This window comes from Dendrobates tinctorius, unplaced genomic scaffold (assembly GCF_039654945.1).
Source record: "Dendrobates tinctorius isolate UK_male_01 unplaced genomic scaffold, ASM3965494v1 ptg000072l, whole genome shotgun sequence".
In the NCBI taxonomy this organism is placed as follows: Eukaryota; Metazoa; Chordata; class Amphibia; order Anura; family Dendrobatidae; genus Dendrobates; species Dendrobates tinctorius.
Genome location: NW_027361740.1, coordinates 1,713,117 through 1,857,295, shown reverse-complemented (window position 1 = coordinate 1,857,295; position 144,179 = coordinate 1,713,117).

Genomic DNA, 144,179 nt, shown 5'->3' with positions numbered 1-144,179 from the left:
CTTGAAGCTATAGATTGTATTGAAAAGCATGTCTACCTTGTTCTCTTCTCCCCTCCAGCCGCTGTTCCTGGCTCAGAGGAGCCAATTTATTCTGTAGGCATGCAAAATATGATTGCCATGACCCCAGAGACTTTACCCTAACAGGGTCCTATAAAATATAAATGCTTCTGGAGATCAGGGGGCCATACCGTGATGGTCACCCCTGCATACCAGGGGGCCATACCCGAGATGGTTACCCCCTCCACACCAGGGGGACATACACGAGATGGTTACCCTCCACACCAGAGCGCCATACCTGAGATGATTACCCCTCAAAACCAGGGTGCCATACCTGAAATGGTTACCCTTACAAACCCAGGGGGTCATACTGTGATGAACACCCCCCCAAACCAGAGGTCCATACTTGATATGGTTACCCCAACTGACCAATTTATAAATAACTTCAAGGACCCACTAAAAGGAAAACAAATAACTGTTGTTTTTTTTTGTTTGTTTTTTTAATTTTTAATTCATGTTCTTATTAAAATAAACATAAAATAAACATCAAAGCATAAATAACATTAACACGCTGGGGGTGTCCTTGAAGCTCCCAAATCTGGTGATCACCAAACATAAAATGTACCAACAATTTTACTCCCAGCCGTTACCTCACTAGCTCAGGAGCACCATAGCCACAAGGGTTCCAATGTTCACTTGAATTTCCTGGGGATCCGAGAAACTCTTGCCGAAACTCCCCTCCACATTTCACCAGGTCCAGAACCATATTAACTTCCAAAAATAGGAATCCATATCCCAATGGATCCCCCAGACCAATTTCTAACCAACTTCAAGGACCCCCCCAACCACCAGGCTCCAGGTAATCCACTCAGGCCTGTGCTATCCTCCATCTTAAGTAATATAAAATAAGCATTTAGAGGGTATACACCGATCCCCTTTTTTAGTTTTTTAAATTATTATTCACGCCTTTATTAAAACAAATATACAATAAAATATCAAAGCATAAATAATATTAACACGCTGGTAGGAGTCCTTGAAGCTCCCAAAATCTGGTGATTACCAAACATAAAGTGAACATAAAATGTACCAACAATTACTCTAGCTCAGGAGCACCATAACGACAAGGGTTCCAATGTTCACTTGAATTTCCTGGGGATCTGACAAACTCTTGCCGAAACTCCCCTCCACCTTTCACCAGATCCAGAACCATATTAAATTCCAAAAGGAGGAAACCATATCCCATTGGATCCCCAAGACCATATTTAACCAACTTCAAGGACCCCTCCAACTGCACAAGATGTGGGATAAGTGAGGGTGAAAACCATGCAGGTTTACAACCAAGGTATACAACAGGTTAATAATGGAAAATATCCCATCGTAAGTTCCAGAAATAGACAGAGATGGGCAATGCTGTGTTATATGCTGTAACCATAAATGAGAAGCCGCCTGCTCCTCTACAGCAGTTACAGACAGACTCTAATCATCAGCTGCCCATAAATGGTAAGAAATAATATGTAGGTCTAATATAAGCTGCCTGCAGTCATATAGGTGTGTGTGCAGAAAACTGCAAGTTCTGTATCCCAGTCAGTCACTCTACTACATACAATTACAATAGACGAGAGACAGGGCTGAAAACTAGGCCCATGATGTGTTTTCCAGAGCAATGTGCAGCATGACACTAGGAGTGTCCACTCACTGCCCGCCATGTGTTGAGTTATTAGTGCCCACTCAAATGTGCTGAGTTACTCACCGATTATTTATTTTACACATGATAAAACATAAACCATTCAGGCCTGTGCTATCCACCATCTTAGGTAATATAAAATAAGCTCTTGGTAGGTATACTCTGATCATGCAACATACGAGGGAGACAATATACAGAAACAGGATGGATATATCCAGCAGGACAGCATGTAACATAAGAGGACTAAAGGCAGCAATAGCTACAGAAATCAATCGCTAAGCTGGAAGTCATGTCATTATACAGCCAGGAAAATGACCTGGGGACACAGGATGTCTATACCCAGCATGATCCGTATATATAGCAGAGTGAGGTGTGATATCATATATACAGACCTGTGGTACAGGTTAAGTATACAGCACAGGAATAGAGCGTTTACACATATACCACATATAGTGAGTAACCTGGTTACACTGGATCTGCACACCCAGCATCAAAGTATGTAACAGAGATGAGGTCACATACAGATCATCAGACTCCATAACTGGGAAGGGGGGGTAATCAGCACACAGCATGGTCAGTATACAGTGCACTAACATGAAGTGCAGCCTTTCATCATCATACATATACTATCCCCCAACTGCTCCTCTCTCACTCTCACCAGTGTCTCTAATACATGTGACTGCCCAGCTACACCATAGTAATGGCAGACACTGTATGTGCCCTGCTCTTTCCTATCATACATAAACCCAAAATTCATGAAAACTCTGTATAATACAGCAGTAATGTGGTATATCAGAAATGTCTGCAGGGAGGTCACACAAAAGCTGCCTCTACAATAAGTGAGGGAACATGGCAGCTACATGAATTTCTGAGGTAATCTTGATCCCAGATATGATGTAGGAGCTGATACTACCCTAGTACACACTACACAATGTCTGAGGTGAATGCAGAGTAGTATATCAAACATGTCTGCAGGGAGGTCACACAGAAGTTGTCTCACAGTCTGTGAGGAAAATGTAACATGCACATGAGGGAAATGGCAGCTACATGAATTTCTGAGGTAATATTGATCCCATACATAATGTAGGAGATGATACTACACTAGTACATGATGTCTGAGGTGAATGTGCTCCTATCATCTGTAATGTGAGGTGATAACCCCAGTATTATACTCCCTGAAACTGTAGACATGCTTCCTCCTGTTCATCCTGTGTAAGAAAGAGGGAGAGAGACAGATTTCCTGTTCTATATAAGCCCCACCCTCCTCACAGTAACCCCACAGGCACAGACATACTTTGTTTCTTACTCTGAAAGCAACATCACTCGTGCTTAAAAATCTACACCACTATACCAAAAAAGCTGCAGGAGTAAAGGTCCACCCATCCCCAAGTCATACCCTCCTCCGCCTATGGCTCCAGTGGTTTCTGGAAAATTGGTGGCACTGCTAAATAGTTACATTTGTGTATTGAAGCAGGCTTTTTGCCAGTTGTCACAACTGCTAGACAAAGATACGCTCTTAATTTAACCAATAGAATTGTTTTTTATTGCCTTTATGACACATGGCAACAGCAGACTCAGGGAAATTACTGGTAAATAGTGACATTTGTGTATCTCTGTAGGTTTTGCACCAGTCGCACAACTGCTAGATAAATATTAGCTATTTCAGCAATAGGCGAGGAATAATATTTAGCAATTAACTTTTAAAAAAGATGTTTAGTATATGCTGGCACTGAGAAATATTATTTAGCTGTAAAAAAAAAGTGTTCTTGTATATGCAATGTGATAAAACACTCCGGGATCGCCTTTGCTGGGGTCAAAGGTCACGTGCGTTCAGCATGAAACTCAGGCGCAGAGCTGGGATTCGGGTATAACTGACACTGGGTCAGGTTTATTAATGGTGAAAGCAATGCATAAAGAAATAAAACATAAAACAAATCCTTGCCTGTCCGGCACTAACTAAACAAAGTACAACCTAACTACCAACTGGCGGGCTTCTCCCGTCCAGCCAAACCACAGTTGCAGTGGGCACTGCTCTCACTCACGTGTGTCTCTCACACAGACAGGCTCTCTGTGTTCCCAGGCTGAGACACTCACACAACCACCTGGCATCCTTTTATATCCACCTCCCATTATTCATTAGCAAGCAGGTGCGATACTGACCAGACTAGGCCACATAGGAAAGGAATCTGGGCGAGATATACCTGCCCTCATCCACTATTCCCACATGATTCTCACATATCCCCCCCCTGCTCAGACCTCTCTGGTCGAGCAATGACACCCGCCAAACAGTGCACTCGGGACAGGGCATCTGCATTTCCCATCTGTACCCCTGGGCGGTGCTCCACCGTAAAAGTGTAGGCCTGCAGGGCAAGTAACCACCGGGTCACCCGGCTATTCCGTTCCTTGTTCAAGAGCATCCACTTGAGAGGGGCATGGTCCGTAATCAGCCTGAACTTTCGGCCCACCAGGTAATATTTGAGGGCCTCTAGAGCCCACTTAATGGCGAGGCACTCTTTTTCTACGACTGCATACCTTTGCTCGTGTTTATTCAGCTTCCTGCTGAGATAGAGGACTGGGTGTTCCACTCCGTCCCTCACTTGTGAGAGTACTGCCCCGATACCGGTATCAGAGGCATCCGTTTGTACCACAAACTCGCTGCGGAAGTCCGGAGTCACCAGTACGGGCTGAGAGCAAAGTGCCCGTTTTAGGCTATGGAAGGCTTCTTCAGCCACTAAACTCCATTTAATCATGACGGAGTCTTTCCCTTTTGTAAGATCTGTAAGGGGGGTAGCGATGGCTGCAAAATTGGGTATGAACCGGCGATAATAGCCGGCGATCCCCAGGAAGGCTTGCACCTGCTTCTTGTTGACAGGTTGTGGCCAGTCCTGAACCGCCTGAATCTTATCAACCTGGGGTTTAACAACACCCCTCCCAATTACATACCCCAAATACCGGGCTTCTTCTAGCCCGATGTGACATTTCTTGGGGTTCGCGGTTAGACCTGCCTCCCACAGGTCGTCAATCACAGCTTGTACTTTCTGGAGATGAGTCTCCCAGTCCAAGCTGTAAATGACAATGTCGTCCAAATAGGCCGAAGCGCACTGCCTATGTGGCCTCAGGACTAGATCCATCAGTCTCTGGAAGGTCGCCGGTGCTCCGTTCAGTCCAAACGGCATATACACATACTGAAATAGACCTTCTGGGGTAGCAAATGCAGTCTTTTCTCTGGCAGCCTCCGCCAGAGGGATCTGCCAATACCCCTTTGTTAGGTCTAGGGTCGTAATATACCGGGCTTTTCCTAACCGATCTATTAACTCGTCGACCCGGGGCATAGGGTAGGCATCAAATTTTGAGACCGCATTCAGTTTCCTGAAGTCATTGCAGAACCGGATGGTGCCGTCCGGTTTAGGAATTAGCACAATCGGGCTGGACCAAGCACTGTGCGATTCCTCAATGACACCTAACTCTAACATTGCCTTCACTTCTCGGGAAACGGCTTCACGGCGCGCTTCCGGGATTCGGTAGGGCTTTACGTGAACTGTGACACCAGGTTCTGTTACGATGTCATGTTTCATTAGCGTAGTCTGCCCGGGTTTTTCTGAGAAAAACTTTTGGTTGTGAAGTAGAAACTGCCTGACCTCAGTCTTTTGCTGCTCCGAGAGAGTCTCTGCAACCCGTACCTCCAGTACGGTATGCGAGCAGACGGGATGGGCCAGCTCCGCTGACAAGGCAGACCGATCTTTCCAGGGTTTTATCAGATTTACATGATAAATCTGTTCAGGTTTCCGCTTACCTGCCTGGTATACTTTGTAGTTTACTTCAGCAACTCTTTCCTTAATCTCAAAGGGGCCCTGCCACTTTGCCAGGAACTTACTGTCCACCGTGGGGACCAGGATCAACACCCTATCTCCGGGTGCAAACGTACGGATCTTGGCGCCCCTATCATAGATTCTTTTTTGGGCTCCTTGAGCCTGCATCATGTGTTCTTTGACTATAGGCATAACAGCCGCAATACGGTCCTGCATTTGTGTGACGTGATCTATCACCGTTTTAAATGGAGTGACCTGACCCTCCCAGGTTTCTTTTGCAACGTCTAACAGTCCGCGAGGACGTCGGGCGTACAATAACTCGAAAGGCGAGAATCCCGTGGAAGACTGGGGTACTTCCCTGATGGCAAAAAGCAAATACGGAAGTAAATAGTCCCAGTTCTTCCCATCCTTGTCTATCACCTTTCTCAGCATCTGCTTCAGAGTTTTATTGAACCGTTCGACCAACCCGTCTGTTTGAGGATGATACACGGATGTGCGTAACGGTTCGATTTGTAACAATCGACAGAGCTCCTTCATTACCCTGGACATAAAGGGGGTCCCCTGGTCGGTGAGTATCTGTTTTGGTATACCGACCCGACTAAACACATGCACCAGTTCCTTGGCAATCGTCTTGGTGGCCGTGTTACGCAAAGGGATGGCCTCCGGGTAACGAGTGGCATAATCCAAGATGACCAGGATATGTTGGTGTCCACGTGCAGACTGTGGAAGGGGTCCAACTAAATCCATCCCAATCCTCTCAAACGGGACTTCAATAATAGGTAGGGGTACCAAAGGGCTACAGAACCGGGGCTTAGGTGCAGAGGCTTGGCAGTCAGGACCAGACTCACAATATACACGAATATCGTGATGCATGCCTGGCCAAACAAAACAGTGTAATATCCTTTCCGTGGTTTTCTGGACTCCCAGGTGACCTCCCATCACATGTCCGTGGGCCAGGTCCAGCACCTGCCGCCGGTAGGGTTTTGGCATGACTAATAGTTGCACCGTACCTTCCCCCTTTTTCTCTATCTGATAGAGTAAATCATTCTCCAGAACCATGTAAGGATATGCCAGCCTAGAGCCAGGTTCTACGGGTACCCCGTTTATCACTTTTACATTTGTCCTAGCCTGAGAAAGGGTAGGATCCTTTATTTGCTCACTTTGGAAGTCATCTTTCTGAACTTTTAAATCCGGCAAACGGGGAGGTGGACGGCTGTCGGCCTCCTCCTCTTCCCCTGTCTCCTCCGTATCACCCGCCATGACTGAAAACGGGAACTGCAGGTCATTTCCCGCAGACTCTTCCCCCGAGTCTTCCGGGGAGACCTCTTCCAGGGGTTCGGGACCCCCACGCGCCCTGGGAGAAGAATCATGTACACGATTACCCAAGGGCATCAACTGATTCTCCCACAATTGCCAGAAGTGGGGAAAATCCCGGCCCAGGATAACATCATGCAATAACGCCGGGACGAGTCCCACTTTATGTTGCACAGACCCATAGGAAGTAGTAATGCATATGACCGTGGTGAGGTACGAACAGGTGTCTCCATGCACACACGTTACAGAAAATTTGTCTGATGGTCCAGTCGGGGCTGACACCAGACTGGCCTTCACCAGAGTCACCACACTTCCCGAGTCTAACAATGCCACCACATTTTTGCCATCAACAGTTAAATCACACAAGTGTTTTTCCGCATCCTTTTGACCGGCATTCACACTCACTACCCGTGCAACCATAGACATGCGGTTTTTAGAGTCTGTGACGTCGCACTGCATGGGTTCAGTAGTGACCGGACAGTTCGCAGCAATATGTCCCATCTCTTGGCAGCGGAACCACCTAACGGGCCCCTTGCTTAGACCATAGTTCGTTACTCTCGGTCTCGCAGTGCGGGCAGTCCCATTTTCCTCCCCCACTGTCTTAGGGATTTTTCCATCTCCCCTACTCTCTGGAACAGTCTTACCGGTTCCACGTGGAGATGATGAAGAACGAGGTGGGGTAACGTCATCTCGGAGTCCTTCCGCCACGGAGTAACGTTCAACCAGATCCACCAGTTGATCTGCCGTCGTAGGATTTCCATGGCTTACCCACTTCCTCAGGGCTGGCGGTAGAGCTCTCAGGTACTTGTCCATGACGACTCTCTGGATTATCTCTGGCGCTGTCAGCACCTCGGGTTGTAGCCACTTCTTCGTCACGTGGATCAGGTCGAACATCTGTGACCGCGGTGGTTTATCCGGTTGATAAGTCCATTGATGCACTCTCTGTGCACGGACAGCGGTCGTCACTCCCAGCCGGGCCAAGATCTCGGCTTTCAGTTTGTCAAAGTCCTGCGCAGCTTCAGGCTCTAAGTCATAATAAGCCTTTTGGGCCTCACCGGAAAGAAACGGGGCAATCAGGCCGGCCCATCGTGCCTTCGGCCATTTTTCTCGTACCGCCGTCCGTTCAAACGTGGTCAGGTATGCCTCGACGTCATCTTCGGTCGTCATCTTCTGCCAGTACCGACTCACGTGAATCACTCTCGACTCGGCTTCCAGGTTAACCTCATGTAGGCTTGCCAGGCGCTGCGCCACCTGCTGGAGAAGCGAACGATCAGTAGCTGTCATGTCCACCAACTCCTTCAGCTGGGCCATCATCACCCGATTAGCTTCTTGCTGGACGGCGGTGGACTGTACCAGCGCTTTCACCACGTCCTCCATGCTCATGCTTGCAACGTGATGCCCGCGTTCTCCACCACAATGTGATAAAACACTCCGGGATCGCCTTTGCTGGGGTCAAAGGTCACGTGCGTTCAGCATGAAACTCAGGCGCAGAGCTGGGATTCGGGTATAACTGACACTGGGTCAGGTTTATTAATGGTGAAAGCAATGCATAAAGAAATAAAACATAAAACAAATCCTTGCCTGTCCGGCACTAACTAAACAAAGTACAACCTAACTACCAACTGGCGGGCTTCTCCCGTCCAGCCAAACCACAGTTGCAGTGGGCACTGCTCTCACTCACGTGTGTCTCTCACACAGACAGGCTCTCTGTGTTCCCAGGCTGAGACACTCACACAACCACCTGGCATCCTTTTAAATCCACCTCCCATTATTCATTAGCAAGCAGGTGCGATACTGACCAGACTAGGCCACATAGGAAAGGAATCTGGGCGAGATATACCTGCCCTCATCCACTATTCCCACATGATTCTCACAGCTGGTATGCACAAATAATATGTAGCTCCAAAAAAATTGTTTAGTATATGCTGGTACTGAGCAATATTTTTTGGCTCTAAAAAGAGTTGTTTTATATATTATGGTACAGGATGAAACCCTGCCTCTCTCTCTAATCCCACAGTCTGTTCCTACACTATACAACACAATGCAAACTAGCAGAGGTCTGCAGCATGTATTTGCAACGATAATACCCAGGTGTATGACTTTCCCTCTCCCTCATGTTAAATTCCTCCCTACACTATGTCCACCTAACAGAGAACTAATCTTCACTCTCGGTAGCTCTTAAAAGAGTTTTTTGTAATCACAAACTCTCGCTATAAGCTGTTTTCACTCTCCCTACGCTCATATTACGCTCACACTATGATGTTTCCGGCTGTAATGTGCGCAAGATTGTGATGGCAGTGATTAAATATGCCCTATGATGCTGTAAGGCCAGCAAATCATAGTAATGCCACACCAAAGATGGCACTGGCATTACTGTGATTGTAAAGCAAGCCCAGCATGTTCATTGGCTGCAAATAAAGCGCCAAACATGATGGAGGGGTCACTCGAATATACCGAGGCAAATAGCAAGTTACTCGCCTAGTAATGAATAGCCTGAATAGCATACTATTCATGCAAGTAATGAATAATGCCAAATGTATTCGCTCATCACTACTCAGCAACAAGGTATCTGATATGAGTCATACAGGGATGGCTTTATTTTGGCACTCTATAACCTGTATGCCCATATTAATAGTTTAGATATGTAAAATGTGATGAAAGATTCCCTATAAAAGATATTTACCTTCTTGTGAAAGTGCTGCCTTAGGACACACAGGAAATACCTATATATACTCTCAGCATTGAGATTAGAGCACCAAGAAGGAAAAGTTGTGGAATTATGGAAATCATAGAAGTGATAAATGATATGCAAACAATGAAAAAGGGAAACAAAATTTTCATAACATCTCAACTTATTTAAAATTGAGAATGAGCGTCACACACGGAAATTCCCACATTTACACATCTTGGCTGCTATCAATTAAGTTACTAATAATTGTCTGAGGAATGTTCTGAAGAGGAAAATGATCCAGCTCACAGTACGGAAAGTTAAAAAAAAAATCTAGTTTCTTTATTCAAAAATAGGTTAAAAACAAATGAGTGTCCAGGTACATACTTGAAAATATATGGAGCTATAGTCCATGACGGAAGAAATGGAGGAATGGGGATAAAGATGGAAATTATCGTCAGATGCGTTTCGAATGTCACATACGTTCTTAAACTTAGTATGAATATTGATCAGAAAAACATCATTTATATATGAACATCACGATTTAGGAAATGCTGCATCTATGTCACCAACAAATGCAGCATATAAATGCAACATATGAGAACAACGAGAAAAAGAATAAAAACAACAATGATTACATTAAAAACAGCATTGAAAACCGAAGATGTTAATAGTGTAACATAATTTCTTTTCTAAGGTGTAAACCCGAGGGGACCCTGGTGTCTAAAACAAAGATCCATTAGATATCTCTGTTACGAGGGTTTTCTTCTCTATTACTGCTATGAATATGTCAGGTATGTTCTATAGCAAAACATGAGTACAGTAGTGTATGAGACAAGTGATCAAAGTAAAAATTGTGAATATTATACATGTCCCACAGTGAAAAAGTGTAAAAAAAAAGTGAAAGTAAAATAAAATATGTAAAAAAGTTTTGAAAAAATCACAAAACATGCACACAAATCGCGACAATCTGTTTCACCACTCAAAACACAGAGTTTCTGATAAAACAAAAGTAAACAAAAAAAGTACACATAATTGGTATTGCTGCGTAGAGAACAACCTGTTCAATAAAACTGGCATGCTATTTATTTCGGTTGGCGAATGCTGTAAAAAAATTATAAAAAACACTACAACAATGTTGCTTTTTCATCATACTGACTGACAAAAATGTAAATAAAAAGCGATCAAAAAGTCATATGTAAAAAAAAGGTACAAGTGAAAGCGCCAAACCATCTCACAAAAACAAGCCCTAATATGGCTCATTCAGCAAAAAAAATAAAAAAGTTACACCTCTCAAAACATGATAATCTAAAAACAAATTCATTTTGCGAAAATATTGTTTTTAGTGTGTAAAAAAGCAAAGCACAAAAAACATCATTTATATATGAACATCACTATTTAGGAAATGCTGCATCTATGTCACCAACAAATGCAGCATATAAATGCAACATATGAGAACAACGAGAAAAAGAATAAAAACAACAATGATTACATTAAAAACAGCATTGAAAACCGAAGATGTTAATAGTGTAACATAATTTCTTTTCTAAGGTGTAAACCCGAGGGGACCCTGGTGTCTAAAACAAAGATCCATTAGATATCTCTGTTACGAGGGTTTTCTTCTCTATTACTGCTATGAATATGTCTTAGGTATGTTCTATAGCAAAACATGAGTACAGTAGTGTATGAGACAAGTGATCAAAGTAAAAATTGTGAATATTATACATGTCCCACAGTGAAAAAGTGTAAAAAAAAGTGAAAGTAAAATAAAATATGTAAAAAAGTTTTTAAAAAATCACAAAACACGCACACAAATCGCGACAATCTGTTTCACCACTCAAAACACAGAGTTTCTGATAAAATAAAAGTAAACAAAAAAAGTACACATAATTGGTATTGCTGCGTAGAGAACAACCTGTTCAATAAAACTGGCATGCTATTTATTTCGGTTGGCGAATGCTGTAAAAAAATTATAAAAAACACTACAACAATGTTGCTTTTTCATCATACTGACTGACAAAAATGTAAATAAAAAGCGATCAAAAAGTCATATGTAAAAAAAAGGTACAAGTGAAAGCGCCAAACCATCTCACAAAAACAAGCCCTAATATGGCTCATTCAGCAAAAAAAATAAAAAAGTTACACCTCTCAAAACATGATAATCTAAAAACAAATTCATTTTGCGAAAATATTGTTTTTAGTGTGTAAAAAAGCAAAGCACAAAAAACATCATTTATATATGAACATCACTATTTAGGAAATGCTGCATCTATGTCACCAACAAATGCAGCATATAAATGCAACATATGAGAACAACGAGAAAAAGAATAAAAACAACAATGATTACATTAAAAACAGCATTGAAAACCGAAGATGTTAATAGTGTAACATAATTTCTTTTCTAAGGTGTAAACCCGAGGGGACCCTGGTGTCTAAAACAAAGATCCATTAGATATCTCTGTTACGAGGGTTTTCTTCTCTATTACTGCTATGAATATGTCTTAGGTATGTTCTATAGCAAAACATGAGTACAGTAGTGTATGAGACAAGTGATCAAAGTAAAAATTGTGAATATTATACATGTCCCACAGTGAAAAAGTGTAAAAAAAAGTGAAAGTAAAATAAAATATGTAAAAAAGTTTTTAAAAAATCACAAAACACGCACACAAATCGCGACAATCTGTTTCACCACTCAAAACACAGAGTTTCTGATAAAATAAAAGTAAACAAAAAAAGTACACATAATTGGTATTGCTGCGTAGAGAACAACCTGTTCAATAAAACTGGCATGCTATTTATTTCGGTTGGCGAATGCTGTAAAAAAATTATAAAAAACACTACAACAATGTCGCTTTTTCATCATACTGACTGACAAAAATGTAAATAAAAAGCGATCAAAAAGTCATATGTAAAAAAAAGGTACAAGTGAAAGCGCCAATCCATCTCACAAAAACAAGCCCTAATATGGCTCATTCAGCAAAAAAAATAAAAAAGTTACAGCTCTCAAAACATGATAATCTAAAAACAAATTCATTTTGCGAAAATATTGTTTTTAGTGTGTAAAAAAGCAAAGCATAAAAAAATATAAATCTGGTATCACTGTAATCATACTGACACAACAAACAAATCGGTCTTATCACTTTTACCACACGGTGAACAGCGCAAAAAATGAGAATAAAAACAATAATTGAATTGCTGTTTTTTGTTCATTCTGGGTTTGAAAAATCAGAATAAACAGAGATCAAAAAAATTATGTGCCCCAAATTGGTACCAAAATAATCTTCAACTCATCCCGTAAAAAATAAGCCCTCATACAGCTCTGTTTGACAAAAAATAAAAAAGTTACAGTTCTCAGAATATGGTGGCATAAAACACCTTTTAATAAAAAAAAAGCATTTTAGTATGTGATAGCAGCAAAACCTGAAAAACAAAAACTAAATAAATCTGGTGTCACTGTAATCGCACTGACTGGAAGAATAAATCCACCTTATCACTTATGCCACAAGGTAAAAAATGAAAAAATAAAAATAAGAACTACTCTTTTACTGCTATCTATTTAAATAATAATCTTTATTTTTATATAGCGCTAACATATTCCGCAGCACTTTACAGTTTGTACACATTATCATCACTGTCCCCGATGGGGCTCACAATCTATTTGTTCTTTCTACCTACCAAAAATCATAAAAAGGCTTGTCTCATGTTTATCCTGTGCTCTCCGCTGAGGGCTTACATCGAGGTTTCCATGTAAGTTACCCCCAAACCGCAATTCAGAGAAAACCCTGGATGGAACCACTCACTTATGAGGTAGGTGGAGTCACTTTGGACTGGTCTGTGTTCCAGCAGTGTCCCATCATTTTAGGAATCTTTTTAGTGCACAACTGTGGAAAACCATAGATCTGTGCATGCCTAAAAAGATGGATACCACCAGAGCAGATGCTAAATGGTGTACAAAGTGTCTCTGTCTGCCTTATTATGGTGGGTGGTTCTGGTGAGAGTTTAGTCTGAATCACATTTTTGTGAGATTTACATGTAAACCCCCAGCTAAATACTCGGCTTAGAACACAAGAATGCAATCTAGCCTTATTCTGGAAGCAATCAAAAAATTTTATGTACCCCAAAATGTTACTAATCAAAACCCTAATTTATGCCGCACAAAACCAGCCCACACTCAGGTCCATCATCTGTAACTGGAACTATAGGGGGTCTCCATGTTACTAGTAGAACAAAATTTCTGGAAAAGCGACATGGTTCCCACTCCCTCAAATAAAATCCTGTGAATTCTGTGCTCCAAAACCCAAATGCCCCCCTCCTGAGCCCCACTGTGCCTAAACCACAGTAAGCAGCCACATGTTTGAATTATGGTATTGGAGAAAGCATTTAATTTACGGGGTGTGTGTTGCCAGAAGCACAAGCTGGACACTATGTTTTGGAGCACTACAGTATATGGGGGCTTTACACTTCATGGGGACACAATGTATGGGTACTAGACTGGCAGATTTGCAATTCTCCAGAAAAAAAAGCCTTTCATGGATGTTACAAAATAGTCACTGCAGCTGTAGATACTGTAAATTAATTGAGAGGTACAGTTTCTACAATAGGGTCACTCTTGTTTTTGTTCTGCTGTTCTGGCACCTTCGGGGCTACACGAATGTTGTTGGCATCCTATTCTAGCAAAATTTGTGCTCCAAAAGCCAAATAATGCTCTTTCCTTCTCAGCCCTGAAGTGTGGCCTAACTAATTTCTGACAACAAATGGTGCAGCAATTCGGAAGAAATTGCGCAATAAATTGTGGGGTTTAGTTTCACATATTATCCCTTGTGTACCTGACAAATTAGCAGCAAATACAAAAATTACATTTTTACCCCTGAAATCTCATCTTTTCACACATCAACGTTATAAAATTCTGTGAAGAACCAATGGGTTCAAAACACTCACTGCTTCCTCAGAGGAATTCTATGAGGGGTCTAGTTTCCAAAATGGGTTCACTTGTGGGAGTTTCTGCTGTTTTCATTTGTCAGGGACTCTTCAAATGCGACATGGCATTCACAATCTATCCCAGGCAAATAGTGCTCTTTCCTTTTCCAGGACTGTCTTATGCCTAAGCAGAAGTTTTTGACCACATAAGGGGTTTAGTCACATTCAGGACAAATTGCACAACAAATTATGGTCAGTTTTCCCCTGATATCCATTGTGAAAGTTACAAATTTGGGGCCAAAGTAACATTTTCATGAAAAAATGAAAATTTTCAATATGACAAACTGATGTTATCAAATTCTGTTTAGTACCTATAGGTTAAAAATGATCACTATACCCCTGGATAAAATCCTTGAGGGGTGAAGTTTCCAAAATGGTATCACTTCAGTTTTTTTCACTGTTTAGGAACATCAGGGCCTCTCCAGATGTGACATGACGCCCACAGATCATTCCATCAAAGTCTGCATTCTAAAATTTCACTCCTTCCTTTCCGAGCACTGCCGTGCACCTAAACAGTGGTTTTCCTCCATATATGGGGTATCAGCATAGTCAGGAGAAATTGCACACCAAATTTTTGGGTCCATTTTTTCCAGTTACCCTCGTGAAAATAAAAAATTGGGAGTAAAAGTTCATTTTTGTGGGTAAAATGTGATTTTTTTTATTTTCACATCTCTACGTTATAAACTTCTGTGAAACACCTGGGGGTTTCAGGTGTTCAATACACATCTGGATAAGTTCTCTAAAAGGTCTAGTTTCCAAAATGGGGTCACATATGTGGGGGTTTTCACTGTTTAGGCACACCAGGGGCTCTCCAAACGCAGCATGACTTCCACTCTCGATTCCAGATGTTTTTGAATTCAAAAAGTCAAGCGGTGCTCCTTTCCTTCTGAGACCTGCCGTGTGCCAAAATAGTAGTATTTCCCAACATATGGGGTAACTTCATAATCCGTAGAAATTGGAAAACAAATTTTGGGGTCCATTTTCTCCTGTTACCCTTGTGAAAATAAAAAAAAAATGGGGCTAAAAGTACAGTTATGTTGGTAATTTTTTTTTCACATCTCTACAGTATAAACTTCTGTGAAGCACCTAAGGGTTCAAAAAGCTCACCACACATCTATATGCATTCCTTATGGGGTCTAGTTTCCAAAATGAGGTCTCTTGCTATTCTTGTAAAAATAATAATTTTGTAGCTAAAGTAAAATTTTTGCAAAAGAAAGTCAAAATGTTCATTTTTTCCTTCCACATTGCTTTAGTTCACCTGAGAAGCCTAATGGCAGGAATGGGGTTCATCAGTACACCTCTGGCTTTCAATAAAACTCTTCAGCGTCTTGAAATTATCAGTCATCATATGCGGGGAAAGATGCAGGTTCAGTGTAAGAGCACACACCAATGTCAGGGACACAGCTTATGATGTAAATATATGTCATAAAGGGGTTTATGGCAAAAAAAATTACAATTTATCATGCAAAAGACATGCTTTCATAAGGGAAAAATAAAAAATGATTTTGGAAAGCTGTGATAAAGAAACAAACGCCACTACAAGAAGAGGTTAAAAGAAACACCTCTTGTGAAGCCTATCTTACAGAAAAAACTAAACAGCAGCACAGGATAGCACCACTAGATGGTAACATATTCAAAATGTACAAGGTTAAACTATTAAACTATATTGTTGTAATTGCAGATAGACTCCTGAAATAAAGTCTGTTGAGGCAGATGTAAAATAACAATGTAAAGTAGCAAGAAAATATGTGCGAAACAATTTAGACCTATACCCAGCTTATAATATGAATATGTAAAGGTTGAAGGTCAAATATATTTATCACAATGGGCATTTTTCTCAAATTTGCAGTTTGCTTAACATAAAATCAATGAAAATACTAAGTTAAGGTAAAAATTTTAAATTTAATGGGAATTCATGATTAGGATTTTTTTTCTATGTAATTTGAAATCAGCATAATGTAGGGACAGAGACCCTGATTTCAGTGATGCTTCACATAGTTTATTGAGTGAAATAGTTCTGATAAATTCAGTTTTTTCTGCTGCAGCTCTTGCAGTGCTCAGAATGCTAAAGTCTTTATAGCCCTGACACATCACTAATTAGCATATTTCTGTGAATACTTTGTATAAACAGAAAGCTGCTAATCAGTGGAGGTTTTGTGTCTGGACTAGGAGACTAGAGAAGCCTGGTCCTGTAGTGATAATATCCTGCTGATAAAACACTCATTTTATTGAAACAGCAACACACATCCTAGTAAGTGACACATCGCTGGAATCAGAATTTCAACCCCTACTTCATGCTGCTCTCAGATTACATAGCAAAAACTGGTTTATTGGTTCCCTTTAATGGACAATAACCAGTGAGCTTTGTGTAAAGCAGGGAAGGATACACCGCTGATTCAGCTGCACAGGTGCTCGGGGGTGGAGATGGACCCATGAAAGAGCGAATTAACATGAGGACAACTGGCCTATCATCCAGGGATGAGGCTCTGAGAAACCCATGCCCAAACTGTCATCATAATTACCTATTGTGGTATCACCAGCATGTAGGGCATGAAACCTCTTCAGCAGCTCTGTTGTCTGTGATAAAAGGTAGCTGCACAGCTGCAGGCAGTGATCCTCAGGGTCCCATTCTTCCTGTCCTGAGCTCTCTCTATGAGTCAGCGGCATGAGACATCATCTAACAAGTGCCCAGCCAGAAGAGGATGAAGTGGATATGAGGGGGACCATCTGGAGGGGAGAGCATGATGGGGAGGAGGTAGACGATAATACAGGGTCTTGTAATGAATTGGATTAGAGTACAGAAAATAAAATTATTATAACGACTTGGGGAATTAGATAAGACAATACAAGGTCTTATGATGATGAGGGGGTGAGAGGACAGAAAATACAGGGTGTTATAATGATTTGGAGGAAGGAAGAGAGGACAATACAGTGTTTTATCATGAATTCCAGGTGAGAAAACACAGAACAGGGACTGGCAATGTATTTGGGGAGAGTCAAGGTGGCTAATCTGTAATGGAAATCCTGCAGCGCTGATTGGTCGCGCCTGGCTGGCCGCGACCAATCAGCGCATTCGAACGACGCACGCCTCTGTCGGGAGATCTGCGGCGCAGGGAGAGAGAGAGATTCTAGAATAACCGATGCGTTAGAATTGGGCCACCATCTAGTTAATTTATATTTTTGCTGGAATAATGCTTATTGTTATATACATTACATAAACTACTATTTACTACTGTAAGCTGTGTGATCTTTGTCCCTGAATAATTATATATTCAGTGTTGAGCAGCTGGACAGTACAGATTAATCCGCTGCAAACAGGTTGAGGGCCCAGAAATAGATATGAGCAAATATGTTCAAAAACTAACCGCCAAACATAAAATCACATAAAATCAACTCAAATGTGGCACATTCGGATTCGAGATCGGAAACATGAGCAAATGTTATAAAATTGGGAAAAATCGGTAACATTCGGTAAAATAATATTTTTGTTACCACTAAAGTATTTGGAGCACTTTCGCTAGCATAGTGGTGGTGCATGATGAGTGTGGGGCATGTGTTTGATAAAGGGAAGGGGTGGGGAGAGACTAGAGGAGCGGCGTGCTTGTAAACTTTTTTTGGTTCTATCTTTAGCTGTGCACATTGCGGCTAGCGAATCAGGGTCAGGAAACATCCACAATGTCCCGACCCAATGGTTTGTGTCATTAGCTGCTGAAATCACATGTCCCTCACAATATAAAGAGCGACCATCTTGTTTTAGTGTCATTTTCTTAATATAACAGCACAGAGAGGCTGCTTGTGATGCTGGGCCTGGGTGTTGATAGATTTTAGCTAGTTAGCTAGGCAGTTGTTTCAAAGTCGGATATATTAGATAGCTAGTGTCCAGTGTGGCTGTGAAATCGACCTTCCAGCATTTTTTTGGTGCCATTACTGAAGTCCGCAGACAAAGACAGCCAGTCACATTTCATAGAAGTGTGTTGTACACTGCTTCTATTGTGCTTCATGCATGAGTACACCTTTCTAAATCTTATTTTTCAGTTGCTAAATGTGCTACAGCAAGGCATATGTCACCTTGTCATTTAATGGAGGTGACATTGTTCTGTGATTTGAACTGTTGACCATTAAAAAAATATTTTTTTGCCAGTTGTTACCGTGATTCAGCACGCCATATATCACCTTATCATTTAGTGGCTGTGAAATTCAGCTATCTCCATACCTCATGCAGATTAAATTAAAAACATTTTTTCTGTTGCTAAATGTGATACAGTCAGCCATATCCCACCTAGTCATTTTGTGGCGGTGAGATGAAGCTGTCTTTCAGAACTCATCAACATTAAAAACAAAAAACTTTCTGGTGCTGAACGTGATACAGTCTGCCATATCCCACATTCTAAATTTGCGGCGCTGAAATTGTTCTGTGTGTTGAGCTATTGCACATTAAAAAAATATATTTTTTGGCAGTTGCTAACGTGATTCAGCAGGTCATATCTCACCTTGACATTTAGTGGCAGTGAAATTCAGCTGTCTGGAGAGCTTATGCAGAGTAAAAAAACAAATAATTTTTTTGTTACAAACGGGAGTCAGCACGCCATATACCACCTGTCATTTTTTGGTGGTGAAATGAAACTGTCTCCAGAGCTCATGCATATTAAGAAAAAAAACATTTTTTTTTCTGTTACAAATGTGATTCAGCACGCCATATCCCACCTTTTCACTTTGTGGCGGTGAAATTAAGATGTCTGCATAGCTCATGCAGATTTATAAAAAAAATTCTGTTACAAACGTGATTCAGCACACCATATCCCACCTTGTCATTTTGTGATGGTGTAATTAGGCTGTCTGCAGAGCTCATGCACATTAAAAAAAAATTCTGTTGCTAAACGTGATGCAGCTCACCATATCCCACATTATAATTTTGTGGAGGTGAATTTGTTCTGTGTGCAGAGCTGTTGCACAGTAAAAAAAATTTTTTTTGCCTGTTGCTAATGTGATTCAACACACCATATCCCATCTTGTCATTTAGTGGCAGGGAAATTCAGCCACATCTGAGGTTGTCATTCTTTTTTTGTGCTCAGATTCTGCTGTATCCAAGGCGCATCCACATATCTCATGCAGATTAAAAAAAACTATTATTTTCTGTTACAGACATGATTTAGCATGTCATATTCCACCTTGTAATTTTGTGGCAGTGGAATCAAGCTGTCTGCAGAGCTCATGCACATAAAAAAATAATTTTTCTGTTGCTAAACGGGATACAGCCCACCATATCCCACTTTGTAATTTTGTGACATTATATTTGTCATGTGTGTAGAGCTGTTGCTAGTGTTGAGCGATACCATCCGATATCATGAAATATCGGATCGGATTGGATCGGACCCATACCAAAAAAGTATCGGTATTGCCGATTCCGATACCGGAAACCAATGCAAGTCAATGGGACAGAAATATCGGAATTAAAAAAACCCTTTCTTTCCTTGTAGGTTAATTCTACATGAAGAAAAACAGCTAAGAATAATGTAGAATGTATTGGGGGATGTGGAGGAGACATTAAAGGCATAGAGGTTTAGCCCAATCAAATGGAATAGCAGGAATAATTTTTTTTTTTTTTAAAGACGTTCGGAGTTGCAAAGATATTGACTATGTTAACCTTTTTTGTATTTTGTCAGATATGTATGTTTCACTACTTCCATGCTCTTCACCTTCTTTTTTACTTCTCCCACACTTTCTCCTTCATGATCCTCAGCAGCAGCAGCAGCATCTTTTTCATCAACTTCTTCTTCACCTTATTCATCTTCTTCTTCACCTTCTTCCTATTATTCTTTTTTTTTACATTCTTCATATTCTTCTTATTCAACTATTATTCTTCTTCATATTCTACTTCTTCATCTTCTTCCTATTCTTCTTCATCATATTCTTATTTGTGACAGACATTCCTGTAGTTGTTATCTATAAAAGTTTGAAGATTACACCTTTTGTTCTGCCTGTCACAAAAGATTTACAGCAGGATTTGTCCGTGGTGAGTTTGGCCTGCAGCAGCAGGCATTTTCCAGGGGCACCATGAGGAGGAACGGACTCACCCCCATACACTGCTTAGTCTTCTTTTGCTTATAATTTAGATAATATCTTTAGCTCTGATTTTTAGTCTTATGCTTAATGTTTTTCTGCTTTTTGTTCTTCTGCTTTTTGTTCTTCTACTTCTTGATCTTCTGCTTCTTGGTCTTCTGTCTCTTGTTGTTCTGTATCTTGGTGGTTGTCTTCATGTTCTTTGTCCTCTTGGTCATCTTCTTCAGGGTCATCTCTTTGGTCTTCTTCTGGGTGGTCTTCTGGGTCGTTGTCTTCAGGGTCATCGTTTTCGTGGTAGTCGTCTTCTTCGGGGTGGTCTTCAGGGTCGTCGTCAGGGAGATCCAGAGTGATAACCAAAAACCATTACCAAAAGCTTGAACTTGGAAATGTAGCAGAAGGTACAAGAAGGCTGAGGAACTGCCGAGAACCAGCTGATGGTACTGGAACCCAGATGGGTAGCAGAAGGAACAAGAGCCAATGGCACTACCGAGGACCAGCTGACGGTGCTGGAACCCAGTTACTAAGCAGGAGGTACCTGTGCTAGAAAGCACAACCAAGGACCAGCAGACGTTGCTGGAACTCGGATACCGAGAAGGAGGCACCTAAGCCAAAGGCACTGCCGAGAACCATCTGACGGTGCTGGAACCTGGATGGGTAGCAGAAGCTGCAAGAGCCAATGGAAATAGCGATGACCAGCTGACGGTGCTGGAACCTGGAGGGGCAGCAGAAGGAACAAGAGCCAATGGCACTAACGAGGACCAGCTGACGGTGCTGGAACACGGTTAATAAGGAGGCACCAAAGCCAATATCACTGCCGAGAACCAGCTGACGGTGCTGGAACCCGGATGGGTAGCAGAAGGTACCCATGAAAAACAAAGTTGCAAGGCCGCGAGCTGGCTGCAGTTACCGAAACCCACAGTCCTACAGTGGTGCTTGCCCTATTGGTACTACGGAACCAGCCTTTGCTGCCAGATCCCGCAGCCCACATAGGAAGCCCATAAAATGCAGGCACCATAGACTCGACTAACCCGACCGCAACACGACAGGACAACGTATTGCTGGCAAAGTGACGTTGACACTACCCGGAAACAGCAGGCGTGCTGGAGCCAGGCTGGGCAGGAGGGAGTACCCATGCCAAAGACACTGCCGAGAACCAGCTGACGGTGCTGGAACCCGGATGGGTAGCAGAAGCAACAAGAGCCAATGGAACTACCAAGGACCAGCTGATGGTGCTGGAACCCAGAGGGGCAGCAGAAAGAACAAGAGCCAATGGCACTACCGAGGACCAGCTGACGGTACTGGAACCCAGTTACTAAGCAGGAGGTACCTGTGCTAGAAAGCACTACCAAGGACCAGCAGACGTTGCTGGAACTCGGATACCGAGAAGGAGGCACCTAAGCCAAAGGCACTGCCGAGAACCATCTGACGGTGCTGGAACCTGGATGGGTAGCAGAAGCTGCAAGAGCCAATGGAACTAGCGATGACCAGCTGACGGTGCTGGAACCCGGAGGGGCAGCAGAAGGAACAAGAGCCAATGGCACTAACAAGGACCAGCTGACGGTGCTGGAACACGGATACTAAGGAGGCACCAAAGCCAATATCACTGCCGAGAATCAGCTGACGGTGCTGGAACCCGGATGGGTAGCAAAAGGTACCCATGAAAAACAAAGTTGCAAGGCCGCGAGCTGGCTGCAGTTACCGAAACCCACAGTCCTACAGTGGTGCTTGTCCTATTGGCACTACGGAACCAGCCTTTGTTGCCAGATCCCGCAGCCCACATAGGAAGCCCATAAAATGCAGGCACCATAGACTCGGCTAACCCGACCGCAACACGACAGGACAACGTATTGCTGGCAAAGTGACGTTGACACTACCCGGAAACAGCAGGCGTGCTGGAGCCAGGCTGGGCAGGAGGGAGTACCCGTGCCAAAGACACTGCCGAGAACCAGCTGACGGTGCTGGAACCCGGATGGGTAGCAGAAGCAACAAGAGCCAATGGAACTACCAAGGACCAGCTGATGGTGCTGGAACCCAGGGGGGCAGCAGAAGGAACAAGAGCCAATGGCACTACCGAGGACCAGCTGACGGTGCAGGAACACGGTTACTAAGCCGGAGGTACCTGTGCTAGAAAGCACTACCAAGGACCAGCAGACGCTGCTGGAACTTGGATACCGAGAAGGAGGCACCTAAGCCAATATCACTGCCGAGAACCAGCTGACGGTCCTGGAACCCGGAGGGACAGCAGAAGGAAAAAGAGCCAATGGCACTACCGAGGACCAGCTGATGGTGCTGGAACCCAGTTAATAAGCAGGAGGTACCTGTGCTAGAAAGCACTACCAAGGATCAGCAGACGTTGCTGGAACTCAGATACCGAGAAGGAGGCACCTAAGCCAAAGGCACTGCCGAGAACCAGCTGACAGTGCTGGAACCCAGATGGGTAGCAGAAGGTACCCACGAAAAACAAAGTTGCAAGGCCGTGAGCCGGCCGCATTTATCGAAACCCACAGACATACAGGGGGTGCTTGTCCTATTGGCACTACAGAACCAGCCTTTGTTGCCAGATCCCGCATCCCACATAGGAAGCACATAAACTGCAGGCACCATAGACTTGGCTAACCCGACCGCAACACAACAGGACAAAGTATTGCTGGCAAAGTGACGTTGACACTACCCGGAAACAGCAGGCGTGCTGGAACTAGGCTGGGCAGGAGGGAATACCCGTGCCAAAGACACTGCCAAGAACCAGCTGACAGTGCTGGAACCCGGATGGGTAGCAGAAGCTACAAGAGCCAATGGAACTACCGAGGACCAGCTGATGGTGCTGGAACCCGGAGGGGCAGCAGAAGGAACAAGAGCCAATGGCACTACCGAGGACCAGCTGACGGTGCTGGAACACAGTTACTAAGCTGGAGGTACCTGTGCTAGAAAGCACTACCAAGGACCAGCAGACATTGCTGGAACTCGGATACCGAGAAGGAGGCACCAAAGCCAAAGGCACTGCCGAGAACCATCTGATGGTACTGGAACCCTGATGGGTAGCAGAAGGTAAGCATGAAAAACAAAGTTACAAGGCCGCGAGCCGGCCGCAGTTACCGAAACCCACAGTCCTACAGGGGGTGCTTGTCCTATTGGCACTACGGAACCAGCCTTTGTTGCCAGATCCCGCAGCCCACATAGGAAGCCCATAAAATGCAGGCACCATAGACTCGGCTAACCCGACCGCAACACGACAGGACAATATATTGCTGGCAAAGTGACGTTGACACTACCCGGAAGCAGCAGGCGGTGCTGGAACCCAGGGAAAATACTACAAACAGAGTGGAGACAGAGGCCTAATTGGAGCTTGTTTAAAATCTGTAGTTGTGTGAGTGTGGACAGGGCAGGAGAAGTTGCTGTACAAACAGCTGGGGATCAGATGATTCAGATCACATTTCAGAACCCCAATAACACTGGTGCATATGTTGACTGTGCAGGCGAAACTTCTGAGCAGCAACTGGCGATGTTGGAGCCCAGGGTCAATCAGAGTGTAGGCTGAGGCCTAATTTCATCAAGTTTAATATCGGTTCTAGACTACTACTGATTTTAAACGTGCTCCAATTAGGCCTCTGGCTCCACTCTGTCTCTTGTATTTACCCTGGCCTCCAACACCGCCAGTTGCTGCTCAGAAGTGCCGTCTGCACAATCAACACTTGTTCCTGTGTTACTGGGGTTCAGTAACATCAGCTGATCACCTGATGTCTGTCCAACTATGTCTACTGCTCTGTCCACATTCACACTACTAGTTGTCGGAATGTGGACAGAGCAGGAGACATTGCCGGACACACATCAGAGGATCAGCTGACGTTACTGAACCCCAGTAACACAGGAACAAGTGTTGATTGAGCAGACGGCACTTCTGAGCAGCAACTGGCGGTGTTGGAGGCCAGGGTAAATACTAGAGACAGAGTGGAGCCAGAGGCCTAATTGGAGCACATTTGAAATCAGTAGTAGTGTGAATGTGGTGGCAGCAGGTAGACTTTGCTGTACACACAGCAGGGGAGCAGCTGGCGTTACTGAACCCCACTAACACTGGAGCATGTGTTTTTCTCTGTGCAGACGGCACTTCTGAGCAGCTACTGGCAGTGTTGGAGCCCAGGGTCAATCATGGTGTAGGCTGAGGCCTACTTGGAGCAAGTGTAAAATGTGATGTCGTTTGAATGTGGAGGGAGCAGGAGATATTGCCGTACACACAGCAGGGGAGCAGCTGGCGTTACTGAACCCCACTAACACAGGAGCTAGTGTTTTTCTCTGTGCAGACGGCACTTCTGAGCAGCAACTGGCAGTGTTGGAGCCCAGGATCAATCATGGTGTAGACTGAGGCCTACTTGGAGCAAGTGTAAAATGTGATATTGTTTGAATGTGGAGGGAGCAGGAGATATTGCCGTGCACACAGCAGGGGAGCAGCTGGCATTACTGAACCCCACTAACACAGGAGTTAGTGTTTTTCTCTGTGCAGACAGCACTTCTGAGCAGCAACTGGCAGTGTTGGAGCCCAGGATCAATCATGGTGTAGACTGAGGCCTACTTGGAGCAAGTTTGATATCAGTAGTAGTGTGAATGTGGAGGCAGCAGAAGACTTTGCCGTGCACACAGCAGGGGAGCAGCTGGCGTTACTGAACCCCACTAACACAGGAGCTAGTGTTTTTTTTCTGTGCAGACGGCACTTCTGAGCATCAACTGGCGATGTTGGAGCCCAAGGTCAATCATGGTGTAGACTGAGGCCTACTTGGAGCAAGTGTAAAATGTGATGTCGTTTGAATGTGGAGGGAGCAGGAGATATTGCCGTGCACACAGCAGGGGAGCAGCTTGCGTTACTGAACCCCACTAACACAGGAGCTAGTATTTTTCTCTGTGCAGATGGCACTTCTGAGCAGCAACTGGCAGTGTTGGAGCCTAGGGTCAATCATGGTGTAGGCTGAGGCCTACTTGGAGCAAGTTTGAAATCAGTAGTAGTGTGAATGTGGAGGCAGCAGGAGACTTTGCCGTACACACAGCAGGGAAGCAGCTGGCGTTACTGAACCCCACTAACCCAAGAGCTAGTGTTTTTTTCTGTGCAGACGGCACTTCTGAGCAACAACTGGCGATGTTGGAGCCCAGGATCAATCATGGTGTAGGCTGAGGCCTACTTGGAGCAAGTTTGATATCAGTAGTAGTGTGAATGTGGAGGCAGCAGGAGACTTTGCCGTACACACAGCAGGGGAGCAGCTGGCGTTACTGAACCCCAATAACACAGGAGCTAGTGTTTTTTTTCTGTGCAGACGGCACTTCTGAGCAACAACTGGCGATGTTGGAGCCCAGGATCAATCATGGTGTAGACTGAGGCCTACTTGGAGCAAGTGTAAAATGTGATGTCATTTGAATGTGGAGGGAGCAGGAGATATTGCCGTACACACAGCAGGGGAGCAGCTGGCGTTACTGAACCCCACTAACACAGGAGCTAGTGTTTTTTTTCTGTGCAGACGGCACTTCTGAGCAACAACTGGCGATGTTGGAGCCCAGGATCAATCATGGTGTAGACTGAGGCCTACTTGGAGCAAGTGTAAAATGTGATGTCATTTGAATGTGGAGGGAGCAGGAGATATTGCCGTACACACAGCAGGGGAGCAGCTGGCGTTACTGAACCCCACTAACACAGGAGCTAGTGTTTTTTTTCTGTGCAGACGGCACTTCTGAGCAACAGCTGGCGGTGTTGGAGCCCAGGGATTACAGTTCTGGTGGTAGAAACATGAACACAACAGGAGACCTGGATACTGTTGCCAACCAATTATTTATTCTGGAAGAGGACTGGCAAATTCCGGCAAGATCCAGGCCTTGTTCATTTTCAGAAAAGTAAGCCGGTCAACGTTATCGGAGGATAGTCGCGTGCAACTGTCTATTAGTACACCACCTGCGGCACTAAAGATGCGTTCCGATAATACACTAGCAGCAGGGCAAGCCAGCACCTCCAATGCATACTGGCTAAGCTCTGGCCATGTATCCAGCTTAGAGACTCATAACTTGAAGGGAGATGAGCCATCTGGGAGTACACTGACAGGGCAAGACATGTAGTCTGTCACCATCTGAAGGAAATGTTGCCTCCTGCTGACTGGAGCCGTCTGTGAAGGTGTAGACATTTCTGGCGGGCACACAAAACTTTGCCACATTTGGGCCATACTGGTCTTGCCTTGTGCTGAGGCGCTGCCTCTGCTCCCTCTTTGTGCAGAGCTTCCGCCACTGGCTCGACGCACAGAGCTGCTTTGTAAAGCACTAGCAGCACTGCTCTCGGGTGGAATGGAGAACATGATTGAATGCACCAGTGTGTCTTGGTACTCCCGCATTTTACGCTCCCGGTTCAACGGTGTTATGAGGCTTTGTAAGTTGTCCCGGTAGCGAGGATCTAGGAGGGTGTACACCCAATAATCAGCCATGTTGAGAATGTGAGCGATGCGACGGTCGTTTCTCAGGCACTGCAGCATGAAATCAACCATGTGCTGCAGACTCCCAACTGCCCAAGAAACGCTGTCCCCTGCTTGAGGCGTTATCTCTGCCTGCTCTGCATCACCCTACCCTCACTGTGCATACTGACTACTAGAGCATTGTGTACCTCCCTCCTCTGGAGAGAAGTCTTTGGGTCGCCCTTGCTGGCTTCACCCAGGGCTGTGGAGTACTCGGTACCGGGCCGGTGTCAGGGGGATGATGTGTCACAGCAGCGGTGACCCGGTCCGTGGCCCTGGGCGCCTAATATCAATGGCGGTGTTGTTTGTAATGTAGTTTATAAGGAAAGTTTGTGATGCCACCTGTGGTGTTTGGAGAGTAAGATGTTAGCCAACGCTGCGTGCAGGTCCCCTGGGGCTGATGATGTGTTGCAGCTTAGATTGTGTAGCTCCCCACAGGTGAAGCTGTAACCCCAGGGCAGTGTATAGGTGGTTGGCACGGGCATGAAGCAGTGCCGATAGGGTAGGAAGCAGACACGACACAGCGGGGTGCAATTTCTGTACCTTTACTTGATAACTGCAGTCCAGGGTCCTGATTATAGATGGTATTGGAGCAGGCTAGCCTGGAAGCAACTCAGGGTTTCTCTCTCTCAGACGGGCTGTGCAGTCTCCTTCCTAGCGCTTGTGTGGTGTGAAGCACTCCAGTACTCAGTTACTCTGAAGTTCCTCCAGTCAGATGTTCCTAGAACCCCACTTGCACGGCAGACAGCTGTAGCCTCTCTCTCTCTCTGGGACTCCTCTCTCTCTCTCTCTGAATCCCCGGCTCTCTATCCGTTTTGCTGTTGTGCCTCAAGTCTTAGATGGGAGTAGGGCATTTACAGCCTCCTACTCCTCTGGTATCTGTGGTAGGACCGTTAGTATCCGTACCACCGTGGAGACCAGACTCTCAAGCTGAGGGAGCTCGCCTTCCGCAGCTCAACCTCCAGCTTCTCCTGACACGTCTGCACACTTCACCCTCCGCAGACTAACTACTTCCCCTTCCTCCTGGCCCACAGAGAGCACTCCTCCCCTGATTCCTGGGTCAGAGCTCCCCCTGCTGGCCAGTAGTGGAACTGTGTTGCATGTATGGATTGACTGTGAGAGAGACCCATCATTGCCTCCAAGCCTGGCATTACCCTCCCCTGGAGGAAGGCAAAGCCAGTGTGGCGACCATACTCCTGGGGGTGCCACATTCCCCCCTAGTGAAAGTCAGCACTCCTGGGCTGAACAAAGAACACATATAAACAATTGAACAATAATAATTGTACAAGATTGAAAAAGAGAAAAATGTACAAAAACCAAGTGTTTCCAAAAATGGTCCTATGATGATAAGTCCAGCATTCCTGGGCAAATGGTAACTATTTATAAAGAAAGTTTTTGACCACACACAAGTCCTGTGGTTCAGTGTCCATAAAAGTTAAAAGGGAACTCTTACAGGTTACCTGTAGGCACAAAACTTGGAAAACAGTTACATATTTACATTCAATTTCAATATTCACATTTACTTTATATGCGGAATCTAACTGGTAGTATTCCCTGTGTGGTACGAGTAGATCTGCGTAACACTGGTGCTGTAGTGTGTGAGGTACTGGGTACACTACTGGGGATTCCACCAGGCACAGGGGTACTTGTTTGTCTGTGAACTCTTGGACTCACCAGGGGTACAACAGGTTCACCACTGGCATGGCGAGGGTTCTCTGGCTCCACTGCTGGTGTGGCTTCTGATACCTGATTTTCCTGATCCTCTCGAGTCACGTCCTCCTGTGCTTCCACTTGGGGAAATAACAACAACACTGGTACCACTATTGCATAATTAATTCTAGTCCAATTCACAGGGAATTCCCCAAGCACTGTGCTGACCTTCTCTTCGGCCTCTACGGGTTGGAGGTTATCTGATTCTTCTTTTCGCTCTTTTAACTGGTCAGGGCACAACTTCAAATGATCCCTGGATACCGCTGCTGAGGTCTCTCCTCCATCTTTACTAACAAGGCATACTTTAGCATTATCAAAGTTTGAGGGCAGAATGGCATAAGGTTCAGCCTCCCATTGATCATCCAGCTTGTGCAACCTCCTCTTCCTTTTGAGGACTAGTTCTCCCGGCGAAAAAGGAACAGCAGGTGCATTTTGGTTACAAAGTCTCTCCTGCTTCTGCCTTGCCTGAGCCAGACTCTTTTCCACACACTCCTGTACTCTTCTGTACTGCTGCTGCCTCTCCTTGTCCCAGTCAGCATCTGGCGACTTGGCCTCCGGCGTGAGGACTCCCATGTCCAAATCCACAGGCAGCCTACCCGGTCTTGCTCTCATCAGGTATGCTGGAGTACAGTTGGCAAGTTTACTGGAATATGGTTGTAGAGGTCTACCAGATCTGGCAACTTCTCAGGCCACAGATTCCTCTCCTCCAAGGGCAGCGTCTTCAGCAGGTCAATCACCACCCGGTTCATCTTCTCGCACATGCCATTGGTCTGTGGGTGATAAGGTGTTATCCGGATCTTCTTACAACCATTCAAGTTGCAAAACTCATGGAATACTTCTGCCTCGAAAGCTGGACCTTGATCTGTGAGTACTCTTTCAGGATACCCATGTGGCCTACAGAAGTGCTGTTGGAAGGCTCTGGCTGCGGTCCTGGCAGTTAGATCTTTAACCGGCACAACAACCAGGAATCTTGAGTAGCGGTCCACAATTGTAAGAGCATAGATGTAGCCCGACCAGCTTGGAACCAGCTTCACATGGTCCAGGGCTACCAACTCAAGGGGCTGTTTGGTGATGATTGGTTGCAGGGGAGCTCTCTGGCTGTCTCAATCCTTTCTGCTCAGGTTACATTGTCCACACTCCCGGCACCACCTCTCAATGGCTTTCCTCATACCAGCCCAGTAAAACCTCTCTCGGAGCAATGCTTCCAACTTCTTCCATCCGAAGTGTCCAGCTCCTTGGTGGTATGCTTCCAGGACCATTGATGCCTCCCTCTTTGGGACTATTACCTGCCAGACCAGTTCATGTGTGTGGGCATTGACACTCCTCCGACACAGCTTCCCTTCGGAGATAAACAGCTGGCCTCTCTCCTTCCACAACTGCTGGGTTTCTTCAGGAGCATCCACCTCTGGGCGTGAGCCAGCTCGTATCAACAGCTCCTTCACCAGGCAGACTGCTAGGTCACTATCTTGCGTTTCTGCCCAGTCATGATGGGGCAAAGGATTCAGGGTGACCTCCTTCAAGCCAGACCATCTGTCTCTCACTCCTTGAGCACGTTGGGCCGCCAGTGGCCGGTGGAAGGGAGGTAGCTCTATCTCTTCAAGAGCCTCAGGGTCTTCTCCTGCATCTGGTAGGTTAGTCATCCTGGACAGCGCAACAGCATTGGAATTCTTGTGCCCTGCTCGGTACTTGATAGTGAACTTGTAATTAGACAGCCGAGCCATCCATCGCTGCTCCAGTGCACCCAGCTTTGCAGTGTCCAAGTGGGTCAACGGATTGTTGTCCATGAAGATTGTAAACTTGGCGGAGGCTAGGTAATGCTTGGATCTTTCAGTGACAGCCCAGACTATAGCAAGGAACTCCAACATGAAAGAACTGTAATTATCAGGGTTCCTTTCGGTGGGACGCAACTTCCTGCTAGCGTAAGAGATCACTCTTTCTTTCCCATTCTGTACCTGAGTCACTACCGCTCCTAGTCCCACATTGCTGGCATCTGTGTACAGCACAAAGGGTTTCTCATAATCTGGGTAGGCCAAAACTTCGTCACCAGTGAGAGCCATCTTCAATCTGGTGAAGGACCTCTCTAACTCTTCACTCCATTCAAAGGTGGAATTTTTCTGCTTGTTCTTCTTGGACTGCCCCACCAGAAGGTTTTGCATAGGGGCGGCTAGTTCAGTAAAGCCCTTGATGAATCTTCGGTAGTAGCCTACCAGTCCAAGGAATTGGCGTACTTCATGTAGGTTGCTGGGCTTCGGCCAGTCCCGGATGACTGTGACCTTGTCAGGATCTGGTGCCACACCTTCTGCACTGACCACATGAACGAGGTACTGTACCTTGGGCTTCAGGAGGTGGCATTTGGAGGGCTTCACCTTCAGGCCAAAATTGGACAAAGCTTCAAACACTTCAGCCAGGTGTTCCAGATGCTCTTCATAGGTTTTGGGGAAAACAATGACATCATCCAGGTACAGCAGGACTGTTTCAAAGTTCATGTGTCCCAGGCAGCACTCTATCAGCCGTTGAAATGTCCCTGGAGCAGTGCAGAGCCCAAATGGCATATAATTGAACTCACAGAGACCCATTGGAGTGGTAAATGCGGTTTTCTCCTTATCTGCCTCTGCCACGGGAACCTACCAGTACCCACTGGTGAGATCCAAGGTAGAAAAATAATTAGCAGTTTTAAGTGTAGCTAAGGATTCCTCAATCCTAGGTAATGGGTAGGCATCTTTATGTGTAATGCTGTTAATTTTCCTGTAATCAACACACATTCTCATGGTACCATCCTTTTTCTTTACAAAAACTATTGGAGCTGCCCAGGGGCTACAACTATCTCTGATAACCCCAGCCTCTTTCATCTCCATCATCATACTCTTAGCACACTGGTACTGTGTTGGGGGTATAGGTCTGTACCTCTCCTTTATGGGTGGATGGTCCCCCGTGGGGATATGATGTTGGACCCCTTTTGCCTGCCCAAAATCTAGTGGGTGTTTGCTGAATACCCGCTCATACTCTTTTGTCACTCAAGAGACCCCATTTCTCTGGTATGATGGTGTAGAGTCAGTTCCCACCTGCAGTTGCTGACACCACTCCTCTGGCTGTTTCACAGAACCATTGTCCTCCCCCTGATCGGATGAGACCAAAGGCTCTGCTGCCTGCAAAGAGTTGTTGTTAACGGTGAGCTGCTTAGCAACTGTGGCGTACCGAGGTATTGTGGCTTCCTCTTCCCCACAATTCAGAAGACGTACAGGTACTCTCCCTTTCTTGACATCAACCACCCCTCTGGCTGTCAGGACAGTGGGCCTACTTTTGGAGTATACTGGTTCTACCAATGCCTGGTAATCTCTCCCTCTAAGACCTATAGCTGCCCGACACCATACCAACATTTCACATCTGGGGGGTATTGCAATGGGGAAGGCATCACTCACTCTGACGCTGCCAATCTCTCCGCCAGAGAGTTCCACCTGTTGCCTTTGCATCAGGGCTTGGATCTCCTTCTGCAGGACTCTTTGTTCTCCGGAACCAGCAGTCTCAGCCACCTGTTGCAACAAGACAATAACCTCGGACAGACAGTTTTCAATTACATTTGTACCAAGAGTCATCATAGGGTTACATTCACGCCTATCAATATCAACAATTATTAGACCTTGAGACTTTAATTCCACCCTCCCAACTTTAACAGTAATCTCCTTACATCCAATCTGCGGTAAGGTTTGACCATTACTAGCAACAACTGTCAGTTCATCAGTGGGACCACGGGTGAGTTCAGAATCAGCCCAATATCTTTTATACAGAATATAGGGCATGGTGGTCACCTGGGAGCCAGTGTCCAGCAAAGCGTTCATGCGGATACCATCAATCACCACAGGAAGGATAGGTCTCCCTCCCACATACTTGGCTCTCCAGTTCCTTGGGCCTGGGGATCCTACTCCTGGGGGTTGGCCCTCTGCTCCAGGGGTTGCTCGTTTAAAGGACAGTACCTTACAAGATGACCTGCCTTGTGACAGCGACGACAGATGGGACGTCCGTCCTGGTCATAGCGATCGTTGTTCCTACCTCGAAGTGGTGGGGCTCTCCTCCTCCGGAGCCACGGGACATCCTCTGGACTGGAAACAAACTGAATCTTGTCTTTGGAGGACACCTGCAGGGACTGCACTGTTTTAGTGAGTGCAGCCATTCCTTTGGTCAACTCCTGGACCTGTAGACGTAGCTCCTCAGTTGGGTCTTTGTCCAGAGTTTGTGCATCGGCCTCCACAGGGATGGAAGGAAAGGAGTTGCTTCTGGATGATAGGTGATCGCTGGGCGTCTAGGAGGCGCTGGACGGCTGTCAGTGGATTCCTGCAGTAACCGAATAGCCCTGTCCTTAAATTCAGCAAAGTCCAGATCAGGGTTTTGCATGGTTATTATACGCAACTGTCCTCGGTGGGTACTGGACAGGAGTCCTTCAATGAACTAATCCTTAAACAGTCTATCTTCTTCCTTTACGCTGTCAGGATCAACTTGTTTAACTGCTCGCAGTGCCTCCTGCAGGTTGAGAGCCTAGTCCCGTGTTGTGAGTTCATTTTTCCCTTCACCAGTGAGGTCTGATGAACTCCCTCTTCTGGCAAAGGAAGGTAGTGAGACTGATTACCAAACAGCTGAGCAGGTAGATGATGACTGAGTCACAGGAACTGATGACTGGATATAAGGCAGCCGTCGCCCTGCTGCCTTGTCGGTGATTTTCCTGCTGGATTCTTGGAGACTAGTCTGATTTCTGCTTCTCAAAGCTAAGTTTTGCTCTGCCTTTTGTACACTTTAGTTCTGGTTTTGTTTGCCTTGTTTTTTGGAGTTCAGCCATCCCCGGCCGGGGGTGAGCTGAATTCCATTTTTGTCTCTGATCTGTTGATCTCTGGCTCTGTCTTCAGAATATACCTGAGTTCTGATATAGTCTTTTGAAGCCTAGCGACTTCAGGGCCTGTTTCTCCTATCAGTCTGTTGCTACATTTTTGGATAGGGTTTTTGCGGATTGCAGACAGCAGCTTTTCTATCCTGTCCTATTTAGTTAGCTTGGGCCCCATAATTTGCTCAACCTATCTTTCTATATGTGTTAGTGTTTTTCATCTTGCTTCACAGTCATTATATGTTGGGGGCTGCCTATTGCTTTGGGGTCTGCTCTGGGGCAGTTTATATTTCCCCTTTCTGTCTTTAGGCTAATTTAGTTCTCCGGCTGTGATCGAGGGGTCTAGGGCACCATAGGAACCCCCCACGGCTACTGCTAGTTGTTGTGGATAGGTTCAGGGGTCTGCAATCCGATAGCTGCCAACTTCTCTGGTTTTCTGGACTTAGCTATTATTTTTGTTTTTTCCTTCTTCGGTGACTCATCCATAACAGAATCACCGGCCATACCGCAGATCCTAGGGTACTCAATAGCAGGAAAGAATTGTAAGAAAAAAAAAAAAAGGTGTCAGAATTTCTTTGTGTATATTCTTTCCTCTATATCTCTGAGGCCGTAGGGGGGATTTTTTTTTCTCTCAATGGAGATGAAGCAATTGTCTGATCGTGTGGAGCAGCTCGCTGCGGAAGTGCGGGGAATTTCCGCCTATCTTACTCATTCACATGCTGCTGAACCAAAGATCCCTACTCCTGATGTGTTTTTTGGGGATCGGTCTAAATTTTTGAATTTCAAGAATAATTGTAATTTATTTTTTGCCTTGAAGCCTAACTCGTCAGGGAGCTCCGCGCAGCGGGTTAAAATTGTCATCTCTTTGCTGTGCGGTGATCCCCAGGATTTGGCGTTTTCTTTGAAACCTGATGATCCTATTCTAAATAATATGGATGCATTTTTTCAAGTCTTGGGGTTGTTGTATGATGAACCTAATACTATTGATCAGGCTGAAAAGGCCCTGTTGGCATTGAGCCAAGGTCGGGATTCTGCAGAGTTGTACTGTCAAAAATTCCGAAAGTGGGCGGTCCTTACTACCTGGAATGATGATGCCTTGGCAGCTCTCTTTTGGAAAGGTTTGTCAGAAACCGTAAAAGATACTATGGTGGGATTTCCTGTTCCCTCTGGTCTTGACGATTCTATGTCATTAGCCATTCAGGTTGATCGGCGTTTGCGTGAACGCAAGACCACACGAGAGGTGTTGCCACCTGTTGAACAAATGTCTGAACCTATGCAATTGTGATAGAGTTTTGTCCAGGGTGCAACGTCAGGAGTTCAGAAGGCATAATAAGCTGTGTTTTTTTGTGGAGATGCCTCGCATATTATTTCTTTCTGCCCTAAACGAGAGAAACGTTGTGCTCACACGTTTTCTGTGGGTGGTGTTCAACCTAAGTTTCTTCTGGCAATTACTCTGATCTGCTCCCTGTCCACATTTTCCGCCAAGGCTTTTGTGGATACGGGAGCAGCTCTGAACCTGATGGACTTGGATTTTGCTAAACGTTGTGGATTTCCTATGACGCCTTTGCGGACGCCTATCCCTTTGAGGGGTATTGATGCAACTCCTTTGGCGAAAAATAAACCTCAGTTTTGGACCCAGGTGGTAATGCGAGTCGCCCCAGACCATCAAGAAAATTGCAGATTTTTGGTGTTGCATAATTTGCATGATACCATTGTTCTGGGGTTTCCCTGGTTGCAAATCCATAATCCAGTTTTGGATTGGAAACCTGTGTCTGTGGTGAGTTGGGGTTGTCGGTGTGCCCTTAGTGATGCTCCTGTTTTCTCCACCTCTCCCCAGTCGCATGATGTTCCTGACTATTTGGCTGACTTTTATGATGTATTTAGTGAGAATAAGTCTGCGTCTTTGCCGCCTCATAGGAGTTATGCAATTGAGCTGAGCCCGAGGTGTAAATTTCCCAAGGGTCGGCTTTTCAATTTATCTGTACCCGAGCACGAGGCAATGCAATCCTATATTAAGGAGTCGTTGGAGAAGGGTCATATTAGACCATCCTCTTCACCCTTATGTGCTGGGTTTTTTTCGTGGCTAAAAAAGATGGTTCATTAAGGCCTTGTATTGACTATCGTGCCCTCAACAAAATTACTGTTAAATATCAGTATCCGTTAACCCTGATTTCTGATCTATTCTCCAGAGTTAAAGGTGCTTGCTGATTTACCAAGCTCGACCTCAGGGGGCGTATAATCTTATTCACATTAAGCATGGGGATGAATGGAAGACGGCATTTAATACTCAGGAGGGACATTTTGAGTACCTTGTGATGCCTTTTGGGCTCACTAATGCCCCTTCTGTCTTCCAATCCTTCATGAACGATATTTTCCGAGACTTTGTGGATAAATTTTTGATTATCTATTTGGATGATATTTTGATCTTTTCCAAGGATTGGGACTCCCATGTGGAACATGTTCGGACTGTGCTCCGGATTTTGAGGGAGAATTCCCTGTATGTCAAGGGATCGAAATGCCTTTTTGGGGTACAGAGGATTTCATTTTTGGGATTCATTTTGTCTCCGTCAACTATTGAAATGGACCCGGCCAAGGTACAGGCCATTTATGATTGGGTTCAGCCCACTTCTTTGAAGGCCCTCCAGAAGTTTTTGGGTTTTCCTAATTTTTATCGGAAATTTATAGCTAATTTTTCTAGTATTGCCAAGCCATTGACTGATTTGACTAAGAAGGGTGCTGATGTGCTGAATTGGTCTCCGGAGGCTGTTTCTTCCTTTCAGGAGCTGAAGCGAACATTCACTTCTGCTCCGGTTCTGCGGCAACCTGATGTCTCACTCCCGTTTCAGGTAGAGGTGGACGCCTCTGAGATTGGTGCAGGAGCTGTTTTGTCCCAAAAAGATCCTGTGACATCTAAAATGAATCCCTGTGCTTTCTTTTCCCGAAAGTTCTCCCCATCCGAACGTAACTATGATGTGGGGAATCGGGAACTGTTGGCCATGAAATGGGCATTTGAGGAGTGGAGACATTGGTTGGAGGGAGCTAAACACCAGGTCGTGGTCCTTACTAACCACAAGAATTTGATTTACCTGGAGTCGGCCAAACGCTTGAATCCTAGACAGGCTAGGTGGGCCTTGTTTTTCACACGTTTTGATTTTGTGGTCTCTTTTCTTCCTGGCACTAAGAATGTCAAGGCAGACGCCCTCTCTATGAGTTTCTTTGCTGATTCTCCTGTTGTGACCAAGCCTGCTACCATCTTAGGCGAGGGGGGTAGTTCTTTCTGCCATCTCGCCCGATTTGAGACGTGCTCTGGAAGAGTTTCAGGAGGACAAACCTGAGCGTTGTCCCAGTAGAAAGTTGTATGTTCCTGACCAGTGGAGGAAGAGAGTGATGTCTGAAGTTCATTGCTCTGCATTGGCTGGTCATCCAGGTATTTTTGGTACTAGAGATCTGGTGAGTCAGTCTTTTTGGTGGCCCGCCTTGTCTCGTGATGTCAGGAATTTTGTGCAGTCCTGTGGGACTTGCTCCCGGTCTAAACCTTGTTCTCGCTCTAGTGGGTTGTTGATGCCTTTGCCGGTGCCCAAGAGGCCATGGACCCATATTTCAATGGATTTTATCTCTGATATGCCTGTCTCTCATAGATTGACCGTTATTTGGGTGATTTGTGATAGATTCTCTAAGATGGTCCATCTTGTACCACTCCCTAAGTTGCCATCTTCCTCTGAGTTGGTGCCCTTGTTTTTGCAACAGGTAGTTCGCTTGCACGGGATTCCTGAGAACATTGTGTCTGACAGAGGAGTTCAGTTTGTGTCTAGATTTTGGAGGACTTTCTGTTCCAAGCTGGGAATTCAGTTGTCCTTCTCCTTTGCGTTTCATCCTCAGACCAACGGGCAGACGGAGAGAACAAACCAGACTTTGGAGTCATATTTGAGATGTTTTATTTCAGCTGATCAGGATGATTGGGTTTCATTTTTGCCCTTGGCCGAATTTGCTTTAAATAATAGAGCTAGTTCTGCCACTTTGATGTCACCTTTTTTTGTAACTTTGGGTTTCATCCTCGAGTTTCTTCAGGGCAGGTGGAGCCTTCTGCCTGCCCAGGTGTTGACATTGTGGTGGAGAGAATGCACCAGATCTGGGACCAAGTGGTGGATAAGTTGTCTCTCTCCCAGGAAAAGGCCCAGCAGTTTTCCAACCGGCATAGGACCATTGGTCCCCAGTTTAAGGTGGGTGATATGATTTGGTTGTCATCAAAAAATATCGCTATGAAGGTGGCTTCTCCTAAGTTTAAGCCTAGATTTATTGGACCTTACAAGATTTTGGAGATTATTAATCCGGTCTCTTTTCGGTTGGCTCTTCCTGTCACGTTTAAGATTCATATTGTGTTCCATAAGTCCTTGTTGAAGCGGTTTGTTGAACCAGTAGTTCCTGGGGTGGCACCTCCTGACCCTGTATTGGTTGAAGGTAACATGGAGTATGAGGTAGAGAAGATACTGGATTCCCGCCTGGCTAGACGGAGACTCCAGTATTTGGTTAAGTGGAAGGGTTATGGTCAGGAGGATAATTCCTGGGTCTCTGCCTCTGATATTCATCCCGAAAGATTGGTGCGTGCCTTTCATCGGGCTCACCCTGATCGCCCTGGTGGCATGGATGAGGGTTCGGTGACCCCTCCTCAAGGGGGAGGTACTGTTGTGAGTTCATTTTTCCCTTCACCAGTGAGGTCTGATGAACTCCCTCTGCTGGCAAAGGAAGGTAGTGAGGCTGATTACCAAACAGCTGAGCAGGTAGATGATGACTGGGGTCACAGGAACTGATGACTGGATATAAGGCAGCCGACGCCCTTCTGCTTTGCCGGTGATTTTCCTGCTGGATTCTTGGAGACCAGTCTGATTTCTGCTTCTCAAAGCTAAGTTTTGCTCTGCCTTTTGTACACTTTAGTTCTGGTTTTGTTTGCCTTGTTTTTTTGGAGTTCAGCCATCCCCGGCCGGGGGTGAGCTGAATTCCATTTTTGTCTCTGATCTGTTGATCTCTGGCTCTGTCTTCAGAATATACCTGAGTTCTGATATAGTCTTTTGAACTCTAGCGGCTTCAGGGCCTGTTTCTCCTATCAGTCTGTTGATACATTTTTGGATAGGGTTTTTGCGGATAGCAGACAGCAGCTTTTCTATCCTGTCCTATTTAGTTAGCTAGGGCCCCATAATTTGCTCAACCTATCTTTCTATCTGTGTTAGTGTTTTTCATCTTGCTTCACAGTCTTTATATGTTGGGGGCTGCCTATTGCTTTGGGGTCTGCTCTGGGGCAGTTTAGATTGCCCCTTTCTGTCTTTAGGCTAATTTAGTTCTCCGGCTGTGATCGAGGGGTCTAGGGCACCGTAGGAACCCCCCACGGCTACTGCTAGTTGTTGTGGATAGGTTCAGGGGTCTGCAATCCGATAGCTGCCAACTTCTCTGGTTTTCTGGACTTAGCTATTATTTTTGTTTTTTCCTCCTTCGGTGACTCATCCATAACAGTCCCGGATACTGTCCTGTGCCCTCTGCTTGCAGCCAAAGAACCTCATCTTGATTTCAGCGGCAGTGCGGGTGTCAAAAGTGCTCTTCAGCTTGGCCAGGACCTTTACAACAGTCTCTTTATCAGTGTCCTGCCAGGCTTTCACCTCTCTCAGCGCTGCACCTGTGAGCTGTCCAATCAGGATATTTACTTTCTGGCTTTCAGACAGGGGGGTAAACTTTAAACAAGCTGCACAGTCTCTCTTTAAATTCACTCAGGGTGTGTGACTCACCCGAGTACTGCGGTAGCCAGGCCGCTCCCGGTATGTAGGGCATGATGGGGACCACTGCGGCAGGCGCTCCTCCTGGCGGGACCGCAGGGTGGGCAGCGGCGTCTGCCGCTGCATCACCTTGTGGCGCGGACATCTTCTCCCCTCCTAGTTAAAGTTAGCCAGGGCCGGGGGTTGTGTGAGCTCACCAGCGGCCGATTCACAGGCCTGATGCTTCTGGCTGTATGCCTCAACTCCTCGTCTTCTCGCGCGCTCTTCTCTCTTCCCGCGTGGCACTACACTGCTTCGCGCTCTGTGGCAAGCTCAGCCCACGAAGGCCTGCCTCTTTCTTCCCGTGCGCCCCAAGCAGTGCGGCAATGGCGGCAACTGGCGCCAATTTTCACACACAGTCTTTTTAAACACAGTTTATGGCACACAGGACCCAGGGATACCAGGCTCCGTAATCCTGTTCGTGACGCCAAAAATTGGGTCGCCCTCGCTGGCTTCACCCAGGGCTGTGGGGTACTCGGTACCGGGCTGGTGTCAGGGGGATGATGTGTCACAGCAGCGGTGACCCAGTCCATGGCCCTGGGTGCCCAATATCAATGGCGTTGCTTTTTGTAATGTAGTTTATAAGGAAAGTTTGTGACGCCACCTGTGGTGTTTGGCAAGTAAGATGTTAGCCAACGCTGCGTGCAGGTCCTCTGGGGCTGATGGTATGTTGCTGCTTAGATAGTGTAGCTCCCCACAGGTGAAGCTGTAACCCCAGGGCAGTGTATAGGTGGTTGGCATGGGGATGTAGCAGTGCCGATAGGGTAGGAAGCAGACACGACACAGCGGGGTGCAATTTCTGTACCTTTACTTGATAACTGCAGTCCAGGGTCCTGATTACAGATGGTATTGGAGCAGGCTAGCCTGGAAGCAACTCAGGGTTTCTCTCTCTCAGATGGGCTGTGCAGTCTCCTTCCTAGCGCTTGTGTGGTGTGAAGCACTCCAGTACTCAGTTACTCTGAAGTTCCTCCAGTCAGATGTTCCTAGAACCCCACTTGCATGGCAGACAGCTGTAGCCTCTCTCTCTGGGACTCCTCTCTCTCTCTGAATCCCTGGCTCTCTATCTGTTTTGCTGTTGTGCCTCAAGTCTTAGGCTAGTTTCACACTTGCTTTTTTTTGCAGCGCGTTTTTCCCGCAAAAAAACGCATTGAAAAAACGCATACATAAGCATACAACTGCTGCGTTTTTTTCAAGCATTTTTATGAGCATGCATGAAAAAAACGCAGCGTTTTTATGCGTTTGTATGCGTTTTTAGTGCGTTTTTACCGCGTTTGCGTTTTTTTCCAACATTTTTAGGTGGCCCCTCACACTACCCAAACCATGACTTTACTAACCCTAACCCTGACCCTAACCCTAACCCTAACCCTGACCCTAACCCTAACCCTGACCCTAACCCTTAACCAAATCATACTTAACCCTAACCCAAACCCTAAACCCTAACTAACCCTAACCCTAACCCTAACCCTGACCCTAACCCTAACCCTGACCCTAACCCTAACCCTAACCCTGACCCTAACCCTAACCCTAACCCTGACCCTAACCCTTAACAAAACCATACTTAACCCTAACCCTGACCCTAACCCTAACCCTAACCCTAACCCTGATCCTGACCCTAACCCTAACCCTAACCCTAACCCTGACCCTAACCCTAACCCTAACCCTGACCCTAACCCTTAACAAAACCATACTTAACCCTAATCCTGACCCTAACCCTGACCCTAATCCTTAACAAAACCATACTTAACCCTAACCCTGACCCTAACCCTAACCCTGACCCTAACCCTAACCCTAACCCTGACCCTAACCCTTAACAAAACCATACTTAACCCTAATCCTGACCCTAACCCTGACCCTAACCCTTAACAAAACCATACTTAACCCTAACCCTGACCCTAACCCTAACCCTGACCCCAACCCTAACCCTAACCCTGACCCTAACCCTAACCCTAACCCTGACCCTAACCCTTAACAAAACCATACTTAACCCTAATCCTGACCCTAACCCTGACCCTAACCCTTAACCAAACCATACTTATCCCTAACCCTGACCCAAACCCCAACCCTAACCCTGACCCTGACCCTAACCCTAACCCTAAACCCCCTTAACTAACCCTAACTCTAACCCAAACCCCTAAATTCCATGGTTAAAAAAAAAAAACGCATATGCAAAAAAACGCATACATGAGCATGCCAGTGCGCACATATGCGCATCCATAGGCTATAATGGCCATTTTTAGCGCAAAACGTGCGCATATGTGCGCATGCGCTTTTTTGCAGGGCCAAAAAATGCAACATGCTGCGTCTGGAAAATACCAACGCACACCCCAAAAAAACGCAGCGCATGAAAATCGCATACATGCGCTTACCAGCGCGCAGGTATGCGCACCCATGTTAAATATAGGGGAAAAACGCATGCGCAGGTATGCGTTTTTTTCCAGCGCTAAAAAACGCAAATGTGAAACCAGCCTAAGATGGGAGTAGGGCATTTACAGCCTCCTACTCCTCTGGTATCTGTGGCAGGACCGTTAGTATCCGTACCACCGTGGAGACCAGACTCCAATTCTCTGCGCTCTCAAGCTGAGGGAGCTCTCCTTCCGCAGCTCAACCTCCAGCTTCTCCTGACACGTCTGCCTCCACAGACTAACTACTTCCCCTTCCTCCTGGCCCACAGAGAGTACTCCTCCCCTGAATCCTGGGTCAGAGCTCCCCCTGCTGGCCAGGAGTGGAACTGTGTTGCATGTATGGATTGACTGTGAGAGAGACCCATCATTGCCTCCAAGCCTGGCATTACCCTCCCCTGGAGGAAGGCAAAGCCAGTGTGGCGACCATACTCCTAGGGGCACCATATCTTCCTCCTCCATTGACTCCTCCTCATCCTCCTCACAAAGTGTCCCCTGCCTAGGCCTTTGTGAGGAACCACGTTGCGCAGACTGTCCAGAAGCAGATGGCATTTGTGACTCCTCATCCTCCACCTCTTCCAAAGCCTCCTCCCTTAGTGCTTGCAGTGTTTTTTGAAGCAGGCAGATAAGGGGGACAGTCATGCTGACTAGTGCATCATCTGCACTCGCCATCCGCGTGGAATCATCGAAGGCACGCAAAACGAGACAGATGTCCTTCATAGAGGCCCACTCAGTGGTGCTGAAGTGTGACCGGCGCACAGTGCGACTTGTTTACACCTGATGCAGCTGCCTGCTGCTCACACAACCGCTCCAACATATGTAACGTTGAATTCCACCTGGTGGGTAGGTCACATATGATGCGATGTTCCGGAAGGTGGAATCGGCGCTGCAGAGCTGCAATGCTCGATCTTGCCATGCTAGAACGCCGCAAGTGAGCGCACTCTATGCGGACCTTGTGCAGCAGTGCATCAAGATCTGGATAGTCCCTCAGAAAGCTCTGCATGACCAAGTTGAGCACATGTGCCAGACATGGGATATGAGTGACGTTGCCTAGCCCCAGAGCTGCCACCAGATTTCGGCCTTTGTCACACACTACCAAGCCTGGCTGGAGATTCGCTGGCACAAACCACACGTCGCTCTCCTGCTTGATGGCATTCCAGAGCTCCTGCGCTGTGTGGCTTCGATTCCCAAAGAAATTAATTTCAGTACGGCCTGTTGATGTTTGGCCACGGCTGTGCTCATATCGGTCATAACAGGCTCCTGCAGCGCTGATTCTGAGGAACTGGAGTATGAGGAGGAGTCAATGTGTACAGACTGGATTCCTGCAATCCTTGGAGTTGGCAGAACACGTACAGCGCCACTCTCTAGATCTGTACCCGGCTCCACAACATTGACCCAATGGGCAGTGAGGGAAAGGTATCGTCCCTGTCCATGGTTACTGGTCCACGCATCGGTGGTCAGGTGGACCCTGCTACTGACGGCGTTTAGTAGCGCATGTTTAATTTTTCCCTCCACATGCTTTTGCAGGGCAGGGATGGCTTGCCTGCCGAAATAAAAGCGGCTGGGCACGGTGTATTGTGGGACTGCCAATGCCATGAAGTGACGGAAGGTGTCAGTCTCCACCAGCCTGAATGAGAGCACTTCAAGGGCCAGTAGTTTGGTAATGCCAGCATTCAGAGCCTGTGCTTGGAGTTGGTTTGCCGAGTATGGCCGCCTTTTCTCCCATGCCTGTGCTACCGATGGCTGTAGAGTGGCCTGGGAGTGTGAGGATGACAGGGAACATGGTGCTGTGGGTGGAATGTCACTGGGTCTCTGGACAACAGTGGCAGAGGTTCATCCATAGCAATCCTGTGAGGAAGCCGAACCAGCTGTGTGTGAGCTGGAGTAAGAGGCTACAACACGAGCTGAAGAGGTGGTAGGTGGTGCTGTAGGTTGGCCTACGTCTTCAGTGTGTCTTTGTAACTCCACCACGTGCTTGGTCCGCACATGTTTCCACATATTTGTCGTATTCAGGTTGCCGACACTTTTCCCTCTTTTGACTTTCTGATGACACAGCTTGCATTTGACAAAGCAAATGTCATCTGCAACTGTGTCAAAAAAGGACCATGCACTGCAAGTCCTGGGAGCGCCCGTTTTGGGTTTTGGAAGTGGAATGCTCCTAACGGGTGCCGAAGTGGAGGCTACAGGCAACCAAGTCTGCCCCCTCCCTCTCCCTCCGGTTTTGGCCATTCGGGGAATCTCTTCCTCAGATCTGCTCCCACCACCTTCCTGTTCCTCATGCCGTGATGGGTCAAGGACCTCATCATCTACACTCCCCTCTTCAAACACCTGCTTCTCCTGGGTAGTCTCGCCAGCACAGTATGCACCAGAAAGTGGCACTTGAGTCTCATCATCAGATGCATACTGAGGTGTGCTGACCATAGGCACTGGCCCACCCGCCTCTTCAGATTCAGAGGGACAAAGCAGTTGCGCATCATTGCATACTCCCTCTTCTTCACATTCTAGAATGCTGCTTGGCTGGCCCCCTCTTTGGCCCCCTCTTTCCAAGCCAACAGATTCAGAGAACAGAAGTAGAGAATGAGATGGCTCCTGTACAGGGCTCTCTGACTGCCTGGGCAATTTGGCAGGTGGTGAAGAGACAGATGGTTGCTCTTCAGTGCTCTAGCCCTGAGAGGATGTGGAAGTAATTGAAGTCAATGCGTTAGCTGCCATCCATCCGACAACGGCTTCAATTTGTTCCTCCTACAGCAGTGGGGTACGGCGAGGTCCTACAAAGCTGCGCATAAAGGACTGTTGCCTGGTAAAACTGTGGGATGCTGAGTCACTGGTGCCCGCAGCAGGCACAGAATCCCCACATCCTCTCCCTGCTGCAACTCCACGCCCACGACCACGTGCCTTACTCCCTGCCTTCTTCATCTTGGTAGACTAATAAAGTTAGGCAGAAAAGTACAAAGGGGGGCTTAGTGTGCTTATTCCTGAACAGCTGCTAACAGGTATAAGAAACACTAATTTTATAAAGTGTGTGAAATACACTTAAATATGAGCTAATGTGGCCTGCACAACTGTCAATTGGAGTGTTTGGTGAACTTTATTTACATGTTTTTTTAAAAAAAAAAAAACAGAAAGGATGTGACCAAAGATGTGAAAGCGATAGTATCACAAACTTTTTGGAGCTATTACAATGCAGGAAGGTAACCTACAATGCAATAGATGAGGCTCCAAAAAATAGGCTAATACTAATCTGTCTGCGCCTGCAGGGCACAAGCCAGCAAAAAGGCTCCTCTATCTACTTCTATATAGTGTTTGCAACCAACCAATGTAGATGGATACGGATGGAAGCACACTAATAGGAGAAAAAAATCTGGAAAGATGAGTTGCAATAAAACAAAAAAAGGACTATATATGAGGCAGTGACGCACGCTGAGCGGACTAAAACCAGAAGTGGCTGCAGAACACACTACAACGTGAGCTGCACTCACACACAGATACCTCTCAGACAGTCGTGAACAGTGCAGAGAAGTGGGCACTAGCACTGAAAGGCTGCAGAAAGGCTCCGCTGTTTACTCCTATAGTGTTTGCAACCAATGTATATGGATACGGATGGATGCACACTAATAGGAGAATTAATGAAAAATGAGCAGCAATAAAAGAAAAATATGTATGAGGCAGTGACGCATGCTGAGCGGCCTACAACCAGAGGTGGCTGCAGGACACACTACACAGCGTGAGCTGCACTCACACAGACCTTGCAGACAGCTGTGAACAGCGCTGCTGCAAGGCAAAAGAAAGCTACAGTGATTGATAATGTAGCCTGGGTAAAGTACAATATTGTTTTGAAAATCGCTATCTCTAACTGTCCCTCAGAGTCTTGAACAGCAGCCTGTCCCTAACTGAATTCACAGCAGAGTGAACCCTAAATGACGGCGGCGGCTTTTATAGTGCATCATAACATCATTTCAGCAGCCAATCACAGCCATGCCATTAGTTAACATGCCTACATGCCTAACAGGATGTGCCCACACTTCTGAGGATTCCTCATTGGCTGAATCAAATCAAACTGGCTCATAGCATTATGGGAACTTCCGATTCCGGTATTCGATATGTTAAAAGTATCGGAACTCAGTATCGGAATTCCGATACCGTGAATATCGGCCGATACCCGATATTTGCGGTATCAGAATGCTCAACACTAGCTGTTGCACAGTAAAAAAATATTTTTTGGCTGTTGATAACATGATTCACCACAAGAGATGAGCGAATATTTCAATGCTGGGTTCAGATTACGAAAGCTGAATTTGCAATATTCACCGATTAATTCATCGAATATTCCCCGAACATAACCGAATGCAATTCATGTCAATGGGAGGCAAAAGCAAACACATGCACAACACCTTGTAAAGGCCTCAAATGCTGCCAAAACACATCAAATGAAGGACAGGCACCAGGAAAGTGGCCTCAATTCACCCACAGTACAAATTGTAGCATGGCACTGCAGCAATCAGCCATGCATGAGATATCGGGGTCTGGGACAGCTTTCAATTGAACGTTACAGTTAGATGAGGTGAGTGAAGGATCGGTGTAGGCCTCCTTTGCTGGAAGCCCTGATACCACATGCAGCACCTCTAACTGCTTTCATGCTGAACCACACTCAGGTGGCACAAATATCAATTTCGTAGACTACCATTATCAGAAACATTTAAGGATAGTAACACGGTTATTTGAGTCCAAGGTAGTGGAGGCCTGATGGTTTCGGAGACCTACTGCTACAGGCAACACACATGAAGGAGACTCAACCAGGAGTCTAAACATTTTCACAAATTAGTGGCAGACACTGCCAAAGTGGCATTAATTTCACCACAGTAGACATAGTATAACAGGGAAGGCAGGTCTTCCACTACATCCAGTCCATCAGATGGACACCCAACCATGAGTGTTCACATTTCCAAAAATTAGTGGCAGACACCACAAAAATGGCATCAATTTGACCACAGTATAGATAGCATAATAGAGACCGACAGGTCATCCACTACACCCACTCTAGCAGATGGACACCCAACCAGGAGTGTTCACATTTTCAAAAATTATTGGCAGACATTACCAAGCTGATATCAATTTCATCACAGTAGAAACAGTATAATAGGGACCGACAGGTCTTTCACTATATCCAATCCAGCCGATGGACACCCAACCAGGAGTGTTCATGTTTCCAAAAATTACTGTCAGACACCACAAAAGTGGCATCAATTTCACCACAGTATAGATAGTATAATAGGGACCGACAGGTCTTCTGCTACGCTCAATACAGCAGATGGACACCCAACCAGGAGTGTTCACATTTCTAAAAATTATTGGCAGACAATACCAAAGTGGCATCAATTTCACCACAGTAGAAATAGTACAATAGGAACCGACAGGTCTTTCAATACACCCAGTTAAGCAGTTAATCGGGACCGACAAGTCTTCCACTACTGCTAACCCAACTGTTCACATTTCCACAAATTTGTGATAGCATCAGCAGTAGCAGCAGCCACAGCAGGCACAGAAGCCACACTAAAGATATCACAGAGTGCAGTTATATGGCATTAATGCATCACACTAAAAATGCAATATCACCTAATCTGTACAGTCTGAGATTGGGGTGCAAAAGTCCTTGGAGATCCATGACTTGTTCATCGTGATAAAAGTTAGGCAGTCTACACTTTCAGGAGATAGCCAGCTGCGCTTATCAGTCAGGACACCACCAGCAGCGCTGAAGACTCATTGTGAGAGAAAACTGGATGCTGGGTGCAATAAAACCTCCAAGGCGTGTGAGGCGAGCTCAGGCCACTTATCCATTTTGAAAGACCAAAATGTGAAAGGGTCCAAACCCTCCTTGATGGTATTGATAATCAGTTCTAGATACTGATACACGATCCTCTCTTTTCATTCATCATGTGTAAGACTTGGCCTCTGTTGTGCTGGTGCACAAGCTGGTCTAAAAAAAGTGTCAAAGGACTCACAGAAATTGCTTCTTCCACTTACACCATCGCTGCTGCTAATGTTTTGTCATTGACGAATTGACGTGCTGGAGGTTGGAAGTCTACAGCTGCGGTGCGAACTGTGTGTACCACCAGGTTAGGAACGTAAGCCATGCAAGGCACATGTGTGAGCTTTTCTCACCATAGGGTTGCCACCAGGTTCGCATCATTATCAGACATGGTCTTCCCTGGATACAGGTTCAGCGGAGACAGCCATTAATAAAACTCTGCCTGGAGAGCTGTCCACAACTCTTCAGCTGTATGACTGCGATCTCCAAGGCATATCAATTTTAATACTGCCTGATGGCTGCGCAGTACGGAGGTGGTGGGGATTTGCTCTGCACTGTTGGAACGCGTGTCTCACTAAGGCACAAGTTGAGGGCACAGGTGGAGGCTCTGGGGAGATAGAAGAGGAGGTAGAAGCAGTGGAGGAAGTGTTAAATGTAGAGGTTTGTCCTGCAAGCCTTGGGGATTCCAAGATTTGTGGAGCAGCACCTGCCCCCACAGCCACCAGAGTCAGCCATGCCCAGTCAGCAAGATGTAACGCCCTTGGCCATGCTTACTCGTCCAAGTGTCTGTGGTGAAATGCACACTGGTAGAGATTTAGTCAAGGAACGGGTGATGTTGTCTGTGACATGCTGGTGAAGTGCAGGCACAGCTTTCTTAGAAAAGTAATGGTGACTGGGCAATTGGTACTGGGGGACTGGACAGCCTTCAACTTTTGGAAAGCATCTGTACAGTATCTACCAGGCGGAAAGGCAGCGTTTCCGTGGCCAACAGATTGGAGATGGTGGAGTTCAACCTCTTAGCTTTGTCATGTGTAGACGGAAACAATCTTTTAGGTGACCACAACTGCGGAACCGTGGGCTGGCTTCAGTGCTAGAGAGGGCGGAGTACGATGAACCAGACAAACTGCTGGACCATGAGAGAGGTGCAGGCGAAGATGTTGTGGTGGATTAAGAAACTTGTGGTGTGCTCGTTCTGAGATTGGTCAAAAACAGCAGGCACGTCTGCTTCCGTTACAGCTGACGGCGGGCTCTCAGTCAGCGTGACTGGAGCTGGTAAAGAACCCAAGGTTCTGCGATCGAAGAACTGTGCCTCAATAGTTGGCACTGTAACAGAGGAGGAGGAAAAATCAGCAGATGCAATTGATGGGGTGGCTTATGGTTGTTGAGATCCGCTGGTCTGCATTTCTGCACAGTGGGATTCCCACAGTAAAACATGTTGATTGCACATGTGAAGGTTCATACATATAGTAGTCAAATTATTGCAGACTTATCTTTTGCAGTGTCAAAAAAGGCCCAGACAAGGCAACTCTTGCCACCCCTGCGAGCTGCAGGGGTGGCTGAGGATGCAATGCTCATTGTGACTGCATCACTATATGTCTGTAATGAATGGAGCAACAAACCTCAGATGACCTGCTCAGCTGTGTACCTCTTTGTTCAACTGGGATCTAACATCTCATCATCATCATTTTCTGTGTTATCACACTCCTTGCCCTTGGAGTCACCCTCCTCCTATTCAGGTCCTGACAGCACAATATAGTCCGCATGAGCCTCAGATATCTGAGTCTCATCAGGATCACCTCCCCTCAGGGCTTAACGTCTGATGACGAGGGTCAGGATACTGTTGGGACCTTGCTTCGTCCTGCCCTGGATCCAAGCTAAAACAATTTTGGGCAGATTTCCTCCTCTTGACTCTGTGAAGCTTTTGAGTACACTTCTGATTATCATGGCATAGAATGTGTGAACAGTTATTCAGACTCACCCATATGTGCTTCCGCACAGTTGGGAGAGTTGGGATGTTGGGGGAAGCAAGGGGAATTTGGGTGCCACCTCTGTGGACTGTACTGGGTGTGATGTTGAGGTGGAGGAAGAGGAGGAGAGGCCACTTGAAGCTGCGCCTGCCATCCACTGAAGCGCATGCTTTTTCTGGGCATCATAGAAAAGGTGTACCACGGTGCATCTGCGAAAGAAAGGTAATGGAGCAGCCCATCGAGTAACAGAAGTTGTCAGTTGCCTTTGCATAGGACATGACGTTGTTGGTTCACTATTGCTTTCAGAAACATTACCACCTACCCCATGTACACCTCGAACACCAAGCCTAATTCTTCTTCCACCATGGCCTCGCTTTTTCCCAGTCATGTTGCTCAGATAGTGTGTTAGGAGCACAGTATTAGCATAAAAAAAATTATATTTTAAACTCTGCAGCACCTCTGCAAATAACTGAATTTCAGCGACAGTAAATTAAAAGGTGAAATATGGTGTGCTGTATCATGTTAGTCACAGAAGATAGAATGGTTTGAGCGTGGATGAGGCCTGTATGAGAAAGAAGGTATGCTACAAACAATTTGAAAGTCAGATGTCCCCTATGGTATGATGTTAGGAACACAAGAATTTTTTGAGGCCTCTGGATCAGGCCTCTATAATACACTAGATGCTACAAACTATTTTAAAGTCAGGTCCCCTACTGTATGGCACTAGGAACAGAATAATTTTTTTGGTGGCCTCTGGATCAGACCTCTATTACACTCTAGATGCTACTAACTATTTTAAAGTCAGGTCCCCTACTGTATGACACTAGGAACAGAAAAGAATTTGGTGGCCTCTGGATCAGGCCTCTACTGCTTAATTTCAACCCAACAAAATGAGAAAGTGTGATACGGCGGGCTGTCTAACTTTTTGCAACAGAAAAATTATATATTTTTTAATGTGCCTTAGGTCTGTAGACAGTTTCATATCACCACAGCACTAAATAACAAGGTGGGCTACAGCAGGCTGTTTCCCATTTAGCTAGTGAAAAAATATTATTTAGGCTAGTTTCACACTAGCGTATGTAGGAGCTGAGGAAGGATGCGGACTTCCTCCGTGAAGCTCCGCCCACTGCCATGCCTCCTCCTTTCAGCTCCGCCTACGTCGGCATGTGGCCTGCATACCCTATCTTTAGCATTGGGTACGCAAGCCGTGCCGATGTATGCGGATGCCTCCGCATGCGTCTTTTTGACGGTGCAGCGACCGCATCAAAATCCAACACGTTGTGGGTCGCCCGCCAGGGCCGTGGGGTACTCAGTACCGGGCCGGTATCTCAGAGGGAAGTGTCACAGCGGCTGTGACCCGGTCCGTGGCCCTGGGCGTCCATTGTAAAAGCGGGATGTCGAGCTTGTGGGTGATGATTAAAGTTTGTGAATAAATGAGTCGTGACGCCACCTGTGGTGTTCGGCAAGGGAGATGTTAAGCCGACGCTGCAAGCAGATCCTCTGGGACAGATGGTATAGTGCAGCAATGATGGTGTAGCCCTCCACAGGTAGGGCTGTAGTCCCAGGGCAGAGTAGGGGAAGTGACCGTGAGGGGAGACGTGGATGGTGCAGTGTTAGGCACAAAGATGTAGCAGTGCTGAGTGTGTTAGCGCAGGAATAAGCGGAGGACACCAGGGCATGTAGTTCCCAAGCTTTACTCACAGTCTGTTGCGTGTACAGGTGCCCGCATCCATGCCGTGTCCTCCAGGTCAGGAGCTCAGCCAACTTCCAGGCAAGATGAAGTACTCCTTTCCAACACTCCGCCAACATATACCTTTTCTGAACGTCTCCCTTCTTGCGCCTATAGTGAAGTACTCACAGTACTGAGTTACACTGGAGTTCCTCCTGTCAGATGTTCCTATGAACCCTACTTGTACGGCAGACAGCTGTAGCTTGCTTTGGGGACTCATTACTACCTAGTCCTGGCTCACTCACGTTGCTGTTGTGCCCCCAAGTCTTGTGTGGGTATAAAGTGGTGACAACTTCTATTCCTCCGGTATCTGCTGCAGCACCATTAGTATCCATACAACCTCGGGGACCGGACCCCGGCCTTGCGCTGTGAACTTGGGAAGGGTTCTGCTCTAACCCTAATCCTTAGTCCTCCTCTCCTTACGTTCTGTACTAATCCTTCTTTCTTATGGAGAGAGTCAGGCTTTCCATCAATATCCCTCTCCTGTGCCAGCGGACCCAGGTCACTGAGGTTGGCTGCAGCACTTCCTTCATCCATCCCACTCAGGGGATCTCTCTTCCACTGACTCTATCAGACTCACTGACTGACTAACTAAATCCTAAACTCTTCCCACTCTTTTGGTGCCAACTAAGCTCCACCCGCCTCCCAGCACTCTTCGTGTTCCAAGCAGGGAGCCACCAAAGGGTGCTTTGCTACACTACTGTGTTGTGTGGGATGCAGGTGTTGGAGTGTGGTCAGGTGTCTTGACCTTACCTGGATGGTGGGGCACCACAACTCAGGAGGAGGTGCAGTACCTCTGTGGCGACTGAACCCTCAGGGGCGCCACAGTTGCGTTCGGCACAGGTCGCCGCACCATCAAAATGACGCATGCGGAGGCATCCGCATACATCGGCACGGTCTGCATACCCAATGCTAAAGATAGGGTTCACAGGCTGCATGCTGATGGAGGCGGAGCTGATTGGATGAGTTGCGGCAGTGGGCAGAGCTTCACGGAGGATGTCCGCAGCTCCTCCATATGCTATTGTGAAACTAGCCTTAGAATGCTATACTCATGCATGGAGCACAATAGAAGCAGTGCACACCACACTTGTAGGACATGGCTTTGTCTGTGGACCTCGGTAATGGCAAAAAAATGCTGAAAGGTAAATTTAACAGCCTCACTGGACACTAGCTAGCTACACTATCTAACTGATATACAACCACCTAACTAACTAGCAAAAAACTTGCTGCTAACAGTGTCAGCGTCAGGAGCAGGCTCTCTGTGCTGTTACAGTGTCAAAATGGCGCTAAACAAGATGTACACTCTTCATATGGAGAAGGACATGTGATTTCAGCAGCCAATGACACAAGTCGTTGTGTCAGGACATTGTGGATGCTTCCTGCACCCTGATTGGCTAGCTGCAATGTGCACACATAAAGTTAGGGAAAAAAATTACTGTTTACGAAAACACCGCGCCTCTGAGATCTGCAAACCCTCTCCCTTCATCAAAGACGTGCAGAACGCTCATGATATACCACCATTATCATTGCTAAAGTGCTGAAAATACTTTTGTGGCAACGCAAATATTTTCCCGCACTTTTTACCAAATATTGCCAATTTTTCTGATTTTATAAAATTTTGTTTGTGTTTCTGATCACGAATCCGAATGTGCCATATTTGCGACAAATTTATGCTTGGCGATCATTTTCCGAACAAATTCGCTCATCACTATTCAGCATGCCATATCCTACCTTGTCATTTAGTGGCGGCGAAATTTGGCCACATATGAGGTTGTCATTCTTTTGTGCTCAGTTTCTGCTGTATCCAAGGCTCGTCTACAGTAGCAAATTAAATTTTTTCTGTTTGTTAGAGTGTTAGAGTGTTAGCGACTCCTGGAGTGGACCCTCTGGGTCGCGGCACCAACCCTCCCAGGGCGAGCTAGCCTAGTGAGGACCACCCCCTATACAGGGAGTGTCAGGAGCAAGCCCCAGGGGATACGATACCACGACTGCTGGCACCAGGCGGCCGGCTCACAGGAGATAACGAGACTGTGTGACTGGAGGGTGCAGGATACTAGGGAACACAGGAGAATACACGGGAGTGCGCTGAATACGGGATAGTGCAAGGAGGGTACACGTGGGCACTTTAAGGCGTGTAGCGAGTAACACATCCGGAGGTAGACAAACCAGGACGCGTGCAAGGAGGACGACAGAGTACAGAATGAGGCAACAGTCATGCCAGGAGGTGTAACAGAACACAGGAATAGAGTGAATGCCAGGAGGCACGACTGAGCGAGAAACAAGGGACAGGATACGAGAGGATGTGCCAGAAGGCACGTCTGAGCATGAAGCAACAAGGGTTCAGAGCAAGTGCTATGAGCACCACAGAATAGCAGACAGAGCAGAGGACCTGACAACAGCGCACAGCCAGGCTGGGACACAGCTGACCCAGCCAGGAAGCACAACAATAATCAGGCACCTCCCCTAGGGGGAGGTCGTCTGATATAGCACATGACTACTACTGGTTCCGGGTCAGGACCTAGCCAGAAAGCACATGACTACTACTGGTTCTGGGTCAGGTCCTCCATTACCATAGAGAGGACCGAGCCCTATACAGCCCTGACAGGAGCGCTTAAGCGCAAACGTGACATGGAGGAGAAGACCCGGGGTGCGTGCGCACCCGACGGGGAACCCCGAGGGACCGCCCCGCCTCCTGGTGAGTGCGGCATAACACTGTTAGTATCATACTACATAAAGCAGGCCACATTTTGTCTTTTAATTATCTAGGGATGGTAATTTACTTATTTATTATGCTTTGTGCATACTGTAAATATCATTATCTTATTAAACAGCGCTTTACAAATATTATTGGAACTGTCCCCAATGGGGCTCACAATCAAAACTCCTGATTAGCATGTCTTATGAGTGTGGGAGGAAACCTACGCAAACACAGGGAGAACTTAAAAACTCCTTGTAGATGTTGTCCTTGGTGGGATTTGAACCTAGGACCCCAGCATGCTGGCCCATTGTGGTATTGTGCTCTACCCAGAAGTCCACATTTCACAATATAAATTCTTATTGCTAATAATGTGGTCCTTAAACCATGCCACGCTTAAGCATTGGACAGGGCTTGGAGCAGCATTTATTGCTTAAAGTTTGATCAATAACTGGTGGATGAGTGACAGGTGTAGTTCCGGTGCTCTAAGAGCTGTGTCAAATTCAAGCAGCACAAAGGAAGGAGACCTAACAATAAGAACACATATTTCCACAAATTTTGGGCAGATACCACTAAAAAGTGGCATCTAGTTCTATTTTTTTTAAAATTACATATACAGCTCCAATAATTCCACATTGCTTCACAGACATCTACAGATAATAGTGGCACTGACCCAATTTGGACTCATGATCTAAATTTCCTATCAGTATGCATTTGGAGTGTGGGAAGGAAAAGGAGTACTAGGAGGAAACCCTCACAAACATGGGGAGAACAAACAAACTCATTTCAGATGGTGTCCTTGGTGGGGTTGGAATCCAGGACTCCAGTACTGCAAGGCTGTTAATGTTTTTGCTTTGAAGACTCAACGTTCCCAGGGTTGGAAGCCTATCACTGTGATGTACACTGCGTGCCTCACTGCTGTCTTAGGGAAAACTACTAATAAGAAATATGATTCACTGCACACTCTTATTGAATACTTTGCAAAAAATTGTGAATTTATTCAAAGACATCCAGTCCAGAGAAAATGTGCCAAGACAAAAAACAGTATATACAGCCTAGATACCCAACGTTTCGATCCTCCTGGATCTTAATCATGGGGTACTACAAAATAAAGTATAAGACAGATATATACAGTATGTATGACAAATACATAGACAAAACCATATATACTGTAAAAAGAACTATGCACACTTTAAGGACTGAAAATTCAAACATAGGAACAAAGGTATATACAGGGATTCTTATAACATATAATATTGAAGAATGCAGCAACATACATTATGCAGAGTTATCGGTGCTTCAGAAAGGGCTATCATTTTGTCCTACCCCCAGCTGGGATGATTTCCAGCTGGAGATGGACCTTCAACGCTTCTACCTAGTTGTAAGACTTAAAACACACGTCTTAGTTTTTTTCCTCACATCATTACAAAATAACTAAACCATTGTCATAAAGCCAGCGGACAAGGGGTGCCACCATTATTATGAAACGCACAATGTATATCAATGAAATAGTAAGGCAGCTCTCTGATTCACCAACATATACAAGGTAATCCTAAGAGATTAATAGAAAGGTCAAATCCTTACTTAAGATCTATCTGGATAGCCACATTATTGACAACAAAACGGCCACATTCCTCACTAACCCACACCTGATCACTCCTGTTTTTAATGTCCTTCCAAAAATTCACAAATCTCTCACAAACCCCCCAGGCATCCACCGACTCTGTTCTGTCACCTCTTTCCGTTTTTCTTGAGAAAGTACTGACACCATTAGTCAAAACCACCTGTTCATTTTTACAAGACACTGGACATTTTCTTCAAGTAATCAGTGATTTCAAATCTACATCTCCTGACAGTTTGCTGGTAACATTAGATGTTAACAGCCTCTATACATCCATTTCCCATACCAAGGGCCTTAAGCCACTAGCTCATTACTGGAAACTTCTAGTATGGTTATCGGATCTATCCAACTTTGCCTGGACCTCCTTACATTAGTCCTATACAAAATTTTTTTCTTATTCGAGGACACATACTATGTTCAATTACGTGGGACCGCGATAGGTTCTAACGTCATGCTGGCCTACGCCAACTCCTTCATGCATGCATTTGAGGAGAATTTTATATATCCGATTGAGGTCTTCAAAGAATCTATCAGATGTTATCATCGTTATATCGATGATATTTTTTTCATTTGGACAGGCCCTTCTGACTCTTTACAATCTTTTCACACCTACTTAAATTCATTAGACCCGGATCTGCAGTTTACTATTCACTATGATACCAACTGTATTCCTTTCCTAGACACCATGGTACAAAAAGACTCTCAGCGTAACCTTACTACCAATCTATACACTAAACCAACAGACTGCAGTAGTCTTCTACACTATTCTAGTAGCCACCCAAGATCCACCAAGAATCGCCTACCTAGGTCACAATTTGCACAGGTTTCTAGAATAGTTACCAATTCGGATCTACTTACAATCCGTTTGGATGAGATGTCATCCAAATTTAAGGGGAGAAATGATCCATCTAAACTTCTTGAACAGGAGAAAATACGAATCTTGAACCCCCCCGGCTCCTGACCTAACTACCTCCAACAGGGAAAGAGTTCCCTTTGTGCATACCTATCACCCCTTAATGCCAAAGATTCATTCCATCATCCGCAAACACTAGTCACTACTTTCCAAGGCATACCCCAATATTGAAGCGTTTACCACACCTGCCCTGATGTGTAATAGGAGAGCCCCTAACATTAAGGATAAGCTGGTATGGGCTGACATTGGGAGCAAACGTCCTACCTCTACACAATGCCATCTTGCCACACGCCGACGGGGCACCTTCCCTTGTCTCAGTTGTGCCTCTTGCTCTAACATCATTAAGTCCGACACAGTCACCCACCCATGTACAGGAAAGTCGTTTCCTATTCTTGGGTATCACACTTGCGACTCAAATTTTGTGGTCTACGTCATCAAGTGCCCATGTGGCCTTCTGTACGTGGGTGAGACAACATGTTAAAGACAGGATCGCAAGCCACAAGTCTACCATACGATGTGACAAAGTTTTGATACCCCTAACGGATCGGTTGCACAACTGAATTACCAGGTAATTGAGCAAGTACCAAAACCTAGGAGGGGTGGCGACCATATCTGACTATTGAAATTGAGGGAGACGTACTGGATCCACAAATGGGATACCTTATCCCCAAAGGGCTTAAATAGGGAAATCAATTGGCTCTTATAATTAATAATGTTCATATCTATTAATTTACAGACACATTGATGGTCTTCAATAACCGGTAAGTTTTACCACACTCCATTGTTTTTATTTATTTTTATTTTTTATTTATATTTATTTTTATTTTATATTCTATTTTTTATTTTTACTTTTGATTTTTCATTGTTTATCAATTATTATTTTGTATTATTTATTATTTCTGATTTATTTTGAATTTTTCATTTCTCACTTTCACTTATTTTGCAGTCTTTCTCCATCCATTTGATATTGAATCCTCTATACTCGCAACGAATTTTTTCCTTACAGCAGTCTACATTATTTTTTTCCTAGTTTTTCAGTAACACCCCTTTTTTTTAGCTTCCCTATTGTTTCACCCAATATCTTTATTTTTATTATTATTTTCATTTCCATCATTATTTTTTGTTTTTCGTTTTATCCTGATCCAAATGGTACCTTTTTCTACCATAGCCGCCACCATTTGATACTTTACCAACTCGAGCCTTTATAAACTGTACTCATTTACTCTACGCTTACCCTATTAGCCCAATATAAAGCTACTTCCCTCTAATCTACAATTGGTTATTTTCCTGGATAAAAAGATTTCTCCCCTATAACTGGTGACTATATATTTCAAGCATGCCACCTCATAACACGACACACTTAACTTTATACTCTGCTTGCGCTCTGTACCAGACAACCCCTCTGGCCATTTAGCATTTCGCTAATTCTATGTAGCCATGATTTTAATTACGCCCCCTTCTCCTTGACATTATCACAAACAAATATGGCGACTGCAGCACAAGTAAGTGCATATGTACCCCAGGAACTGGGACTGAATATCAAGGTCGTGGTCACTGTTAGTAATTAAATTTAAATTCTCTTCATATTGAGTATTTTATCATTGATACACCATAAAGGGAACGCTCCATTACTTCGAAGAGAATAGAAACGTTAAGATGCAACCAGTGAGTATGGTGGACATACGAGGAGTAGTGTGACCTTTTGTGTGTTCTATTGGTACTTTAATCTTATTATTATTCCAATAACATCATCAGCTATCAAAAACGAGATCACTACCATCAGATAACCTGCAAACTACTCGCTACGTAGACATCTCAACTTACACTGAATATTCTACATCAACTTCATTTTAAGTAAGTACATATAACTGCTGTTAAGTATTCCCCCTTTTTTGTATTTATACATCTGCTCAGTATAGCGCGGTGAATTACACAATTATACGGTTCATTCAGACTTTATAACAGGAGCCGACATAGTCCTGTCTCTTCACCAGCTGCATCTGAGCCTTTGTTTGGATAGGTAGCGCCCGTGTATACTTTACTGTATCCATTTTGAAAACAGCACCCCCTGACATATTGAAAACGTCTGTCAGGTATTTTATTAACCCTTCAAGTGATTTCCAGGAATTGATGTAAAGTGGTATAGCCGGAAAGAAAAAGTGTATGTTTACCACCTAAATGTCGCTAACTTCTGAAGTGACCGCTATGGCCGGGAGACTCCAAGGCCGCTATTTGGCCATGAACTGCTATGGCAAACATCAGGACCACACAATCATGATCTCGGTGTGTCAATTAGATTAAAGCGGAAGCCCCCACAATTTATTAACCATTTATTTGATGTTGTCACTTTTGACATCAGCAACTAAGGGGTTAAACAGATATGGACGGTGACAACACTGAGCGTTTGTGATACAGCAAGTTGTCAGCTATAGTGTACATCCGACAGCTGCTGGATTGTCACCTGTATGGGAAGACTATTCTCTTATATCTCAGGTCAGTTAAAAGACATATTAGCTGTCATTAAGGGGTTAAACTCGTATGTGCCCCACTCCTGCATGCCAACGCATCCAGCACACGGGACAAGGCGCTGGAGCGCCGCCTCCATTTTATGACCCACACTACCCCGGGCAATCCCCCAGGTAATTTTTGCAACACAAAAGTATACCCCCCTCTTTTGCCACTATTATCAGGGACAATTACATATAATGCCGTTTTGATTTGTACAGGTTCAGAGCTATTGACCATGGCCACTGCAGCCCTTCTTTGGCCCTATCCATAAATACCAGGTACATCTCATAGTGCATATACCCTGGATCTCTATCTCTATACTGTATACTTACCTATGCACTTACTATTGTCCAGGGCCGCCATCAGGGCATTACTGCCCTGACTGGCATATGGGGCCCAGTGGGCAGAGGGGGTCCGCATTGGGCCCCGTCTCATCTGCTCACCAGGCCCCTACCAGCAGGCTAAACTGGGCCCTTAGCGGCACTGCGACAGCTGAACGCTATTGACATGCGGGCCTGCCGGCCCACACGTCAATAGTTAATGGCCGCCAGCCAATCGGAGGCTGGCAGCTGACGTCAGCCACAGCACGCACGTTGCCGGCATCTGATGTCACTGTCAGTTGCCGATGAGTGCATGCTTCAGCTGCATGGAGGGAGCATCGCCGCAGGAGCGCGGCCAGGTGAGAAGAACTTTTTTTTAATTGAAACCGGCGATCCGGGGGGCCCAGGGCAGAATGCTGGACACGATGGAGGCAGAAGGCAGAAAGCATATATGGGGGCAGAATTCAGCCATGGGGCAGAATTCAGATATGGGGGCAGAATGCCGACATGGGGGCAGAATGCAGATATGGGGCAGAATTCAGTCATGGGTGCAGAATGCAGATATAGGGGCAGAATGCAGACATGGGGGCAGAATTTAGGCATGGGGCAGAATGCAGATCAGGGGGCAGAATGCAAGACATGATGGGGCAGACTGTGAGACACAGGGGCAGAATGCAGACATGATGGGGCAGAATGCTGGATATGATGGGGCAGAATACAAGACATGTTGGGGGCAGAATACAAGACATGTTGGGGGCGGAATACAAGACATGATGGGGGCAGAATGCTGGACATGATGGGGGCAGAATGCAGGACATGATGGGGGCAGAATGCTGGACATGATGGGGCAGAATGCTGGACATGATGGGCAGAATGCAAACATGGGGACAGAATGCTGGACATGGGGGCAGAATGCAGACAAGATGGGGCAGAATGCTGGACATGATGGGGCAGATTGCAAGACATGGGGGCAGAATGCAGACATGGGGGCAGAATGCAAGACATGATGGGGCAGAATGCAAGACATGATGGGGCCAGAATGCAAGACATGATCGGGGCAGAATGCAAGACATGATGGGGCCAGAATGCAAGACATGATCGGGGCAGAATGCAAGACATGATGGGGGCAGAATGTGAGACACGGGGCAGAATGTGACAGTGAGACACAGGAGGGGCAGAATGTGAGGAATGGGGGCAGAATGTGACAGTAAGACACAGGAGGGGGCAGAATGTGACAATAAGACATAGGAGGGGACAGAATGTGATACACAGGAGGGGGCAGGATGGGAGACATATGGTGCAGGATCAAGGGGCGGGATGGATATGATGGAGACAGATGGGGAGATCATATGGGGCAGAATGGATACTCATGAGGGCGGGATGGGAGAACATATAGCTGAAGCCAGGAATGAGACACACGCGGGTCAGGATGGGAAATATTATTACCATAGTGGCTAAGGGATATTATTACTGCAGTGCTGTATTTATTTTATTTTTTGAGTATACTGTTTTAAATGGGGGGGTGGTCCTGTTACTGTGTAGAGTGATACTATGTTGCTTTTTTTTCTTCATGTGATGTAATGTAGAAGTTGGGAAAAAAATAAGTAATGTGTTCTGCAAGCGGAGCTCTAGATAACTGTGTTATTTCCTGCAGAGACGAGCCCTGACTGGAAGAAGTGATGGCAATCTGTGCTGGATGAAAGATGAAAAGCAAGGATGAAGGACTTCACCTAGAGACATCATGGGTGAGTTAGTGTGTTACCTATAAACTGACACTACACACTGTATACTATATACAGAGGTCCTGTGTATTAAGTCACCAGGGATCACTGTATTACCTGTACATTATATACAGAGCTCCTGTGTATAATGTCATTGATCACTATATTACCTGTACACAGACAATGCATACTAAGTACAGATCTCCTGTGTATAATGGCACTTATGGTGATAGTATTGTGTTTTTTTATTACTGATCAGGATTGTAGTATCCAGTGACCATGTGGTGGTAATATGTGGTCTGGACATGGTGTTGCGGCATTTGTCCCTTGTATGTGCAATTATTTGGTCACTTTGTGGTGGTAATATGTGGTCTGGTCATGGTACAGTGGTATTTGTTCCTTGTATGTGATATTATTCGGTCACTATGGTAGTAATATGTGGTCTGGTCATAGTGTGGCGGTATTTGAACCTTGTATGTGGTATTATAGGTCACTATGTGGTGGTAATATGTGGTCTGGACATGGTGCAGTGGTATTTGTCCCTTGTATGTGATATTATTGGTCATTTTAAAAATTGAAAAATAAATAGGACAGTTTGAGGGGTGGAGGCGGGGCTGGGGTGGAGCCTGGGCGGAGCCTAAAATTTTGCCAGTATGGTACCCCGAAATTCCTAGTGGCAGCCTTGCTATTGTGTCTAGCACCTGGGGACATACTAAGGGGATTCAGATTCATATTTATTGCAAGTGCCACATTTCTGACACTACAGCTACCAAGGTAATACAATTTGATCTCTTTTCTCTTCATCCTTGTGCTTTTTTCGTATAGTATCGTGTGTGCAATATAACTTGAAAAGTCATCTGCTTTTATTGCATAATGTATGCTGCTGCATTCTTCAATATTTACAGTTCTGGACTTATGTTATAAGGATCCCTGTATATACCTTTGTTCCTATGTTTGAATTTTCAGTCCTTAAAATGTATATATTTTGTCTAGGTACGGTATTTGTCATATGTATATATCTGTCTTATACTGTCTTCTCTTTATTTTGTAGTACCCCATGATTAAGATCTGAGAGGATCGAAACTTTGGGTATCTAGGCTGTATATACTGTTTTTTTGTCTTGGCACATTTTCTCTGGACTGGATGTCTTTGAATAAATTCACAATTTTTTGCAAAGTATTCAATAATAGTGTGCGGTGAATCATATTTCTTATTTGTACCTGGATCCTATATGGTCCAATTCACCAGCACCTTGCCCCTTAAACGACCTGAGTACACGCCATCCTACTATTAGTTTGGGGAAAACTACTGTCAAGATTGTCTTCAAGCTTGTTTTGATACTGCAGTATGGGTGCGTCCTTTTTCAGGGGGGGAAGTATCTGGCAAAATTTACAGAATGGCTACTTATTAGTCAACACTATTTAGAATCCTAACAATAGGGGCAACAATCATGTTGCAGACATTGCTGCAAGAAGGCGCTCATGCGTTGATCTCTTTCATGAGGTACAAGTCCATAGTGTGTTGGTGGTGGGATAACACTCAAACTTGCTTCCTCCATCCGATCCTGGCAACCACAGATAACAGAGAGAGAATAATTTTCCTCTTAATCTTCTAACTGTTGCGCATCCATTACCTCTTCCTTATCATCCTTTTCCTGGTCCTTCTCCATTTGACAAAGTTAGAGGTAGGTGGAAGGTCCTTAAAGATGATTTCAGGGAATTAGGCTGTAAGCTTAAAGCAAGGACCTCCAAGGTGGTATTTTCGGAAATACTTCCTGTACCACGTACCACGCCAGAGAGGCAACGGGAGATTAGGGAGGTTAATAAGTGGCTCAGGAATTGGTGTAGGAAGGAGGGGTTTGGGTTCCTGCGGAACTGGGCCGACTTCTCAGTTGGCTACAGGCTCTACGCTTGGGACGGGCTGCACCTAAATGGGGAGGGTGCAGCTGTGCTGGGGGAGAAAATGGCTAGAAGGTTGGAGGAGTGTTTAAACTAGGGACGGGGGGGAGGGTATTCCTTTTATAGGAGGGGAAGACAGTGCACCTAGAGACCTGGACACAAATAATGAAATTGGGGGTGGGGGTGGCATGGGGGGTGGGGTTAGAACAGTTAATAATTTAAGAAAGAATAGAGGTACAGAGAGATACATAAAGTGCATGTATACTAATGCCAGAAGCCTCACAAACAAGATGGAAGAATTGGAGTTAATGTTGTTGGAGCATAATTATGACATGGTGGGGATATCTGAGACATGGCTGGACGAGAGCCATGACTGGGCTGTTAATTTACAGGGCTATAGTCTGTTCAGAAATGACCGTACTAATAAACGAGGGGGAGGCGTGTGTTTATATGTAAAATCATCCTTAAAACCCATCCTTCATGATAATATATATGAATCTAATGAAAATGTAGAGTCCCTGTGGGTAGAGATAAGGGGAGGGGGGAAAAATAATAAATTACTGATAGGGGTTTGTTAGAAGTCTCCAAAAATAATGGAGGCAACAGAGAATATCCTCATAAAGCAAATAGATGAAGCTGCGACTCAAGGAGAAGTCATTATTATGGGGGACTTCGACTACCCTGAAATACATTGGGGAACCGAAACCTGCAGTTCCAGCAAAGGTAATAGGTTTTTGACAACTATGAGAGACAATTACCTTTCACAACTGGTTCAGGACCCAACAAGAGGGGGGGCACTGCTAGACCTAATATTAACCAACAGGCCAGACCGCATATCAACTGTAAGGGTTGGGGGTCACTTAGGTAATAGTGATCACAAATGAATAAGTTTTCATGTATCCTTTAATAAGATGTGTAGTAGAGGGGTTACAAGGACACTAAACTTCAGGAAAGCAAATTTCCAACAGATGAGAGATGATCTTGGTGCAATTAACTGGGACGATATCCTGAGACATAAAAATACACAAAGAAAATGGGAGATGTTTATTAGCATTCTGAATAGGACCTGTGCACAATATATACCGTATGGGAATAAACATGCTAGAAATAGGAGGAAACCACTATGGCTAAATAGAGCTGTAAGGGGTGCAATAAGAGATGAAAATAAAGCATTTAAAGAATTAAAGCAAGTAGGTAGTGATGAGGCATTAACTAAATACAGAAGATTAAATAAATTCTGTAAAAAGCAAATCAAAACAGCAAAGATTGAGACAGAGAGACTCATTGCCAGAGAAAGTAAAAATAATCCCAAAATATTCTTTAACTACATAAATAATAAGAAGCTAAAAAATGATAATGTTGGCCCCCTTAAAAATAGTCTGGGTGAAATGGTGGAGGAGGATGAGGAAAAAGCCAATATGCTAAATGACTTTTTTTCGACAGTGTTTACACAAGAAAATCCCATGACGGATAACATGATCAGGGATAAAAATTGTCCATTAAATGTCACCTGCTTAACCCAGCAGGAAGTACGGCGGCGTCTAAAAATCACTAAAATTGACAAATCCCCGGGCCCGGATGGGATACACCCCCGAGTACTGCAGGAATTAAGCACAGTCATAGATAGACCATTATTTTTAATCTTTAAAGATTCCATAATAACAGGGTCTGTACCACAGGACTGGCGTATAGCAAATGTGGTGCCAATATTCAAAAAGGGGACAAAAACTGAACTTGGAAATTATAGGCCAGTGAGTTTAACTTCAACTGTGGGTAAAATCCTGGAGGGTTTTCTAAGAGATACTATACTGGAGTATCTGGAGAAGAATAAACTTATGACCCAATATCAACATGGGTTTACAAGGGACCGTTCCTGTCAGACTAATCTGATAAGCTTTTATGAAGAGGTAAGTTCCGGACTGGACAAAGGGAATGCAGTGGACGTGGTGTACATGGACTTTTCAAAAGCTTTTGATACGGTGCCACACAAAAGGTTGATACATAAAATGAGAACAATGGGGATAGGGGAAAATATGTGTAGGTGGGTTAAGAGCTGGCTCAGGGATAGGAAACAAAGGGTGGTTATTAATGGAGCACACTCGGACTGGGTCACGGTTAGCAGTGGGGTACCACAGGGGTCAGTTTTGGGCCCGCTTCTTTTTAACATATTTATTAATGACCTTGTAAGGGGCATAGAGAGTAGAATTTCAATATTTGCAGATGACACTAAACTCTGCAGGGTAATCAATACAGAGGAGGACAATTTTATATTACAGGAGGATTTATGTAAACTAGAAGCTTGGGCTGATAAATGGCAAATGAGCTTTAATTGGGATAAATGTAAGGTCATGCACTTGGGTAGAACGGACAAGATGTATAATTATGTGCTTAATTGTAAAACACTGGGCAAAACTGTCACTGAAAAAGACCTGGGTGTATGGGTGGATGACAAACTCACATTTAGTGGCCATTGTCAGGCAGCTGCTGCAAAGGCAAATAAAATAATGGGATGCATTAAAAGAGGCATAGATGCTCAGGAGGAGAACATAATTTTACCTCTATATAAGTCACTAGTGCGACCACACTTAGAATACTGTGTACAGTTCTGGTTTCCGGTGTATAAGCAAGACATAGCTGAACTGGAGCAGGTGCAGAGAAGAGCGACCAAGGTTATTAGGGAACTGGGGGGTCTGCAATACCAAGACAGGTTATTACACTTGGGGTTATTTAGTTTGGAGAATCGAAGGCTTAGGGGTGATCTTATTACAATGTATAAATATATGCGGGGACAATACCAAGACCTTTCTAATGATCTTTTTACTCTTAGACCTGTGACGGGGACAAGGGGGCATCCTCTACGTCTGGAGGAAAGAAGGTTTAAGCATAATAACAGACGCGGATTCTTTACTGTACGAGAACAAGATATCCCGTACATCTGAATACTGTACTTCACAATCCCCCCTAAATAAATTTTGTTAACTAATATGCAGCATCAGAGGTGCTATCCCAAGCTATAAGCTCGAGGGGTACTGGTCTTCACATGACTGATGCCATGTTACCAGCCATGGCTGTTGCGGCGCACCCGTCCCCCCTGTATGCTGCAATTCACAAATAACAACTTTTGATAACGGTGGTGGAGATCTTTTGTAGGTAGCCATGTGCTTGGCTTCAACATCTTCACCAAGTAGCCTTTTGAGATTGGTGCAGAGAAGAGCAGGGGCAACGACACCTTTGGTATCATCATTAGCTGTCTTAGTGCAGAATTTCCTAATACATACAGAAATACACCAAAAAACAAGTTTTAGTATCACATATACAACAAGGATACAGGCAGCAATATGCAACAAGCTATGTAAGATCCCAGCTATCCAACCCCCAATTCCCTTAAATCAATTGGCTGGATTGAGAAAGGAGAAGGTGTCTGACCACCAACTGTCCTTATTACAATCATTATCTTTATCATATTGATCTCTGAGTCTTTGAATATCTTCTAACTTTAACTTTTACCAATAATAATATGGAAAATGCGAAAAACCAACACATTATGTCCCTTTATTTGCTATTGTCTTGTTGGGTGATGAGGAGGACTTCATAGGGACCGTCAACAAGGGTTCTAGTCCGTGCTTTATGACATGCCTCTTCACGACTACCAAATCACCAGGCTTCAGGTTATAACAGGTGTCGATTTCTGCTGAATCTGGAAAAGAATAGGAAACTAGAACATGGGTGTTAGTAAAAAATCTTGATAAGCTGAATAACATATTGAACAGCACGGTCAGTTTCTTCTGATAACTGCTGAGGCTGGAAATTTGCAACTGGGGGCCTAGCATCAAACAATATCTCATATGGGGACAGGCCATATTTTGTAATAGGGGTAGTACTAATGTGGTATAGTACAATGGGTAGGAGCTCTGGTCATGGAGCCGTAGTCTCCTGCATCATTTTGGTCAATTGTCCCTTCAGTATGCCGTTCAGCCTCTCAACTTTCCCACTGGATTGTGGATGGTACGGAGTATGGAGGGCTACAGTGGATCCAAGCATTGTCAGAACTTCTTGGTACACATAAGAAGAAAAGGCCGGACCTTGATCACTTTTAACAACTTCTGGAACCCCATATCTGCATATGACTTCCATCACCAGTTTCTTCACTGTGGTTTTTGCAGTCATGTTGGTAACAGGGAATGCTTCTGGCCAACTGAAGAACATGTCAACAACAACCAAATAGTATTCATACCTTCCAGACTTAGGTAACGTAATATGGTCCATCTGGAGCCTTTGGAAAGGATAGTCGGGCTTAGCAAGATGCTTCGGGGGTACACATTGAAGTTGACCGGGATTACAAGTCTGACAGATATTACAGGCACGGTTGAGCGCTGTCAAAACTGTGGAAATTCCCGGGGCCCAGTAGAATTTTTGCACCAGTGCAAGGGACTGATTCTTTCCTCAATGTGTAGGCCCATGTGCCCATGTGGCAATAGCAGGGTACATCCGCTTAGGGAGACACACAAGTTGGTCCTTTTTCCAGGGACCATTATCCATACGTGCTCAATCAGTCTTCCATTGCTTCACCTCTTCCTTTGGAGACATTCTCTGCATTGTCATTAAGCGGTCTTGCGGGGTCCAACAGAAAACTTCAGTCTGTTGTAGATCATCAGGTTCTTGTAGGGTCAATGCTTCTTGTAACTGTTTACGCTGAGAGCGTGTGGTCACCATAGTTGGTATGGTTGGTTCTACGGGTAAGAGAGCTGCGGCTTTTGCTTGCATATCCGCAAATGCGTTGCCAACAGTCTGTGGACTGTTCCTAGGACCGTGCGCCTTAACTTTGATACTGGCCACCTGAGTAGGTAATTTGATCAAGTCCATGAGGGTTTTGACAGCTTCAGCATTTTTCACTGGGGTTCCAGCAGTAGTAATAAACCCTCGATTGATCCATAGAGCCCCAAAATCGTGAGCAATACCAAATGCATACCGTGAGTCTGTGTATATATTAGCCCGTCTGTTCTTGGCCAAAGTACATGCAGTAGACAGAACCTGGAGTTCTGCTTCTTGTGCTGACTGTGAGGGTGGGAGGGCAGCTGCGTGCACTACAGTGTCCTCTGGTAACAGCATATCCCGTGTGGAATCTACCAATCTCGTCAGCATATCTTGAACCATCCGTGTATAACACCAGATCGGGATTTGGAAGTGGATTCTCACTGACATTTGGTGGAGTAGGTGTTTCTTCAGTCAGAAGTTGGGAACAATCATATTTGAGATAATCCTCATCACTGCCATCTTTCCTTATAATTCATTATACTGTCTTTTAAGGCGTTGTAAAGGGGTTGCATTATGCGGGATGCATCCGGTATCCACTAACAACAATAAGTGCATAGTCCAAGAAACCGCTGGAGTTCAGTTTCATCTTTTGGGAAAGGAAGGGAGCTGATGGCCATTTTTCTTTCTTCTGCGAGGTGTCTGGCACCCTGAAGGAGACAGTGACCCAAGAATATCACTTGACCAAGGCAGAACTGAAGTCTCGAGGCCGAAACCCGACAGTTCAGTGCTGCCAGATGCTTGAGGAGGCTAATAGTGGCAGCAATGGCAAAAGACACTAGCTCATATTTCTTTTTTTGCAAACTGGTTGGGACTGTTTTGGGCCCCTTGTGGCATAACTGTCCATGTTAACTGTCATTCCTGATAAGTGAATGCAAACAGAAACTGGCAATCTGGGTGTAACGGAATGCTAAAGAAGGCATTGGTAAGATCAATAACTGTAAACCAAGCAGCATCCTGGGGTATTTGGGACAAAAGAGTATGTGGATTAGGCACCACTGCAGTTTCCAGAACAGTGGCTGCACTGACTGCCTGTAGGTCTTGTACCAGCTGGTACACAGGGGGCTGGCCAGGTGGGGTTTTTTCTTAAGGGGAAACAAGGGTGTATTGCATGGAGAAACACAGGGTACCAAAGCACCGTTATCAAGTAACGTTTGCATTTGTCCCTGGAGGCCCCGCTCTATCAGGGCCATCATCTTGGAATTGTATTCTGGAGCCGAACTGTGATAATAAATCTGCCCCCAGTAAATTTACTGGACATGTGGGAGAGATTACAAACTGAGCAGTAACCTCGGGGAAGGGTCCCACAGGGATGGGTTTTGTAAGAGTATGTTTATTGGGTCTGCCATCTACTCCAATTAAAACAAGCTCTTGATCTGAGAATTGAATAGGGATATCCGTAGGTACATCTGATGATTTGATTATAGAATTGGCCGCCTCAGTGTCTACCATGAACTTAACAAGGGTGTCCCCTACAGGGAGCATGATGGATGAGCATGCCCCAGGTTTGGTGGAGGACATTGTGATGGCAGACCCTGGTTGGCCACCCCTTCAGTATGGACAATTATCAGGATTTTGGGGCTGTCTGTAACTGAGGTACCCTCTAGAGTTCCCAGTATTTAGGTTATGATTGGAAAAGGAAACTTGAGGGTAGCATCTATCAACGGGCGTATGACAATCTCTCTGAAAGTGACTGAGTCAGGCACAGCGCCAGCATTGCAGACAAGAATTGGCAGGGAGGGGCTGAGGAGCAGGGTTCCTAGTTATAGGATTAGGAGCTGAAGTCTGAGGGGGGGCCAGAGTTTGCTGTGTGGGCTGAAGGGCACACTGATAAGGGACAAACTGTGTGCTCGCAGCCGCGCTGAGCACGATGATGGGGGCTGGAGCAGCTGCTAGTTTGCTTTTTTTCCCTCTCTCTGCTGAACAAACGGGTTAAATTCTTCTGAAAACTTTTTTTTTTCATCTCTGGATCAGGTGATTAATTGCAAAGGGTGTCTATTTGGGATGGGGTAAAGGGGGTGGATACTCATAACCACTAACAATATTAGGCATAATGGGGACTGAGGCTGGCGGCGGATGATAATAGCAAAGGAAAGGTGGGGGCTGCTACTCCCGGTCTCCTTGTACAATTGTCATCTAGCAAGGAGACCTCTTCTTTCAAATCATCACTTTTAACTATTTGTCTGCCTGACACATTAGTATCATTCTTTGTTCCTTATTTTTCAATCACTTTCTCACACCACAGTCACTTCCTTGAACCACAAAACATTCCGTCCCTGTCATAATAGACAATTTTACTTCTTCAACATAGCAGTAACAGAAACAATCAGAATTCACTTCCTCTGTTCTTCCTAACACCTTCGTCACACAATTCATGTGCCAAGCCATGAAATTCTTCTTTTCATTCCACGGATTCTCTCATTTAGAGCTAAATATCCTTACTTCAGCTGTGTATAGTACTGGAGCGGCCGTACAGTCTGTTCCACAGGGTCAACCCCTTCTAGGAAGCCCAAAATTCAATGCAGTACTCAGTGAAAGGAGGAGGGCATCTCAGACTATCCCTCCGGACACCTCTAGTTATATATATATATATATATATATATATCTATATATACCTGAGTTACGTATCCTACCCAGTCTTTGATCACCTCACCACGTCTGACTCTAACAGTGATCAGGATTTCAGGATATTTTGACAATAAAGAGGGTCACAATCACTGGTCAATCTGGGGTGTCCGTCCCTTATGAGGTACGGTTTGAGCACTGGGCCTCCAACGGGACTGCACCTCTATATGATTCCACCCAAGAATCACCCCACCATCAAGGACAAACCTCAGATCCTCTTTGCAGCAACAAGCACAGGAAAACCACACCAACGGTCTGTCTGAACAGTATAACTGCCAACTTACCGTGGTTGTCGTGGGGGATGATCAGTCCCAATTTTCCAGCACCTGTGTCCGGTCCGAGGGTCCTTTGTCTTGTTGTCCTCTGGGGCAGAGGCGTCCCTGTTCGGGGCCGCACGTTGGGTGCCAAACTGTTGAGGGAGCTTTTGAGGGAGGGCTAAATTATCCCTTCACGGTTGACCAAGTGATTTCCAAATTAATCCACGGGGCTTTGCTAGCAACTGGGAATGACCACACGGAGACAGGGGTCTCTGTATAGGAGGATCAAGACAGATCACTAGTCCCCTTTATTTTAGTCACTTCTTTTATAATATTTTGCTTAATTATGCAAAGTTCTCAACTACAAATAACATCATGGTAATGCTTCACTTTATAAACCAATAATATTGCAAGAAAACCGGAAACTACATAAATGTCCCTAGTTACGTGACGTAGAGAATAGAACAATAGCACATTGATCAGGGTCTCATCTCTTATATCTTGTTCACACTGGAACAGTCTGGTTTCATAACAGCTGCGAACTTTCACCTAGTTACAAAATTTAACTCGTGAACAACAAGATGGCGTTGCAAACACGAAAATGGAGTCTTTGAGAGCAAGATATCCAGTAAATCTGAATACTGTACTTCACACTTGTACCTCCGTGTGGTTCTCGCTCCCATGCTGAAGTCCCCATGCCTATACCTCCGTGGGGTCCCTGTTGGGGTTTCTGTTCTCATTCTGTTCCCCGTCTCTCTGCCTCTTCTCCTGCTTCCTGGCGCACGGCCAGCACTTCCCCGGGGATGTTGCTGAGGTCGCACGCACGCTCCCGCTCTTTTAAAGAGACAGCGCACATTTTTTAAAATTTACTATTAACCATTGATTTCATTGTGTGTGCCTCTCTGCCATAGAGAGGGTGCCGGAGCAACAAGTGTTTCCTGTTGCTAGTTTTCGGTTTAGTGTTCTGATGTACCTGTGAACTGTTGTGCCTTTTCAGTGTCCTGCCAGTACCTAGCTAATACTATTTGTCTTCCTAGATTATCAGCGGCTTGCTACTCTACTCTCGGGACGATACCAGTGCTGCTTGTGCAAGTTCCATGCAGCTCAGCCATTCGTCACTCCGTTACCTACAATGACATCAGCACTGCCTGAGCCAGCTCCGTCCTGTCCAGCCGCTACCTGCCTGTCAAGTTCTATGCTACCTGTTATCCCTGTGTGTTCACCTGTTCTGCTGGGCCAGCTTCCACATGTCTGGGGTCTAACTGGAGGTAGCACCTGTGTCCCTCAGACATTCCATTCTGATCCTGTTTGAGGGTGTCTGGGGTGTCTGGGGTGTTAGGAGTCGGATTTCTGCGTTTACTCAGAAGGGATCCAGATCCTCATATTCTGCACTCTCCTCCTATTTTTCCACTGAAGAGGAGATTGCAGAGGAGATTGCCTTGCAGCAAATCTCTTCTGAGGCTAAGTCCTTCTGTACTCTTACTGGGCATGCTCATGGGACGATCTCCCATTGGAGATCGGGAGTCATGTGCTCAGGTCCCGCTCCAGTTCTCATTGGTTCATCTCAGAGATCTGTGAGCGTGCAGAAGGTCCCGGCTGCTATGAAAGGCGCGCATGGCTGTTCCGCCATGCGCTAGTATAGACTGCTGCTGTGTGTATGAGGACGGATGCATGATTCTGGTGACTGACTCATTTGAAACCCCTTCCCTCTGAGATTACGCATGTGGATAGGGACTGAGTTAGAATCAGCGCCAGCGCTCCTCTGCTGCAACATCCACAGCTGCTAGTGGAGCGCCCTCAGACGCCAGGGCAGTGGGGTACTCGGTACCGGGCCGGTTGATCTTCTCAACGGGAGTTGTCACGGCAGCTGTGACCCGGTCCGTGGCCCTGGGGCTCCATTATAAAAGGGGTTGTTTCAGTGTGCTTATGGTGATGAAAGTTTATAAGTGATTCGTGACGCCACCTGTGGTGTTCGGCAATGGAGATGTTAAGCCGACGCTGCAGACAGACCCTCTTGGACTGATGGTGGGGTGCAGCAGTGATGTTATAGCCCTCCACAGGCAGGGCTGTAGTCCCAGGGCAGTGTAGGTGAAGTGACACGTAGATGATGTAGTGTCATGCGCAGGTGATGTAGTAGTGCGGAGTAGGTTGATGCATGAATAAGTGGAGGACACCAGGGCATGTAGTTCCAAAGCCTTACTCACAGTCTGTTGTGGTACAGGTGCCCACATCCGTGCCGTGTCCTCTGGGTCAGGAGCTTGGTCAACCTCCAGGCAAGATGAAGTACTCCCTTCCAACACTCCGCCAACATATGTGCCTTTTCTGAACGTCTCCTCTTATAGCGCCTTTAAAATGAAGTACTCCAACACAGAGTTACACTGGGGTTCCTCCTGTCCGATGTTCTTATGAACTCTACTTGTACGGCAGACAGCTGTAGCCTGCTTCGGGGACTCCTTGCTGCTAATTCCCGGCTCACTATCATTGCTGTTGTGCCCCCAAGTCTTGTGTGGGAATAAAGTGGTGACTACTTCTATTCCTCCGGTGTCTGCTGCAGGACCATTAGTATCCATACAACCTCGGGGACCGGACCCCGGCCTTGCGCCGTGAACTTGGGAAGGCTTCTCGTCTAACCCTAATCCTTAGTCTTCCTTTTCTCCTTACGTTCCGTTCAATCCTTTCTTTCGTATGGAGAATCAGGCTTTCGTTCTAATGTCTCTTCCCTGTGCCAGCGGACCCAGATCACTGAGGTTGGCTGCAGCACTTCCTTCATCCATCCCTGTCCCGGGGATCTTACTGACTGACTTCCCTGTCAGACTTCCACTCACTGACTGATTGACTGACTGCTAAACTATTCCCGATCCTTTTAGTGCAAACTAATCTCCACCCACCTCCCAGCACGCTTCGTGTTCCAAGCAGGGAGCTTTGCTACATTACTATGTTGTGTGGGATGCAGGTGTTGGAGTGTGGTCAGGTGTCTCCACCTTACCTGGATGGTGGGATGCCACACCTCAGGAGGAGGTGCAGTACCTCTGTGGCGACCAAACCCTCAGGGGCGCCACATAAGCGTCCGACATTGTGCTTGCGCCTTGCCTTTGTCGTTTAGTGGCAGTGTCCATGCCGTGCTGCAGTAGCAGCCTCCTTTGCGTTCGCAGTTGCAACGCCGCGCACACTGTAGGTCTAGACGGACGTAGTGCCGCCGTCTTGGGCTACTCCTGTGACCGTATACCGTGTGTGCGTTTTTTACTGAGTACTGTGACTACAACAGGCTCAGTCATTTGTGTTTGTACTTTTTGGCATCTCTGTGAGTTAACTGAGATTGCTCTGTGCACCTGGGTGAAGTTTAACCCTGTGTACATTTCCGCCATATTGCTCCTGCCACCACTTAGCAGCGGTTATATCACCTACTGCACAGTGGACCCCGAGTGGCGAATGCACTTTGTTATTATTTTTATTTAGTGCATTCCGCCGTTCCTAACATGGGGTTTGCATAGTTACGCCCCCTTCAGAGCCCCCTGGACCGTGGTTCCGTAAAAATAGCAATAAACGAATGTGCACTTCACCATCTGTGCCTCCGCTTCCATTTGTTACAGACTGACAGACACCTCTCCGTAACTAACCACTGAGCAAGATGTAAGCTAACATAAAACAGCTGACATCAACCCCACAACTATTATGCCACTTGCCACCAAACCAGGGTAAGTGGGAAGAGCAGAGGCTAAGTGCCTGATTTGGTGCATCTAATGGGTGTGCCATTTCTGAGGCTGTTAAGGGCTGATGTTCTTAGTCTGGGAGGGAGCCATTATCAATGGCCCTATCTCAGCCTATTAATATTAGGTGGCAGGTGTCTGTTTAGTCTTTGCTGGTAAGTAAATATAGAGGGGATACCTCCTCAAAAAACGTGGGTTCTCCACTTTATTTACTAACCAGAAAAGGCTAAACAGACAGCTGCAGGCTGATATTAATAGGGTGGGATCGGGCCATGGATATTAACCTATAATAACCAGTAAATGCTAAGCAAACAACTGTGAGCTGTTATTAACATGCTGGGAGCCTTTATGGCTATTGTCCCCTTCCTAGAATGTCAACTTTCCCTCAGCTGGTTATGAATATTATGGGGCCATTTTTTTATGTATTTAAACAATAAATACAAGTACAGAAAAAATAAGCATGCAAAACACTGATTAGAAATCAAACCTTCATATTTCTATCTATCTATCTATCTATCTATCTATCTATCATGTTTCTCATCACTATCTATTTTTATTTTTGGACAATTGAACATCTTTAAGACATAATTTTTTTTTTATTTCAATGATGCACTTCATTCCATAAGTGTTACACTGACAGCATACTGACAGCATACGGACATCACATAGGTACACACAGATATCACCTGGACACGGACCACGGATTTCACCACTACTGGTTTTTCCAGTATCAGAATCACCAGGACATGTGAAGAGGCCTAATGGAGGTTTATGTGGAAAATCTGAACAGAAAACTCAGTGTACCCGTAAGAGAGATTGACATGTTGTGGATTTGAAACATGCACCACAGATCAGTTTATGCTGAGTAAAAGAAAAGCTCAGAGGCCATGAGATTTTTATGAATTCTATCTGCTTTGCTGGAAATGTAAGATGCAACACAGCAGCAAAAATACGTAGCGTCAAAAATGCACCTTAGGGCTCATCCCCATTTGCGATAAAAAAATGGTCCGATTTCAGGATCAAAAATTCGGACGAGTGTCATGCAAGTGTAATGCAATTTCCGTGCAATTTTCTGTATGACATGCATATGCAATCCGTATGCAATGCGATTTTAACATGAGGGTTTACATAGAGCAGTTCTCTCCATGTAAATGAGGCTTCGCGGAGTCCCCTGGCTGACCTGAGGTGAACTGATGAGCGTGGGAAAAAATTCAGAAACTTTCCCACGCTCATTAGTTAATCTCCGGTCAGCCGGGGAGGCTGTGCAGAGATGAACTAATTCATTCTGGCAGTGGTTTACAGCGGGCTGGTCGCATTAGCACCGGTCCCGTTGTAAACCAGTTAACCCCTTGTGATGGATTGCAGCGGGGGACTTGACTGACCAGAGGAGAGGTAAGTATTTTGTTGCTTTTTTATTTTTTGCTACTTACAGGACCATGGTTTTTTTAATGGATTAGCAGAGGAATAAATTTGGTCAAAAACTTGGTGTGTTTATTTCATTAAAATAATTTTTAATTAATGTCTGTGTGTGCTTTTTTAACCCTTTACTAGTCTAGGGTTAATAATGGATAGGTGGCTTAATGTCACATTCCAATAGCAAGGTGACATTAACCCATTCTTATTAACCCATTAGCCACCGCTACAGGGCAATGGGAATAGAGAGGCTAAGTGCCAGAAAAGGCGCATCTTACTGATGCACCTTTTCTGGGGTGTCTGGGGGCAGACTTTTGTAGCAGGGGGGCAAAAACAATGGTCCCTCTCAAGGCTATTAATATCTGCCCTCACTCACTGGCTTTCCCTCTCTGGTGGAGAAAACTGCGGGGGGAGCCCACGCAATTTTTTTTCAATAAATTGACCCCTTAATTTAACACCTACAGGTCCCAAATTTTACACACATGCCCTAATCTAATTATTAGTCAAAGACATATGAAAAACTAAATGACATAAAATGGTTTACTGTCTGTAAACCATGTCTCATATCTTGTCGGCTTTTGCAATTATTTTACAGAAGCCTACAAATGAATTTACGGCTTTTGTTCAATCTTACTGTGCAATATAAATATATACATATAAGTAAAATATATATATATATAATATACATACATATCATATATAAGATATATAATATATATACATATAATATGTCTCTGTATAATCTATACATATAAAACATATATTGTAAATATATATATATATATGTCTGAGACAAATACAATTAGTATAGTGTTGCTGTCTACAAATTATAGGGGGGCCCCACGCCATTTTGTTCCTGGAAATTATCATTTATTTATTAAATACATGTCCATAATTTAGACCAACACAAGACTAATTGTATTTGGCACTATATATATATATATATATATATATATATATATATATATATATACAGTTGTGCCCAAAAGTATTGACACCCCTGCAATTTTGTCAGATAGTACTCAGTTTCTTCCTGAAAATTATTGCAAACACAAATTCTTTGTTATTATTATCTTCATTTAATTTTTCTTAACTGAAAAAACACAAAAAGAATTGTCCTAAAGCCAAATTGGATATAATTCCACACCAAACATAAAAAAGAGGGTGGACAAAAGTATTGGCACTGTTCGAAAAATCATGTGATGCTTCTCTAATTTGTGTAATTAACGGCACATGTAACTTACCTGGGGCACCTAACAGGTGTTGGCAATAACTAAATCACACTTGCAGCCAGTTGACATGGATTAAAGTTGATCAACCTCTGTCCTGTGTCCTTGTGTGTACCACACTGAGCATGGAGAAAAGAAGACCAAAGAACTATCTGAGGACTTGAGAAACCAAATTGTGAGGAAGCATGAGCAATCTCAAGGCTACAAGTCCATCTCCAAAGACCTGAATGTTCCTGTGTCTACCGTGCGCAGTGTCATCAATAAGTTTAAAGCCCATGGCACTGTGGCTAACCTCCTTAGATTTGGACGGAAAAGAAAAATTGACAAGAGATTTCAACGCAAGATTGTGCGGATGTTGGATAAAGTACCTCGACTAACATCCAAACAAGTTCAAGCTGCCCTGCAGTCCGAGGCTACAACAGTGTCAACCCAAACTATCCGTCGGCGTCTGAATGAAAAGGGACTGTATGGTAGGAGACCCAGGAAGACCCCACTTCTTACCCCGAGACATAAAAAAGCTAGGCTGGAGTTTGCCAAAACTTACCTGAAAAGCCTAAAACGTTTTGGAAGAATGTTCTCTGGTCAGATGAGACAAAAGTAGAGCTTTTTGGGCAAAGGCATCAAGATAGAGTTTACAGGAGAAAAAAAGAGGCATTCAAAGAAAAACACACGTTCCCTACAGTCAAGCATGGCGGAGGTTCCCTGATGTTTTGGGGTTGCTTTGCTGCCTCTGGCACTGGAGTGCTTGACCGTGTGCATGGCATTATGAAGTCTGAAAACTACCAACAAATTTAGCAGCATAATGTAGGGCCCAGTGTGACAAAGCTGGGTCTCCCTCAGAGGTCTTGGGTCTTCTAGCAGGACAATGACCCAAAACACACTTCAAAACACACTAGAAAATGGTTTCAGAGAAACCACTGGAGACTTCTAAGGTGGCCAGCAATGAGTCCAGACCTGAATCCCATAGAACACCTGTGGAGAGATCTAAAAATGGCAATTTGGAGAAAACACCATTCTAATATCAGGGACCTGGAAAAGTTTGCCAAACAAGAATGATCTAAAATTCCAGCAGAGCATTGTAAGAAACTCATTGATGGTTACCGGAAGCGGTTGGTCGCAGTTATTTTGGCTAAAGGTTGTGCAACCAAGTATTAGGCTGAGGGTGCCAATGCTTTTGTCTGGCCCATTTTTGGAGTTTTGTGTGAAATGATCAATGTTTTGCTTTTTGCTTCATTCTCTTTTGTGTTTTTTCATTTAAGACAAATTAAATGAAGATAATAATACCAAAGAATTTGTGATTGCAATCATTTTCAGGAAGAAACTGAGTATTATCTGACAAAATTGCAGGGGTGTCAATACTTTTGGCCGCAACTGTATATATATATCTTTTATCTCTCTCTCTCTCTCTCTCTTTCTCTCTCTCTCTCTCTCTATATATATATATATATAGAAAAAAATTGAAAAAACAGCACAAAATGAAAAAAAGATTTGGGTGCAGTCCCTCCAGGTACATACCAAACCTCCGAATAGTCCATCAAAAAAGAAAGCAGCACACCATAGTAGTCTTCAATAAAGTGCTTTTTTAATAGCCCATATGGCTATGTGCCCATGCAGCAACGTTTCGGTTCAATGGGTGTGAACCCTTTTGCTTGAAATAGGTTCACACCCATTGAATCGAAACGTTGCTGCATGGGCACATAGCCATATGGGCTACTAAAAAGCACTTTATTGAAAACTACTATGGTGTGCAGCTTTCTTTTTTGATGGACTATACATATATATATATATATATATTATATTTTTAATATATTTATATTATATATATATGAAATGTATATATATACTGTATATATTAAATATATAATATATCTAATATATAAAGCTCAATGTGTGTGTGTATGTATGTGTATGTATGTATGTCCGGGATTGGCGTCCGCAACGTCGCAGCTACAGCCACAATACTTGGCACAGTCACACGTCTGGACCGCAAGAGCACCATAGGCTATGCTGTAAGGTGAAATTTTAACCCCGCGCGTTCCAATTCACCAAACAATTTTGCCCTTATCTACATAATGGGGGAAAAGTGTATGTATGTATTGGCATCTGTACCGTCGTAGCTAAAGCCACAAAATTTTGCACAGTCACACGTCTGGACCCCGAGAGCATCACAGGCTATGTTGTGAGGCGAAATTTTAACCCTGCGCGTTCCAATTCACCCACCAATTTTGCCCCTCTCTACTTAATGGGGAAAATGTGAAAGGAAAAGTGTTGGAGGCAAATTGACAGCTGCTAGATGTGAACAAGGGGGACTTAAAGAATGAGAGCGATGGCGCCAAAGAGTATATACTGTACAGTTGCTAAGGTGGGGCCCTGACATGGGATACTCACCCCACACGGGGATGTGAACACACACACAAAATGCGCCACACACTACCATGTGCTTCAACACATATACCACCCTCAGCACACATTTCACCACACATACACCAACCTCGCCACATAAAAGTCGAAACACAAAAGTTGCCACTCAAAACTTGCCACGCTGTCCCAGAGCTGTTTAAAAGATGAAAAATGAGCTGTGATTGGTTGCTATCAGCAACAGTTTTCTTTGTATACAGTTGTGGTAACTGAGGCCTATTATTCTTATCATTTCTATGATGTTATCATCCTTCTGTAAAGCTGGAAATAACACAATTTATTACCGTGCCAACACAGACCACCCTCTGACACAGACTGCACGGGGAGCCCAGTATCACACAGGATAGGATTAGATACACGGCTCAGCAGTCAGTATCACACAGGATAGGATTAGACACATGGCTCAGCAGGCAGTATCACACAGGATAGGATTAGATACACAGCTCAGCAGTCAGTATCACACAGGATAGGATTAGATACACAGCTCAGCAGTCAGTATCACACAGGATAGGAATTGATACATGGCTCAGCAGACAGTATTATTCAGGATAGGATTAGATACGCAGCTCAGCACACAGTATCACACAGAATTGTATTAGATACACGGCTCAGCAAACAGTATCACACAGAATAGGATTAGATACATGGCTCAGCAGTCAGTATCACACAGGAAAGGATTAGATGCAGGGTTTTCATGTGCAATATAATCATTATAATTTGTTATAACTAACCACAGTTACTATGCCCAGGCAACGCCGGGCTCTTCAGCTAGTATTATATATATAATATATTGTGTGTATATACACTCACTGGCCACTTTATTAGGTACACCATGCTAGTAAGGGGTTGGACCCCCTTTTGCCTTCAGAACTGCCTCAATTCTTCGTGGCAGAGATTCAACAAGGTGCTGGAAGCATTCCTCAGAGATTTTGGACCATATTGACATGATGGCATCACACAGTTGGCGCAGATTTGTCGGCTGCACATCCCTGATGCGAATCTCCCGTTCCACCACATCCCAAAGATGCTCTATTGGATTGAGATCTGGTGACTGAGGAGGCCATTTGAGTACAGTAAACTCATTGTCATGTTCAAGAAACCAATCTGAGATGATTCGAGCTTTATGACATGGCGCATTATCCTGCTGAAAGTAGCCATCAGATGTTGGGTACATTGTGGTCATAAAGGGATGGACATGGTCAGCAACAATACTCAGGTAGGCTGTGGCGTTGCAACGATGCTCAATTGGTACCAAGGGGCCCAAAGAGTGCCCAGGAAAAATTCCCCACACCATGACACCACCACCACCAGCCTGAACCGTTGATACAAGGCAGGATGGATCCATGCTTTCATGTTGTTTACGCCAAATTCTGACCCTACCATCCGAATGTCGCAGCAGAAATCGAGACTCATCAGACCAGGCAACGTTTTTCCAATCTTCTACTGTCCAATTTCGATGAGCTTGTGCAAATTTTAGCCTCAGTTTCCTGTTCTTAGCTGAGAGGAGTGGTACCTAGTGTGGTCTTCTGCTGCTGTAGCCCATCTGCCTCAAAGTTCGACGCACTGTGCGTTCAGAGATGCTCTTCTGCCTACCTTGGTTGTAACGGGTGGCAATTTGAGTCACTGTTGCCTTTCTATCAGCTCGAACCAGTCTGCCCATTCTCCTCTGACCTCTGGCATCAACATGGCATTTCCGGCCACAGAACTGCCGCTCACTGGATTTTTTTTCTTTTTCGGACCATTGTCTGTAAACCCTAGAGATGGTTGTGCGTGAAAATCCCAGTAGATCAGCAGTTTCTGAAATTCTCAGACCAGCCCTTCTGGCACCAACAATCATGCCACGTTCAAAGGCACTCAAATCACCTTTCTTCCCCATACTGATGCTCGGTTTGAACTGCAGGAGATTGTCTTGACCATGTCTACATGCCTAAATGCACTGAGTTGCCGCCATGTGATTGGCTGATTAGAAATTAAGTCTTAACACACAGTTGGACAGGTGTACCTAATAAAGTGGCCAGTGAGTGTATATATATATATATATATATATATATTACCAGCTAGGAACCCATTTTACGCCTGGGTGGCGAGCATTTTTATTGGTACATGGTCTCCCATCCTGATATGTGCTGCCCCCCTCCTGTCCTTTTATGCATTGCACTCCTCATCCCTATCCTGGTATGCATGGTCCTCTCACCCCCTATCCTGGTATGCATGGTCCCCTCACCCCCCCTATCCTGGTATTCATGGTCCTCTCACCCCGCTATCCTGGTATGCATGGTCCTCTCACTCCCCTATCCTGGTATGCATGGTCCCCTCACCCCCCTATTCTAGTATGCATGGTCCCCTCACCCCCCTATCCTGGTATGCATGGTCCTCTCACCCCCCTATTGTGGTATGCATGGTCCCCTCACCCCCCAATCCTGGTATGCATGCTACCCCTCACCCCCCAATCCTGGTATGCATGGTCCCCTCACCCCCTCACCCCCCAATCCTGATATGTATGCTACCCCTCACCCCCCAATCCTTGTATGCATGCTACCCCTCACCCCCCAATCCTGGTATGCATGGTCCTCTCACCCCCCATTCCTGGTATGCATGGTCCTCTCACCTCCCTACCATGGTATGCATGGTCCTCTCACCCCCTATCCTGGTATGTATGGTCCTCTCACCCCCCTATCCTGGTATGCATGGTCCTCTCACCCCCCTGTCCTGGTATGCATGGTCCACTCACCCCCCTATTCTGGTATGCATGGTTCCCTCACCCCCCTATTCTGGTATGCATGGTCCTCTCACCCCCCTATTTTGGTATGAATGGTCCCCTCACCCCCCAATCCTGATATGCATGGTCCTCTCTCCCCCCTATCCTGGTATGCATGCGGTATGCATGGTCCCCTCACCCCCCCTATCCTGGTATGCATGGTCACCTCACCCCCCTTTCCTGGTATGCATGGTCCCCTCACTCCCCTATCCTAGTATTCATGGTCCCCCTCACCCCCCTATCCTGGTATTCATGGTCCCCTCATCCCTCTATCCTGGTATTCATGGTCCTCTCACCCCCCTATCCTGGTATGCATGGTCCCCTCACCCCCCTTTCCTGGTATGCATGGTCCCCTCACCCCCCTTTCCTGGTATGCATGGTCCCCTCACCCCCCTGTCTTGGTATGCATGGTCCCCCTGACCCCATTAAACTGCACACATACAAAAAAAATTATACTCACCTTTCTTCCCTGTGCTCCAGCGCTGTCCCGTTCTGCCAGAGGCCGGTGGGTGTCTCGCCGGAGTACGCACCTGCCCATACCACCCTGTCCGGTGCCATATTGCTGTAAAATGGCGTCGGATAGCGCTGTGCGCAATTCCCACATGCACTCCGACCCCGGTCTCCGGCTGAAGAGAAGCGCCATGACAATGCTCCTCCCGGTTAGGTAAGTATGTAAGTATGGTGTCGGAGATCACGGTATACAGTGTGGTTTCGTACTGCCATCTCCAGCACCATATACACTCCTCTTACCGCTGGATGCCTCATTCTGTCTGGAGCCAGACTGCGCAGGCGCGTCACGCTTGCGCAGTCTATAAAGGCTTCAGACAGAGTGACGCTTCCACGGATATATTATAGATATGCATATATGCAAAAAAAACCGCGCGCAGAATTTTGGCTCATCTTTCATCGTTTTTAAGAAATCTCAAGATGGAAGAGGCCAGGAGCCATTTGGTGAGCTGCATTTCTTGCTACATGTTCACAGATTTACCAGTGGAAAAGCCAAACTTCACATGCCACAAATGCAAGCTTGTGTCCCTGTTGGAGGAAAAGTTGCAAAATCTCGAAGAGAGGTTAGCTACGTTGAAGATCATTAAGGAAGGTGAAGAGTTCTTGGACAGAGCAGAATTATCTCTTCATGTTACAGAAAGAGAAGAAATTCGAAGTGCACCTGAAGAAACAGAGGAATGGAGACATGTGACCCAGAGAAGCAGGAGGATCAGGAGGCAGTCAGCACGCATACTGCTCAGAAACCAGTACCAGGCTCTCACGCAGGAAAACGATGAAGATATACATCAGGATAAGACTTTGCCAACAAACAGCAACCTTGTACGCCTTCAGAGTCCTCCTGGATGGAGAAAGAAAAATGTTGTGAAGAAGAAACGAAGAGTGGTGGTCATGGGGGATTCCCTGTTGAGAGGAACAGAGGCCGCTATCTGCAGACCGGATATAACTTCAAGAGAAATGTGCTGTCTTCCAGGTGCAAAAATTAAAGATGTGTCTGACAGGATATCAGGACTCTTCAGACCTACAGATGACTACCCATTCCTGCTACTACATGTGGGGACAAATGACACCGCAAGAAACGACCTGGAAACCATCTGCAGAGACTTTGAAGACTTAGGCAAGAAAGTGAAAGAACTGGGAGCGCAGGTGGTCTTCTCTTCCATCCTCCCAGTGGATGGCCATGGAACAAGGAGGTGGAATAAGATTCTGCAGGTGAACAACTGGCTACGTCGATGGTGCCGTCAGCAACGATTTGGATTTATGGATCACGGAGTGAACTACTTATACGATGGACTACTTGCTAGAGATGGGGTGCACCTTACGAAGACTGGAAAGCATGTATTTGGAAGTCGCCTTGCTACACTTGTAAGGAGAGCTTTAAACTAGAACAACATGGGAAGGGAAGCAAAAGACCAGAAAAAGCCATACACCTGACAAATGCTATTGAGAACTCTGCTATTAGAAGTGGAAAGGAAGAACAAAGACGAAAGAATCTAATTAATAAAAATATTGGAGAAAGAGAAACCAATCACAAACTAAAATGTTTCTATACTAATGCACAAAGCATGGGCAACAAACAAGGAGAATTGGAACTACTAACACAGGAAAAGAAATATGATGTCATTGGAATCACTGAAACTTGATGGGACAATACACATGATTGGAATACAAGGATAGAAGGATACAACTTATTTGCAAGAAACAGACTTGATAAACGAGGAGGGGGTGTCGCATTGTATGTTAGAAACGCGTATATCTGCACAGAGATTGAAGCTTCAGAGACTGGGAGTTCTATGGAAACTGTTTGGGTAAGAATACAAGGACAGAACAATGGAAAGGACACCATTGTAGGCATTTACTACAGGCCGCCTGTGCAAGCTGAAGATATGGATGAACTCTTTATGCATCAAATGGCCAAGTTCTCCAAAAAATATGACATAGTTGTCATGGGAGATTTCAACTATCCAGACATTTGTTGGGAATCTCTCTCAGGCAAAACTAACAGGTCAAGGAAATTCTTATCCTCTCTAGCTGACAACTTTATCTTCCAAAAGGTAAGGGAGAAAACAAGGGGAACTGCTACCTTGGATCTAATCCTTATAAACAGGGAGGAAATGGTTGAGGAGGTAAAAGTGGCTGGGACCCTAGGAGGTAGCGACCATGCTATTTTAGAATTTTGGATAACTAGAGGCGGAAGACCTGTGAAGACTCAGACGTCAAGGTTAGATTTCAGAAAGGCAGATTTTAAGGGATTCAGAAAGAGAATTGGAGGGATCCAATGGCTGGATATCCTTAAAGACAAAAATGTCCAGGAAGGATGGGAAATCTTGAAAAATGAAATTCTCAAAGCACAGTTGTTATCAATTCCGAAAAGAGGGAAGAATAGGAAGCATTTAAGGAAACCAGGATGGATGAACACAGAACTTAAGCACATGCTAAAAAGGAAGAAAAAAAATGTTTATAAAATGGAAAGAGGGAGGCATATCTAAAGAAGAATATTATGCTGTCTGCAGAACCTGCAGGGCACAAATCAGATTAGCTAAAGCTGAAAATGAATTGAGGCTTGCAAGAGATGTCAAAAGCAATAATAAAGGATTTTGGGGATATGTCAAAAGTAAAAGAAAAGTCAAAGATGCTATAGGATTTTTACAGGATGAAAATGATGAAATGGTCAGACAGGATGTTGAGAAGGCTGAACTTTTAAATTCCTATTTTGCATCTGTTTTCTCTCAGAAAGGAAATGTAACATCAACTGTTATTCACTGTCCTATTAAGGGAATAGAAGAATCCAGGATATCTATAAACAGAAAGATAGTGAGGAAACACTTAGCTAACCTAAATGAATTCAAGTCTCCAGGTCCAGATGAATTACACCCCAGAATACTGAAGGAGATAGCAGAAGAAATTTTTGAACCCCTCTCCATAATCTTTGAAAATTCTTGGAGGACAGGAGAAGTGCCAGAAGACTGGAGAAGAGCAAATGTTGTTCCTATCTTCAAAAAGGGGAAGAAGGTGGACCCAGGCAACTATAGGCCGGTGAGTCTGACTTCTATACCAGGAAAGATCTTTGAACAAATTATTAAACAACATGTATGTCAATACCTGGATAAGAATGAAGTGATTAAACAGAGTCAGCATGGGTTTGTAACTAATAAGTCATGTCAGACTAACTTAATTTCCTTCTATGACGGTATCACTGATTGGGTGGATCAAGGAAATGCTGTAGATATAGTATATCTTGACTTCAGCAAAGCATTTGACAAAGTCTCTCATACAATCCTTATTGAAAAAATGACTAAGTATGGAATGGACAAGGCAACTGTTAGGTGGATTCATAACTGGCTTAGTGATCGGACCCAAAGAGTGGTCGTAAATGGCTGCACATCCAGTTGGAAGAATGTCTCAAGTGGGGTACCACAGGGCTCTGTCCTGGGCCCTGTATTGTTCAACATCTTTATCAACGATTTAGATGAAGGAATTGAGGGTAAACTGATTAAATTTGCTGATGACACAAAGCTAGGAGGGATAGCTAATACTAGAGAAGAGAGAGAGAGGATTCAAAACAATTTAAATAAACTGGAGAAGTGGGCAGCAACTAACAGAATGGTTTTTAACAGGGAGAAATGCAAAGTACTACATCTGGGCAATAAAAATGAAAAAAGCATATATAGAATGGGAGGAATAGGGCTAAGTGACAGCACATGTGAAAAAGACTTGGGTATACTAATAGATCACAGACTGAATATGAGTCAACAGTGTGATGCAGCAGCAAAAAAGGCAAATGCAATTCTAGGATGTATTAACAGAAGCATACAGTCTAGATCACGTGAAGTCATTATTTCCCTCTACTCCTCTTTGGTCAGACCTCATCTGGAATATTGTGTCCAGTTTTGGGCACCACATTTTAAAAAAGACATCAACAAACTGGAGCAAGTTCAGAAAAGAGCGACCAGAATGGTGACCGGTCTACAAACCCTGTCTTATGAGGAAAGGTTGCAGGATTTGGGAATGTTTAGTTTGCAAAAGAGAAGACTGAGAGGAGACTTAATAGCTGTCTACAAATATCTAAAGGGCTGTCACATTGTAGAAGGATCAACTTTATTCTCATTTGCACAAGGAAAGACTAGAAGCAATGGGATGAAACTGAATGGGAGGAGACACAGATTAGATATTAGAAAAAACTTTTTGACAGTTAGAGTGATCAATGAGTGGAACAGGCTGCCACGAGAAGTGGTGAGTTCTCCTTCAATGGAAGTCTTCAAACAGAGGCTGGACAGACATCTGACTGGGATGATTTAGCGAATCCTGCTTTGAGCAGGGGGTTGGACCAGATGGCCCAGGAGGTCCCTTCCAACTCTACGATTCTATGATTCTATGATATATATTCTCTATATTGTCAATATAATATATTATATGTATAGTATTTTATGTGTGTAAAAACCAAAACAGGCAGAGATGCTTACCTGTATAGACAGGCCTCAATACAAATGCACTAACAGGGTGCAGCAGACCCAAGTAAAATGGCAACTGCACAGGTGCAATAATACCTAAAGAAACAGCCAGCCTACAATCAGGGATTGGCCGTGTGGCACACCAGTGCAAAAAAATAATAATATCAAATATTGGAGGATTCTTTCCTCTTTCTGTGGTTTTCATATTTGATGTGTGTGTATATATATATATATATATATATATATATTATGTATCTATATTCTATATATATATAATTCTAGCCGAAGAGCCCGGCGCTGCCCGGGCATAGTAACTAACTACAGTTTGTTATAACAAATTAGAATGATTATATCAATATTTATATGCATAGCCACATTCACTATAATATCCCACATCATCCCGTCAGCCAGAGCTACCGGACAACAACCCCTAATATCCCACATCGTCCCATCAGCCAGAGCCACCGGACTCCTACTTCTAATATCCCACATCGTCCCGTCAACCAGAGTCATCGGACTACTACCCCTAATATCCTACATCATCCTGTCAGCCAGAGCCACCGGACTACTACCCCTAATATCCCACATCATCCCGTCAGCCAGAGCCACCGGACAACTACCACTAATATACCACATCATCCCGTCAGCCAGAGCCACCGGACTACTACCTCTAATATCCCACATCATCCCATCAGCCAGAGCTACCAGACTACTACTCCTAATATCCCACATCATCCCGTCAGCCAGAGCCACCGGACTACTACCCCTAATATCCCACATCATTCTGTCAGCCAGAGCCATCGGACAACTACCACTAATATCCAACATCATCCCATCAGCCAGAGGCACCGGTCTACTACCCATAATATCCCACATCATCCCGTCAGCCTGGTGTCAGAACCAGAGCGCTAAGTGGAACAATTCTAAGTTCCCTATCGGGGATCCCTTTAAGAGAGGTCTGGTATCAGAACCAGAGCGCTGAGTGGATTTGTCCTGACTTCCATACCAATGATCCCTTTAATAGAAGCCTGGGGTGAGAATCAGAGCGCTGAGGGATTTACCATAACTTCCATACAGGAGATCCCTTAAAGAGAGGTCTGGTATCAGAACCAGAGCGCTGAGTGGATTTGTCCTGACTTCCATACCAATGATCCCTTTAATAGAAGCCTGGGGTGAGAATCAGAGTGCTGAGGGATTTACCATAACTTCCATATCGGAGATCCCTTTAAAAGAGGCCTGGGGTCAGTACCAAAGCGCAGAGTGGATTTGGCCTCACTTCCATACCGGGGATCCCTTTAAGAGGGGCCTTGGGTCAGAACCAGAGCACTGAGTGTATTTGCCCTAGCTTCCATACCGGGGATCTCTTTAAGAAAGCCTGGGATCAGAACCAGAGCGCTGAGTGAATTTGCTCAGACCTGACTTGCATACCAATGATCCCTTTAATAGAACCCTAGGTTCAGAATCAGAGTGCTGAGAGATTTGCCCTAACTTCCATACAGGAGATCCCTTTAAGAGAGTCTGGGGTCAGTACCAGAGCATTTGAAGGCACTTGCCCTGACTTCCATACCGGGGATCCCTTTAAGAGAGCCTGGGGTCAGAACCAGAATGCTTAGTGGAATGGTCCTAACTCCCATGCCGGGGATCCCTTTAAGAGAGGCCTGGCGTCAGAACCAGAGCACTGAGTGGATTTGCCCTGACTTCCATACCAATGATCCCTTTAAAAGAAGCCTGGGGTGAGAATCAGAGCGCTGAGGGATTTCCAAAACTTCCATACTGGAGATCCATTTAAGAGAGACCTGGGGTCAGTACCTAAGCGCAGAGTGGATTTGCCCTCACTTCCATACCGGGGATCCCTTTAAGAGGAGCATTGGGTCAGAACCAGAGCGCTGAGTGGATCTGCACTAACTTCCATACCGGCGATCCCTTTAAGAGAGCCTGGGATCAGAACCAGAGCGCTTAGTGGATTTACCCTGACTTGCATACCAATGACCCCTTTAATAGACCCCTGGGTTCAGAATCAGAGCGCTGAGGGATTTGCCCTAACTTCCATACAGAATATTCCCTTTAAGAGAGCCTGGGGTGACTACCAAAGCGCAGAGTGGATTTGCCCTAAATTCCATACCAATGATCCCTTTAAGAGAAACTGGGGTCAGAACCACAGAGCTGAGTGGAACGGTCCTAACTTCCATATCGGAGATCCCTGAGAGGCCTGGGGTCAAAACCAAAGCGCTGGATGGATTTGCTCTGACTTTCATACCAATGATCCCATTAAGAGGGAAGATGTGCCTATATGATGGAGGATGTGTGATGTGTAAAGTTGAGCGAAGTGGGTCGAAAAATTTCAAAAGTCGCTGACTTTTGGCAAAGGCGGGTTTCATGAAACGAAACCCGACCCTAGGATAAGGTCGGCCACGAGGTCGGCGACTTAAGCGCCAAAGTCGTGTTTCAAAAGTTTGTTTTGCGCTCTTTTTCAGCCAATCAGGATCCACGGACACTGTGGGCAATGTGATGACATAGGCAGGGGTCACCACCATCTTTCAGAAGGGCATGCAAGTGATTGGCTTGCTTTGGTGGGCGTCACAGAGGGTATAAAAGGGCGTGCACGCCGACCGCCATGTTACTCATGCTGATCTCAGAATAGGAAGAGCTGCTGCTGCTGCTGATTTTGTAGGGAGAGTGTTAGGCAGGGAAGAAGACACCAAAAACTGCTTCTGCTGCTAGCGATTTTGTCTGTACAACACACCAGTCACTGTGTGTGCAGTGCAAGTGGAGGCTATATTTTGCTGGATCAGCGGTGTTGGTTGTTAGGCTGCCTTCTAAGGCTTCCTGACGGCTGCATTGCTGTTTACCCACTGCTCTGCAAACTGCTTTTTTAAAAGCAATCCCAATTTTTTTTTTGTCCTGGTGAGGTACTGAGCGTGCATTTTTTCACACCATACAGCGGTGCACACTCCTCACACAGTACCGTGTAACGGCTGTTATTACAGCCACAGTGAAGCTATCTGTGTGTCACTCTGTAAGGATAAATCGAGGACATGTTCCGTTCTTACAGACCTGCACCTTCTAGTTTTGTCTAGCTTTCAAACAGTTAAACATATTTGCTGTTTGATCACATTCAAAACTATAGAGAGACAGCGTGTGTCAGTCCGTATACTTAAAAAACAGGGAGCTTGACAATTTTACGTACACCGGACAGCTGTGTACGTGCACGCTCCTCTCTCAGTACCGTGTAACGGCTGTTATCACGGCCACAGTGAAGCTATCTGTGTGTCGCTCTGTAAGGATAAGTCGAGGACATGTTCCGTTCTTACAGACCTGCACCATCTAGTTTTGTCTAGTTTTCAAACAGTTAAATATATTTGCTGTTTGATCACATTCAAAACTATAGAGAGACAGCGTGTGTCAGTCCGTATACTTAAAAAACACGGAGCTTGACAATTTTACGTACACCGGACAGCTGTCACGTCCGCCATGTCTGCCATGTCTGTTTGTCTCAAGAACTCCTGGAGCGATGTGCATGCGCATGTTTTGTCTGCTGTCCTGCATGTTCGCTAGAGCTGTGTGCAGACTCACCTCATGTCTGAGCTGCAGGATCCCTGCGTTTCAGCTCTGCCTTCTGTGATCTTCTCGTCATGTCTGGAGTCCTTGATCATGTGATGTTTCTTAAGATCCTGCACTGTCTGGTTCTGCAATCATCTCGTCATGTCTAGAATCCCGGATCATGTGTTCTTCCTAGGATCCTGCACTGGTTGGTTCGGTGATCATCTCGTCATGTCTGAAACCCTGATCATGTGACGTTTCCTAAGATCCTGCACTGTCTGGTTCTGCTATCATCTCGTCATGTCTAGAATCCCGGAAGTTCTCCCCTGGTCCTGACCTGGAGGAGGAGGTGCTATGCCCTATATCAGGCCGCCTCTTCCTATGCTCAGGGCCTGATTATTGTGTTGCTTCCCTGCAAGGCTCTGGGTCTGTGGGGTTGCTCCCTCTATTCTGTGCCCTTGCACTTTGCTCTGTAGTGCGTCTCTGCACACGCTCCGTGCTCGTATTCCGCCTCTTGTCTTGTGCCATGTCTTGTGTTGTCTCTCGTGCCATGTTTGTCTTTGCCTTGCTTTGCCTTGTAGTCCTTCTGCTGTTCTTTGTCTTAGTCTGTTTTGCTATGTCTCGCCTTAGCTATGCCTTGACTTGTAGTCCTTCCTGTGTTCTCTGCCTCGCCTGTTTTCCCATGTCTTGCTTTTGCTATGCTTTGACTTGTAGTCCTCCCTGTGTTCTCTGCCTTGCTATTCCTTGCTTTGTGTTCCTCCCTATGGTCTCAGTCTTTGCTTGCTCTGCCTCGCTCTCTCCTATGGTGCTCTGTAGTGCTCCCTGGCACACGCACCATTTCTCCTCTCCTTAGTGCTCGTTTCTTTGTCTAGTCCCAAGGTCTTCCCTTGGCCCGGCTCTGGGCTTCTGCCTACGCTCCGCTGCTAGACTCTGTCCTCGCTCTGACCTGGCTCTGTTTCTGCTTGTGTTCCTTGCCTTGTTCCCTGCCTTGTACTTGCATTGAACTCCGGCGTGGGTTCCCCTTGGCCGTCTCCTGTGCCGTGGTAAGTGCCACGTGTTTGTGTACAGCCGTGTGCACTGGCCAGTGTGGCGTGCCCCCTGCGCGGCTCCTAGCACGCACCCTGCCTTGAACCCTGGCGTCGCTCCTAGCACGCACCCTGCCTTGAACCCTGGCGTGGCTTCTAGCACGCACCCTGCCTTGAACCCTGGCGTGGCTCCTAGCACGCACCCTGCCCTGAACCTGGCGTGGCTCCTAGCACGAAGGTTCCTTTGCCCCCTCCTGTGCCTTAGTCGTGCCTCGGGCTGGCGTTAGAGCCGTGTGCATTGGCCAGTGAGGTGTGCGTCCCTGCGTGGCTCCTAGCACGCACCCTGCCTTGAACCCTGGCGTCGCTTCTAGCACGCACCCTGCCTTGAACCTTGGCGTGTCTCTACACGCACCCTGTCTTGTGCCTTTGCGTGTCTCAACACGCACTCTGTCTTGTACCTTGAACCTTGGCGTGTCTCTACACGCACTCTGTCTTATACCTTGTACCTTGGCGTGTCTCTACACGCACTGTCTTGTACCTTGTGCCTTGGCGTGTCTCTACACGCACTGTCTTATTCTATGCTTTGGCGTGGCTACACACGCACCCTGTCTCGTTTGTGAACCTTGGCGTGTCCCCTACACACGCACCTAGTCTTGAACCCTGGTGTGTCCCCTACACACGCACCTAGCCTTGGACCCTGGCGTGTCCCCTACACACGCACCTAGCCTTGGACCTTGGCGTGTTCCCTAAACACGCACCCTGCTTGGATATCTGTCGTGCCTCCTTGCCTGAACCCTGGTTTGCCTGCCGGATGCCCGGAACCTGCCGACCGTTGCCAGAGGTCCGGAACCAGATGACTACGGCCTGATGTCCGGGGCTGACGTCCGCAGCCTGATCCCTGGACCCTGTCGGTTTGCCAGCAGTCCGGAGTCCGATGCCATCATGCCATTACCTGTGCCTAGGCGTGCCATCTGGCACGTACCATGTTATGGACCTTGGTGTGCCCACGCGCGCACCTTGCACGTTTTGCTTGTTTTCTCTGTATGTGATCTTGTGTTATTCTAATGAAGATACCTTGCACCTACGTCTAGTCTCGTCTTGCTTCCTGCTCGTCCTTGTCGTCAGACACTCGTCTAGTGTCCCCTGAGCCGGCCGTCTGGTCCCAGCAGTCGTGGTGGCTCACCCCCTTGGTCTTGCCCCTGACACTCCCTGTATAGGGGGTGGATTCTCACAAGGTCAGCTCGCCCTCGGTGGGTGGGTGCCACGACCCAGAGGGTCCACTCAAAAAATGGGCTCAGCAGGAGCTGAGTCCGTCACAACAGCCATGTACGTGCACGCTCCTCTCTCAGTACCGTGTAACGGCTGTTATCACGGCCACAGTGAAGCTATCTGTGTGTCGCTCTGTAAGGATAAGTCGAGGACTTGTTCCATTCTTACAGACCTACACTCTAGGGAGATTCCTATTCTGCCCAATTCTATATACACCTTGTAGTTTGTCATACACTAGCCAATTTCTGCCTGTGACATAGCGCTGTGATATTCAGTGGGCCTCACACAATCCAAAAGTGTCCAGTGTCCACAAGTGTGTGCTGAAATTTAAAATCTCCGTTATCGTCTAGTCACATTTTTCACAACTGCGACATTAAGCCTGTGACATAGCGCTGTGATATTCAGTGGGCCTCACACAATCCAAAAGTGTCCAGTGTCCACAAGTGTGTGCAGAAATTCAAAATCTCCGTTATCCTCTAGTGACATTTTTCACACCTGCGACATCGAGCCTGTGACATAGCGCTGTGATATTCAGTGGGCCTCACACAATCCAAAAGTTTCCAGTGTCCACAAGTGTGTGCAGAAATTCAAAATCTCCGTTATCCTCTAGTGACATTTTTCACACCTGCGACATCGAGCCTGTGACATAGCGCTGTGATATTCAGTGGGCCTCACACAATCCAAAAGTGTCCAGTGTCCACAAGTGTGTGCAGAAATTCAAAATCTCCCCTGTCTTATAGACACCTTGTACCTTGTTTTACATTACTATATAGTTTGTTGGATTTTGTCTACATTTCTACCAAAAATGAGGAATGCTGGTGGAAGAGGCCGTGGAATTGGGCGGGGGTTGGCAGCTGGTAATGATGGTGTTGGTGGTGGATCTGATGGTAGTGGCAAAAGCAAAATAGGACCGAATGCAGGAGGTGTTGAGCCTGCGTCATCGTCTGTCTCCACAAGGCCTCGAAGGCTTAGTTTTCTAGGAGTTGGCAAACCGTTTTTAAAGCTAGAGCTTCAGGAAAAAGTTTTGTCTTACATTGACTCAGCCTCCAGCTCTATCGCCTCCTCTTCTGAAGTTGTAAAAAATAAAAGCACTGAGTCGTCATTGGAGGATCATGTTCATGAACCACAGCTTTACTTGTGTCCTTCACCCCAAACAAGATTGAAGGATGACTCAGGCCATACTACTGATTACTCCACGGAGCTGTTTTCACATACCATGCCTGGATTATCAAGTGAAATGGTGAATTACCCAGGCCAAGATGAATCTGACATGGGGTGCACTGATGTACAGCCACTGATAGATGATTCTGCTGGTACATTCACTCAGAGCACTACATTGTCCTCGCAGTGTACAGAGCCAGATTCTGACCCTGATGAGACTCAGGTGCCCCTTCCCGCACACTATACCACCATACACGGTGACACAGAGGAAGGTGCACATGACATTGAAGAGGAGGTGATGGATGACCCAGTTGTTGACCCAGATTGGCATCCATTGGGGGAAGAGGGTGCTGCTTCCAATAGCTCAGATGAGGAGGAGGAGCATCCACAGCAGACATCGAAATTGCAACAGCTGTTATCTGGCAGGCCCGGAGCACTCCAAAGACGGGTTCCAAAAATCAAAAGAGTTGCTGGACAGCTTGTCCAGAGGGTCAAAATATCACAGCGTGCTAGGCCACAAAATGTCTGCCAAAGTAGGAAGAGTGCAGTGTGGCACTTTTTTGAACAAAATCCTCATGATCAGGCCAAGGTTATCTGTAAGAAGTGCGCAAAGACCTTTAGCCGAGGGAAAAATCTGAAAAATTTGAATACCAGTTGCATGCTTAGACATTTAACCAGCATGCACTTGCAAGCGTGGACACAACACCAAACCTCAAGTACCACATGTGCAACTGATCACAAAGAAGGTAGTCAGCAACGCTACATTGTTTCCCCCACTGTAAGCCCACCGGTTAGCACAGCAGCAAATGTTGAGGTGTCGTTGCAAGGCCACAGCAGTCAGGGAATCCCACTGTTATATCAACGAAAGACTGAATCTAGGCCATCAGAAAGAACACCAACTGCATCACCATCCTCAACCCTCTCTCAGTCCACCCTGTCCACCGCTCCTTCCACCATATACAGCTCTCAAGTCCAGGTCACCCTCCCAGACACTATGAGTAGGTCAAGAAAGTACTCGGTCTCTCATCCACGTACACTGGGTTTGAATGCCCACATTGCCAAACTAATCTCGTTAGAGATGATGCCCTATCGGTTGGTGGAAAGCGCAGCTTTCCGCAAACTCATGGCCTATGCAGTACCACGCTATGACCTACCCAGTCGCCACTTCTTCTCTTGCAAAGCCATCCCAGCCCTCCACCGTCATGTGAAAGACCGCATTGTCCATGCACTCAAGCAGTCAGTGAGTGAAAAGGTGCACCTCACAACTGATGCATGGTCCAGTCGGCATGGCCAGGGCCGTTACGTGTCCATCACTGCGCACTGGGTTAATGTGGTGGATGCAGGGTCCACAGGGGACAGCGGTGGTGGGACAGTGCTTCCTAGCCCACGGTATAGGAAACAGTTGGCTGTAGGCGTTCGACCCTCCTCCTCCTCCTCCAGAAGCGAAAGCTCATCCACAGAGCGCAGTCGTACGAGCACTCCATCTGCAGCTGCCACTGTTACACACGAGGTGTCCCCCTATCGAGCAGCTAGTGGAAAGCGTCAGCAGGCTGTGTTGCAGATGATGTGTTTGGGCGACAGACACACCGCCGAGGTGCTGGCCGAGTACTTTCAGCGACAAACTGAGTCATGGCTGGGCAGTGTACATCTTGAGGCAGGCAAGGTAGTTAGTGATAACTGCCGTAATTTTGTGGCAGCCATAGCCCCTTTCAAAACTCAGCCACATACCTTGCTTGGCTCACACCTTGAACCTGGTGGTGCAGTGCTTCCTCAATAATTATCCGGAGTTAACAGCCCTGCTCCAGAAGGTGCGAAGACTGTGCGCGCACATCCGCCGGTCGCCTGTACACTCCATTCGTATGCAGAAGCTGCAGCGATTGCTCCACCTTCCCAACCACCGCCTCATTATCGACATTGCAACAAGGTGGAACTCCACCCTGCACATGCACATGGTTGAGCGGCTGTGCGAGCAGAGGCAGGCCATAATGCATTTGTGGGAGGATACACGGCCAGGCACTTTGAGAGCAGACATGGAGTTGACAGGTGTGCAGTGGTCGAAGCTGAAAGACCTCTGTAAAGTTCTTCAGTGTTTTGAGGAATGCACACGGCTGGTAAGCGCAGACGACGCCATCCTAAGCATGAGCATCCCACTTATGCGTCTGCTCATGCAAACTTTGACGCACCTTAAGGAGCAGGCGTCTGCAGCCAATGTTGACGAGGAGGAAGAGGTGGAGGGAATCCTTGATGACATTCAGCCATTGTCTGCTCAGGGACCTCTCCTGAACGAGGTGGAGGAAGAAGAGGAGGAGGATGATGATGGGGATGATTACTTAAGGGAGGAGGATGCATCTCGTGGGGCAAGTGAAAATGTTGGCGTGGCAAGGTCTGGTACAGGGTTTGTGCGTGACTGAAGGGATGTGGATTTGCCAGAAAGTGCTCCTCCACCCAGCACTCGCAGTGCATCATTGACACAGGGAACATTGGCCCACATGTCAGATTATGCCTTGCAGATCCTAAAAAGGGACCCACGCATTGCCAAAATGATGAACGATGACGACTACTGGTTGGCCAGCATCCTGGATCCACGCTATAAAGGCAAATTACAAAACATCATGCCACAGGAGAACCTTGACCTAATATTGACTACTAAACAAGCAACTCTGGTTAACCGGTTGGTTGAGGCATTCCCAGCACACAGCAGCGGTGATGGTTCTCACATGAGCCGTACGGGCCGGGGGCAGCTTGGCAGAGGTGTTCGTGGTGCACACAGCAGAAGTGGCGTTGGAGACAGGGGTTTCATGACAATGTTGTGGACTGATTTTTCACGGACCGCTCACACAACTGGTAATACTGCATCGATGGAAAGTGACAGGAGACAGCAGTTGTCAACTATGGTTAACAACTACTTTTCCTCCCATATCGATATTCTCCCGCACAGGTCATTCCCCTTTGACTATTGGGCCGCTAAACTGGACACCTGGCCTGAATTGGCACAATATGCCTTACAGGAGCTCGCTTGCCCAGCTGCAAGTGTGCTATTGGAAAGAGTCTTCAGTGCAGCTGGATCAATCCTGACAGAAAAAAGGACCCGTCTGTCAACCCAAAATGTGGATGATCTAACCTTCATTAAAATGAACCATGCATGGGTTTCCAAGGATTTTGTCCCACCTTCCCTTGATGACACATAGGTTGCCAGAAAAATGGCTTGCTTTGGTCCGCCTCCTATTCCGCGAACTTGACCTATTTTGCCTATTTCGATGCAGCTGAATGACCCACATCTACATATGCCACTTTGTAAACCTCCCTAAGTGGGCGCCCCCCCCATGGCCGGGGTCACCACCTAGCGCACAAAACCGTGCGAGTGCCGTTGCCCTGGACAGGTGGGTAGGCCGACTCTTGGGCGCGGGCACTGGCATAGGGTCCCTCATAGTGCAATCAAGTGTCTCTGACAGTGGTGTTGCACACCCGCCGTCAGACACACCGCCGTACTATGAGGGGCCCAGTGCCAGACCGACGCCCACGAGTGTGCATCCCTTGCTTGGGCAGGGCCCCAGCATTTGCAATGTTTACCTCTCCCTGCTCCTCCGCTGTGTAGTCTGGGCTGTCAAATCCTTCACTGGGACTGCCACTACAAATTGATTGAACTGAAAGATGATGGTTAAGATGTAGCTATGCCCTGTCCTGCTGGCCGGGCTCTAGCTCCAGATGATCAGTGGCTTCCATTTCTTATGGACGTCGACTCACAATTACATGCAGTGGTGGTTTATCATCAGCTTTCACAGTTTTCCTACTCACAAACGTGTGACATTCCGGCGCACATTTCAAAATGTGCCCTCTCATGCCAATCAAATAGAATCGCCTACGGCCTGTGGCTTCTGTCTTTTGCACTCCAAAGTTACGTGACAGATCATGATAGCCAGTGAGCACCATGTTTACATCGCTCCCTGTGATAAAAATTGGATTGAGATGAGTAACAGTGATGGAATCAACGAAAGTGCGATACAGCAAGACTTTATTCACAAAAAAATGTTTTCACTGTCTCAACACACAAATTAATTGAGGGTCAGCATCGCCTATGAGAATTGTGACGGAAGTTTTTCCCGTGAATAATAATTCTTAGATTTCTGCAATCAATAGCCTTTATGTCACTAATTGTATGCATCTCATTTCCTATTGCGGAGAGGCTGGACTGTATTACTGAGACAGAAATATATATGAAGATTTAAAAATAACACCAAAAGTGTATAGTTGTGTATGCCTCAAATGCATTTCCTTTTTTCCACTTTTTAGATTGCTGTGTAATCCATACTGAGAACACGGAGATTTTACATGTTTAAACTATGCTATATATACCTGCTATCCAGTGATAAAGTACCCTTTCTCAACTTTGTACAATCTGGTCAAATCCATACTGGGCCTGAGAACATCTGAGTCTGCCTCCTGATCTATAGACATATATATTTAATGTGTAAACTAGGCTACATATATACGTGTTATCCGGTGAAACTTTACCCTTTATCAACTTTCTACAATGTTGTTGAATCCATACTGGGCCTGAGATCGGCTGCCGAGCTGTTAAGCAAGCTACAGCACCTGTGGTTTGGACACGTAATTTTTTCAGGAATGACGGTTAGGCCTAACTCCGAAATTGCGGTTGACCTGAACTTACTGGGAAATCATCGTTCGCGGGGAATAATCTGAATCCCAGATCCCCATCACTAACGGAGTTCAGCAGGTTATCTGCACCTGTAAACGACAAAAGCTGGTCCTTTCAGTGTAGCGTGCATGCAGCCCCGGACATGTACTGGAATGCTAGACCTGTTATTGCTCGATCACACGTGCCACAGCCTCGCGTATCCCTCTAGTAAGCTTGACGCGTACCGCGGGGCCATGCCGGAGTCTCGGTCGTTAACGGAATAAAGCTGAGAAATCGCTAGCACAACTACAAACGGAAATACCACACCACACACAGAATCGACAAAGCTTGCAATCTGTCCATCTTTTCTGTAGCTTGTATGGTAGTGGTTTCCCGGGTGCAGTCCATTTAAGCCACAGGCTCCACTCCTGGTGGTGCCCTTTTGGACATTCCTTTAAGGTTCAGCTTTGCAATCATACTTCCCCCGGAAACCAAAAACTTTGCCTTCAGGGACGCTGTTTGGAGGTTCGTGGGAATATCGCCGCCCGATCAGCAGTCAGCATATGGGTCACCCTCCCAGGGCTGTGGGGTACTCGGTACCGGGCCGGTGTCAGTGGGATGTGTCACAGCAGCGGTGACCCGGACGGTGGCCCTGGGCGCCCATGTAAATGGCGTGGTATAATGGTAAAGAGTTTATATAGATAGTTTGACGCCACCTGTGGTGTTCGGCAACATAGATGTTAGGCCGACGCTGCATGCAGATCCTCTGGGACTGCTGGTGTTGTGCAGCAAAGATGGTGAAGCTCCCCACAGGTGGAGCTGGAGTCCCAGGGAAGTGTAGATGTAGTGATGGGGGAAAGGCACAGGCGGTGTAGGTGCTGGTACCCAGATGTAGCGGTGCTGGAATAACTGTAGGACACCAGAGCGTGCAGTTCCAAAGCTTTACTCACAGTCTGCAGGTTACACAGATGCCTGCCTCCATGCTGTATCCTCCGGGTCAGGACCTCTGCCAACCTCCGGGACCAGAATGGAAAGCTCCCTTCCAACACTCCGCCAACATGTACCTTCCTGAACGTCTCCTTTCTAGCGCTTGCGGGGGAAGCACTCACAGGACCGTGGTTCACTGAAACGCCTCCTGTCTAACAGATGTTCCTCAGACTTTACTTGTATGGCAGACAGCTGTAGCCTTTTCCTTCTGCCTCACACACGTCGATGCTGGGGCCTCCGAGCCTTAGTTGGGTACAGAGCATTTATAGCTGCTACTTCCCCCGGTTTCTGCTGCAGGAACGTCAGTGTCCCTACAAACTCGGAGACCAGAATCCGGACCATGCGCTTCAGCTAGGAGTGAGCTTTAACTCTGCTCATTCTCCAGCTCCCCTTCTCACGTCCACACACTTCCCCTTCCCTGCACAGAGTGCCCTAACTTGCCCCCTCCCGACCACAGAGAGCAGCTCCTCAGCAGTGAGGTTCAGAGGTCTCCCTGCTGGCCTGGAGTGGGAAATGTGTTGTGTGTTGGTTTCACTGCTAGAGAGATCCTTCATTGCTCCCAAGCTTGACAACACACTCCCTAGGAGGAAGGCAATGCCACAGTGGCGACCGTACTCTTGGGGACGCCACAAGTGCACTGAGGCCCAGCCACTGCTGGATGATGCTGCTGGTACATTGACCCAGACCACTACATTCCCCTCGCACTCTACACAGCCAGAATCTGACCCAGAGGAAACTCAAGTTCCCCTTCCCGCATACTATACCACCTTACACGGTGACAGGGAGGAAGGTGCAGATGAAAGTGCAGGTTCCTTGAGCAGGTGGGGGGGCATACTCATGGGCGATGGCACAGGGCACCGCATAGTACGCAAAAGTGTCTCTGCCGGTGGGAGGGCCTAAACAGCCAAGTGCAGTGAGATGGAAGATGGGGACGACAAGGAGTTCAGAGTAGTGCAGGGATTCCCTAGCAAGGAGACTTATGTAATTGTTTTCAATGTTGGGACAGCAATTTTTGGGGAGCACTATACTCTGGTGAATGATATATGGGGCCCACCATACACTGGAGCATTCCAAAGGTGGACATCAGACACTGGAGCAGCATTTACAGGGCCCATTATACACTAGAGCAGTAGAAATGGGGCCCATTATATATGGAGCATTATTTGGGCCCATAAGACAGTGGAGCTTCATCCATTGGGACCAACATATACTGTAGCATTATGTGGAGCTCATCATATACGGTTTGAAACATTATATGGGAATAATGATTCCGTATGGAGAAATATATGGGCCTCATTACTCTGTATAGCGCACTAAGCGCTGGCCATAATACTGTATGGAGTTATATACTGTCTGGTTTTGGAGGTATTGGAGAATTTAAAATGGATATCAGTCATGAGATGTAAGAAGTGAAGTATTTTTCATTGTACTATACTGCTATTTCTCTGCCGTATCGGAGCATCATGAGTTGTGGTATGTGTTAAAGGGGCACTCTTTGGCCCTGGGCCCATGAAAACCTGGAGCCAGCCCTCCCCCCCACAACTGTAGCCAAATAACCCCCATTTTTCAGTGCGTAACTAGTATTATGAAGTTAATTAAGGTTGACAAGCTTCAGTAACAAGAATTTATGCTTTTGGCATTCAAATGGGCACTGTTGGTGTGTTTCCTGTCCTCCTCTCACTGCCGACTTTAATTCTCCATTGACTTACATTGGGTTTCGTGTTTCGGGACGACCCCGACTTTTCCCTATAGTCGGCCGATTTTGCTCGACCCGACTTTTGGAAAAGTCGGGTTTCATGAAACGAAACTCGACCCTAAAAAAACAAAAGTCGCTCAACACTAGTGATGTATATATGGGCACAGTAGGGGAGGATTCATTTCTGTCATGTGCTCTCTGCTCCTTTCAGGGGGGCAGACAATGGCTGGGAGCTTATGTTCCCAGGGATGCTAGATTTCTCCCAACATGTAAGTGTCTGCTGAGGTGTTGTCAAGTGGGAAAACTTGCTCATAGCAACCAATCACAGCTCAGCTTCTTTTATTCTGTTCTGGTGAAATGAGAGATGTTTAGTGATTGGTTGCAAGGAAAACTGTTGCTCATAGCAACCAATCACAGCTCATTTTTCATCTATTAAACAGCTCTGGGACAGTGTGGCGAGTTTTGAGTGGCGACTTTTGTGTTTCGACTTTTATGTGGCGAGGTTGGTGTATGTGTGGTGAAATGTGTGCTGAGGGTGGTATATGTGTTGAAGCACGTGGTAGTGTGTGGCACATTTTGTGTGTGCATATCCCCGTGTGGGGTGAGTATCTCATGTCAGGGCCCCACCTTAGCAACTGTACGGTATATACTCTTTGGCGCCATCGCTCTCATTCTTTAAGTCCCCCTTGTTCACATCTGGCAGCTGTCAATTTGCCTCCAACACTTTTCCTTTCACTTTTTCCCCATTATGTAGATAGGGTCAAAATTGTTTGGTGAATTGGAACGCGCGGGGTTAAAATTTCGCCTCACAGCATAGCCTATGACGCTGTTGGGGGTTCCAGATGTGTGACTGTGTAAAATTTTGTGGCTGTAGCTACGACGGTGCAGATGCCAATACATACATACATACATACACACCCACATTGAGCTTTATATATTAGATATCATATACACTCACTGGCCACTTTATTAGGTACACCATGCTAGTAACGGGTTGGACCCCCTTTTGCCTTCAGAACTGCCTCAATTCTTCGTGGCAGAGATTCAACAAGGTGCTGGAAGCATTCCTCAGAGATTTTGGACCATATTGACATGATGGCATCACACAGTTGGCGCAGATTTGTCGGCTGCACATCCCTGATGCGAATCTCCCGTTCCACCACATCCCAAAGATGCTCTATTGGATTGAGATCTGGTGACTGAGGAGGCCATTTGAGTACAGTGAACTCATTGTCATGTTCAAGAAACCAATCTGAGATGATTCGAGCTTTATGACATGGCGCATTATCCTGCTGAAAGTAGCCATCAGATGCCTGTTCTTAGCTGAGAGGAGTGGTACCCAGTGTGGTCTTCTGCTGCTGTAGCCCATCTGCCTCAAAGTTCGACGCACTGTGCGTTCAGAGATGCTCTTCTGCCTACCTTGGTTGTAACGGGTGGCAATTTGAGTCACTGTTGCCTTTCTATCAGCTCGAACCAGTATGCCCATTCTCCTCTGACCTCTGGCATCAACAAGGCATTTCCGGCCACAGAACTGCCGCTCACTGGATTTTTTTTCTTTTTCGGACCATTCTCTGTAAACCCTAGAGATGGTTGTGCGTGAAAATCCCAGTAGATCAGCAGTTTCTGAAATACTCAGACCAGCCCTTCTGGCACCAACAATCATGCCACGTTCAAAGGCACTCAAATCACCTTTCTTCCCCATACTGATGCTCGGTTTGAACTGCAGGAGATTGTCTTGACCATGTCTACATGCCTAAATGCACTGAGTTGCCGCCATGTGATTGGCTGATTAGAAATTAAGTCTTAACACACAGTTGGACAGGTGTACCTAATAAAGTGGCCAGTGAGTGTATATTAGATGTATATTACATATATATAATATATATTTTGTATATACTGTATATACATTAAATACTAGCTGAAGAGCCCGGCGTTGCCTGGGCATAGTAACCAACTGTGGTTAGTTATAACAAATAATGATTATATTGCACATAAAAACCGTGCATCTAATCCTATCCTGTGTGATACTAACTGCTGAGCCGTGTATCTAATCCTATTCTGTGTGATACTGTGCTGAGCTGTGAATCTAATCCTATCCTGTGTATTACTGACTGCTGAGCCGTGTATCTAATCCTATCCTGTGTGATACTGACTGCTGAGCCACGTATCTAATCCTATCCTGTGTGATACTGTGCTGAGCTGTGTATCTAATCCTCTCCTGTGTGATACTGTCTGCTGAGCCGTGTATCTAATCCTATCCTGTGTGATACCGACTGCTGAGCCGCTTATCTAATCTTATCCTGTGTGATACTGACTGCTGAGCTGTGTATCTAATCCTCTCCAGTGTGATACTGACTGCTGAGCTGTGTATCTAATCCTATCCTATGTGATACTGTCTGCTGAGCCGTGTATCCATTCCTATCCTGTGTGATACTGACTGCTGAGCCATGTGTCTAATCCTATCCTGTGTGATACTGACTGCTGAGCTGTGTATCTAATCCTATCCTGTGTGAAACTGACTGTTGAGCCGTGTATCTAATCCTATCCTGTGTGATACTGACTTCTGAGCTGTGTATCTAATCCTATCCAGACGCGCTGGACACTACATGTTGCATTTTTTGTTCCGCCCAACATCGTTAAAAAATCACATGCGTGCGTGTGCACACGCAATGCGCAAAAAAATAGCATTATAGTATATGGGGTCGCTGACATGCGCTGTGAAGTGTGCACGTCAGCACTTTGTGAACGGGCGCAATTTCAGAGTAAACAATGTCTAGACACTTGTTTAATCCACACCCTAAACAAGCAACATTGTTTTGGCAGAGTGTACATAAAAGAAGGAATCTGTAGTGCCAGACCACTTACTCTACAGACAGTCTGCAAGAGATAAGAAGCCCTGGAAGAGAGAATACACCCACCCAGCAAGAGACAAGACACAACTTTGGATAACAGCTTCAGCAGCTAAAATGTGAGTATTCTAAAATCTATATATGTGTGCCTGTCCCTTAAAATTTATTAAGTACTAATGTTTTTTTTTATTCCAGCATGTCTTCTGGATCCGAATATTCGCCATCCCAAGAAGAACTGGCCCAAGCAGAGCGTGAGTTGAGGATTTTGCTGCCTTTGTGTAAGTATAGCTGCCTCTACAAATGGGTAATAATTTGTGTTCTTTTACAGACCTCAGCATCGGACCCAGCAAGTGAGGCGGAGCAGCGGGAGCAGCCTAGCCAAGTCACGGCGAGGAGACGCAATGTAAGTATCCAGTCTTTGAAGGTCCCTTTTTTTAATCATTTTTTTCTATTCTTTTTTTTCTGTCCTGTTTTTCATCTTCTATATCTTTCTTCTTTTCTGTTTTCTTTTTTTTCTATTTGATTCTCATCAATTTCCAAGATTATAATTTTTTTTTCCTGGGTTCCACAATGGGATGAAGACATCTATCTCGACAACGAGCACCTCATCCACCTTGTCCAGGACCGTGTCCCGTTGTGGGCAGCCGTGACCAGCAGTACAAGGACATTGTGGTGACCCGACAGCTCTGGAATGAGGTGGCTGCAGCGTTGATGGAGGGCTGGGACAACGCCTCTGCAGCTTCCAAAAAGGCGTTTAGTAAGTAATTCCCTGCTGTGTGATGCTGCACTGACTCTTGTTCCTGAGGATACTGTTGTGTTTCTTGATAGATACTGTATATTCTTTCAGGAAACATATCAGTGTCCTCAGGAACAACAGTGACTGCATTGTGTATTGTAATGCTTTATTGATCAAGCTTTAACTCTTGCTGCTGATGATACTGGTGTGTTTCTTGCAAGATATATTCTTGCAGTAAACACACCAGTGCCTCCAGGATCAACAGTGAATGCATTGTGTATTGTAATGCTGTATTGATCATGCTTTAACTCTTGCTGCTGATGATACTGGTGTGTTTCTTGCAAGATATATTCTTGCAGTAAACACACCAGTGTCCTCAGGATCAACAGTGAATGTATTGTGTATTTTAATGCTGTTTTGATCATGCTTTAACTCTTGCTGCTGATGGTACTGGTGTGTTTCTTGCAAGATATATTCTTGCAGTAAACACACCAGTGTCCTCAGGATCAACAGTGAATGCATTGTGTATTGTAATGCTGTATTGATCATGCTTTAACTCTTGCTGCTGATGGTACTGGTGTGTTTCTTGCAAGATATATTCTTGCAGTAAACACACCAGTGTCCTCAGGATCAACAGTGAATGCATTGTGTATTGTAATGCTGTATTGATCATGCTTTAACTCTTGCTGCTGATGATACTGGTGTGTTTCTTACAAGATATATTCTTGCAGTAAACACACCAGTGTCCTCAGGATCAACAGTGAATGCATTGTGTATTGTAATGCTGTATTGATCATGCTTTAACTCTTGCTGCTGATGATACTGGTGTGTTCCTTGCAAGATATATTCTTGCAGTAAACACACCAGTGTCCTCAGGATCAACAGTGAATGAATTGTGTATCGTAATGCAGTATTGATCAGGCTTTAACTCTTGCTGCTGATGATACTGGTGTGTTTCTTTCAAGATATATTCTTGCAGTAAACACACCAGTGTCCTCAGGATCAACAGTGAATGCATTGTGTATTTTAATGCTGTATTGATCATGCTTTAACTCTTGCTGCTGAGGATACTGGTGTGTTTCTTTCAAGATATATTCTTGCAGTAAACACATCAGTGTCCTCTGGATCAACAGTGATTGCATTGTGTATTGTACTGCTGTATTGATCATGCTTTAATTCTTGCTGCTGATGATACTGGTGTGTTTCTTGCAAGATATATTCTTGCAGTAAGCACACCAGTGTCCACAGGATCAACAGTGAATGCATTGTGTATTGTAATGCTGTTTTGATTATGCTTTAACTCTTGCTGCTGATGATACTGATGTGTTTATTGCAAGATAAATTCTTGCAGTAAACACACCAGTGTCCTCAGGATCAATAGTGAATGCATTGTGTATTGTAATGCTGTATTGATCATGCTTTAACTCTTGCTGCTGATGATACTGGTGTGTTTCTTGCAAGATATATTCTTGCAGTAAACACATCACTGACCTCAGGATCAACAGTGACTGTATTGTGTATTGAATTTTTTACTGATGCCGCAATGAATGTTTGCCAAGTTCACTCAGGTGTGTGTGATGATACAGATGTTGCCATCAGTGCATTGTATAACGTTTTTTCTTTGTTTTTTCAACAGTGAACAAAGTCCGCACACGTTGGCGCTCGATGAAGGACTGCTTCAACACTGATGCTTGTGCTGAGGGACAGGTTCGCAGTGGTTCAGCGGCAAGGACCAGAACAAAGTACCGCTATCATCGCGAGTTGGCTTTCCTGAGACCGGTCCTTGCCACTAAAGTGCAAGTATTATATATATATATATTTTTTAATAACCTGTGCTTTTCTATTCCACAGCTGATGCTTCTTGTAAATGCATGATAGTAATGTTTTACTTTTCTTTCCACAGCACCTGGAGCAGCACCCTGCAACCTGTCCCTGGAGCGGTCCTTCATCGATTGATCCCGGACCCGTCCCAGCCATCCGACAGTCAGGAAGCAATTTTCAGGTCAGCAACATGGACAGCTGGTGACCAGGAAGCTGGTCAATCAGGTGTTCCCCTGTCCCAGGTCTCTGCCACTGGTTATGTGGGCACTACCCGCCAGCGGCAGAGGGCCTCGGACAGGCCTGTCTTGCCCGAGATCATACACTTGAGCGAGGCCTTTCATGCCAGCCTCAAGTCGCTGTCAGACAGAGTGGAAAGCGTTTTTTCACTCATGGCACGTGGTTTTACCCACATGGAACACCGCTTCCACTCTGTTGACCAGCGCCTTGACAGGCTGGAGGCCGACCTCAATAGACCAGCGCACCATTTCTTTAGTAAAGCTGAACAGGGCATACGCGGAACACCTTAGTCCTGAGCAACAGCTGAATGTGTTACAGGCCTGCAACACTGCTTACTTACAGGCTATGCAGCAGAATCAGTACGTGCAGCAGTCAGTGGTGTCATTCCCATCTGTGCCACCACTGACTCGCTTCACCACAGTACCGACTTCTGCTGCATACCACTGCACAGCCACCTGCATTCCTAGCCAAGCCGGACACCAATACACCACAACAATGCCGAGTGCTGCTGGACACTCCACCCCCACCACCACCATGGCAAACGCTGCTCCTGTCTGGAGCACCACTGCCGCCACCGTTCCACCATCTTGGTGCACCGCCACCGCACAACCAACTTGGGCCACCGCCACCTATTCTCCTGGTCAGAGCACCAACACAACATCTCCATCTAGGAGCACTGCCACCACTCAGCATCAGTATGGGAGCACCGCCACCACTCCTCATCATAGGAGCACCACCACCACTTCGCCTCCTAGGAGCACCGCCACCACTCCTCATCATAGGAGAATCGCCACCACTTCACCTCCTAGGAGCACCGCCACCACTTTTCCTACTAGGAGCACCACCACCACTTCTCCTCGTAGGAGCACTGCCACCACTTCTCCCACAAGAAGCACCGACAACACTTCTCCTTCTAGGAGCACCGACACCACATATTCTCCTTCAAGGAGCACCGCCACCGCCACCACAGAGCAGGAGAGGGGTGACCCACATTCCTTCTTTTTCTCATCACGGACACGGTCCACCATCTTTAGGCGATCAAGCAATGTAAGTCGGTCACACGGTGGTAGTCGGTGCAGGCAGGTGATTCCTGCCCCAAAGAAGACAAAGAAACAAAAGACTTTGTTTGTTACTCCCCCTCTCCTTCTAATGTTTCTCAATCTGCCTCCATTTCCATCCCTGATCTCCCTTCCCCCACTACTTTAGTCGCCCCTTCACCTAGAACCCCTTCCTCAACTTCCAGCCATTCCTTGTCTCTCCACACCCCCCAAAGGTTCCCACTCTTCCCCCAAAGGTTCTTCAAAGTAAAATTTAATTTAAAAAATAAATAAATAAATGTGCAATTCTGCTTTCACAAAATACTGTTTCATTAATGTGCCTTTCGCCGCCTACACACACTGCGCCGTACACACACTGCGCCCTACACTTTGCGTTTTTGCCACCACATAGCTCCATTAGTGACACATATTTCTTGTGTCAGTCTTGGAGATATGTGTAGTCAAAAACACAAATTTATATGACTTGTACTTTCCCCACCAGTCTCTTCAGTCAGGCTAATATTACACAGACTGAATGGAGGATGGTGTTGAGTGCAAGGCATATTTATTGTTACCTTGCCAGGTATCATAAAAAGTTAATTGACTATGGTGTGTTTTTTACCATCATCATTTAACTTTTTGTGATACAAGGCAAGGTGATTCTAGATATACCTTGTAATTAACCACATCCTCTATTCAGTGTGTGCTGATAAACCGAGGAGATGATGGGGAAAATACACGCCATATGTACAATACCCTGCCCTTGTATCATAACTATCACACCTGGGCAGGTGAATACACATTAGTTTTAACCTGCAGCATCGATTCAGTCTGCATATATTTCTATCAGACTGTAGCAATGCTGCATTTTACCTCTTATGTGTATTCTCCTGCCCATGTGTGATAACCTTCTGAAGTCAGGATGCATTACTTTTGGCGTCCTCACTTCAGCATGACACCAGGCCTGGGTATTGTAGAAGTTGTATAAACTTTATTATGTTTACAGTCTGCATTCAAACTGAAGCCACAGTGATGATACTACAAATAATATTTATAGTCACAGCGTTAGGTGTCATAAATAGTGAGGGATGCTACTGCATTCCCAAATCACTATTTTAAACATCAGGCCAGGTGACACAAAAATTAGTTGTGTTATCTCCACCGTCGCAGCAAATTGAACTCAAAGTGTAGAGATGATAAAGATCATACAACTTGTGTGAATGTATAGTCACCTGGTCAGGAGTACTAGTAAATTCATGATGCACAAAACACAGCATCATGAATTCACTGGTACACCTGGCCAGTTGATTATTGTATTGAAGTGTAAAAAGACAGAGTGCACTCGGTACAGGTATCAACACAGGTTTTTTATTAACATACACACAAAAGAAAACTTTATTACACCATTTGCTCTTGCCATTCCACCCATCTCACATCTGAGTTGAAGTAGGATGCAAATTGGTCCCTCATTTGGCCAACTTCAACGGATGACCGGAGAGGGTGCTGAGTAAATTCAGGCAATGGGTTGGGAGCTGCATCATCGAGTTCAAAGTTCGGGTGCTCTCTAACCATCACAAAATTATGTAGAACCACACAGGCCTTCACCACCTCATCCACTGTTTCCAGTTTCAGATTAATGGCTGTGCCGAGAATGCACCATCTGGAGACAAGTATACCAAAGGCACACTCAACAGTTCTTCTGGCCCTGGTCAGCCTGTAATTAAAAATTCTTTTGGTGTGGTCCAAGTCCTGGCTGGAGTAGGGTTTGAGCAGGTTTTGGCACATCTGGAATGCCTCATCCCCAACCATTACAAAGGGCTGTGGCGGACCTTCTGTGTTGGGAAGAGGCCGTGGCATGGGGAAATTGAACTGGTTGCCATACAACCTCTGGCCCATGTCAGAGTTCTTAAAAGCCTGGGAGTCATTCCCAAGGCCAAATGCACCAATGTCAACTGCAACAAACATACAGTTTGCATCCGAAATGGCCATGAGTACTGTAGAAAAGTACTTTTTATAGTTATAGTACTCAGAGCCTGTTCTTTTTGGTTTTATAATACGTATGTGTTTCCCATCAATGGCACCCAAACAGTTTTGGAAATTGCAGACTGTCCAGAATCTTTCAGCAATTTCAATCCATCAATCCACTTTTCCACGGTGAGCAGGGGCTTAAAATTGGGACAGAGGACGTCCCACAAAGCCCGGCAGGTGTCCGCAACTATTCCAGACAAGGTTGATATTCCAATCCGGTACTGGAAGTGCAGTGAAGAGAGGCTCTCTCCAGTAGCCAGGAATCTAGCAAACCGAGAAACAACAAAAATTAATATTTGTGTATATGGATTTTTACAACACCAAAAAATAAAATTTAAAACGAGAAAAAAATGGCATATAAATAAATATGCAGCCTTTTCTTTACTACATGGCATAAAAATAATACTGCAGCCTTTGGTTAACTACATGGCAGAACAATAATTCTGCCAGCTTTGGAATAGTACATGTGAGAACAAAGAAAATTATACAGGCATTGGTTTTGCAATACTACGTACCATAATGTGACCAGGAGCCGTTCCAACACAACGGAGCTGTGTGTCCTGTCTCCGGATGGCATTTTGGACACAACCAAGCAAATACCTGAAGCTTTGTCGGGACATCCGTGTGTAATCAGTAAATTTATCCAGGTTTGCCTGGAGCTCGCTATAGAGGGTGTGGTACGTTCCACGGCTCTCCCGGAGTTCAATAATCGGATGTATCCACACACGCCGCCACTGCCGTCTTCGCTGTCTCTCTCTCTCCCTTTCTTGAGGGCAAGCAACTGCATAAGCCTGAGCCATCCTGATGTCCAGATCCAAGTTGAAGTGAAAACTCTTCCAGCGCAGATCCATGTTGTCAAGAGAAAATTAAAGCAAATGTGAAGAATTCAGCCGTAAACTGGGTCTATATAAAGAATTCCCATAACACAAGCCCTTTGCTGTCCCATTGGTGGAGTCTGTTGCAAGAATTTTTCAAGGATTTTCCTCCCGTGACTGTGACACCATGCGCATAAAAAATGCAAACGCATTGAAAAACGCATGAAAACATATACAAACGCAGCGTTTTTTGTTGTAATGCGGACGATGATGCGATGAAAAATCGCAGCGTTTACAAGCGTTTGTAAGCGTTTTTTGCATGCGTATCATGTGTGCTCGAAACGCTGCGCAAAAAGGCGCATGTGTCAATCTAGCCTTATCCATTAATACTAGACTATTAAACGGTTAAAAAACAAACACAGACATTAATTAAAAATTCTTTTAATAAAATAAAGACACCTAGTTTTTGACAAGATTTATTGCTCTGGTAATCCAAAAATAAACCATTGACCTGTAACAAAAATAAAGCAAAAAAAACATCCTTACCACTCCACTGCTCAGTGAGGTCCCCCGCTGCAATCCATCAGAAAGAGTTAAGTGGCTTACACAGGGACCGGTGCTAATGCGACCAGCCCCATGTAAACCACAGCCAAAATGAATTATTTCATCTCTGTGCAGCTTCCCTGGCTGCCTGGAGATAAACTAATTACTGTGGGAATGTTTCTGCATTTTTTTCCCGCTCTCATTAGTTCACCTCAGGTCAGCCAGTGACATCAGTGAGGCTGCGCGGAGTCCCCTGGCTGACCTGAGGTGAACTAAAGAGCGTGGGAAAAATGCAGAAACTTTCCCACGGTAATTAGGTCATCTCAGGGCAGCCAGGGAGGCTGTGCAGAGATGAACTAATTCATTCTGGCAGTGGTTTACATGGGGTTGGTCGCATTAGCACCGGTCCCTGTGTAAGCCACTTAACCCTTTCTGATGGATTGCAGCGGGGGACCTGACTGAGCAGTGGAGAGGTAAGGATATGGTTTTTTTTTTGTTTTATTTTTGTTACAGGTTGATAGTTTATTTTTGGATTACCAGAGCAGTACATGTTATCAAAAACTAGGTGTCTTTATTTCATTAAAATAATTTTTAATGTCTGTGTGTGTTTTTTAACTGTTTAATAGCTCGGAACTCGCCGAGTATTTCCGGGGTTGCTCGGCGGGAGCTCAGGTCCCGCCCTGTATGTGTGGTGCTCTTTAGAGAGCCAATGAACATGCAGGGATTGTCTGTCACACACTGTAATGCCACAGCTTTGTTGGTTGTGGCATTACAGTGATTGGCTGGACTCACAGCGTCATCAGGTCTATATCAGACCTGGCCCAGCCATGCTCGTCATAGTCTACTCCGAAATCAGGCAGTGTAGGGTGAGTTGCTACTGAGATAAGGAGAGATTTCCTTGTGTCTTAGTTAGTGTAGGTATGCCACAATATATTATACACTTATCCATCTCATCTAACAGTTCTTCTGAGGACTAATCCAGCAGCATAGATATCAGTGCTAGGCAGGCAGCCAGTGTATGTGGCAGACTGCAGTGCATATAGCAAGAGGATCCACTTCAGCTCTGTCTGCTGCCGTCAGTCACAGATGGAGTTTGGCTGGAGGTATGGTCGGTGGTTGTGTGCTGCTGGTGCTGTGTGGAACTACTGCTGGGAAGGGAGATTTTTTTCCCATCTGGATTTTTGTCTGCCCCTTCCCAGCAAAAGAGAGGTTTTGTGAGACTGGATCCTGGGTCTGGGCCCCCAGCTTTCACCTCCCAGTTCAATATGGTGGGTGGTGGGGGGCCTAAGGAAACATTAAACATCAAGAGGTGTTCTAAGATCAGGCGGGGTCCTGGATGGAGCAAGCCATGGCCCAAAGACAAGGACCTCGGGGGGCTGCCAGACCCCTGAAGCTGCAGCTACGGCGGTAAGAAGGCATCTAGCAGAGGTGTGGCAATGGTGTCCCTTGACTGGGGCACTAAGGAAGTGGGGGAGTCAGTAACCACCTATGGCAACCGCATACACGCACACCTCTGTGAGTATGAGGATGCCACAAAACAACTGCGGATACTCCGGAAGGAGTTAAGGTTGGTGAGGATACAAGCTAAGAACCGGGTATCCAGCTCAAAAAGAGCAGAGCTGTCCACCTCAGTGAAGAGGCTGAAGGGGTCTTATAAGCAAGTTGGAGGAAAGAAGAGCAACCATCCTTGCTGGGAGCGGCCCCTTTGCAGAGAAGCTGAGGAACGACGAATGGTTCGGAGCCCTGATCGCTTCTGTGGGGTCACGGAGTCCCGTCCAGGTGGAGAAGAAGGAGGAGGAGGAAGACGGCAAGACCATCACACCCTACCCACCTAGAGGCCTGGTAAGTGGACCCCAGGCAACGCTTAGCGGGGTAGCCACTGAGCAAGAGGCTCTCTCACCTGACTCCAGTATGTCAGATGATAGTGGGAGCAAGGGGAAGGATGGAGGAATGGGAGTAGTAGTGGGGGAACTGCCTCACCTTGCAACAGATCCAGCAGACCGAGTCCCCGATACGGTTTGGCCAACTAATGTTCAGGGACAAGATCTTTGAGGATGAGGCAACTGGGAAGGGGACAAAAAAGGAAAAAGAGAAATACAAAGAAGGCAAAAACAACTTCCATGGATAAGTTAATCTATGTTCCCCTTCCCGGGGTACCCTGTCCCGTTCTGTGGAACCTGCTGTCCACCCTGCCTTAGGCCCTGTTGTGGGTCTGCAGCGAGGGAGCAGGAAGAGCAAGGTCTGTCGGGAGCAGGGTGTGGTCTCTGTTGGTGGTGGCTCAGCTTCAGACAGTGAAGTGGAGTGTGGCAAGGTGGGCGGCTCGGTGACGGGCAGTAGCAATGGTGGAGGTGCTCGGGATAAGTCCTCTTTGGCAGGGGGACTTCCCTGGCACCTGGTGCACCCATTGGTGTGCAGATAATAGCATGCATGGTGGTTGCTGCCTCCTGCACTGCTGGTGGGGTGCTGACAGCTAGGGCCACATCTCCGGCAGTGTGTGCTGGGGTGTCTGAGTCCCCCACATATGGATCCGTACTGGGTGGATCTTTTTCTAGTGCCCAGGGACCAAAAAAACTTAAGGGAGCAGAGCTTACTTCAGTAGCAAAATTGGAAAGCAGTGTGGTGGTTGCTCGCCTGGCGGTGTCCGCGGCTGGGTCGTGGACCCCTGTGCGCAGATCCAGTGATAAGTCTGTGTCAGGAGCCCTGACACTGGCTTGGGGGCGTGGCCTCCCTGGTGGTAGCCACGCCCACTCTGGTGGCGGCAGGGGGTGCCACGCTGCTGGGGTCCCCATTTCCCTGTGCCTTATCTGAGTATGCAGAAAATTCGACATGACAAATTATGAGTTAATAAATACAAAATACTAATTAAAACGTCAACCTTAAATAATAGGTGCACACATCCAAAAATTACAAAGGTAGACCATTCGGAACTGTGACCAAGAAAACCACAGGACATGGAAATGTGAATATCATAATAAAGAAATGCAAAGGGACAAAGAAAATGACAAAATGATATAAAATAAAAAGCCTTTATTTAAGTGAATGGAAAAACTAGTGCAAAAATGCAAGAGTGCCCGCACAGCAACAGATAGATAAAATCAAATCAGTAAGACATGAATATAAAAACATGAAAAAAAATTTCACCCCTTAACGACCGCCAATACGCCTTTTAATGGCGGTAGTTAAGGGTACTTAAACCACAGCGCCGTTAATTAACGGTGCTGTGGAAAAAGTATATAGCGACTAGTGTTGAGCATTCCGATACCGCAAGTATCGGGTATCGGCCGATATTAGCTGTATCGGAATTCCGATACTTAGTTCCGATACTTTTTTCATATCGAATACCGGAATCGGAAGTTCCCATAATGCTAGGAGCCCGCTCGATTTGATTCAGCCAATGGGGATCCTCAGAAGTGTGGGCATATCCTGTTAGGCATGTAGGCATGTTAACTACTGGCATGGCTGTGATTGGCTGCTGAAATGATGTCATGATGCACTATAAAAAGCGCTGCAGCCGCCATTTCTGGTCACTCTGCTGTGAATTCAGTTAGGGACAGGCTGCTGTTGAAGACTGTGAGGGACAGTTAGAAATAGCGATTCCACAAAACATATAGTGCATAACCCAGGCTACATAAACCACCACTGTAGCTTGCTTTTCCCTAGCAGCGCTGTTTTCACAGCTGTCTGCAAGGGCTGTGTGAGTGCAGACCCACGCTGTGTAGTGTGTCCTGCAGGCACGTCTGCTTGTAGGCCGGCCAGCGTGTGTCTCTGCCTCATACACATTTTTCTTTTATTGCTGCTTTTTTTTTCTCCTGTATAGTGTGCTTCCATACGTATCCATATACGTTGGTTGCAAACACTAAAGGAGTGGACAGCGGAGCCTTTCAGCAGCCTTTCAGTGCTATAGCCCATTTCTCTGCACTGTTTTTGGCTGTCTGATAGGTCTCTCTGTGTGTGAGTGCAGCTCACGTTGCAGTGTGTTCTACAGCCACCGCTAGCTGTAGTCCGCTCAGCGTGCGTCACTGCCTCATACATAGTCCTTTTTTTGCAGCTAATTTAGCCAGATTGTTGCTCCTATATTAGTGTGCTTCCAACCGCATCCATTGTCATTGGTTGGTTGCAAACACTATATAGGATTAGATAGAGGAGCCTTTTTGCTGGCTTGTGCCCTTCAGGGCCAGCCAGGCTAGTATCACCCTATTTTTTGGAGCCTCATCAATTGCATTGTAGGTTAGCTTCCTGCATTGTAATCGCTCCAAAAAGTTTGTGATACTATAGCTTTCAAACTTTGGTCACATCCTTTCCTTTCCCCCCCCCAAAAAAAAGGAAATAAAGTTCACCAAACACTCCACTTTACAGTTGTCTAGGCCACATTAGATCATATTAAAGTGTAGTACACACACTCTTAGCCAAATTAGTGTTTCTTATACTGGTTAGCAGGTGTTCAGGAATAAGAACACTAAGCCACCCCTTTTTTACTTTTCTGCCTATCTTTATCAGTCTACCAAGATGAAGAAGGCAGGGAGTAAGGCACGTGGTCGTGGCCGTGGAGTTTCAGCAGGGAGAGGACGGGGGGATTCAGCAGGGAGAGGACGTGGGGATTCGGTGTCTGCTGCGGCCACCAGTGACCCGGCATCCCCCACTTTTACCAGGCAACAGTCCTTCATGCGCAGCTTTGTAGGACCTCGCCGTACCCCACTGCTGTGTGATGAACAAATTGAAGCCGTTGTCGGATGGATGGCAGCTAATGCATTCACTTCAATGACTTCCGCATCCTCCCAAGGCCAGAGCACTGAAGAGCAACCATCTGTCTCTTCACCACCTGCCAAATTGCCCAGGCAGTCTGAGAGCCCTGGACAGGAGCCATCTCAATCTTTACTTCTGTTCTCAGAATCTGTTGGCTTGGAAAGAGGTGGCCAGCCAAGCAGCATTCTAGAGCGTGAAGAAGAGGGAGTATGCAGTGATGCGCAACTGCTTTGTCCCTCTGAATCTGAAGAGGCGGGTGGGCCAGTGCCTATGGTCAGCACACCTCAGTATGCATCAGATGATGATGAGACTCAGTTGCCAATTTCTGGTGCGTACGGTGCTGGCGAGACAACCCAGGACCAGCCGGTGCTTGAAGAGGGCAGTGGAGATGATGAGGTCCTTGACCCATCATGGCGTCAGCCACAGGAAGGTGGTGGGAGCAGCTCTGAGGAAGAGATTCCCCGAACGGCCAAAAGAGGAGGGAGAGGGCGGGGGCAGACTTGGTTGCCTGTAGCCTCCACTTTGGCACCCGTGAGGAGCAATCCTCTTCCAAAACACAAAACGGGCGCTCCCAGGACTTGCAGTGCGTGGTCTTTTTTTGACACAGTTGCAGATGACATTTGCTTTGTCAAATGCAAGCTGTGTCATCAGAAAGTGAAACGAGGGAAAAATGTGAGCAACCTCAATACCACAAATATGTGGAAACATGTGCGTACCAAGCACGAGGTGGAGTTACACAGACACACTGAAGATGTAGGCCAACCTTCAGCAGCACCTACCACCTCTTCAGCTCGTGTTGGGGCCTATTCCTCCAGCTCACACACAGCTGGTTCGGCTTCCTCACTGGAACGCCATGGAAGAACCACTGCCACTGTTGTCCAGTGAAATTCCACCCACTGAACCACGTTCACAGTCATCAGCACACTCCCAGGCCACTCACCAGCAATCGGTAGCACAGGCATGGGAGAAAAAGCGGCCATACTCGGCAAACCATCCCCGAGCACTGGCTCTGAATGCCGGCATTGCCAAACTACTGGCCCTTGAGATGCTGTCATTCAGGCTGGTGGAGACTGACACCTTCCGGAACTTTATGTCATTGGCAGTTCCACAATACAATGTGCCCAGCCGCTTTTATTTCAGCAGGCAAGCTGTCCCTACCCTGCAAAAGCATGTGGAGGGAAAAATTAAAAATGCGCTACTAAATGCCGTCAGTAGCAAGGTCCACCTGACCACCGATGCATGGACCAGTAGCCATGGACAGGGACGATACCTTTCCCTCACTGCCCATTGGGTCAATGTTGTGGAGCCGGGTACAGATCTGGAGAGTGGCTCTGTACGTATTATGCCAACTCCAAGGATTGCAGGAATGCAGTCTGTACATATTGAGTCCTCCTCCTACTCTAGTTCCTCGGAATCAGCACTGCGTGAGCCTGTTAGGCCAGATATGAGCACAGGTGTGGCCAAACGTCAACAGGCCGTCCTTAAATTAATTTCTTTGGGGAATTGGAGCAACACAGCACAGGAGCTCTGGAATGCCATCAAGCAGGAGAGCGATGTGTGGTTTGTGCCAGCGAATCTCCAGCCAGGTTTGGTAGTGAGTGACAATGGCCGAAATCTAGTGGCAGCTCTGGGCCTAGGCAACCTCACTCACATACCATGTCTGGCACACGTGCTCAATTTGGTCGTGCAGAGCTTTCTGAGGGACTATCCGGATCTTGATGCACTGCTGCACAAGGTTCGCCTAGAGTGTGCTCACTTGCGGCGTTCCAGCATGGCAAGATCGCGCATTGCATCTCTGAAACGCCGATTCCGCCTGCCAGAACATCGCATCATATGTGACCTCCCCACCAGGTGGAATTCAACGTTACATATGTTGGAGCGGTTGTGTGAGCAGCAGGCAGCAGTAATGGAGTACCAGCTGCATCAGGCGCAAACAAGTCGCACTGTGCGCCGGACACACTTCACCACCACTGAGTGGGCCACTATGAGGGACATCTGCCAAGTTTTGCGTGCTTTCGATGACTCCACGCGGATGGCCAGTGCAGATGATGCACTAATCAGCATGACTGTCCCCCTCATCTGTCTGCTTCAAAAAACCTTACAAGCACTAAGTGAGGAGGTTTTTGAAGAGGTCGAGGATGAGCAGTCAGAAATGCCATCTGCTTCTGGCAAGTCTGCGCAACGTGCTTCCACACAAAGGCCCAGGCAGGGGACACTTAGTGAGGAGGATGACGAGGAGTCAATGGAGGAGGAGGAACACATCTCTCCAGAGGAGGGAGGTACACAAGGCTCTAGTAGTCAGTGTGTACAGCGAGGGTGGGGTGATGCTGAGCAGGCAGAGATGCTGCTCAAGCTGGGGACAGCGTTTCCGGTCCAGTTGGCAGTCTGCAGCACATGGTTGATTTCATGCTGCAGTGCTTATTAAATGACCGCCGCATCGCCAACATTCTCCACACGGCTGATTATTGGGTGTACACCCTCCTAGATCCTCGCTACCGGGACAACTTACAAAGCCTCATACCACAGTTGAACCGGGAGCGAAAAATGCGGGAGTACCAAGAAACACTTGTGCAGGCCATCATGTTCTCCATTCCCCCCACAAGTGTTGCTGGTAGTGCTTTTCAAAGCAGCCATGTAGGTAGAGGCAGTGGAGGAAGCTCTGCACAAAGAGGTAGCAGAGGCAGTGCCGCAGGACAAGGCAAGGCCAGTATGGGCCAAATGTGGAAAAGTTTTGTGGGACCGCCACAAACGGCTACACCATCACAGACGGCTCCAGTCAGCAGGAGGCAACGTTTCCGTCAGATGGTGACAGACTACTTGTCGTGCCCTGTTAGTGTTCTCCCAGACGGCTCTTCCCCGTTCAAGTATTGGGTCTCTAAGCTGGATACATGGCCAGAGCTTAGCCAGTATGCATTGGAGGTGCTGGCTTGCCCTGCTGCCAGTGTATTATCGGAACGTGTCTTTAGTGCTGCAGGTGGTGTGGTAACAGACCGTCGCACGCGACGATCCTCCGATAATGTTGACCGGCTTACTTTTGTGAAAATGAACAAGGCCTGGATCTCACCTGAATTTGCCAGTCCTCTTCCAGAATAAATAATTGTCTGGCAACAGGATCCAGGTCTCCTGTTGTGTTCATGTTTCTATGACCTGAACTTTATTTCCTGGGCTACAGCAACGCCCGTTGTTGCTCAGAAGTGCTGTCCACACAGACAAAAACACTCGCTCATGTGTAAGTGGGGTTCGGTAACGTCAGCTGATCCCCTGCTGTGTGTACAGCAAACTCTCCTGCTGCCTACAACTTCTGACTACCTCTGATTTAATATGTTCTCTGATTTGCCCTCTGTCTCCACTCTGTTTTGAGTATTTCCTCCGGCCTACAACACCGCCTGTTTCTGCTCTCAAGTGCCATCTGCACAATCCACACTTGTTCCTGTGGTACCTGGGTCCTGTAACATCTGCTCATCTCCAGAGTTGAGCACGGCAATGTCTCCTGCTTTGTCTACATTCCCACTACTTGTAGTGGAAATGTGGACAGAGCAGGAGACATTGCCTGACTCACCTCTAGGGAGAAGCTGCTGTTACAGAACCCCAGTAACAAGTGTGGGTTGTGCAGACGGCATTTCAGAGCAGCAACTGGCGTGGTTGGAAGCCAGAGGAAATACTCGAAACAGAGTGAAGACAGAGGCCTAATTGGAGTACGTTGACAGTTAGTAGTAGTCTAGAAACAATCGCAAACTGCCACCAAGTAGGCCTCGGCCTACTACCTGATTTTCCCTGGGCTCCGACACCGCCAGTTGGTGCTCAGAAGTGCTGTCCGCACAGACAAAACACTCGCTCATGTGTAAGTGGGGTTCGGTAACGTTAGCTGATCCCCTGCTGTGTGTATGGCAAAGTGTCCTGCTCCCTCCACAGTCAAACAACCTCAGATTTACACCTGGCTCCAAGTAGGCCTCGGCCTACTACCTGATTTTCCCTGGGCTCCGACAACGCCAGTTGGTGCTCAGAAGTGCTGTCCGCACAGACAAAACACTCGCTCATGTGAAAGTGGGGTTCGGTAACGTCAGCTGATCCCCTGCTGTGTGTATGGCAAAGTGTCCTGCTCCCTCCACAGTCAAACAACCTCAGATTTACACCTGGCTCCAAGTAGGCCTCGGCCTACTACCTCATTTTCCCTGGGCTCCGACAACGCCAGTTGGTGCTCGGAAGTGCTGTCCACACAGAAAAACACACTCGTTCATGTGAAAGTGGGGTTCGGTAATGTCAGCTGATCCCCTGCTGTGTGGAGGGCAAACTGCTGCTGCCTCCAAATTTTAGCTACTTCAGATTTAAACATTCTCTGATTTGGCCTCTGTCTCCACTCTGTCTCTAGTATTTCCCCTGACCTCCAACACCGCCAGTTCCTGCTCACAGTTGCCGTCCACGCATTCCACACGTGTTCCTGTGTTACTGGGGTTCTGTTACGTCAGCAGATCCCCCAATGTGTGTCCGCCACTGTCTCCTGCGCTGTCCACCTTCCCACTGCAAGCGGTGGGAAAGTGGACAGAGCAGGAGACAGTGGCAGACACACATAAGGGGATCTGCTGACATTACAGAATCCCAGTAACACAGGAACACGTGTGGATTGGGCAGACGGCTACTGTACGCATAAACTGGCGGTGTTGGTGGTCACGTGAAATCCTGGAAACAGAGTGGAGACAGATGCCTAATTGGAGCACGTTGACAGTCTGTTGTAGCCTACAAACAATCTAAAACTGCCACCAAATAGGCCTCGGCCTGCACCCTGGTTCTCCCTGGGCTCCAAGAACGCTAGTTGGTGCTCGGAAGTGCTGTCCACACAGAAAAACACACTCGTTCATGTGAAAGTGGGGGTCAGTAATGTCAGCTGATCCCCTGCTGTGTGGAGGGCAAACTGCTGCTGCCTCCAAATTCAAACAACGTCTTATCTTAAACTGCCTCCAAGTAGGCCTCAGCCTACAAAATGACTATCCCTGGGCTCCAACATCGTCAGTTGTTGCTTGGAAGTGCCGTCCACACAGAAAAACACACTCGTTCATGTGAAAGTGGGGTTCGGTAACGTCGGCTGATCCCCTGCTGTGTGGAGGGCAAAGTGTCCTGCTCCCTCCAAAGTCAAAATACCTCAGCTTTACACCTGGCTCCTAATAGGCCTCGGCCGGCACCATGATTGTCCCTGGGCTCCAACACCGCCAGTTGGTGCTCGGAAGTGCTGTCCACACAGAAAAACACTTGTTCATGTGAAAGTGGGGTTCGGTAACGTCGGCTGATCCCCTGCTGTGTGGAGGGCAAAGTGTCCTGCTCCCTCCAAAGTCAAAATACCTCAGCTTTACACCTGGCTCCTAATAGGCCTCAGCCTGCACCGTGATTGTCCCTGGGTTCCAACAACGCTAGTTGGTGCTCGGAAGTGCTGTCCACACAGAAAAACACACTCGTTCATGTGAAATTGGGGTTCGGTAACATCAGCTGATCCCCTGCTGTGTGGAGGGCAAACTGCTGCTGCCTCCAAATTGTAACTACTTCAGATTTAAACATTCTCTGATTTGGCCTCTGTCTCCACTCTGTCTCTAGTATTTCCCCTGACCTCCAACACCGCCAGTTCCTGCTCACAGTTGCCGTCCACGCATTCCACACTTGTTCCTGTGTTCCTGGTGTTCTGTAACGTGAGCTGATCCCCCAATGTGTGTCCGGCACTGTCTCCTGCGCTGTCCACCTTCCCACTGCAAGTGGTGGGAATGTGAACAGAGCAGGAGACATTGGCAGACAAACATCAGGGGATCTGCTGACATTACAGAACACCAGTAACACAGGAACACGTGTGGATTGGGCAGACGGTTACTGTACGCATAAACTGGCGGTGTTGGTAGTCACGTGAAATCCTGGAAACAGAGTGGAGACAGATGCCTAATTGGAGCACGTTGACAGTCTGTTGTAGCCTACAAACAATCTAAAACTGCCACCAAGTAGGCCTCGGCCTGCACCCTGGTTTTCCCTGGGCTCCAACAACGCTAGTTGGTGCTCGGAAGTGCTGTCCACACAGAAAAACACACTGGTTCATGTGAAAGTGGGGGTCGGTAATGTCAGCTGATCCCCTGCTGTGTTGAGGGCAAAGTGTCCTGCTCCCTCCAAAGTCAAAATACCTCAGCTTTACACCTGACTCCTAGTAGGCCTCGGCCTGCACCATGATTGTCCCTGGGTTCCAACAATGCTATTTGGTGCTCGAAAGTGCTGTCCACACAGAAAAACACACTCGTTCATGAGAAAGTGGGGTTCGGTAACGTCAGCTGATCCCCTGCTGTGTGGAGGGCAAACTGCTGCTGCCTCCAAATTGTAACTACTTCAGATTTAAACATTCTCTGATTTGGCCTCTGTCTCCACTCTGTCTCTATTATTTCCCCTGACCTTCAACACCGCCAGTTCCTGCGCACAGTTGCCGTCCACGCATTCCACACTTGTTCCTGTGTTCCTGGTGTTCTGTAACGTGAGCTGATCCCCCAATGTGTGTCCGGCACTGTCTCCTGCGCTGTCCACCTTCCCACTGCAAGTGGTGGGAATGTGGTCAGAGCAGGAGACATTGGCAGACAAACATCAGGGGATCTGCTGACATTACAGAACACCAGTAACTCAGGAACACGTGTGGATTGGGCAGACGGCTACTGTACGCATAAACTGGCGGTGTTGGTAGTCACGTGAAATCCTGGAAACAGAGTGGAGACAGATGCCTAATTGGAGCACGTTGACAGTCTGTTGTAGCCTACAAACAATCTAAAACTGCCACCAAGTAGGCCTCGGCCTGCACCCTGGTTCTCCCTGGGCTCCAACAACGCTAGTTGGTGCTCAGAAGTGCTGTCCACACAGAAAAACACACTCGTTCATGTGAAAGTGGGGGTCGGTAACGTCGGCTGATCCCCTGCTGTGTGGAGGGCAAAGTGTCCTGCTCCCTCCAAAGTCAAAATACCTCAGCTTTACACCTGGCTCCTAATAGGCCTCGGCCTGCACCATGATTGTCCCTGGGCTCCAACAACGCCAGTTGGTGCTCGGAAGTGCTGTCCACACAGAAAAACACACTCGTTCATGTGAAAGTGGGGTTCGGTAACGTTGGCTGATCCCCTGCTGTGTGGAGGGCAAAGTGTCCTGCTCCCTCCAAAGTCATAGAATCATAGAATCATAGAATTGTAGAGTTGGAAGGGACCTCCTGGGCCATCTGGTCCAACCCCCTGCTCAAAGCAGGATTCGCTAAATCATCCCAGTCAGATGTCTGTCCAGCCTCTGTTTGAAGACATCCATTGAAGGAGAACTCACCACTTCTCGTGCCAGCTTGTTCCACTCATTGATCACTCTAACTGTCAAAAAGTTTTTTCTAATATCTAATCTGTGTCTCCTCCCATTCAGTTTCATCCCATTGCTTCTAGTCTTTCCTTGTGTAAATGAGAATAAAGTTGATCCTTCTACAATGTGACAGCCCTTTAGATATTTGTAGACAGCTATTAAGTCTCCTCTCAGTCTTCTCTTTTGCAAACTAAACAATCCCAAATCCTGCAACCTTTCCTCATAAGACAGGGTTTGCAGACCGGTCACCATTCTGGTTGCTCTTTTCTGAACTTGCTCCAGTTTGTTGATGTCTTTTTTAAAATGTGGTGCCCAAAACTGGACACAATATTCCAGATGAGGTCTGACCAAAGAGGAGTAGAGGGAAATAATGACTTCACGTGATCTAGACTGTATGCTTCTGTTAATACATCCTAGAATTGCATTTGCTTTTTTGCTGCTGCATCACACTGTTGACTCATATTCAGTCTGTGATCTATTAGTATACCCAAGTCTTTTTCACATGTGCTGTTGCTTAGGCCTATTCCTCCCATTCTATATATGCTTTTTTCATTTTTATTGCCCAGATGTAGTACTTTGCATTTCTCCCTGTTAAAAACCATTTTGTTAGTTGCTGCCCACTTCTCCAGTTTATTTAAATCGTTTTGAATCCTCTCTCTCTCTTCTCTAGTATTAGCTATCCCTCCTAGCTTTGTGTCATCAGCAAATTTAATCAGTTTACCCTCAATTCCTTCATCTAAATCGTTGATAAAGATGTTGAACAATACAGGGCCCAGGACAGAGCCCTGTGGTACCCCACTTGAGACATTCTTCCAACTGGATGTGCAGCCATTTACAACCACTCTTTGGGTCCGATCACTAAGCCAGTTATGAATCCACCTAACAGTTGCCTTGTCCATTCCATACTTAGTCATTTTTTCAATAAGGATTGTATGAGAGACTTTGTCAAATGCTTTGCTGAAGTCAAGATATACTATATCTACAGCATTTCCTTGATCCACCCAATCAGTGATACCGTCATAGAAGGAAATTAAGTTAGTCTGACATGACTTATTAGTTACAAACCCATGCTGACTCTGTTTAATCACTTCATTCTTATCCAGGTATTGACATACATGTTGTTTAATAATTTGTTCAAAGATCTTTCCTGGTATAGAAGTCAGACTCACCGGCCTATAGTTGCCTGGGTCCACCTTCTTCCCCTTTTTGAAGATAGGAACAACATTTGCTCTTCTCCAGTCTTCTGGCACTTCTCCTGTCCTCCAAGAATTTTCAAAGATTATGGAGAGGGGTTCAAAAATTTCTTCTGCTATCTCCTTCAGTATTCTGGGGTGTAATTCATCTGGACCTGGAGACTTGAATTCATTTAGGTTAGCTAAGTGTTTCCTCACTATCTTTCTGTTTATAGATATCCTGGATTCTTCTATTCCCTTAATAGGACAGTGAATAACAGTTGATGTTACATTTCTTTTCTGAGAGAAAACAGATGCAAAATAGGAATTTAAAAGTTCAGCCTTCTCAACATCCTGTCTGACCATTTCATCATTTTCATCCTGTAAAAATCCTATAGCATCTTTGACTTTTCTTTTACTTTTGACATATCCCCAAAATCCTTTATTATTGCTTTTGACATCTCTTGCAAGCCTCAATTCATTTTCAGCTTTAGCTAATCTGATTTGTGCCCTGCAGGTTCTGCAGACAGCATAATATTCTTCTTTAGATATGCCTCCCTCTTTCCATTTTATAAACATGTTTTTCTTCCTTTTTAGCATGTGCTTAAGTTCTGTGTTCATCCATCCTGGTTTCCTTAAATGCTTCCTATTCTTCCCTCTTTTCGGAATTGATAACAACTGTGCTTTGAGAATTTCATTTTTCAAGATTTCCCATCCTTCCTGGACATTTTTGTCTTTAAGGATATCCAGCCATTGGATCCCTCCAATTCTCTTTCTGAATCCCTTAAAATCTGCCTTTCTGAAATCTAACCTTGACGTCTGAGTCTTCACAGGTCTTCCACCTCTAGTTATCCAAAATTCTAAAATAGCATGGTCGCTACCTCCTAGGGTCCCAGCCACTTTTACCTCCTCAACCATTTCCTCCCTGTTTATAAGGATTAGATCCAAGGTTGCAGTTCCCCTTGTTTTCTCCCTTACCTTTTGGAAGATAAAGTTGTCAGCTAGAGAGGATAAGAATTTCCTTGACCTGTTAGTTTTGCCTGAGAGAGATTCCCAACAAATGTCTGGATAGTTGAAATCTCCCATGACAACTATGTCATATTTTTTGGAGAACTTGGCCATTTGATGCATAAAGAGTTCATCCATATCTTCAGCTTGCACAGGCGGCCTGTAGTAAATGCCTACAATGGTGTCCTTTCCATTGTTCTGTCCTTGTATTCTTACCCAAACAGTTTCCACAGAACTCCCAGTCTCTGAAGCTTCAATCTCTGTGCAGATATACGCGTTTCTAACATACAATGCGACACCTCCTCCTCGTTTATCAAGTCTGTTTCTTGCAAATAAGTTGTATCCTTCTAGTCTTGTATTCCAATCATGTGTATTGTCCCACCAAGTTTCAGTGATTCCAATGACATCATATTTCTTCTCCTGCGTTAGTAGTTCCAATTCTCCTTGTTTGTTGCCCATGCTTTGTGCATTAGTATAGAAACATTTTAGTTTGTGATTGGTTTCTCTTTCTCCAATATTTTTATTAATTAGATTCTTTTGTCTTTGTTCTTCCTTTCCACTTCTAATAGCAGAGTTCTCAATAGCATTTGTCAGGTGTATGGCTTTTTCTGGTCTTTTGCTTCCCTTCCCATGTTGTTCTAGTTTAAAGCTCTCCTTACAAGTGTAGCAAGACGACTTCCAAATACTTGTTTTCCAGTCTTCGTAAGGTGCACCCCATCTCTAGCAAGTAGTCCATCGTAAAGGTAACTCACTCCGTGATCCAGAAATCCAAATCGTTGCTGACGGCACCATCGACGTAGCCAGTTGTTCACCTGCAGAATCTTATTCCACCTCCTTGTTCCATGGCCATCCACTGGGAGGATGGAAGAGAAGACCACCTGCGCTCCCAGTTCTTTCACTTTCTTGCCTAAGTCTTCAAAGTCTCTGCAGATGGTTTCCAGGTCGTTTCTTGCGGTGTCATTTGTCCCCACATGTAGTAGCAGGAATGGGTAGTCATCTGTAGGTCTGAAGAGTCCTGATATCCTGTCAGACACATCTTTAATTTTTGCACCTGGAAGACAGCACATTTTTCTTGAAGTTATATCCGGTCTGCAGATAGCGGCCTCTGTTCCTCTCAACAGGGAATCCCCCATGACCACCACTCTCCGTTTCTTCTTCACAACATTTTTCTTTCTCTATCCAGGAGGACTCTGAAGGCGTACAAGGTTGCTGTTTGTGGGCAAAGTCTTATCCTGATGTATTTCTTCATTGGTTTCCTGCGTGAGAGCCTGGTACTGGTTCCTGAGCAGTATGGGTGCTGACTGCCTTCCGATCCTCCTGCTTCTCTGGGTTACATGTTTCCATTCCTCTGTTTCTTCAGATGCATTTCGAATTTCTTCTCTTTCTCTAACATGAAAAGATAATTCTGCTCTGTCTAAGAACTCTTCGCCTTCCTTAATGATCTTCAACGTAGCTAACCTCTCTTCGAGACTTTGCAACTTTTCCTCCAACAGGGACACAAGCTTGCATTTGTGGCATGTGAAGTTTGGCTTTTCCACTGGTAAGTCTGTGAACATGTAGCAAGAAACGCAGCTAACCAAATGGCTCCTGGCCTCTTCCATATTGAGATTTCTTAAAAACGATAAAAGATGAGTCAAAATTCACTGGGAATATGCAAATAATCTCCTCAAGACTCTTCCCGATTTCCTCTTTTCAGCTGCAACAGCCAAAACCCAGTGATCGTTGAGCTCGCGGAGACTCTTCACTTATCCCAGAAGGCACTGGGAATATGCAAATAATCTCCTCAAGACTCTTCCCCTGGCTTTCCGATTTCCTCTTTTCAGCTGCAACAGCCAAAACCCAGTGATCGTTGAGCTAGCGGAGACTCTTCACTTATCCCAGAAGGCACTGGGAATATGCAAATAATCTCCTCAAGACTCAGCTTTACACCTGGCTCCTAATAGGCCTCGGCCTGCACCATGATTGTCCCTGGGCTCCAACAACGCCAGTTGGTGCTCGGAAGTGCTGTCCACACAGAAAAACACACTCGTTCATGTGAAAGTGGGGTTCGGTAACGTCAGCTGATCCCCTGCTGAGTGGAGGGCAAACTGCTGCTGCCTCCAAATTGTAACTACTTCAGATTTAAACATTCTCTGATTTGGCCTCTGTCTTTGGCCACTGTCTCCTGCGCTGTCCACCTTCCCACTGCAAGCGGTGGGAATGTGGACAGAGCAGGAGACAGTGGCAGACACACATCAGGGGATCTGCTGACATTACAGAATCCCAGTAACACAGCAACACGTGTGGATTGGGCAGACGGCTGCTGTACGCATAAACTGGTGGTGTTGGTGGTCACGTGAAATCCTGGAAACAGAGTGGAGACAGATGCCTAATTGGAGCACGTTGACAGTCTGTTGTAGTCTACAAACAATCTAAAACTACCACCAAGTAGGCCTCGGCCTACACCATGATTGTCCCTGGGCTCCAACAACGCCAGCTGGTGCTCGGCAGTGTCTTTGGCACAGGGACTCCCTGTTGCCCAGCCTGGTTCCAGCACGCCTGCTGTTTCCGGGTAGTGTCAAGGTCACTATGCCACCAATCCGTTGTCCTGTCGTCTTGCGGCCGGGTTAGCCGACTCTACGGTGCCTGCAGTTTAGGTGACTCCTATGTGGGCTGCGGGAACTGGCACTGAAGGCTGGATCCGTAGTGCCAATGGGACATGGACCCCCTGTAGGACTGTGTGTTTCGGTAACTGCGGCCGGCTTGCGGCCTGGCTACTTTGCTTGCAATGGGTACCTTCTGCTACCCACCCGGGTTCCAGCACTGTCTGCTGGTTCTCGCCAGAGCCTTTGGCCTAGGTGCCTCCATCTCGGTATCCGAGGTCCAGCACCGTCAGCTGGTCCTTGGTAGTGCTTTCTAGCACAGGTACCTCCTGCCTAGTAACCGTGGTCCAGCACCGTCAGCTGTTCCTCGGTAGTGCCATTCGCTCTTGTAGCTTTTGCTACCCATCTGGGTTCCAGCACCGTCAGCTGGTTCTCGGCAGTGTCTTTGGCACGGGGACTCCCTGTTGCCCAGCCTGGTTCCAGCACGCCTGCTGTTTCCGGGTAGTGTCAAGGTCACTATGCCACCAATCCGTTGTCCTGTCGTCTTGCGGCCGGGTTAGCCGACTCTACGGTACCTGCAGTTTAGGTGACTCCTATGTGGGCTGCGGGAACTGGCACTGAAGGCTGGATCCGTAGTGCCAATGGGACATGGACCCCCTGTAGGACTGTGGGTTTCGATAACTGCGGCTGGCTTGCGGCCTGGCTACTTTGAGCTCGCGGAGACTCTTCACTTATCCCAGAAGGCACTGGGAATCTGCAAATAATCTCCTCAAGATTCTTCCCCTGGCTTTCCGATTTCCTCTTTTCAGCTGCAACAGCCAAAACCCAGTGATCCTTGAGCTCGCGGAGACTCTTCACTTATCCCAGAAGGCACTGGGAATCTGCAAATAATCTCCTCAAGATTCTTCCCCTGGCTTTCCGATTTCCTCTTTTCAGCTGCAACAGCCAAAACCCAGTGATCGTTGAGCTCGCGGAGACTCTTCACTTATCCCAGAAGGCACTGGGAATCTGCAAAGAATCTCCTCAAGACTCTTCCCCTGGCTTTCCGATTTCCTCTTTTTAGCTGCAACAGCCAAAACCCAGTGATCGTTGAGCTCGCGGAGATTCTTCACTTATCCCAGAAGGCACTGGGAATCTGCAAATAATCTCTTCAAGACTCTTCCCCTGGCTTTCCGATTTCCTCTTTTCAGCTGCAACAGCCAAAACCCAGTGATCGTTGAGCTCGCGGAGACTCTTCACTTATCCCAGAAGGCACTGGGAATATGCAAATAATCTCCTCAAGACTCAGCTTTACACCTGGCTCCTAATAGGCCTCGGCCTGCACCATGATTGTCCCTGGGCTCCAACAACGCCAGTTGGTGCTCGGAAGTGCTGTCCACACAGAAAAACACACTCGTTCATGTGAAAGTGGGGTTCGGTAACGTCAGCTGATCCCCTGCTGTGTGGAGGGCAAACTGCTGCTGCTTCCAAATTGTAACTACTTCAGATTTAAACATTCTCTGATTTGGCCTCTGTCTTTGGCCACTGTCTCCTGAGCTGTCCACCTTCCCACTGCAAGCGGTGGGAATGTGGACAGAGCAGGAGACAGTGGCAGACAAACATCAGGGGATCTGCTGACATTACAGAATCCCAGTAACACAGCAACACGTGTGGATTGGGCAGACGGCTGCTGTACGCATAAACTGGCGGTGTTGGTGGTCACGTGAAATCCTGGAAACAGAGTGGAGACAGATGCCTAATTGGAGCACGTTGACAGTCTGTTGTAGCCTACAAACAATCTAAAACTACCACCAAGTAGGCCTCGGCCTACACCATGATTGTCCCTGGGCTCCAACAACGCCAGCTGGTGCTCGGCAGTGTCTTTGGCACGGGGACTCCCTGTTGCCCAGCCTGGTTCCAGCACGCCTGCTGTTTCCGGGTAGTGTCAAGGTCACTATGCCACCAATCCGTTGTCCTGTCGTCTTGCGGCCGGGTTAGCCGACTCTACGGTGCCTGCAGTTTAGGTGACTCCTATGTGGGCTGCGGGAACTGGCACTGAAGGCTGGATCCGTAGTGCCAATGGGACATGGACCCCCTGTAGGACTGTGTGTTTCGGTAACTGCGGCCGGCTTGCGGCCTGGCTACTTTGCTTTCAATGGGTACCTTCTGCTACCCACCCGGGTTCCAGCACTGTCTGCTGGTTCTCGCCAGAGCCTTTGGCCTAGGTGCCTCCATCTCGGTATCCGAGGTCCAGCACCGTCAGCTGGTCCTTGGTAGTGCTTTCTAGCACAGGTACCTCCTGCCTAGTAACCGTGGTCCAGCACCGTCAGCTGTTCCTCGGTAGTGCCATTCGCTCTTGTAGCTTTTGCTACCCATCTGGGTTTCAGCACCGTCAGCTGGTTCTCGGAAGTGTCTTTGGCACGGGGACTCCCTGTTGCCCAGCCTGGTTCCAGCACGCCTGCTGTTTCCGGGTAGTGTCAAGGTCACTATGCCACCAATCCGTTGTCCTGTCGTCTTGCGGCCGGGTTAGCCGACTCTACGGTGCCTGCAGTTTAGGTGACTCCTATGTGGGCTGCGGGAACTGGCACTGAAGGCTGGATCCGTAGTGCCAATGGGACATGGACCCCCTGTAGGACTGTGGGTTTCGATAACTGCGGCCGGCTTGCGGCCTGGCTACTTTGCTTTCAATGGGTACCTTCTGCTACCCACCCAGGTTCCAGCACTGTCTGCTGGTTCTCGCCAGAGCCTTTGGCCTAGGTGCCTCCATCTCGGTATCCGAGGTCCAGCACCGTCAGCTGGTCCTTGGTAGTGCTTTCTAGCACAGGTACCTCCTGCCTAGTAACCGTGGTCCAGCACTGTCAGCTGTTCCTCGGTAGTGCCATTGGCTCTTGTAGCTTTTGCTACCCATCTGGGTTCCAGCACCGTCAGCTGGTTCTCGGCAGTGTCTTTGGCACGGGGACTCCCTGTTGCCCAGCCTGGTTCCAGCACGCCTGCTGTTTCCGGGTAGTGTCAAGGTCACTATGCCACCAATCCGTTGTCCTGTCGTCTTGCGGCCGGGTTAGCCGACTCTACGGTGCCTGCAGTTTAGGTGACTCCTATGTGGGCTGCGGGAACTAGCACTGAAGGCTGGATCCGTAGTGCCAATGGGACATGGACCCCCTGTAGGACTGTGGGTTTCGGTAACTGCGGCCGGCTTGCGGCCTGGCTACTTTGCTTTCAATGGGTACCTTCTGCTACCCACCCGGGTTCCAGCACTGTCTGCTGGTTCTCGCCAGAGCCTTTGGCCTAGGTGCCTCCATCTCGGTATCCGATGTCCAGCTCCGTCAGCTGGTCCTTGGTAGTGCTTTCTAGCACAGGTACCTTCTGCTTAGTAACCGTGGTCCAGCACCGTCAGTTGGTCGTCGGTAGTGCCATTGGCTCTTGTTCCTTCTGCTACCCATCCGGGTGCCAGCACTGTCTGCTGGTTCTCGCCACAGCCTTTGGCCTAGGTGCCTCTATCTCGCTATCCGAGGTCCAGCACCGTCAGCTGGTCCTTGGTAGTGCTTTTTAGCACAGGTACCTTCTGCTTAGTAACCGTGGTCCAGCACCGTCAGTTGGTCCTCGGTAGTGCCATTGGCTCTTGTTCCTTCTGCTACCCATCCGGGTGCCAGCACTGTCTGCTAGTTCTCGCCAGTTTCTCAGCCTTCTTGTACCTTCTGCTACATTTCCAAGATCAAGCTTTTTGAAATTGTCTTTGGTAATCCTTATTGATCTCCATGACGACGACCCTGATGACGACGACCCTGAAGACCACACCAAAGAAGACCAGAAATATGACCCTAAATAATAAGACCAAGAGGACAAAGAACATGAAGACAACCACCAAGATACAGAACAAAAGACAGAAGAACAAGAAGCAGAAGAAGCAAAAGCACAAGAACAGAAAGCAGAAGAACATTAAGCATAAGACTAAAAATCAGCATAGAAGAAATCAAAATTATAAGCAGAAGAAGACTAAGCAGTAAATGGGTGTGAGTCCGTTCCTCCTCGTGGTGCCCCTGGAAAATGCCTGCTGCTGCAGGCCAAACTGAAAGCGGACAAATCCTGTTGTAAATCTTTAGTGACAGGCAGAACGTAAGGTGTAATCTTATAACTTTTATAGATAAGTACTACAGGAATGCCTGTCTCCATAAGAAAATGAAGACAAAGAAGAATAGGAAGAAGATGAAGAAATAGCATATTAAAATTGATAATAGCTGAATAAGAAGAATATGAAGAATGGAAAAAAAAATTAATGGGAAGAAGATGAAGAAGAAGATGAATAAGGTGAAGAAAAAGTTGATGAAAAAAATGCTACTGCTGCGGATCATGAAGGAGAAAGTGTGGGAGAAGTACAAAAGAACGTGAAGAGCATGGAAGTTGTGAAACATACATATCTGACAAAATATAAAAAAGGTTAACATAGTCAATATCTTTTTAACTCCGAACGTACTGAAAAAAAAATTGGAATTAATGCTATGCCATGTGATTTGAATAAACCACTATGCTTTTAATGTCTCCTCCACCTCCCACAATACATTCTACATGATTCTTATTTGTTTTCAATTATGTAGAATTAGCCAACAAGGAAATAAAGGGCTTTTTTTTAATTCCGATACCAGAAGTCCCATTGACTTGAATGGGACTTCCGGTATCGGAATCGGCGATACCCGATATTTTTTTCGTATCGGGCGATACCATCCGATACGATATTTTTCTGTATCGAACTGTATCGCTCAACACTAATAGCGACCCCCAGAGTCAGATTTTCTCTGTGGTCTCGGCTGCCGGGGGTAAACCCTATCACAGTGATCAAAATAAAAAAAAATAGTAAATAACCCCCCCTTTATAGTAATTAAGGTTGAAGGAAGACTTTAAGTCCATCTAGTTCAACCGATCCTATCCTAACCTGCTCTAACATGTTGATCCAGAGGAAGGCAAAAAAAAATCCATGTGGCAATCAGTAAGCTTCACATTGGGGAAAAAAATTCCTTCCCGACTCCACATACGGTAATCAGATTATCTCCCTGGATCAATGCAATATCAAGGAAACTAGTGTATATAACCTGTAATTTTATACTTTTCAAGAAAAGCATCCAGTCCCTTCTTAAATTTTAGTAGGGAATCACTCATTACTGCATCATATGGCAGAGAGTTCCATAGTCTCACTGCTCTTACAGTAAAGAATCCACGTCTGTGATTATGCTTAAACCTTCTTTCCTCCAGACATAGAGGATGCCCCATTGTCCCCATCACAGGTCTAAGAGTAAAAAGATCATTAGAAAGGTCTTTGTATTGTCCCCTCATATATTTATACATTGTAATAAGATCACCCCTATGCCTTCATTTTTCCAAACTAAATAACCCCAAGTGTAATAACCTGTCTTGGTATTGCAGACCCCCAAGTTCTCTAATAAACTTGGTCGCTCTTCTCTGCACCTGCTCCAGTTCAGCTATGTCTTTCTTATACACCGGAGACCAGAACTGTACACAGTATTCTAAGTGTGGTCACACTAGTGACTTGTATAGAGGTAAAATTATGTTCTACTCATGAGCATCTATGCCTCTTTTAAATATGCATCCCATTATTTTATTTGCCTTTGCAGCAGCTGCCTGACACTGGCACTATATCGTCCACCCATACACCCAGGTCTTTTTCATTGACAGTTTTGCCCAGTGTTTTACAATTAAGCACATAATTATACATCTTGTTCGTTCTACCCAAGTGCATGACCTTACATTTATCCCCAATAAAGCTCATTTGCCATTTATCAGCCCAAGCTTCTAGTTTACATAAATCCTCCTGTAATATAAAATTGTCTCCTCTGTATTGATTACCCTACAGAGTTTTGTGTCATCTGCAAATATTGAAATTCTACTCTCTATGCCACCTACAAGGTCATTAATAAATATGTTAAAAAGAAGCAGGCCCAATACTGACCCCTGTGGTACCCTACTGCTAACCGTGACCCAGTCCGAGTGTGCTCTATTAATAACCACCCTTTGTTTCCTATTCCTGAGCCAGCTCTTAACCCACTTACACATATTTTCCCTTATCCCCATTGTTCTAATTTTATGTATCAACCTTTCATGTAGCACTGTATCAAAAGCTTTTGAAAAGTCCATGTACACCACGTCCACTGCATTTTCTTGGTGAAGTCCGGAACTTACCTCTTAATAAATGCTTATCATCAGGGGCTTTGCAAACGCAACATGACACCCTCAGAACATTCCGTCAAAGTCTGCATTCCAAAATGGCTCTCCTTCCCTTCCGAGCTCTCCCATGCACCCAAACAGTGGTTACCCCCCACATATGGGGTATCGTTGTGCTCAGGACAAAATGCGCAACAATTTTTGTAGTCCAATTTCTCTTGTTAGTCTTGTGAGAATAAAAAATAGCGGGTTAAAAAATCATTTTTGAGGAAAAAAAGTGATTTTTTATTTTCACTGCTCTGCTTTATAAATTTCTGTGAAGCACTTGGGGGTTCAAAGTGCTCACCACACATGAGTTCCTTAAGGGGTCTAGTTTCCAAAATAGTGTCACTTCTGTTTTTTTCACTGTTTAGGCACGTCAGCGGCTCTCCAAATGCGACATGGCATCCAATCTCAATTCCAGCCAATTCTGCATTTAAAAAGTCAAAAGGTGCTCCTTCCCTTCTGAGATCTGCCGTGCACCCAAACAGTGGTTTATCCCCACATAAGGGGTATGGACGTACTCAGGAGAAATTGCATAACAACTTTGAGGGTCTAATTTCTCCTGTTAGCCTTTTAAAAATAAAAATTTGGGGGCAAAAACATCATTTTTGTGGAAAAAAATGATTTTTTATTTTCATGGCTCTACGTTATAAACTTCTGTGACGCACTTGGAGGTTCAAAGTGCTCACCACACATCTATATAAGTTCCTTAAGGGGTCTAGTTTCCAAAATGGGGTCACTTGTTGGAGGTTTCCACTGTTTAGGCACTTCAGGGTTTCTCCAAGTGCAACATGGCATCCCATCTCAATTCCAGACAATTCTACGTTGAAAAAGTCAAACGGCGCTCCTTCCCTTGCGAGCTCTGCCGTGTGCCCAAAAAGTGGTTTACCCCCACATATGGAGTATCGGCGTATTCAGGAGATATTGCACAACAAATTTTGTTGTTCATTTTCTCTTTTAAATCTTGTGAAAATAAAAAAAATTGGCTCTGAAATAAATTTTTTGCAAAAAGAAAGTTAAATGTTAATTTTTTCCTTCCACATTGCTTCAGTTCCTGTGAAGCACTTAAAGGGTTAATAAACTTCTTGAATGTGGTTTTGAGCACCTTGAGGGGTCCAGTTTTTAGAATGCTGTCATTTTTGGGTATTTTCTGTCATGTACACACCTCAAAATGACTTTAAATATGATGTGGTCTCTAAAAAAAATGGTTTTGTAAATTTTGTCGTAAAAATGAGAAATCGCTGGTCATCTTTTAACCCTTATAACTTCCTAACAAAAAAAATTTGCTTCCAAAATTGTGCTGATGTAAAGTAGACATGTGGGAAATGTTATTTAATAAGAAATTTGTGTGACGTATCTCTTTGATTTAGGGGCATAAGAATTTAAAGTTTGAAAATTGCAAAATTTTCAAAATTTTCGCTATATTTCCATTTTTTTCATAACTAAACACAAGTCATATCAAATAAATTTTACCAGTAGCATGAAGTACAATATGTCATGAAAAAACAGTCTCAGAATCAGCAGGATCCATTAAAGCGTTTCAGAGTTATAGCCTTATAAAGTGACAGTGGTCAGAATTGTAAAAATTGGCCTGGTCATTAAGCTGCAAAATGGCTCTATCACTAAGGAGCTATAATTGCCTCGTAATGTTTTCATTTCCTATTCTGTCCAGATGTCACCGTATCCCAGAATTCCAAGCGGAGGAAGTTCACCGACCGCCTTATTGGGACACCCAAGTGATGGGTGTCTCAATATGGAAACTGCTGCTGGTACCAACCTATTGCACGGTACCACCAGCGAAACACCGTCTCACCACACACACACACACACACACACACTCTATACGCCGTGCACACCACACACACTATACGCCGTATGCTCCACACACATACACACTCACACACTCACTCACACACACACTCACACACACTCTCACACACTCTCATACATTCAAACTTATACTCACACACTCATACACGCACACTCATACACACTCATGCTCACACACTCACTCAAACTCACACTCTCACACTCACTCATTCACACACTCACACTCATGCAGCCTCTTGCGTGGTACCACCAGTGGAACACCGTCGCAAACACATTGCTGCCGGGATCAGCTGAATGATTCACTGACCGCCTCCATCTTAGTACAGGAGGAGAGTATGCGCAGTTTTAATGTGACCACCACTATCTGTCTGCACAAAGATGGCGGCGGTCTAGTTTACTGTGCCTGTGCGAATTTTGCACAGGTGCAGTGAATCATTCGGCTGATCCCGGCGGCTGATGCGCGACGTGTCTACAGGCAGACGAAGCCGGTCACATTAAAGGGGTTTTCCCAAGAACGAAAGTTCATTTTAAAAATTGACTGTGTCTGACTGTGTACAGAGCATACCACATCTCCTGGGCAGATGAGGAAGCAAAACACAATGCTGACATTACAGCAGGGGATCACAGTGGATTCATTTTGTGAAGTAAAATATTTCACTGACTGTTTTTAAAAAATATTTTACCTCACAAAATGTATCCTCAGCGATCTCCTGCTGTAATATCAGTCTTGTCTTTTGTTTCCTCCCCTGCCCAGGAGCTGTGGTATGTTCTGTACATGGTCAGACACAGACAATTTTTAAAATGAACTTTCGTTCACGGGAAAAACTTTTAAAAAGCAAATATCAACGCCAACATCAAAAAAATACCAAGAATATACCATCAAAGAAAAGGATGGCTATCCAAGTTACTGCAGAAACATGACAAGGGGGATTGCACATGGGATAGAAAGGTCAAAGAAGAGAGCACAAGACAGGAGAAGTCAACACATGGGGAAAGAGAGCGACATTACTGCCCTCCCGATGCGATAGCATCAGGCCTCTGTCACGATCCATTTTTGAATCTGTGTCAGTTTGAGCTTCTCAGATATAAACTTTTTTCCTTTCAGGCCATCGGGGGTTAATGTCAGTTTTTCCCCCCGGTGGCCGCCGGTGTTACTACATGTTTAGTTAGTCTGCGTGTGCTGGTGGTGACCACATCAACCTTCCTATATAAGGTCTCCTGGTGCATCAGCTGACTGTTGGTTATGACACTTCCTTTTGATACCAACCATGGTGAACACAGGAGCTTGCAGTGGATCTTCAGCTGAATGCTGATCTGGAGCCTTACTCTGCTGCTCGGAGCATTGGCAGCAGAGAAAGCTAAGTGTTGTTTGTCTTACCTTGTCTGTTATCTTTCCTTGGTGTTATATTAGTACAGTGGTGGGACTTGTGTCCGCACTTACCAACTCCCTATTGAGGGATAGGTGCAGGGCAAGTGAGGGCTTAGGTATCCTGCTCGTTGACAGGTTGAAAGAACCTGTATAGGGACGTCAGGGAGACCAGGACACATCCTTAAGAGAGTTCAGGAGGTGTCCCTTTCCATGCTCCCCATAGCAGGGCCCACCGTTGTAATTGTGTCCCCGGTGTCCCCTTGTTTGTCCAGTTGTTTGGTGACCGACCAATCATCGGGTCACGTCTCGCAGGACCAGTCACCTATCATGACATTATCACCAACCACCCATTTTTTCTGGTGAGCCATGGCTCAAATGCAGACCTTTGTCCAATTGCTTCAGACCCTCACTGAGGAGCGTGGGGTGCTGTGTGGTGTGGTGGAGCAGCAGCTGCAGCAGTTGGTGGGGTTCGGGGCCTCAGTTCAGGTTCAGGTTCAACCAGAACCCAAGTTATCTCTCCCAGACAGATTTTCTGGAGGGAGAGATAATTTTTGTTTTTATTTCAGGAGGCCTGCAAGCTACACTTCAGGCTCTGCCCTCATTCTTTAGGGAGTGCGGAACAGCAGGTGGGATGCATCATATCCCTCCTTAAAGGTGATCACCATTTATGGGCCTTCTCCCTGCCGGCCGATTCACCATCTCTACGGTCGGTGGGAGAGTTTTTTGTGACTTTAGCAAATATGCCTCCTGTAGTCCTTGCTAAGGAGGAGGACTCACTGGTGCAGTTGGACGAGCTCAAGCAGGTGGGAGGAGTTGGTTCCCCAATGGTGTTGCCTCCGGTTCGTCGTGGTTTGGGGGCATGTTTTTGTGTGGGCAGACTGGACATTTTTTTAGGGTCTGCCTGGCTCGCGCCATAACTTCTGTACCACCTTAGAAGCCGCATCCTCCTGGTCATATGGAGTGAGGCGACCAGGGAGTATATATTTCCTCCATTTTGCCCTCTCAGTGTACTATATCAGCAGAAGTGGTGGTTGGCGGGGTACCAGAGGGCATACCAGTGTTTGTGGACAGTGGAGTGAGAGTCAATCTGGTGGATGCTCACTTTGTTCAGACCCATGGCCTGAGGTGTAGGATGCTGGCCAAACCCTTAAGCATCCAGGCCATTGACTCCGTCCCACTGAGCCAGGGGAGGTTGACCAAGTTGTAGAAAATATACATCTGCGTATAGGGACTCATCATGAAGAGTCCATGTCATGCTATGTCTTGGGGAGTATGCCATCACCTATTGTTTTAGGCCTCCCTTGGTTAGAAAGACACAACCCAGTCATAGATTGGCTGTCTAGGGAAGTAGCCAGCTGGGATCAGTCATGTGAGGGCTGTTGCCTGGGGGCTACTGTCTCTGCCGCTTTTCTAAAACCATCCCCTTTTTCTCCAGTGGGGGCAGCAGAGGTGCTGCCAGGGAGTAGGGGCAAGTCTCAACCCTCACCATTAGCCAACCCTGAGACGTGGAGTCCTCATAGGAGGAGAGGTCGGAGGAGGGTGGTGTGTTGTGAGTTCATTTTCCCCTTCGTCACTGAGGTCTGGTGAACTCCCTATTCTGGTAAAGGAAGGTAATGAGCCTGATTATCAGGCACCTGAGCCTAATGAGGATGACTGGCTGAGTGGAGTCATGGACTGGATATAAGGCTGCCGACGCCCTTCTGCCCTGCGGGTGATTTCTCTGTGGACTTCTAGGACACCAGTCTGATTCCTGCTCCTCTAAAGCTAAGTTTTCTGCTTTGCCTGTTAGCATTTGTGTTTTGTTTTTGCTTTCCTTGCTTTTCTGGATTCTGCCATTCCCTGCTGGGGTGAGCTGAATCTCCTTTTGCCTGTAGCTCTGTCTTCAGAATATTCCTGAGTACTGACATAGCTTTTTTGAAGCCTAGCGTCTTCAGGGCCTTTTTCACTGTCAGTCTGTTGGCTCTTATTTTCATAGGGTTTTTCACGGATTGCAGACAGCAGCCTTCCTGTCCTTTTCTATCTAGTTAGCTTGGGCCCCGTCTTTGCTCAGTCTATCTTTCTGCCTGTGTTAGTGTTTTCCTCTTGCTTCACCGTCATTATTTGTTGGGGGCTGCCTATTGCTTTGGGGTCTGCTCTGGGGCAGTTTAGATTTCCCCTTTCTTTCTTTAGGCCTATTTAATTCTCCGGCTGTGATCGAGGGGTCTAGGGCATCGTAGGAACCCCCCACGGCTACTGCTAGTTGTGTTGATAGGTTCAGGGGTCTGCAATCCGATAGCTGCCAACTTCTCTGGTTTTCTGGACTTAGCTAGCATTTCTGTTTTTGCCTCCTACGGTGACTCAATCATAACAGAATCACCCGCCCTACCGCAGATCCTAGGGTACTCAATAGCAGGAAAGAATTGTGTTTAAAAAAAAAAAAAAAAAAGTGTGTGTATATTCTTTCCTCTTTATCTCTGAGGCCGTAGGGGGAATTTTTTTTTCTCTCAATGGAGATAAAGCAATTGTCTGATCGTGTGGAGCAGCTGGCTGCGGAAGTGCGGGGAATTTCCGCCTACCTTGCTCGTTCGCATGCTGTTGAACCAAAGATCCCTACACCTGATGTATTTTTTGGGGATCGATCTAAATTTTTGAGTTTCAAAAATAATTGTAAATTATTTTTTGCCTTGAAGCCTAACTCGTCAGGGAGCTCCGCGCAGCAGGTTAAAATTGTCATCTCTTTGCTGCGTGGCGATCCCCAGGATTGGGCGTTTTCTTTGAAACCAGATGATCCTATTCTGACTAATGTGAACGCATTCTTTCAAGCTTTGGGGCTGTTGTATGACGAACCTAATGCTATTGATCAAGCTGAAAAGACCCTGTTGGCATTGAACCAGGGTCGAGATTCTGCAGAGTTTTACTGTCAAAAGTTCCGAAAGTGGGCGGTCCTTACTACCTGGAATGATAATGCCTTGGCTGCTCTCTTTCGGAAGGGTTTGTCAGAAGCCGTAAAAGATACTATGGTGGGATTTCCTGTTCCCTCTGGTCTGGACGATTCTATGTCATTAGCCATTCAGGTTGATCGGCGTTTACGTGAACGCAGGATTGCACGAGAGGTGTTGCCACTGGTTGAACAGACGTCTGAACCTATGCAATGTGATAGAGTTTTGTCTAAGGCGCAACGTCAGGAGTTCAGAAGGCGTAATAAGCTGTGTTTTTTCTATGGAGATGCCTCGCATATTATTTCTGTTTGTCCTAAACGAGAGAAACGCTTTGCACACACGTTTTCTGTTGGTGGTGTTCAACCTAAGTTTCTTCTGGCAATTACTCTGATCTGCTCCCTGTCCACATTTTTCGCCAAGGCTTTTGTGGATTCGGGAGCAGCGCTAAACCTAATGGACTTGGATTTTGCTAAACGTTGTGGATTTCCGATGACACCTCTGCAGACACCTATCCCTTTGAGGGGGATTGATGCTACTCCTTTGGCTAAAAATAAACCTCAGTTTTGGACCCAGGTGGTCATGCGGGTCGCCCCAGACCATCAAGAAAATTGCAGATTTTTGGTGTTGCATGGTCTGCATGATGTCGTTGTTCTGGGGTTTCCCTGGTTGCAAATTCATAATCCAGTTTTGGATTGGAAATCTGTGTCTGTGGTGAGTTGGGGTTGTCAGTGTGCCTTTAGTGAGGCTCCGGTTTTTTCCACCTCTCCTCAGTCGCATGATGTTCCTGACTATTTGGCGGACTTTTATGATGTATTTAGTGAGAATGAGTCTGCGTCCTTGCCTCCTCATAGGAGTTATGACTGTGCAATTGAACTAAGCCCGGGGTGTAAATTTCCCAAGGGTCGGCTCTTCAATTTATCTGTACCCGAGCACGAGGCTATGCGGTCCTATATTAAGGAGGCGTTGGAGAAGGGTCATATTAGACCATCCTCTTCACCCTTAGGTGCCGGTTTTTTTTTTTGTGGCCAAAAAGGATGATTCTTTAAGGCCTTGTATTGATTATCGTGCCCTCAATAAAATTACTATTAAATATCAGTATCCGTTACCCCTGATTTCGGATCTATTCTCTAGAGTTAGAGGTGCTTGCTGGTTTACCAAGCTTGACCTCAGGGGGCGTATAATCTTATCCGCATTAAGCAGGGGGATGAATGGAAGACGGCGTTTAATACTCCGGAGGGACATTTTGAGTACCTGGTGATGCCTTTTGGGCTCACTAATGCCCCTTCTGTCTTCCAGTGCTTCATGAACGATATTTTCCGAGACTTTGTCGATAAATTTTTGATTATCTATCTGGATGATATTTTGATCTTCTCCAAGGATTGGGATTCTCATGTGGAACATATTCGGACTGTGTTCCGGATCTTGAGGGAGAATTCCCTGTATGTCAAAGGATCGAAATGCCTTTTTGGAGTACAGAGGATTTCATTTTTGGGATTTATTTTGTCTCCGTCAAATATTGAAATGGACCCGGCCAAGGTACAGGCCATTTATGATTGGGTTCAGCCCACTTCTTTGAAGGCCCTCCAGAAGTTTTTGGGTTTTGCTAATTTTTATCGGAAATTTATAGCAAAATTTTCTAGTATTGCCAAGCCATTGACTGATCTGACTAAGAAGGGTGCTGATGTGTTGAATTGGTCTCCGGAGGCAGTTGCTTCCTTTCAGGAGCTGAAGCGAAGATTTACCTCCGCCCCGGTTTTGCGGCAACCTGATGTCTCACTCCCGTTCCAGGTAGAGGTGGATGCTTCTGAGATTGGTGCTGGAGCTGTTTTGTCCCAAAAGGATCCTGTAACATCTAAAATGAATCCCTGTGCATTCTTTTCCCAAAAGTTCTCTCCATCTGAACGTAACTATGATGTGGGGAATCGGGAACTGTTGGCCATGAAATGGGCATTTGAGTAGTGGAGACATTGGTTGGAGGGAGCTAAACATCAAGTTGTGGTCCTCACTGACCACAAGAATTTGATTTACCTAGAGTCGGCTAAACGCTTGAACCCTAGACAGGCTAGGTGGGCCTTGTTTTTTACACATTTTGATTTTGTGGTCTCTTTTCTTCCTGGAACTAAGAATGTCAAGGCAGACGCCCTCTCTAGGAGTTTCTTTGCTGATTCTCCTGTGGTGACCAAGCCTGCTACCATCTTAGGCGAAGGGGTAGTTCTTTCTGCCATCTCGCCCGATTTGAGACTTGCTCTGCAAGAGTTCCAGGAGGACAAACCTGAGCATTGTCCCAGTGGAAAGTTGTATGTTCCTGACCAGTGGAAGAAGAGAGTGATGTCTGAAGTTCATTGCTCTGCACTGGCTGGTCATCCAGGTATTTTTGGTACTAGAGATCTGGTGAGTCGCTCTTTTTGGTGGCCCACCTTGTCTCATGATGTCAGGAATTTTGTGCAGTCCTGTGGGACTTGCTCCCGGTCTAAATCTTGTTCTCGCTCTAGTGGGTTGTTGATGCCTTTGCCGGTCCCCAGGAGGCCATGGACCCATATTTCAATGGATTTCATCTCTGATATGCCGGTCTCTCAAAGAATGACTGTTATTTGGGTGATTTGTGATAGGTTCTCTAAGATGGTTCATCTTGTACCACTCCCTAAGTTGCCATCTTCCTCTGAGTTGGTGACCCTGTTTTTGCAACAGGTGGTTCGCTTACACGGGATTCCTGAGAACATTGTATCTGACAGAGGAGTTCAGTTTGTGTCTAGATTTTGGAGGACTTTCTGTTCCAAGCTGGGAATTCAGTTGTCCTTCTCCTCTGTTTTTCACCCTCAGACCAATGGGCAGACAGAGAGAACAAACCAGACCTTGGAGTCGTATTTGAGATGTTTTATTTCCGCTGATCAGGATGATTTGGTTTCATTTTTGCCCTTGGCCGAATTTGCTTTAAATAATAGAGCTAGTTCTGCCACTTTGATGTCACCTTTTTTTTGTAACTTTGGGTTTCATCCTCGATTTTCTTCAGGGCAGGTGGAGCCTTCTGCATGCCCAGGTGTTGACACTGTGGTGGAGAGAATGCACCAGATCTGGGACCAAGTGGTGGATAAGTTATCTCTCTCCCAGGAAAAGGCTCAGCGGTTTTCCAATCGACATAGGACCATTGGTCCCCAGTTTAAGATTGGTGATATGGTGTGGTTATCATCAAAAAATATTGCTATGAAGGTGGCTTCTCCTAAGTTTAAGCCTAGATTTATTGGACCTTACAAGATTTTGGAGATTATTAATCCGGTCTCTTTTCGTTTGGCTCTTCCTGTCACATTTAAAATCCATAATGTGTTCCATAAGTCCTTGTTGAAGAGGTTTGTTGAACCAGTTGTTCCTGGGGTGGCACCTCCAGACCCTGTATTGGTTGAAGGTAACATGGAATATGAGGTAGAGAAAATACTGGATTCCCGTCTGGCTAGACGGAGACTCCAGTATTTGGTTAAGTGGAAGGGTTATGGTCAGGAGGATAATTCCTGGGTCTCTGCCTCACTCTGATCACC